Here is a 121,896-nt window from a genome sequence, read left to right as displayed (position 1 = left end):
CCCACTGGTCAGGAGGCCAATTCCTTGAGAGTGTAATTGTCACTGCCTACCATGAGGATGAAGAGTCAAATGGAAAGTAAGATGCACATTGATGTTAGACTGTATTTATTGCTACATTTATATACAATTATACAAACAGCCCAGACAGGAAAGGGTGTGTTGCATCAATTTCTTCAGATTCCACACAAGTGCACATGGAAACAGAGCCATGCACCACTGAGTTAACTCTCAGATCGAAGCCAAAAAGTCACACACATTTTTTTTTAAGTGGAAAATTTTGGAAAATTCTCCCCATAGATTCCTCCTTACAAGCTAATCATGCAGAAACAGTGGGTTCTCAGAAGCTGATGTCTGAAGGCATTTGGGGGACAGTGCCTTGAAGACGGGTGCCATGGATGCTGGCTTGGGACTGCAGGGTGCAAGGCAGAAGTCCCAAGTCCGGGCCCATTTCCTCAGGTCTGTCCCTAGGAAAGGCAATCAAGACAGGTTTGGAAAGAGCAAGAAAGGGAAAACCAACAGCAATAGAGATGAGGAGAAGAACCATCAGCAAGAATCCTGGTTGAGGGAATACTGGTCCATCGAGTTCCAGCTGAGATTACAGACTTTGAGGAATGTATACATTCAGAACAGGGCTGTCTTGGTATGTCCTTATCCTAACGCATGCCATGTGTGAGCTGCCAGGGACCTGCATGAAGACACAGAAAGTCGACAGCAAAGTCACTAAGAAGAAAACTCAGTCATTACCAGAATGGGACCGCAAAATGCATGATCCTGAATGCCTTCTCCATGTTCTGTCAGTTAACATTTGGCCCCAGGGGTGTTGGTCAGTGAGCTATGAAGGGGAATGGAATGACCACAGGCTGCAACAGAATAAGGGTGACTCCACAGACTCCTTACTTGGGCCTCCACCCAGCAAGGATGACTTTTGGGCTCAAAAAGAGTCTAGCCTAGTGGACTTTGTATTGTTTCAGAATTAGAGGCAGGTGTAAGGTTGTAGCATAAACATGTTCACATCACAGTCACAAACCTTTGTGACATGAATCCTAAGAGAAGTAGTTGAGCAGCCTGTGGGCATGTGTGCCCAAGAATGAGCTTACCCTTTTATATCAGCTCCCCATCCTGCCTCAGGCTACTTCACATTTCAAGAATCCAGGAGAAAGGACACACAGGTCAGGTCTACCTGGCCTTGTAAACTAAAATCAGCCTAAAGCCTCTGAAAAAAGACAGGCCTGAAGGTTGAGAGCCAGAAGTCTGTGTCTGAATATACCGGCTGCACCAGCCTCAGGGCTGATTAATAATTTGGATACCATCTGGTCCTGGACCTTAGGGGGTGCTATCCTGAAGAAACCAGTCAGCTCTATCTTGTCTGTGGCTTTAGATGTCACCTCTAATTCCTCACCACCATGATCCCACAGGCCCACTCAGGATGACAGCACCGTGGGAAAGGCCTAAGGGTGGCAGGAGGACTAGAAGAACACTCAGAAGTCCCTTTCTTTTCCTTGGGTCAGTAACATTATAATCAACCATGGAGGAGCCCGGTAACCCTTCCAAGGCTGACAACTACATGACATTTCAGGCTGAAGGATGTGACAATTGCCAACTCCCTCGCTCTCTTCATAAATTCATCTCTGTATAATTCGAAATCTGTCATTTGAGCTTGACTTTCCTGGTGAGTCATGCAGAAATTGTCTTTTCCTACTTATGATGACACTAGCTCAGAATCAGACTCACTCAAAGGATTGACTCTAAAAAGGAAAAACATAACAGATGAAAGTCAATGAGGGACGATTATAAAACATTAGGTGAATTTTAATTTGGGGAATTTTTCTAATCAAACAAAATGGAAAAAAAATGGAGTGTGTTACATAAATGAAATTTCCTCATTGAAATAAAGATTTAAAGATTAGAAGCTAATCTGTTCATAGCAATCTATGAAACATTAAGAATGTGTTTTAGGGCTGGGGTTGTGGCTCAGTGGTAGAGCACTCACTTCACACATGTGAAGCGCTAGGTTCGATCCTCAGCATTTATAAAGATAAATAGAATAAAAAGTTAAAAGTAAATAAATAAAATAAAGGTATTGTGTCCATGTACAACTAAAAATATTTAAATGTCTTTTAACTAAGGATTTTAGTTCAAATACTACCTGAATTATAAATTCATAATCAGCTACACCCCTTTCAAAATGAGCCTTTCACAGCCCTTTGAGTGGATTTTAAAAAAGTGCTGGTGGTGCTAAGAGATGCCAAAGATTCTAACATGACCTTCGCCTCATTTCAGAGCAATCCAAAATTCAAGGCCAAAGAAGCAAATCATTTCTAAAAATCCCCCATATTATGTGAACACATATAACCATTTTTTTTCCTGTCACATGAAAAACATCTAAAAAATAGTATTGTAGGAATGGACACTTATTCCAAATCTTGAAGTATTATTGCAAATATATCACATTTAGCTAGAGTGACCCAGTGTCCTGGCAGGTCTACTGGGAGGGTGGGCTAGTCCTGGCAACAGCTACCAGTTGTACTTACCTGGTCAGGGAGCCTTCGTCCTATTACATTTGCTTTATACTGCTTTGGCAAGATCGCATCTGGAACAAGGCATACAACTTGGGTCCCCACCTTTCAAAAGAGACATCAAAAAGTTAGAAAGCATTTGGAAAAAGAACACAGAAGAAAATAAAACAGGGGAGGGGTGGGTAATGGACTGCCTGCCCTGTAGTCTGGAATGCCAGGAACACCTCTGAGTATCATCGAGCCACTGGGTAACTAAATTGCCAGACTAGACTCTTTCCTAATCTTTAGCCTCTTTTTAAAAAAAACTAAATAAATAAATTCACATTTGAAACTACACTATTAGAATATAGAAATAAGAGTAACTAAATTGCTCCTTAAAATAGGTGCTAGAATATCCCTAAGAGTTGTAGCAACTCTCACAATCAGTTTCACAAGATGAACAGGTCTCAAAGCCATAAATATCAGAACTTCAGGGTATTGTGCTTTAGTAGATTTTATATGTTATTTCGAGTTCTCTCTTGATTAATGAAGGCACTTCTGGAATTTCCTTCAGGTAACAACTAGGCTTACAGAAGAAAGTACTTTATGGTGCCTACTTTGAAATTAGTAGTTGCTATATTTGAATATATATGCTATCTGCCTGCCACAGGACTGGGGTGGGTTAAGACAAACAAAATGACCTCCCAGGTAGCCATATTGGCATCCCAGGGGCCACAGAGAACAATTTGAGCCCCACTTTCTCCACTCTGTCTTCCTTAGTCGATTCATCTGCCGCTCTCAGATGCAGCCCTTAGAGATACCAACCAGAAAACAAAAGTAAGACTAAGGCAACAAAGAAGCTGCTGGACTGGCCAACTGGTTTGTCAGTTCCTGGACTGGGGAGAATCATGATTACAGTGTTTTCCATACTAGTAGGTAAACAATCAGAAGTCAGTTAGTCAGTCTCTGTCTTCTGCATAGATTATGTACCAAAAGCATGTCTGGGCTGGCTTGTTTTCCTCTGAAAACTGTCACAGATGGTGGCTCTGTTTCCAAGTAGTTTAACCTATAATGAAAAACTGAGTCTGCGTAGTAAAATACTTTAGAAACCTCAAATTTGTGAAAGCTGGTAATAAAGGAACAAAGATACAATGAGACTTATTAATAGTTTTATAACTTTAATTGAATACTTGAGCTTGATGTTCAACTGGGTAGAATTAATTAGAAGATGATTAAGTAGTATTTGAAATTTAAGAACATTTTAAAGGGAAGTATTTTCAAGGATTTGGGAAATTAGCAGAGCGGACCCTTTATTCTACATCAAACTATACAGTTGTATTTTTTCTTTAGTTGCCAGTTCTACTCTCACCATGATTAACCACTACTGAAGTAGATTTAGATTCATAAAGGGACAAATTGTGAGAGGAAGAGCTAAGAAAGGAAAAAGAAGTGATTTTCATGAATATACTGAGAAAACGTAGAAGAGTTAAATAAAGGAGGATGAGGGAGCACAGTGGATAAAAGGCACAAGAAAGAAAACAAAATTAAAGAAGTTAGCAGTGATAAGAGGAAGCTGCATGTATACATTTCCCTGAAAGAGAAAAACAAGGTCAAGACAGAAATCAGAAATTTCCAAAGATTGCCACCAGGTGGTGCTATGAGATTAAGCTACTCAACAGCAACAACTGATGGGGATTGAGGTGGGGAGACATATAGACACCAGAGGGCAAAATATTCCCAGTACCCAGGGCTCCTGATTTGTGGAGTGCTGCACATGGTTGTATCAAGTTATTCCAGGAACATAAACTTGGCTTAACATTAGAAAATATATCCAGATCAGGATGTTAACAAAATTTTTAAAGCACCCAATTATCTCAATATACATAGCAGTTACATTTAATAAGTTTTAAAACCTCCCTTAATAACTAAAAAAAAAAAAACTCTTAGAAAAATAAGTATATACTTATAAAAGAACGTTTCATTAATCTGATAAGGGTCATGTGCCAAAAACCTAGAACAAACGTAATTAGTGGCATAATGTTAGAAGCATACCTATTAAGTCAGAAGTGAGACAGCACCTGTGTTCAACATTAGACTGGAAGTTCCAGTCAACTCAATAAGAAAAAGAATGAAAAGCTTAAGTAAGGGAAGAAAGATTGAAAATTCATTATTGCAGAAGATGACTGGGTAAAAAGCCCAAGAGAACTTATAAGTTATTAGAAAAGAAATTAGAATTTGAGCCAAGGATAATGGCACATGCCTATAATCCCAGCAACTCAGGAGACTGATGCAGGAGGATGGCAAATTTGAGGCCAGCTTCAGTAACTTAGCAAGACCCTGTCTCAAACTAGAAAATAAGGACTGAAATGTAGGCACATAGCTCAGTGGTAAGCCTCTCCTGGGTTCAATCCCGAGAGTCCCCATCACCACCACCCTCAAAAATGGGCAAATTTTCTTAATTTAAGCTAAGCAAACAAAAAGAAATTAAATTTCTCTACATTAGTCACGAAATAGTTTTCAAATATAACTCCTAAACAGATAGCAAAATAACAATTTAAAGGCATTAAGGAAGACATCAATAAATGGAGAGAGAGAGAACTATGATTAATATTGTACAGATATAATTTCTTCCCAACTAATCTGTTCATTTTCTACCAGAAGTCTCCAAATTTTTTCTCATACAATATAAACTAGGTCTAAAATTTATGTAGAACAATGAGCCAAAACCAGTTAGGAGCTTATTATCAAAATAAAGTGGACAAACTTCTATAGAGAGCTCAACCAGATACTAACCCCTTAAAATCTATAAAAGCTAAGGCAGTAGTAGCTAAGACAGAAAGGTATTGACCCCAGGCTGGACACATGCCTAGGAGTCACAGAACAGAGAAAAGGAGCCAAGTGGATGCAGCCCATAGGGAGAGGACAGCGGTAAAAGCAGCCATCAGTACATCAACCATACACAAAAGTTCTTCTGAGCTAAAGAGTTAGACGTAAAAATAACCAAACTTTTAGGGAAAAAGCCAAACACTTTTATATAAAAATATAGGAGAATATCTTTATGATCTCTAGAGGAAGAGGAATGTCTTAAAGACACATGGGGGTTAATCCCCATAAATATATGGAGACAGATTTACAAATTAAGCTAAAAGAAAACTTAAAATTTTCATCCATCAAAAAAATCATAAGTGGTGCACACCTGTAATCCCAGCAGCTCAGGCAGATGAGGCAGGAGGATTCAAAGCCAACCTGGAGCAACTCAGTGAGGACCTAAGAAACTTGGACCCTGTCTTAAAAGGAAAAAAAAAAGCGGGGGGCGGGGCTGGGATGTGCCCCTGGATTCAATCCCTGATATGGTTTAAAAAAAGCAAAAAGACAAGACATGGAAGGAGACATCTATAAAACACTTAAATGTCAAAAGATTAGTAACCAGAACAGGAGGAAATTCTCTGAACTGATCAATTAGAGGTAAACAAGCAGTAGAAATATGCTATTTGCTACTAGAAATCAGGCAAAAAAACAAAAGTCATTCCAAAGACAATGAAAGTCTCATAAATATGAGAAAAGTTTTCAACTACATCAGCAATCAGGAAAATGCAAGTTAGAAGCACAATAAGATTCCATGTTAAACCTATCAAATTGGCAGAAATTAAAAAGTGTAGCAATATCAAGCATGGTAAAGGTGTGGGTAAATCCTTATTTTGGGAAATATTTGGATAGTTATTTAGTAAAGATGGAGAAGGGCATAGTCTACTTGACAATTCCCCTCCCTTGGGCTCTGCCGTAGAAATAGTATTGCTCATATGCAGGAGTAGATATGAATAAAAGACAATGGTATTTATGATCTTATTGTTTATAAATTTCTTTAAAATACTGAAAACAGATGGAGCATGGTGGTACATGCATGTGGAATCCCAGCCCCTCAGAGGCTGAGGCAGGAGGATCAAAACTTCAAAGCCAACTGCAGCAACTTAGCAAGGCCCCAAGTAACTTAGCAAGATCTTGTCTCAAAATAAAAAATAAAAAAGGGCTGGAGATGTGGCTTAGTGGTTAAGGGCCCCTGGGTCCAATACCTGGTAGCAAAAAATAAAAATAAAAGATAAAAAAATCCACATCTAGTAGGGGAATGGATAAGTTTTAGTACATTCATAAGTAAATGTACAGCAGTGAAAATGAATTAACCACAGCTACAGACATCAAAATATGTGTATGTGTGTAATGAAGTTGTTAGGTTCATGTGTGTGCAAGACTGGAAATTATATTGCTTGTGAATACAAACACAGTAAAAAAAAGCAAAGGATGACGTAATCAAAAACGCCAAAGCTACTGGCAATGGAGTATTTTAAAAACTGATACATTGGTATCTCTTTTGTATATATAGTATAATCCTTTCTATTTCTCCTAGGCACATTTCTTTCTCTAACACTGTTGTAAACCAATCTTTATTTTTTAAATGTTTAAAACAAACAAACAAAAAAATGATGGGAAAATACTTAATAGGTGGAGCAGTTATGAATTTGGTTCCAATGAGCTTTGGTCTTTGAACCATTCGAATTTCAAGTCTTACACCATCTTTGTAGAAAAATCAATAGTCACTGTAGGACACTGATTAAAAGGAGTAGCTGTGTCATCTCGCGGCAGGGGGTGCTCGCATCTCTCTAAATCATGACTCTCATAGTGAGGTCCCAAGATGGCAGCATTGCTTCACCTGTCAGAAATACTAATTTGTGGCCCCCCACCAACACTTCCTGAATGAGAAATTTATCCTGAAGTCTGTGTTTAAAAAGCCCTCCAATGTGCAACCACTCTGAAAAGCAGTACAGAGATTCCTAAGAAAACTTGGAATGGAACTACCATTGACCCAGCTATCCCACTGCCTGATTTATACCCAAAGAACTTAAAATCAACATACTATAGTAACACAGCCATATCAATGTTTATAACAGCTCAATTCACAATATCTATACTGTGGAACCAACCTAAGTGTCCTTCAACAGATGAGTGAATAAGAAACTGTGGTATTCAACAGTAACTATTGACTGTATGGAATATTACTCAGCCTTAAAGAAGAATGAAATTATGGCATTTGACAGTAAATGGATGGAATTGGAGAATATTATGCTAAGTGAAAGAAGCCAATCCCAAAGAACCAAATGCTGAATATTTTTTTCTGATATGTGGATGCTAATTCACAGTAAGAGGGAGGGAAGAATAGAGATGTATTGGACTAGACAGAGGGGAGTGAAGGGAGGGAGGGGGAATGGGGGTAAGAAGGATAGTAGAATAAATTGGATGTTATTACCCTATGTGCATATAGGATTACATATCATGTACAATCAGATGAATGAGGAGTTATATTCCATTTACATATGATGTGTCAAAATGTATTCTACTGTCATATGTAACAAATTAGAACAAATTAAAAAATAACAAAGCCCTCTAACTAATTGTGATGCATGCTAGTTTAAATTTCTGCTGAAAATTTTTTCAAAGTGTACGAAAAATCCCCTCATTGCAAGAAAATAAGACCCTACTATGATCACATCAAACCTCTAAATAGCTGAGAAAACCATGCCCTAGGAGGAACAAGACTGCTTCTTTAATCCTTGAATTTAGGGGTCAGCAAACTGTCTTATCAATCACATCTGGCTTCCCACCTGTTTGGGTACTGACAATGATTTAAGAATATTTTTTACTTTTTTCCCCCAAAATCAAGACTTCAATGACAATGAAATCATGTGAAATTCAGATGTAAGTGTCTGCAGATGAAGTTGCATTGGAGCACTGGCCTGCTCACCTGTTCACACAGCCTGTAGCTGCCGTTATGCTGTAGCTGCAGAGTTATGCAGCTGAGGCAGAAACGATTTGGTACCAAGTAAAAAATACTTAGAATTGGACCTTTCATAAGTAGTTTGCTAATCCTTCTCTACTTTGATAACAAAGAATCAACCAATCTAGAAAAGCAAAATATAGGCAACTATGGTGACTTTCCTCTTAAAAATGTTAATTTTAATTCCACAGGCAAAAATGCATTTTCCTGACTGGAATCCTGGCTGAAAGTGCGGCACACCAACCTCATCTCTTGGACCTCAGCCAGAGGCCACCTTCCTCTTGGCTCCCTTTCTTGTGCTTCAACTTGCCAGACAAGAGCCTTCTTCCCTCTCATCTACAACCTCTTGAATTTCCTCCAGACTCAGTTGACTTCGAGTCATTACTAATACATTTTCTTTGTGCCCCCCAAAAGCCTACTTCTTTCCACAACCATCTTCACTTCTCTAGGTTTCTAAGATCTCTTGAGCACAGATCCTTCTTTGGATTTGGGGGCATTTAACAGATAATAAAAAGATGCTCTCTCTCCCCTGCAAGAATAAACCACACATTTCAACTTTGTATCTGAGCTATGTCCCCCTGCCCTTGTGCAGTGCAGAGCCCCCGACTAGCCCCAGCCAATAAGAGCTGAATGAGACCCGTGTTCCACCTGTCAGGTCTGGGCTTGGGCTCACTGCTTGCTCTCCATTCAATTTAAACTTAAGATATGACATATTCATCTTGGCCTCTAATTAATGGATACATTCACTTTGAGTTTTGCAGACACTGAAAGCTTGCAAAGAGCATGGAAACATGTCTCCTTTGGCTTTAAATTAGAAATGTGGTTTGTTTTGCGCGCGCACACACACACACACACATATGCATAGACATGCACTCTTCTACCTCAAAGGAAACCAGAATCCAAATGCAGACTCTGCCACCATGGTTGTCTTTAGGCTGTTTACCTGAACTGTGAAATGAAAGGATACGCCTACCTTCAAGGATACCAGCAGATTTGTGACATCTTTGTGTGGATTAGGAAAAGGTGCTCCTTCTTCCAGGTACATGCAGCCCTGTCTGGCTCTAGGGTAAATGGCTGAAGAGTACTGGACCAACTAAGTTTGTACTTCTATCCTTACACATCTGCACCATCTGTCCCACGATCTTCTTTGAATTTACCTTTTCTTAGCTTAACTCTGGCAGCAATATTTTTGTCTCCCAGGGTCACACTACTCAGCAGACATCTGGCCTAGACCCTAGAGGTGTCTTACCAGGACTTAGGAAGCTCCTTGTGGTCTGGCCCCTTCCAAATTCATCTTCTGCACTACTCTCCTCTGGGTTCACTTGCCTCTGGACATGCTCCTTTCTTTTCCTTGAACAAGTCCAGCCCTGAAGGTCTTTGCTGATGCCATTCCCTCTGCCTGGAATACTTTACAACAGATTGTAAAGGTATCTAATGGGCCTCTTCTGGCAAGCAGATGTGTCTGGTCAGGCTCGCAAAGCTTTTTTAAAATTTTTCAAAATAGTTGACATGTTAAATTTGGCAGATTTCACACAAAGTTATGTTTCAACTTAATATCTGTGAATGCTTTTCTTTGAAAGCTGTTTGCTGGCTTATCTTGGAAGGCCGGAGGGTATGGCAACACTGGGCCTTCCACATCGTAAGAGCTAACAGCACGTCCCCTTGGACGGGGTCTGAGACTCCTGGGTAGAAAGTACTCCCAGCCCGTAGCACCTCGCATTACCCCTCTGGCATTTGCATCTACCGTCTTGTTTTAAACAGAGGAAGAAGAGGAGTTAGCCTTCTTTCCCTTCATGTGGCAACTTAGACATATATACCTCTATCTCGCAGAGGCTTTTCCTGACCTTCGATCCCTGATTTTCATCCTTACTTTTCTCCTACGTCTTATTTCCTGTTCATAGCATTAAATGGATATAAAAATCACTTTGATAAGATGGTTGAATATTGGCAATTTCACGATTCGACCTAATACTACAATTTGCGACTTATTATTTTGTTTGCTGGTGTTTTGTGTCTTTCCTTCTGAAGGTCAGTTCATTAGGGCAAAGGCCTAGTCACTGTGATGTCCTGGATGACTAATACTCCGCACCTGGTAGGCTCTAGGTACTAAAATGTTTAGATAAATAAATGGAAGGACCTCCCTTACCCCCTCACCCCCCACCCCCGCACCAAGGTTGGTTAGGGCCAGAGCACACCCAGAATTCATAGTAACCTCTCCTGAGGTCTCTGAAAGTAGCCCAGATTATAAATTAACTTCCTAACCCACAGCTCCAGGCAATCATGCTATATTATTCAGTAGCACCTTATACACAGTGGTAGAGCTGGCTTTGGTCCTAAAACCTACCAGTCTCCACCACCTGGAGTTCTGGGTTCTAGCACTGGAAGTTACTCCCAAATTGTACATCCAACTGAGATGTTCCCTCAGCCTGACATCGAGGTTGAAGTGGGAATAACAACTTACCACTGCACTAACCTCTTCAGCCTTGCCCATGTTAGCAAGAGGCTGATTGATCCCTAGCTCTTTGTATCTCTTGTTGTTTTTTTTTTTTGGTCACAATTATTTCTCTTCTGTCTCCTCAGCTAGACTAAGGATGATGTTTTAACTTATCTATGAATCTCTAAAGCCTAACTTCAAACATATAATAAATCTTTAATCAAAGAAATTATTTGAATGTATGAAATCATTCAAATGTCATATGGAACATATTTAACCTATAAGGTAAATAAGGAAACAGATTCATTTCATTAGGAATAATCCTGTGGACTTGGGCAGGGGTGCAGAATAAGACTTGTACCAAAGCATATCAGCTTTGGGCATCTGGAGCTGACAGAGGGCTCTGCTAGACAGAGCATTTTTCTGTTCTTTGGGATATAAGAATTCATGTGTAGGTTTGGGGAAAACACATTTCAGGAGACACTGTACAGTGAAGTGATAACTGTTTTAATTCCAATGATTTTCTTGTTTCCCAAACTTGTGTGCATTTTAAATATCATGACAGCTTTTCCCATGGCTCTGGTGGTCACAGGCTATTGAGCCTCTGGCCTGTCTTTGGTTCTCCCTGGAATGCCCTCTCAGCCCTGACAGTACTTCAGTGCTGGTGCTCACCAAGGTTCTGGACTGAACTCACTGCTTCTTTACTTACTCTTTCTTTGGGGAAACCCAATATGACATTCCATCTGTATCCAAGCTCAATTATCCAAAAAGAACTAACACAGGCCTCCTCCCCTCATGATCTTCTAGTGTTTTATGACACCACCTTCAGAACTCATATGTTTTCAATACAAATTGGGCATTCCAGGACACTCCCGTCTTCTTGTGCCTTGATTTGGGTGCATACGTAGTTCCTCCTACCTGGACAGTTTTCCTGTCTTTAACCCCCTGATTAAGAAGAGTTCATCCTCAAAGACTGTCTTAGGGATATTCTCTTCCAGGAAGTCTTCCTGGGGCCCTCAGCAAGTCTAGGTGCCTTCCCTCTGAGTGCCTAATCATGTAACTAACTGTTCATTTAACCAACAGTGAGCAGCTGTCTACACACACTGTTCTAGGCACTGAGTGTATATCACTGTCCCAGAGTACAGTGCCGGCCTCCTGGAGCTTACCTCCCCCCCACCCCCCCTCCCCCGCCACAGAGGAAACAGACAACAAACAATAACAGGGCAGGTACTCTGTAGTCAGATGGTGCATGTGGTAACAACAGAAAAGAAATGGGTAGGATATGAGGGAAGTCACCACATTAACTCAGATAGTAAGAGAAGGCCTCACTGAGGTAACATTCAGGCAAAATCCTGGAGGTGACAGAAGTTAGATTGACTGGTTTAAAGCATAACAAGAGTGTGACTTCTACTTAACAAAGAAGGGGAAATCAGCAGATGAAATCCAAGAGCTACAACAGGGGACCAAACTATATTAGACTATGAATGGTTATTAAGAAAGATATGCTTTTACTCTGAGATTGGAAATTTCTGGAGGATATATAGCAGAAAACATATGATCTGATTTACGTGCTTTAAGCTGTGTTTAAAAAAAAAAAAAGCTATAAAAGAGCAAGAGAAGAAATCAAGAAAATGGAATGGAGGCTATGATAATCCAGACACTCCTGTGGGTAGAACATGGTGAGCTGGTGGAGCATGGGGGGAGGATGTTGCAAATTCTACATTTACTCTAGATACTAAAGTAAGACATTATATTTCAAAGTTAATGAGAAGGAACTATCTGTTTGTAACTTAGATTATCCAAAGATTATATCCACCCAGATTCAAAAGCCTTTATAGCCTAAAAGTTGAGAACTAGTCTACATTTAAAACTGAGGAAAACAAGCAAAAGGAAGGAAAAAGTTTGCAATATCATTTAGACATAAGCAGATGAACCACATCATTCCTGTAGCATAAAAGCTAAGTTGATGAGCAGAATCAAATACAGTTCTCAACTTTTAAAAATCCCATAGAAATTCAGACAAAATGAGCTGTTCAAAGTTGTTGCAGCCAGTAAATAACTGTGTATGTGTGTTCTAAGATAATCTTCACTGTGTTTAGTTGATTAAACCCCTTTTATAATAATCTGAAAGAACTGGTTTTCTAAACCCTAAAAACCTCTTGGAAAAAAAAACCTTCAAGCTGGGCACAGTGGTACATAGCAGCAACTTGAGAGAATTGGTGGTAACAACAACAACAACAACAAAACAACTTCAAGTTTCTTCTAGTCACATTGTTAGGATCATCTGGGAGCACAAAGATTGACAGAACTATAGTTACATGCACCACAGAGGAAACAGCTTTTCAACTACAAATAAGAATTAGTAATTCAAAAGTTCATAGATATTAACCATAGTTAGGCAGTGTATTTTTAAAAATATTTTTAGTTGTCAATGGACCTTTATTTTATTTAATCTATATGTGGTGCTGAGAATAGAACCCAGTGCCTCACACATGCCAGTCAAGCACTCTACCACTGAGCCACAACCCCAGCCCAGGTAGTATATTATTATATGTATTTTCTGTAAAGACAAGATCTGGAATCAAAGCATCCATATCTGATTCCAGAGAAATGCTCTGAAAAAGACCATCAGATTCACAACTCTGAAATCAGTTATCAAAACTAGAATATAAGAAAAAAAGAGAATTAGAATCCAGAATAAAATCCATTTGTTCCTAGATGTCTCTATTTCTAGTTCACCAAGAACCCATCCCTAAAAGGTCATGGATAAATAGAAACAGTGTTCCAAAAGGGGTCATTTGGAAAATAAGCAGAAGAAAAACTAATAATACATGTAGCAAACATAATAAATTCCTTGTAGATATTTCCTTTCAGTTCTCAAGGGTGGTAATATTCATCTCCTTGGCCACAGCCTTTCTTTGGGCTAATTATAATATATACAGTTGTTCTACAGGCTTTCTTTATCCTCTGTATTTTCTAGTATATCTTACACAGAAAGAATTTCAAGTAAGATTGTGTTATTTTTCCTTTCTGTAGTTGTGCTTTCTCAAAGCCACCAGTTGTCCTTAAATCAGACCAAACCACCACAGCACAGAATTCAAGGCTCCACAAATTCCTGGCCCAACACACTCTAGTTTTATCATCCTAAAACAGTACACAGTGACTCACATTTTCTGTTCTACACACTCTAACCTCTGTCTATAACATCTCTGCTACCTTGCCTCTGTCTTCAGTAATAACTTCATCAAACTGTTTTCCCTCATTAAAGAACATGACATCCAGGCAAGGTAGCACACACCTGTAATCCCAGCTACAAATACATACAAATGACCAATAAGCACATGAAAAGATACCTAACATCTTATATGCTTTGGGAAATGTGCCACATGGAAATGCAAATCAAAATGGGAAACCCCTTTACCATCAGGATAACTACATCAAAAGCAAGCAAACAAATATTCAGAAATAACAAGTGTTGATGGGGATATGAAAAGTTAGAACACTTGTGCATTCCAGTGTGAGTGTAAAATAGTGTAGACAGCAGTGGAAGACAGCATGGCAGGCCCTCAAAAAATTATCACAGATTTGTCATATGATCTAGCAATCATATCTACCCAAAAGATCTGAAAGCAGGGAATCTAACAGATATTTGTAGACCAATGTTCATAGCAGCATTAGAATAGTCAAAGTGTGGAAACAATCTAAATATCCACTGACTGATGAATGGATAAACAAAATGTGATATATGTATACAATTCAGCCTCAAAAAAATTCAGATACATGCAACTTGGATATTATGCTAAGTGAAAATATGTTAAGTGAGATAAGCCAGACACAAAAGGGCAAATATTACATGAGATCACTTTTATGAGGTACTCAGAAACCTCAAATTCATAGAGACAGAAAATACATAACAGTGGTTACCAGGGGCTAGGGAGGAGGAAAAAATGGGGAGTTGTTTAACGGGTACAGAGTTTCAGGTTGAAATGATGAAAAAATTCTGGATGGTGGTGATGATTACACAATGTACTGTGAATATACTAAATGCCAATGAACACTTGAAAAACGGTTAAAATGGTAAATTTTATATAACACATATTTTGTAAAACAACAAACCCATAAAGATTCAACTGAAAACTCTTAACTCTATCTTTTCAATATTTAATACAGATGTTACTAGTTACTAGACCAGATTTCAGTGTGGGTATAAAATGAATCTTCCTATAAAGTTAAAGAAACTTTTAAAATTAGGGTCTTCTATCTTTAAAAATATCTTTATTAATCCAGGTTTAAAATTTGACCTCTAAAAATAACTTATCAGAGAACAGGCAAGCTAGAGAAACCTATACTATTTATGTTATCTATTAGTCATTATCTTTTCTGCAGTTGATCTTCCTCATGTTATTGTTTCCTTAATAATGGACACAACTCTAATTTTTATCCAAAGCAGCTAAAGTTTAAAATAATTAAATTAACATTGCTTTATAATTTTAAGATACATGCATTTCTAGATGTAAAACAAGACAAAACATTTAAGTTGAAAAAAACTAAAAGGAATATCATGACATGAGTACAAGAACAATTCCACAATTTTTCAGGAGGAATTTTTCTGAAGACAGTAACATGAATAACCACAGAAATTTTGATGCCATATTTCCCCTAGGAAGATGGGCGTCTGTCTGTATTGCTTTAGTAAAGATGAGAAACTAAAGCCAATATCACTGTTTTTAGGAGCAAACTTTATGACATGCATAAATATCAAAATTAATCCGATTTTTTAAATGACTAAATAAAAATAAAAAATAATTAGAATAGAGTAATAAAAATAAATTTCACAAATGGAAGCAAGTGGCTAGCTATAAGCATGGAGGAATCTGGGCATACAAATAACATGAATCAACATGTGGCACTGCTGTTTTGAAATTGTAATAAATGCATATAATCAAAATTGAAATATTAATTTAAGATTGCCAAAATAGTCATTTTAATCTTGCTTCTAAGTTGGCAAATGTAGCAGACTATTAATAAAAATATTTTAAATGAAGGTTATTATCAAATAAGAATATGGAACTGAGTAGATAGGGAACTCCAGAACCAAACATAAAACTGGATTCAAAGGATGTGTCATGGGGTAATTATCTTAGTTATACTCTTTTAACATTAAAATTTTGCAGGAAATGATGGAACACTTGAACTTGTAAAGCAGTTTATGTATAATATATATAGTGTATGTATATTTTTATACATTAAACATAAGCATAATCTATAGTATATAATTGTACATAGATCTTAATTATATATCATTCATGTGTGTATGTATGTATTTATAAACGTGTGTGTGAATATATATAACATATATCTCCCCAAATCAGGAAACTCTGTTTTACGGGGCTTAAAAGAAGTCAAAATACTGAGCAGGAAGTACCAAGCAGGAAGTCATAACTTTTTCAGAGGGAAAATGGCAGTTCTTAAATTCTCAAAAGAAGACATATTGAGAAGTATGTCCTCTTAGGAAAAAAATAGGGAGTTAAAATTATTTAGTTGGAAAAGCCAAGGATGAGAATGTAGTGAGCTTTGACATGGAACATTGTTATAAGCCAATTCTTCCTACCTACCAGTGTAGAATGCAAGAAATCAAAACTGCCTGGACATATCTTTGCAGTAATCAAAACATATGCAGAAACTATTGAGCTTCCAAAATCTGCTAGGACACCTTCAATCTAAATGTTAAACTACATTAGAATATTTGATAGGTACATTAGTTTAAAAGAATAAAGAGAGCCAGGCATGATGATATACACCTGTATTCCCAGCAACTTGGGCGGCTGAGAAAGGAGGATTGCAAGTTCCAGGCCAGTCTTGGGAACTTATAGAGGCCCTAAGTAACTTAGCAAGACCCTGTCTCAAAATAAAAAATAAAAAGGACTGGAATGTGGCTCAGTGGTTAAGCCCATGGGTTCTATCTCTGATACTTTAAAAAAAAAAGAAGAAAATATAAAATGTTAAAGTTCTTCTGCTCATTTAGAACAAATTTGAGAGGAATTTGCCTATAAATGTATCTCTGCATTGAAATGTATTCCCTTATTTTTATTATTAATACTACACTTTGATTTACAAATCAGTTAATGCTATAGTTAGTAATTCCTCATACTTCAGATTCAAACTAACTTTTAAAAAGGTGAGTTTTCATTGTGCATATACACAACGAGATGCTTTTGAATTTAAAAAGTTCATCATGTGGGGAATTCTTTTATACATGACACTAATATTAAGATACTTTTCTTATCAAAAAAGAGTAAGTTTCACTGGGTTCAGTGGTATATATGCCTGTAATCCCAGCAACTCTGGACGCTGAGGCAGGCAAAGCACAAGTTCAAGGCCACCCTCGGCAACTCAGTGAGACCCTGTCTCAAAAAATTAGGAAGAAAAAAAAAAGACTGGGATGTAACTCAGTAGCAAAGTGCCCCTGGGTTCAATGCCCAGTATTTTAAAAAATAAAAACCAAGAAGGTGTAAAGCATAAAAAATTTCTTTTCTTACAAGATCAGAGTAAAGAAATCACTGCCAGCCCTTGAGAACATAAAGTACAATTAAGTACTACTATGAATTGAGAAGACACCTGGTTTTTTTTAGAGTAGATTTACCAATTGTTTATTTAAAAAAATATTTGTTAAAAATTAGTAAGGTGCTTTTAAAAAGGCAAGTAACTTAAACATTTATGTTATCTGCTCTGTAATATGGCTTTAAAATAAGAATGTGCTTAAATAAATACACTTAGCATCCAGTTCTTTAAAGAACATCAAAAGTTTAATAATGAGATGAATTGTTGACAAAGAAACTGTCTTCCTCAAGGAAAAAAAAAAATCTCTACATTAAAAGCCAATGACAGAAAATCCTAAATAATCTTTTGTTGTCAGAAGTCAATTTAATTTTTCCACAGAATAAACACAATTATTTCTATAGTAATATCAGTATAATCTGGGGGAATGAGTAAATCTACAAGGATTTTAAAACTTCTTCCTGTCCACTTATCACTTTTAAGATGCAATGATTCAGAGCTCTGATAGGGATTAAGATTTTCAGGAAATATAGAAGAAATTCATGTTAAAGAACAACAGTGGACCTTGAAGTCATGAGCTTTTGTTACTTTATTGTTAACCAATGAATATTATCCAAAATTAGAGATGTAACTTAGTTGTACAACACAAAAATATACTAATGGTAAAAGCCTATTGGAATTTACCAAATACTCATTAGTGTATTTTACATTACTATATGAACATGTGCTCAACTGCTAATGATAAGTTATATTGGTTTAATCACTATGAAAATCCATATTGCAAATGGCTGTTCCTGTTTTAAAAAATCCACACAGCTTTAAAAATGGATTAAATCCATTTTAATCCTAATCTACAAATAGATTATAAACAGCAAATGTAACTGGTAATTTTTCAACACTGTAACAAACTGATGTAGCAATGATAGTGCACACAATTCAAAATTAGAAAAATTAATGGAAATCCAGGTTTTTACTATTATGGCAATTCCTTTAATGCTTTGGAAAAGTAAAAATTTTTTCAAAGCATGAACAGTAGGGTCTACCATTTACTCCTCTAGTGTACCAAGTAGAAACATTCTCTTTCATAGGATTTTGAAGCATGTGCACACCACTGTACAACAGTCACTTCAAGGTTAACCAGTTATCTTTTGTCCTACAAGTTCAAAATATATTAAGCAAAACCTTTCCTTTTCATAATGTCTGCCCAGATTAATCCTTTTAAAATTAGCAAAATAAAAAAGCACAAGAGATATTTTCAGACATAACTTGAATCTACTGTGCATGAAAAATGTTTAATAAAATGGCAATTTTAATAAATGTAAATTTGAGTGCACAATACCAAATGCAAAGTAGCTGAACCACACAGAGAAAACAAGGCTTTCCATATCTTCAAATCCAGGCATTTAATAATAAAGAAAATATTAGAATATCTCTAACTGGGAAAATTTATTTAGTAAGATAATTAAAATTAACAGCCTAAATATTATAATTTCTAAAATAAGATTACCAAATTTAATTTTTAAGTTATAGATTAAAAAAATAAGCACAGTGATTTAGAAACCAAAAATGCTAAAATGATCATGTAACTATCATATCAAGAAATGAAGGTATAGACATTCTTTATATGCTACAAAGGTAACATCTCTTACTCTCACACACAAAGACACACATTTCCTCAGACATAACACCCCTCTAGGAAGATAGTATACCAGTGACATCTTACAATTTTAACACAAATCAGAGCCCACAGTTCAACTTAACAAAAAGTCAGTTAAAAAATTAGCATTCACATATTCTAAAGGAAAATGAAGTCTCAAAAATATTCCTTCATAATTGAGACTGTCTTAATGTATAATAAACATACAGCTTACACATTTCATGTGTTGGAAACCAGTCATTGTAGGTGTAATAGTGAGGTAGTATTACTGTCCCCTTCCTGGGACTGATGTTTTTATATACTGCCCTTCCAGAAAGGTCATTTTCCTTTTAGTGATTAAAATTAATTACCAACAAATGTTTACTTTCTTTTATTAGACATCCTTTTTTCTAAATCAACTCATGAAAGAACAAAACTTTTCAAGTTTTTGAGACAACTTATTTGTAGGTAGTGTTTCATCAATAACCTCTCCTAGGAACTAACTACACCTCTGTGAAGTGACTAGCAAAGAAGACCACCAAAAATTACAGGAGATGAAACACCAATCAATTTAGCTGTCAAAAATGACTGTAATTAAGTAAGCAAATAACAAATATCCAATAATGCAATTAAATTGGGACTTTATTTTAAAAACCTTATCATCAGCTACACACTATACTATTAAATGTACTAATCCTTTTCATGATTTGTAGTCATCATCTACACAGTGACCAAACACTTCTTCACCCTGCCATAATTTTAAACACTACCAAAGACCTGTATGATAGCAGAATTATGGCTATGGGAATGGCAGGATATGAGAAGGGCACACTGAGAAAATGTAAGAGAATGAAGAAATGTATATAGGTTAAACACAAAAAAGGCAAGGGAAAACTGAGTGCTCCATCTAAACACTTATTGAAAGGTTCACCATTATTTTAAATGCACAAAGTGATCAAGCCATACATACACATTTGTCAGTCATGATAATTAGTGTTGAATGTTCAACAGAAAAAGAAAAATGAAAACTGAAAAATGTAAAAGAATTGATGGAACGTGGTTCTCCATCCCCTGGCCCAAACAAAAAAAGAAAACCGAGCATGATATCACACTGCCTTAATGTTGAAGAGCTCTCCTTAAATTTGTCTTTCAGCCACCACAGTCAAACTGGTATAAGTGCTTTGGCAAGGTGGGATGCATTCCATCACATCTGCAAAGGCCTGCTTTTCTCTGTTGGTGGTTCAGCTTATGAAGAACATGTATGCAAAATAACAGCTCTCACATTGCTTCAAACTCATCAATACGCTGCTTTGTATTGCCTTGCCGAATTTGTCGAAGAGTCTTGTATTTATCACGGCCTGCTTTAACATTCTCAGCATGAAGAACGTCATTTTGTGTTTTCTTGGTTTCATCTCTGGCTTGGGCTAATTCTGAACTCAATGCCTACATTTAAAAAAAAAAAAAGACTATTAAAAAATGTATGGAAATGGTTTAAAGATGCAAAAATACATATATACCAAGTCTGACTTTTTAATATGTTAAAATTTCCACTGTGAAATCATTTTCTCTACTTTTTGTAACGGTGATGGTAGTACTTGGGGAGGAATATTCATGGCCTTTCATTTTCACACTTACAACCATGATATTTTTTTATTCTAAATTTCCTTAACTTTTAATTCAGATTATATAATACCTTAAAGGTAGTTTATTAAATATTATAGTCAATGTACACTTTAAAAATATTTTTATTGGTCCATAATAGTGGAATTAATTGGGACATTCTTGTCAATGTGCACTTTACTATTTAAAAACTATATTCATTTGATTTTCAACACAGCAATAGAATATTTTCTACCTTTTAAAATGGGTCAAGCTAACAAACTAGTTAACAAACATTTGTTAATAGAGTCATACAAAGGAAGAAATGAAATAATTGGCCAAACAACCAATTATAAGACTGGCCACTAATAAGATTGCTAAAAATCTTAAGTTCTTTTCGATACATTCATCTAAGATAGACAAAATATAAACTACATTTTACATGTACATAGAATTACAAATTACCTGAAGTTGTTTCTTTACGCGCTCATTTTTCTGTGTTTCCGTTACACGTTCTTCCTCACTTCTATGGTTCATTACCCCTTCATTCGATAATTCGGCACTAGCCTCAGCATTGTTCTCATCATGTTCATCATGTTCATTTTCTGTTGGAGGAATGACGGGTGGTGGTGGAGGGGGAGGGGGAGCAGACATCACAGTTTTTAACTCTTCTTTGGTCTTTTCCAAGTCTTCCTGGGCTGCAAAAGCCTAAACATTAAAAATAAATTCATGAGCAACTTACTTTGAAAAGTGGTAATTAAGAGAATCAAGTTATCTTGCCTTTCTAGCAAAAACTGTATCTCAGCGTAATGAAAATAGTCCTTACTGATGAACACTCTATTTTTACAGTATACCAGCAGGTAGAAGAGATAAAATTTTTAAAACATTATTTTACAAACCTCTAATAAAAAATTTTTAAAAGCCCTAATAAAAGTTTTAAAATCCCTAATAAAATCATTAATTCTGGCAAGGATTATCCACTGCTGCTGAAATTATTATGCAAATGTTTAACTATTTTGTTTGCAGAGGGCTAATAGATTACATTTGAGCCACATGGGAGTAAAATGGAGGAATCTGTCATTACTCTAATCCAATGATCAATTAAAATCACTAATGGTGAGTTAACTAAATAGTAAGAATCTTTTGACATGAAACAACATAAAATACCCAATATCACCAATGATTTGATTGATTCTATTGTCCTGATTTGTCTAGAAAAGCCCTCTTTACACTGCTATCTTATATAATTATTAATAACACCCCCTTTTACTCACTTTTGTGATCTTCTTGTGTGCTATGTTATATGGAAGTCTCACCTATGATACATTATACAAAAAGCATTTAATTCCTCAAGCTTCTAGATTTAACTTTCAGTTATGGGAAATAGTGGGTATAAAAGGACAAGCTGGATGACACCAAGAGGAAGCAATTTCTTCAGGTTCCTTCTATAAATCAATATCAAAAACAAAGGACTGTCCAACATTAAAAGAGCCTTAGAGCAAAAAAGTACTGCAGGCGTGCAAAGTCCTAATTGAACACTGGCACAGCAAATTACCTCTAAAAGATTTTTTGGGTAAACTGAAAAATTCTGTTTAGATGAGATAAAAATTCACTAAAATGAAATTACAGGTATGATAAGATCTCATTTCAAATATATAAATGGGTATATATATATATATATATATATATATATATATACACACACACACACACACACACACACACACACTCACACACATACACACACACACAAAGAGGAAAATATGCACTAATGCTTTATAATGTTGTCCTAATCTGTGGGAATGCAATTTCTTGTGTACATTTTCTAAGTTTCTACAGTTCAAAGGACTTGTATCTGCAATATGAGATTTTTAAAAGCTTATGTCTCTGAAGTTCATAAATCATCCCTAAATGGGAACGATAAAATTGTAATAATGAAGTAGTATAAGAAGAAGATAAAACAGTTTTATTCCTTTTGTACTATTATATGTAAATTTATTTTATTTATTTTTTTAAGAGAGAAAGAGAGAAAATTTTTTAATATTTATTTTTTAGTTTTCGGTGGACACAACAGCTTTGTTTGTATGTGGTGCTGAGGATCGAACCCGGGCCGCACACACGCCAGGTGAGCTCACTACCACTTGAGCCACATCCCCAGGCCCTATATGTAAATTTAAATGTATCAAAAACTTCCCAATGAAATTTAAACTGCTACAAAGAAAATTAAAGAAAAACATTTTCTATAATAAGTACATTTTATTACAGAACATCATCAAATGTAACTGTTGAGAGCCATCCCTGGACTATATGTAGACTAAATCAGCATGGAAGCCCATTGAATAGGAAAATCTGATATTTGGAAACTTCCAGTGACAATCTGGCTGATAAAATCGCCCAGATACATGTCAGTCCTATTCAGCTCTGCCAAGTCCTACACAGCAGTGGAGATGGGGTGACCTGTTGTAGCCACACCACCTCAGAGATGGGTATAGCCTATCAAGATGCCAATCAATCTGTTGACTGCAAGACTCTACATCTGAAACCATATCCCTACCTTTGACGTATCCCCTTAAATAAAACCAACAGAGCAATTTTCTCGTCAGTCAGCTCCAGTTCCTGTGTAGGCTGGACCTATCAGGAGCTCTGCATTTAAAACCATTTTTCTGACTTTGTCTTTTATTTCTTCACTATTTTCTCAGATGGCTTATCCCTCCTGGGCGAGAAAAATTACTCTGGTGAGTAATTCCTTTTGTACTTTATGATATATAACTGTATTTTGGGGTGTAAAAAATCATTATAGTTGTCTTTTAAAGTTTACATTAAACTCTCATATGTCCCACATTCAACTGAAGCTTGATTTTCACTTTTGACAATGATGGATTCCTCTACAAAGAACTCTCATTAGAAATCTCAGCAGCACCATCACTGTAACTCTCTAATTCTACTCAACATCCAAGAATTGGTTATCCTGCCCTTTTCAGTGCACCACAAAATGTCAGCTCTCCATTTCTCTTTTTCTTCACCGCCACAACCTTTGGTCTTTACCTCTTTAAGTATCCAATATTCAATACATCCTTTATATTATTGTTGTTATTGTTATAAAATCTTACCTGATCATGCTACAATTATGTTTTGAAATTTTGAGAGCCTGGTGTCTACAGACATTCCCCATGACTTTGTCTTAGCATGGCCATTTATGTAAAGCCTTCCACAATTCAACTATCCAATTTGCCAGGCACATCACCAACACTTCCAAATCTACGCTCTATGTTTTGGTCATTTATTGACTGTCCTCAAATTCATTATTTTTGCCCATATTTCCTATACTCATTCAATTCCCTTCTATCTAGAATGACCACCTCTTCAGTCACTAACTGTACTCAATCTTTTCTTTTCCCAAAATTTATTGCTCAATATCCAGCTTAAACGTATATGAGTTTCCCCAATAAACTGGCTCGTTCCTGGAAATTAATCACCTCTTCTGTGTTCCCAAAGTACTGAACATATGTTAATCTTATATTCATCTCTATAAAGTTAGTATATTGCTGACTTATTAGTGGACAAAGAATAGATTACTTTGTGTTGCCACTCGGTTGCTTCCTCTTCCTTTTTCTTTTTGGCTTCTTCTAGAAGGGCAATCTTGGCAGTAAATTCGGCAAGTTCTGCTGCCTATAAAGAACAACATAATTACCAATACTAAAAAAAAAAAGAAAAAAAATCCTAATATATTTTGAATAATCTTACATGTTCAGTCAAAAATATTCAAGTACATTCTTCTGTTTTTAAAAAGGCAATATTTCTTGAAGATCCTAAGTGGCTTATTTATACTAAGCTCTTGAGATAATAAGCTAATGAGACAAAACTAAGTGTTATTCTATAGAATGAGTTTTTATAGATGAGTAGTTAATCCTGATTTAGTAATAGGAACTTAAAATTTGTAACTTAGCTATTTTAAAAAATTTTTATCAGTAAACTTTCACTAAAGCCTACAAAAGAAAAATACTACATTGTTTATATAACGCTTTATAATTTAAAGAGTACTTTGTCAAATAATCTCATCTGATTCCCCAACAATTCTCTTAAGTATATCATTCCCCTTTTCACAGGGAGGGACAGGGGGGCTAAACAAGCCATAAAGGCAAATAGCAAGTAATTACCTGAACTAATACTTAAATCCATAGATCTTTTAAGTGTTATGCCCCTCATTATTTGGAAGTCCATTAAACAACAACAACAAAAATCTAATGAAATATGGCCCATAGTTATGTACAGACCAGAACATACTGCATCAATCGATCTAGAACAAAAGATGCCAGATGGCTTACTGCAGAGCCTGTCAAAAGTATAAGCAAATGAGAATCTTATTGGCAGTAAAGGTATTTATTTGTTTTATTTCTAGGCTTTCTTTAAGGCAGAAATAAGTTTTAGGTTTATTTTCATACTTCATTAAGTTCCCTATACCTTTGGTTTGCATTTCACAGGTATGGTTTTTAAAAAGTTCATGCCACGCATTTACTTAATTTTTTCTTTTTCTCTAAGATCTAATATAATTCCTTACTAGCTGTTCCTGATTCTTCATCTGGTCAGCAGCTTGTTTTGCTATAGCAGACTTGGCCTCTTCAGCAGCTTGACGCTCCTTTTCTAGCCGTTCAGCTTCTTCTCTTGCTCGTTTTCGTTCCTGATCCAGTTCTAGAGCTTTCCGAGTCTGTTCTTCTAGTTCTGTCAAATACATGTATTTCCATGCCCCCCAAATAATGATTAATTCCAATTATTTCATTACCCAAAGAAACTAAAATAGTAACACAGAATCTCATGTGTTTAGTTTCTAAAAATCAGTACATATATCAATACACACACACACATATATATATACAAATATATAGCAATCACATAGACTTCATTTTTATCTTAGTGAAATATTAATAATTTTTAGAAATCTATGATGCAATTCAAAAATGCAAAGACATGAAAATTCTTTTTAATTCAAGTTATGTCATGAGGCTAGAAGCACATACCTTTACTTTCTAAAAATCCTTTCACTTAAAGTTTAACCTTAAGGGGGATGAATTTTTTTTTTTTTTTTTAAAGGGGGTACTAAATTATACCGGTTGTAGAGCACTTGCATAGTAGGCACAAGGCCCTGGATTCAGGATCAGCAACATCTATTAGATAAGTAAACCCAAGGAATTTGACCTAATGTAAAAGTTCTTACATGAACTACAAATTATTGAAAATTGTGTTACTGGTATCCACAATTCCTAAGGGATGTGAAAGCAAGTGCTATTTGGAGATGACTGACTGAAATTTTAATCTTGAACAGTTAAGACCACAAAATTTTCTTATCCCAGTGAGTTGAACAGGAAAGGAAAATACTGCTGACACAAAACCAGGAAGCTTTTAAATGATTTTAAAATTACTAACTTTAAACATTACTAACAATTCTTATTGAATAAGTACATTGTATGAAAGAGATAACAGAATGCTATCTAAGAGAGTGCAATGGTCTAGAAAGAATCACTTTTCCTTACTGAATACATTAGAAAAGAGGAGAAGTTGAAAATCTATATGCCAGGAGGTTTGTGGTTTTGATCTGTATTCCCCTGATGATTAGTGATGTTGAGCATTTCTGCATGTACCTGTTGGCCATTTGTATGTTTTGTTTTGTTTTGTTTTAAAAATGTCTATTTAGATCTACTGCCTATTTTTAAAATCTGGTTGTATTATTTGGAGTTTGTTATATATTCTATGTAACTACCTCTTGTCAAATGTATGTAATGTAAGAGCTTTTACCTACTGTTCTTAATTTTGTTGTTCATGGTCAGAATTAGCTTAAGTAACTGTAATTAAGACTTTGGAGTTATGAAAAGAATGGAAAAGAAAAATTACTCTTCAGTTAGGTTCTAAATTCTTGATAAAGGAATATAAAAATTCTATGTGGCTATTTTGCTATAAAGATGAAAAGTGTACAACACTGGATGTTGCCACAGCTAAATTCTAGAATTACTCATTTTTTAAGTTTTTATTTTTGATACACAAAAACATAATGTTCAATTCGTGTACACTGCACATAGTATTTAAATTAGTAAACACACCTATTTCTCTAAGCACAATTCTTTGTTAAAAGTTTTCAAAATCCTTTGTTCTAGCTTCTGAAATGTGCAGTTCATAACTGTTATCTATAAGTCATAATACTTTACAACAATAGCCCAGAGTTTTTTGCTCCAATCTAACTATAACTTAGTACCCACTGTTGGAACTTTCCTCATCCCTTCCTCCACACTGTCCCTGACCTCTGGTAACTACCATTCTACTCACATCTATGAAATAAATGTTTTTTTATATTCCACATGAATGAGATCATGTGGTACTTGTCTTTTTGTACCTGACTTGTTTCATTTCACAAAATGAAACAGTTCCATTGATGTTGTTGCAAAAGATGTGATTGTGCATGTTACATACCACATTTTCTTCATCCATTAATCAGTTCATGAACACTTAGATAATCTTATTTCCACTTCTCTGCTACTGTGAAGAATCCAGCAATGTACATAGTAGGATAGATAGTTCTTTTACATACCAATTTCATTTCCTTCAAATATATTCCCAGTAGTAGAATTATTGGACCATCATCATCATAGTTCTATTTTTAATATTTATGAGGAAGCTTCATACTGTTTTCCATAACAGCTATACTAATTTACATTGCCACCAACAGTGTGCAAGGTGCCCTTTCCTCCACATCCATGTTACCACATGGTATCTTTAGTCTTTTTTATACCAGCCATTCTTACTGGAGGTGATACTTCATTGTGGTTTTGATCTGTATTCCCCTGATGATTAGTGATGTTGAGCATTTCTGCACGTACCTGTTGGCCATTTGTTATTTATTTTATTTATTTTTTTTTTTTTTGAAAAATGTCTATTTAGATCTACTGCCTATTTTTAAAATCTGGTTGTATTATTTGGAGTTTGTTATATATTCTATGTATCTACCTCTTGTCAAATGTATATGTTGTAAATATTGTCTCCCATTCTGTATGTTGTCTGCATTCTGTTGAGTGTTGCTGTGCAGAAACTTTTATAAAATCCCATTTGTCTACTTTTGCTCGTTTCCTGAACTTTTGGCATCTTGTCCATAAAGTCCCTGCCCATTCCAATGGACTGAAGTATTTCCCATTGGTTTTCTTCTCGAAATTTGCTTCGAGTGTTCCATTTAAGATTTTAATCCATTTTGGGTTGAGTTTTTAATCAGTGAGAAATGGAAGTCCAGTTTAATTCTGCATGTGGGTTTCCAATATTCCCAACATTGTTTATTAAAAAGACTACCTCTAATTCATATTTTTAGTACCTACGTTGAAAATCAGTTAGCTGTAGATATGTGGGTTAACTTCTAGGCTATTCTATTTTAATGACAATACCATGCCATTTTGATTACTGCAAATCTGTAATATGTTTTGAATTCAGATAGTGTAATGTCTCTTGTTCTTTGTTCTCACAGTAACCTTGGCTATTCAGGGGTGTCTGTGTGTGTGTCTCTGTGTGTGTGTGTGTGTGTTTCATATACATTTTAGAATTGTTTTTCCTAGTCCTGTGAAGTATACCACTGGTATTTTAATAGGAATTGCAATTAATCAGTAAGTTGCTTTGGGTAGAATGAACATTTTAACAATATTGATTCTTCTATATTGTTATATAGAAAAAAAAAATATACATATATATATATATATATAATATAGAACATGGGATGTTTTTCCCATTAGTTTTGGTTCTCTTCAATTTCTTTAAAATTTTTACTGTAGAAATAATTTCATCTCTTTGGTTAAATTTATTTCTAGGTATTTTATCTTTTGTAGCTATTATGAATAGGACTGCTTTCTTGATTTCTATTTCGGGTAATTCACTATTGGCATATAGCACATAGTGATGCATGTGTGTGTGTGTGTTGCTGGAGATTGAACCTAGGGCCTTGCGCATATGAGGCAAGCACTCTACCAACTGAGCTATATCCCCAGTCCCAATGCTAGTGATTTTATATGTTAATTTTATATCATGCAACTTCCCTGAATTCATTAATTTTAGCAGTTTTTGGTAGAGTCTTTGAGGTTTCTGTACAGGAGATTATGTCATCTGCAAATGGTGACAATTTGATTTCTTCTTATTCAATCTGGGTGCCCTGCATTTCCTTCTCTTTCCTAACTGCTCCAGCTAGGACTTCCAGCACTATCTTGAATAAAAATGTAAAAAAATGGGCATCCTTATCTTGTATCAGATCTCAGAGAGAAAGCTTTTCCCCATACAATATATTCACTGTTCGCTTAATATAAATGATCTTTATTTTGTTGAGGTATGTTCCTTATATATTTGTTCAGCATTTTTATTAGAAGGTATTAGAACGATGTTGAATTTTGTCAGATTCCTTTTCTCCCTCAATTGAGATAATGGTGTGGTTTTTGTCCTTCATTCTGTTGATGTGGTGTATCACTTTTCAGCCTTGCATCACTGGGATGAATCCTACTTGATTGTGCTAAATAATCTTTTAAATTTGCTATTGTATCTGGCTGGCAAAAATTCTGTTGAGGATTTTTGCAGTCTTTGTTCATCAAACTGCTCTGTAGTTTTCCTGTTTTTATTATGTCCTTATCTGTTTTTTGGTATCAGAGTAATGTCCTCTTAGAATGTGTTTGGAAGAGTTCCTTCCTGTTTTGGAATAGCTTAAGGAGATTCAGATTAAATGTTTGATAAATTCAGCAGTGAAGCCCTCTGGTCCTAGGATTTTCTTTGAATTACTAATAAAAAACTTTCCATCAATCTCATTTGTTACTGGTCTGATTAGGTTTTCTATTCATGATTCTGTCTTGAGAAGGTGTGTGTCTACGAATTTGTTCATTTTTCCTAAATTATCAAACATGTTGGTACATACTTTATAACAATCTCTAATGATTTTTGTATTTCTATGGTGTCAGTTGTAATGCTTCCATTTCTATCTCTGATTTGACTCTTCTGTCCTCAGTCTAGCTAAGGCTTGTCTATTTCATATATTTTGAAGAACCAGTTCTTTGTTTCATTGATCTTTTGTATTGCTTTTTAGGCTTCATTTATTTCTGCTTTGATCATTACTGTTTCTTTCCTTTTAATAAGCTTTTAATTATTTTTCTAGTTCCATGAAATGCAGTGATAGGTTCTTTAAAATCTCTCCTTTTTTTGATGTGGGCGTTGATTGCTATAAACTTCCTTTTTGGTACTACTTTTGCTGTATCTGATTGGTTTGGGTATGTTGTGTCTCTATTTTGACTTTGAGAATTTTTAAAGTGGTGATGATGGTGGTGAAAGCCCAGAGGGGGCTTTCAGTTTCAAAGTGATGCTGGTTTTTGTTTTGGAGATGGGGGTGGTTACTGGGGACTAAACTCAGAGGCACGTGGCCACTGAACCATATCCCCAGATCTGTTCTGCATTTTATTTAGAGACAGGGTCTCACAGAGTTGCGTAGGGCCTTGCCATTGCTGAGGCCAGCTTTGAATTCCGGATTCTCATGTCTCAGCCTCCTGAGCCACTGAGATTACAGGCATATGCCACTGTGCCCAGGCCTCAAAGTGACCCTGTTTGAGTCAGTGGCAGATTGCAAGCTACTGGTGTCTGCCTGAAGAAAACTGTGAGTGTGTTGGGCATTTCATGTCAGGATCAACACAACAATGAGTGCTGCCAGGCAATCTCCCACACACAGGTGAATCATTCAGCCTCCCCAAGAAATGATCTTGGATCTAGCAATTTGGAGGCAGAAGACTTGGGCAATGAGAAAACAAAAATTCTTGAGACTTATCGGGTACAGGCAAGAAAGCACATATTGGTTGTCTTGTTATAGAAGATCACAAAACAACATCTCATTTTCAAAAAGGGGAAGAAGATAAGAAAATAATGAAGAATTGGAGTCTCAATATCATCAAATATTTATCAGGAAACTATCAACACTGTGGACTTGGCTTCAATGAGATAGAAGATCATGATGGAGAAGATGACGTGGCTGGAGACAATGATGATATTCACCTTATTTTGAAAGTCTAGATGATTCTGAAAGTGATTCAGAATTAGAGAAAGAAGAATCTGAAGAACTTGAAGCTACTGAGCACCCTGATGAAATGGAAGATCCCCAAAACAAAAAGATGCAAAAAAGCAATTATAAAATATTTGTTAAATCTAGTTTGTTAATTCCCACTTAGTCTTTGATTAAAAGTAAGCCTTATTGTTATAATGCACAATGGAGGACTGATTATGGAATATTACAATTATTTAAAAAGGTCCTTTTAAATAATTATAAAGCCATTGCTTTCAAATGCCATTCAATACACTTTTATGGCCATGACTATTATTTTGTAAAGAGTAACACTTGTAGAAAATTATAAATACGATATTCAACTTCCTTTTGTATTAACATCACCAACCCTTTAACCTCACCTTTTACCCCTTCAGATGCATTGTGGAAGACATGTTGTGGTAGCTATTTCATCTGGGTTTTTTTTCTTCATATTTTTCTTTTATAAAAATTTGATGCTGTGATGTTTTCATGAAATATATTCCTTAATTAATTGTTAAAGTAGAACATTCATCAAGAATATTTCTGCTGCCTATCACAATCTAAATTATTGTTGGAAAAAGATTACATATTTCATTCACTCTTACTGATTCAGCTCTGCTCTTTTGGACCAAAACAACACAAGCACAAGTACATCAACCCATTAAGCTCCAGGATTCCAATTCTATATAGAATGATGGGACATGATAGATTAATACATATTAGAACAGAATAAAACTGTCACATTTAGAATGTTGTAATTCCAGCCTTCATACAACTTGTATCACATTGCATGTTAGGATTTTGATAAAATTTGGCCAAGTTTTACATATGAAATTATTTTTCTGCTCATTTAGTTCTGACTATTTAGAAATATGTAAACCTGGATTTTTATTTTTTTAAAAGGAAATGTGACCAAAGTTCATTTATCCCTTCAGGTCTAAATAAAGACTAAGCAGTTTCCCATATTTGGTTGTGATACATTTATTTTCATTATCTAAAAAAGAGGAAGGGAGTTTATTGAATAAGCAGAAATAAGAAATTGTCTTTATTTTATTCCAGTGTGGTTATTTGATTATCTAATTACTAAAAAGAAGTATTACCTTTTAATTTTATTGCTTCTGTTGAAGATTAAAATGCTTTTATGTGAATGATTTTTATAATGGATTAACACAACTGCATTATGGGCTAGTCAGTGGATCTCTGAATAATTGTTTCCAAAATCTGAATGTTTCCAAGTAACAGGTTCAAAGATGAGAATCAAACCTGTTTGTGAGACAAACTATTATTTATCTAGATACTTAAGTATATGTTTGATGCACTGGACCTTTTTACCCCCAAGTACTCTTATCATTTTGCAATTTACAATTTGTTAAGAGTACAGCAATTAAAACAGGTGATTTCTGGCTACAGATTATGTCTTGCATTACTTTTCATATATCTGGCCCCAAAAATTTATTTATTATTTTGTTTTTGCTTTTTTAACTTTTCACATTGTTTTAAAACAGGTTCCACCCTATATATATTTAAAATAATGAGTCTGCCAGGAATGGTGGCGCATGCCTGTGATCCCAGGAGCTCAGGAGGATGAAACAGGAGGATCAAAAGTTCAAGAACAGCCTCGGCAATTCAGCGAGACACTGTCTCAAAAAATAAAAAGGGCTGGAGATGTGACTCAGTGGTTAAGTGCCATGGGTTCAACCACCAATATCCCCCAAAATAAACATTATAAAAGACAATGTGTAAAACATTTAACAGATACATGGTTTACAGAAATTTAGTTTATTCCATTCAAAGCATTTTAGCTTGACCACTGATTTTCAAATATCTAGCCTGTAGAACTGCACATTGAAGTTGATTTAAATAGAAAATGAGGGCTTATATTTAAAAATGTAAGAGGGAGAGAGACCAGTGTTATGTTTCAAAAAGTATTTTCATCATTTCATGGTTTAAATATGCTGGGTTGCTTATGAGTCTTGATTCTGATACACAAACACAAGCATGTTCTGAACTAACTACACTGGCAAAAATTATTTTTAAATTTCTTTTTTGAGTTCTTCCATGTATTTATATAGTTTCCAAAGATTTTTCTGTTATTGATTTTTATATTTATTGCATTGTGATCAGAAAAGACACTCAATATGATTTCATTTTTTTAAAAAATATGCTGCAACTTGTTTTGTGGACTGCCATATGATCTATCCTGAAAAACGTTCCATATGCTAATAAGAAAGTTTTGCATTCTCTAACTGTTGGATAGCATGTTCTGTTAGGTCTCTTTGGTACTGGGTGCAATTTAACCGTTTCTTCGTTGATTTTCTGTCTGGATAATTTGTCCAATGTTAAAGTCCCTAGCTATGGATTGTATTGGTTTGACCTTTAGGTCTGTTAATAGTTGCTTTATTTGAGTGTTATAATATTGGATATATATACATATACACACACATATATTTTTAAAGATTTGCTCTTGCTGAATTGACACCTTAATCATTATATAATAATCCTCATTGTCTCTTTTTACTGGTTTTGATTTAAAGTCATTTTATCTGATATTAGTATGGCTACTCCTGCTTTCTTTTGGTGTCCATTTGCATGAAATAGTTCATTCCTCTCCTTGTTCCTGTTTTTAAAGCAAATACTTTGTCTTTCTCTATTCAGAATAATGTTTGCCTTGGGTTTGTCATATATAGCCTGTACAATGTTGAGCTAAGTGCCTTCTATTCCTAGTTTTTCTACTGTTTTAAACATCAGTGAGTACTAAACTTTGTTAAATGCTTTTTCTGCATCTAATGAGATAATGATGTGATTCTTATCTGTAAGTCTGTTTTATTGTGGTGAACTACATTTAGTGATTGTATCTCTGGGCTGATAACCAATTGATTATGGTACTCTTTTTTAAAAAATATTTATTTTTTAGTTTTAGGTGGATAAAATCTTTTTATTTTATTTTTATGTGGTGCTGAGGATCGAACCCAGTGCCTCACATATGCTAAGAGAGCACTCTACCACTTGAGCCACAAACCTAGCCCGGTACACTATCTTTTAAATGTGTTTTTTCAGGTAATTTGTCAATATTTTATTAATAATTTTCATATCTATGTTCATCTTTTCATTCATTAACTGATGAACACCTGTGTTGTTTCCCCTGTTCTACTAACTATTGTAAATAATGTTAACATATGTGTATATGGTTTTTGTGTTGTAAGATTTCATTTCTTTGGGGTACAAACTTAAGGTGAGAAATTCCTAGACTATATTAACTCTTTTGGTTTTGAGGACTGCCACAGTAGTTACAAGAGTGGCTATACTATATTATATTCCAATCAGCAATGTATGATGATTACTCTACGTTCTCATCAACGTTTTTTTGTTGTTGTTGTTGTGTTTGTTTGTTTGGTACCTGGGATTGCACTCAAGGGCACTCTCAACCACTGAGCCACATCCCCAACCCTATTTAGTTCTTTTTTTTTTTTTTTTAAGAGACAGGGTCTCACTAGGTTGTTTAGTTCCTCGCTGTTGCTGAGGCTGGCTTTGAATTCATGAACCTCCTGTCTCAGATTCTCAAGTCACTGAGATTACAGGCGTGAGCCACTGAACCCTGTGTCCAACATTTCTTAATGTTTGTTTTCTGGATTGTAGTCACTCTACAAATTTGAAATGGTGTCTCACAGTTTTGATTTACACTTCCCTTTTCTAAGGCAATGTTTCATCAAGGATCGCTTTTTAAAAAAAAAAAAAAAAAAAAAAAAAAAACCTTAGAAAAGAATACTACCTTAAAGGAAAGCAAGTAAGTTTTGTTAGCAAAGACCTAAGCAATTTAGTGAGACCCTGTCTCTAAATAAAATATAAAATAGGGCTGGGGGGGCTGGGGTTTTGGCTTAGTGGTGGAGCGCTCGCCTAGCATGCATGAGGCATGCACCACATTAAAAATAAAATAAATATATAAAATAAAATAAAAATAAAGATATAAAAAAATAGGGCTGGGGATGTAGCTCAGTGGTAGAGTAAGTGTCCATGAGTTCAATCCCTGATTATTCCCTGCTCCCACAAAAAAAAAGTATCTGTACAACACCTAAGGAATCTATCAGAAAAGTGCTTTGATTTTTTAAAATATGAATTTAGGAACCTAAGGAAACCAAGAGGTTGAAATGACTTCCTTATGATCATATTATAAAATAACAACAGAATTAAACTTTGCTCCTAATTGTAAACAATGTATATCCAAAGTGAATATCACCCTGCCTACCCACAACTACTCCTTTTAATCACATCATGCTTACTTCCCTCCTGGCACTTAAAAACTATATAAAAATGATGTTACCATTTCATCCTCTTCTTTCAGTAAAATATAGACTCCATTAGAGCAAGGACCTTTTCTGTTCAGTACTGTATCCTAATGCCTAGAACTGTGTATAATACACGCAAGGGATTTAAAAAGTATCCAGACCAAATGCAATCATTACATGTCAACTCTTTTCTATAGTTTGTCTTACTGAAGAAGAAAAATTCACCTTGATATTTGCTTGAACAGTAACTGAATGCAGGTCTGGCTGTATTATATTCAAATATCATTTGCCATTATATCCTCAAAATAATTAAAAATGATAAATAATTTTTAAAATGTTACATGTGGAACAATGCTTCTATTTAATGATTCATCTAAAAAATAACATCAATAAAAACAAAAATAAATAATGAAATATAAAGTTTCTTCTCACACACAAAAAAATCATAGGTCAATTTACTAAATACCATGACTTAGAGATGGCCGAAGTTACTGCATTTGAATGAGATTTTAATATAAATTACAAGACAATCATGTAGATTTTAGGACAGCCTGGAAAAACTTCATTAGAAAAACAAAAACCAAATTGGGTGTCTTTTGCCTTAAGATGACTGATTTGAAATTGTCTTGATAGGATGTTCTATATTCTTTATGTTCTATCTCGCTTATATTCTCCAGTGCTTCTTTGCTTTTTTTATATATAAATTAATATTTTTATTACACGTCCTAAATAAATGAGTTTGAAATATTTAGTAGTTCTTTCAAAAAAGGTGTTATGTAAATAAAAAAGTGCTGGTTCAATCTTTCAAATCAGACAGGTACAATAAATGTTTATAAACTTTCCATTTTTAACATCTTTTAGTACACTGCACACATTTTTTTCCTTTTGCAGTGCTATGGATTGAACCCAGGGCCGCCGTGCATGCTAGGCAGATGCTCTACTGCTCAGCTATACCCCTGAGCTGTGGTCTGCAAACAAATACTTTACTACTTTTGGGCTTCGAATAATTTAGTTTCCAGGTCTTCTGTAAATCTGAGAAATAATGTTTCTACTGGTTAGAATAAACCCTATTTTTTTCTATTATTATTTCCAATTCTCTTGGAACTGGAATGATTAATCATCTTAAAGACTTAAGAGTGGAGGAGGGAAGATGGCGGCGAGGGGAGTGCATTACCCCCGTGTGCTGCTTCACTGTGTGGGAGTATGACAAGTCAGGACGGCTAAAGGATATCTTGTTAGGAATTTCCAGCAATAGTGGGGTGCGCCGGAACCTGGAGGAAGGATTTCCATCGCACGAGGATCGGCTACGGGGACTCAAACGCGAGAGGTTTGTCGCACGGAGGGTAAAACTGCTTATTCAGCAAATCGCCCCGCGGCTAGAGTCTGCAAGGCGCGCTGGGATAGAGACGCAGGGTTACAGCGCTGCAGTTTCTGCCAGACGCGCAAGCACCGCACTCAGGGCTGAATTCTGGGTTCGAGACGGGGAAGGAAGCGGTCCATCTCGGTTCTCCACACCGGTCAGACCACAGAGGAGGCCAGCAGCCACCATGTTGGTAAACTGACGTCACCACACCTGTTTTTGACTGACCGCAGCTCATTCAGCCATAGAACAGGTAATTTCAGGCTGCAATTCGCCTGCGGCTTGCAGACAGATTGCTAGGGTTCAGCGCCTGGGGGCTTCTTAAAATCTGATCTTATCGGAGTGAACACGGAGCGCGGGGCGGCCGAGTTCCGGCTCCCGGAACCGTCCCGGAACCGCCCTGGCTCCGGGCTGCGGAGCCTGCAGAGGCTGCTTCTTGGACCCTGCTAATATCAGAGCAAACACGAAACACCAAGAAGCCGAATTCCAGCTCCCGGAACTGAGCCCGCGGGGACTGCTTCCTGGAGCTTACACTTATAGGAGCTTACACCGAGCACAGAGCGGCCGAGTTCCGGCTCCCGGAACCGTCCCGGAACCGCCCTGGCTCAGGGCTGCGGAGCCCGCGGAGGCTGCTTCTTGGACCCTGCTACTATCAGAGCATACACCAAACACTAAGTGGCCGAATTCCGGCTCCCGGAACTGAGCCCGCGGGGGCTGCTTCTTGGAGCCTACACTTATAGGAGCTTACACCGAGCACGGAGCGGCCGAGTTCCGGCTCCCGGAACTTCCCTGGCCCGGGGCTAGGAGCCCGCGGAAACTGTGTCTCGGTCCGGGTCCTGCTGAGGGCAGGTCAGGACTCACCCATTGCTTGGGTTGCCTGGCAAGGGGAACGAAATGCTGCCATTCGCATAGGATACCAACATGGCAGAGATCTGATGTCAGCAGAAAGCGGTGGAGCAGAGATCTTCATCAATACCAGCGGTGACATAAGCAGTTGGTCTCCTGGTAAGGGGGGTGAGGCTCAGTCACCCGAGTCTCCTCAATTTGTCCTCGAGCCAGAGGGAAGGAGCCGGGCCGCCGCCAGCCCCCGGAGCAGGCCCAGCGGCTCGCCAGCGTGGTGACCGCGTGACCCCAATTGGAGAGGGGGCGGAGCGGAGCCGCCACCCACACCCGCCAGGTGGGCAGACCCACGACCCAGTAGTACATGGGCGTGGTAGGAGGGGCAGGGCAGAGCCGCCCTTCGCGCTTGCAAGGTAAACAGACCTGTGACAGCCTGGCGGGTCAGGCCCAGTGGCCTGCCAGTGTGGTACACACGTCACCCCAACTCGAGTAGGGGCAGAGCAGATCCTTATCCCACGCCCGGATCAGGCCCTGCCGGTGTGGTGGTCACGTGACCCCAATTGGAGTGGGGGTGGAGCGGAACCGCCACCCGTGCCCGCAGGGTGAGCAGACCAGTGATCAACCTGCAGATCAGGCCCAGGGGTCCGCAGGCGTGGTAGGAGGGGCAGGGCAGATCCGCCGCCCGCGCCTTCAAGGTAGGCAGACCTACAACAGACCGGCGGATCAGGCCCAGGAGCCTGCCGGCGGGGTACAAACACCACCCTAATTGGAGTAGTGACAGAGCAGAGTCACCTCCCTTGCCAGGAACAGACCCAGCATCCTGCAGGCGGGGTAGTCACGACACCACAATTGGAGTAGGGGCAAAGCAGAGCCTCCACTCGTGCCCGAAAGGTGGGCAGATCTGTGACCGACCAGCAGGACAGGCCCAGTGGCCTGCTGGTACGACAGACACGTCACCCCAATTGGAGTAGGGGCAGAACAGAGCCGCCACCAGCTCCCAGAACAGGCCCAGTGACCTGCCGGCGTGGTAGCCACGACACCCCAATTGGAATAAGGAGAGAGCAGAGCCGCCGCCCGCACCTGCAGGAAAGATACGCAAGCAGTATGAAAAGACAAGGAAAGAAAGGACCACAAGCAATGCAGGTCAACGCAACGTTAGAAGAGGTAACAGCTGCAGCAGATGGAATGTCAGATAAAGAATTCAGGATATACATGCTTCAGATGATCTGGAGTATCAAGGAAGACATTAAACAGCAAAATCAGACAATGAAAGATCACTTCGACAACGAATTACGCAAACAAATCCAGGAAGCAAAGGATCAACTATACAGGGAGATAGAGGTTATAAAAAACAAGCAATCAGAAATCCTAGAAATGCAGGAAGCAATAAACCAACTTAAAAACTCAATGGAGAATACTACCAACAGAGTAGAACACTTAGAAGATAGAACATCAGACAATGAAGACAAAGTATTTCAACTGGAAAAGAACATAGACAGCTCAGCAAGACTGTTAAGAAACCATGAGCAGAACATCCAAGAAATATGGGATAACATTAAGAGACCAAACTTAAGAGTCATTGGGATACAGGAAGGTACAGAGCTCCAAACCAAAGGAATGAGCAGTCTATTCCATGAAATAATACAAGAAAACTTCCCAGACTTGAAGAATGAGACAGAATCCCAAATCCTAGAAGCCTACAGGACGCCGAATGTGCAAAATCATAAGAGATCCACACCTAGACACATTATAATGAAGATGCCCAACATACAGAATAAGGAGAGAATTTTAAAAGCTACAAGAGAAAGGAAGCAGATTACATTTAGGGGCAAGCCAATCAGGATAACAGCTGATCTTTCAACACAGACTCTGAAAGCTAGAAGATCCTGGAATAACATATTTCAAACACTGAAAGATAATGGGTTCCAACCAAGAATTGTGTATCCAGCGAAATTAAGCTTCAGGATGGAGAATGAAATTAAAACCTTCCACGATAAACAAAAGTTTAAAGAATTCGCAGCTAGAAAACCATCTCTTCAAAACATCCTAGCCAAAGTATTACAGGAAGAGGAAATGGAAAAAAACAATGAAAACCAACAGTGGGAGGTAGGACAGTAAAGGGGGGGGGGAAACAATCAAAGAGGAAAACAAACAATGTTTAGTAACAGAAATAAACAAATATGGCTGGAAGAACAACCCATATCTCAATAATAACCCTAAATGTTAATGGCTTAAACTCACCAATTAAGAGACACAGGCTAGTAGAATGGATCACAAAACAAGACCCAACAATATGCTGCCTACAGGAGACGCATTTGATAGGAAAAGACATACATAGGCTGAAGGTGAAAGGTTGGGAAAAATCATATCACTCATATGGACTTCGGAAACAAGCAGGCGTGTCCATACTCATATCAAATAAAATAGATTTCAAGCCAAAGTTAATCAAAAGAGATAAAGAGGGACACTACATACTGCTTAAGGGAACCATACACCAACAAGACATAACAATCATAAATATTTATGCCCCAAACAATGGTGCAGCTATGTTCGTCAAACAAACTCTTCTCAAGTTCAAGAGTCTAATAGACCACCACACCATAATCATGGGAGACTTCAACACACCTCTCTCGCCACTGGACAGATCTTCCAAACAAAAGTTGAATAAGGAAACTATAGAACTCAATAACACTATTAATAACCTAGACCTAATTGACATATATAGAGTATACCACCCAACATCAAGCAGTTACACTTTTTTCTCAGCAGCACATGGATCCTTCTCAAAAATAGATCATATATTATGTCACAGGGCAACTCTTAGACAATATAAAGGAGTAGAGATATTACCATGCATCTTATCTGATCATAATGGAATGAAACTGAAAATCAACGATAAAAGAAGGAAGGAAAAAGCATACATCAATTGGAGAATGAACAATAGGTTACTGAATGATCAATGGGTTATAGAAGACATCAAGGAGGAAATTAAAAAATTCTTAGAGATAAATGAAAACACAGACACAACATATCGGAATCTATGGGACACATTGAAAGCAGTTCTAAGAGGAAAATTCATTGCTTGGAGTTCATTCCTTAAAAAAAGAAAAAACCAACAAATAAATGATCTCATACTTCATCTCAAAATCCTTGAAAAAGAAGAGCAAAACAACAGCAAAAGAAGTAGAAGGCAAGAAATAATGAAAATCAGAGCTGAAATTAATGAAATCGAAACAAAAGAAACAATTGAAAAAATTGACAAAACTAAAAGTTGGTTCTTTGAAAAAATAAACAAAATCGACAGACCCTTAGCGATGCTAGTGAAGAGAAGAAGAGAGAGAACTCAAATTACTAGCATACGGGATGAAAAAGGCAATATCACAACAGACACTTCAGAAATACAGAAGATAATCAAAAACTATTTTGAATCCTTATACTCCAATAAATTAGAAGATAGTGAAGGCATAGATAAATTTCTTAAGTCATATGATCTGCCCAGATTGAGTCAGGAGGATATAGAAAACCTAAACAGACCAATATCAATTGAGGAGATAGAAGAAACCATCAAAAGACTACCAACTAAGAAAAGCCCAGGTCCCGATGGGTATACAGCAGAATTTTACAAAACCTTTAAAGAAGAACTAATACCAATACTTTTCAAGCTACTTCAGGAAATAGAAAAGGAGGGAGAACTTCCAAATTCATTCTATGAGGCCAACATCACCCTGATACCTAAACCAGACAAAGACACTTCAAAGAAAGAAAACTACAGACCAATATCTCTAATGAACCTAGATGCAAAAATCCTCAATAAAATTCTGGCGAATCGGATACAAAAACATATCAAAAAAATTGTACACCATGATCAAGTAGGATTCATCCCTGGGATGCAAGGCTGGTTCAATATACGGAAATCAATAAATGTTATTCACCACATCAATAGACTTAAAAATAAGAACCATATGATCATCTCGATAGATGCGGAAAAAGCATTTGACAAAGTACAGCATCCCTTTATGTTCAAAACTCTAGAAAAACTAGGGATAACAGGAACATACCTCAATATTGTAAAAGCAATCTATGCTAAGCCTCAGGCTAGCATTATTCTGAATGGAGAAAAACTGAAGGCATTCCCTCTAAAATCTGGAACAAGACAGGGATGCCCTCTCTCTCCACTTCTCTTCAACATAGTTCTCGAAACACTGGCCAGAGCAATTAGACAGACGAAAGAAATTAAAGGCATAAAAATAGGAAAAGAAGAACTTAAATTATCACTATTTGCAGATGATATGATTCTATATCTAGCAGACCCAAAAGGCTCTACAAAGAAACTATTAGAGCTAATAAATGAATTCAGCAAAGTGGCAGGATTTAAAATCAACATGCATAAATAAAAGGCATTCCTGTATATCAGCGACAAATCCTCTGAAATGGAAATGAGGACAACCACTCCATTCAAAATATCTTCAAAAAAAATAAAATACTTGGGAATCAACCTAACAAAAGAGGTGAAAGACTTATACAATGAAAACTACAGAACCCTAAAGAGAGAAATAGAAGAAGATCTTAGAAGATGGAAAAATATACCCTGTTCATGGATAGGCAGAACTAACATCATCAAAATGGCGATATTACCAAAAGTTCTCTATAGGTTTAATGCAATGCCAATCAAAATCCCAATGGCATTTCTTGTAGAAATAGAGAAAGCAATCATGAAATTCATATGGAAAAATAAAAGACCCAGAATAGCAAAAACAATGCTAAGCAAGAAGTGTGAATCAGGCGGTATAGCGATACCAGACTTCAAACTATACTACAGAGCAATAGTAACAAAAACAGCATGGTACTGGTACCAAAACAGGCGTGTGGACCAATGGTACAGAATAGAGGACACAGAAACCAATCCACAAAACTACAACTATCTTATATTTGATAAAGGGGCTAAAAGCATGCAATGGAGGAAGGATAGCATCTTCAACAAATGGTGCTGGGAAAACTGGAAATCCATATGCAACAAAATGAAACTGAATCCCTTTCTCTCGCCATGCACAAAAGTGAATTCAAAATGGATCAAGGAACTTGATATCAAATCAGAGACGCGCCGTCTGATAGAAGAAAAAGTTGGCTACGATCTACAGTCGGTGGGGTCGGGCTCCAAATTCCTCAATAGGACACCCATAGCACAAAAGTTAATAACTAGAATCAACAAATGGGACTTACTCAAACTAAGAAGTTTTTTCTCAGCAAAAGAAACAATAAGAGAGGTAAATAGGGAGCCTACATCCTGGGAACAAATCTTTACTCCTCACACTTCAGATAGAGCCCTAATATCCAGAGTATACAAAGAACTCAAAAAATTAGACAATAAGAGAACAAACAACCCAATCAACAAATGGGCCAAGGACCTGAACAGACACTTCACAGAGGAGGACATACAGTCAATCAACAAGTACATGAAAAAATGCTCAACATCTCTAGCTGTCAGAGAAATGCAAATCAAAACCACCCTAAGATACCATCTCACTCCAGTAAGATTGGCAGCCATTAGGAAGTCAAACAACAACAAGTGCTGGCGAGGATGTGGGGAAAAGGGTACACTTGTACATTGCTGGTGGGACTGCAGATTGGTGCAGCCAATTTGGAAAGCAGTATGGAGATTTCTTGGAAAGCTGGGAATGGAGCCACCATTTGACCCAGCTATTCCCCTTCTTGGTCTATTCCCTAAAGACCTAAAAAGAGCATGCTACAGGGACACTGCTACATCGATGTTCATAGCAGCACAGTTCACAATAGCAAGACTGTGGAACCAACCTAGATGCCCTTCAATAGACGAATGGATAAAAAAAATGTGGCATTTATACACAATGGAGTATTACTCTGCATTAAAAAATGACAAAATCATAGAATTTACAGGGAAATGGATGGCATTAGAGCAGATTATGCTAAGTGAAGCTAGCCAATCCCTAAAAAACAAATGCCAAATGTCTTCTTTGATATAAGGAAAGTAACTAAGAACAGAGTAGGGACGAAGAACAGGAGAAGAAGATTAACATTTAACAGGGATGAGAGGTGGGAGGGAAAGGGAGAGAGAAGGTAAATTGCACGGTAATGGAAAAAAAAAAAAAAAAAAAAAGACTTAAGAGTTATCTCTGTGACTCTCCACTCTATCTCCTTGCAAATTATTCTACATACTCCCGAAAAGCATTTCCTTCCAATAGGAGGCTGCTATAAGGAATGAAAATAAGCCTTATATAAGACTACTGGTTATTTCCAGTAGAACTCAATGGCTACTAGTTGTTAGGAAAGCAAGTTATTAAATTTGGTTTTATAAATAGTATAGATTTCATGTTCCCCTCTGAAATCCTACTGTTTAGGAAGGAGGAAAACACTGGATTGTGCTCAATATCTTTTTTCTTTTGCTCTTTCTACTATTTGCTGTATGAAAGTAGTAATTCTACAATTACTTAATATAAATCACATATCAAAAAAACCTTGTATCATTTCCATATTGTAGTATTTTGGTTACATGCTGCCTAGGAAGTAAGTTAAGTTCTTCCAAAACTTGTAACTACCAAAAACAGATAACACATCTTACATGTATGGTGGATTTTTCTTTTGTTGTTGTTGTTAATGTAGTTTTGGGGATTTGGAACCAGGGTCTCACACATAGCAAGGCAAGTGCTCTTATCACTGAGCTATATCCACAATGTGTGCTGTGTTTTCTAACACACTAAAATCTTTTTAGGAGTGAGTTCTAAAAATGTATATAGTCAGAACAGCTGAAAATGCTTTGAAGCACTGCATAAATGCTTTTGTTTAAAGGACTGAACATATGGTTTTACTTATGGAACCCTGAACAGTTATTGTCATAAATTAATAGTTATTTACTATAGTAAATAGCTATTCATCTGTAACACGTGAAAAATATTTGTGATTAAGTATATTAAAGAGAACATGAGCACTGTAGAACTCAATGTGCCTTTAGTTAAAATGTCTTTATGATCCAGTTCCCATAAGCATTGTCAATTAAATGTAACTGTCCTAAATAACATAAAAAACATATAAAAACAGTCAGAAAATACTCCTGTTAGTAAAGTAATAATTTTGAATACAGCGTTAAAAAGAAACTTACCTTTTTGGGCTTTCAATGTCTGTTCTTCAATTTGCCTTAGACGTTCCATTAGTTCTTCCTTTTCACGTTCTATTCTTTCTTTTTCTTTTTCTGCTATTTCTCTTTTCTTCTTTTCATTCTCTAACTGTGCCCTTAGAAGGAATTGCAATTCCCATGTTATAAATCAATAGAAATAGTGTGAAACCTAATATTGAACATATAAGAAACTACAGCATAAATATTTAAAAATTTTTCATTATATTAACTTATCTTCAAATATGGTAGGGTTAAAAATATTGGCCTGTGCTGTTACACACACTTATGCCCATTCATATATACATGTGCTGGGTTTCAGTGTACTTCTTATTGTTGGATCATAATAAAGATGATCAATGACCATTATGAAAAACATTAAAGGCTTCAGACATCATAGGAGGATTCTTAACTACAAAACTGCTAGAAAGTATTGTGTATAAATCATGTTTTGTTTTGTTTTGTTTTGTTTTTGTGTGGTGCTAGGGGATAGAACCCAGGGCCTTATGAATGGAAGGTAAGTACTCTACCAACTGAGCTATATCCCCAGCCCATAAATCATGTTTTTAAGGCAGGTTTGAGTCAGGGAAAAAGATTAGGAGAGTTACCATCTTCACTGGGTCAATTCTGGCAACCTACATCAGCATCATGGAGTTTATTTTGCTCAGTTGCCATACCCCAAGAAAATGGCTTCTTTAACACAATCCCTTCTTAAACTGGGGAGGCTATTTTTAAAATAATTAATTATAAATCAATTAATGCAAGTTTAATTTCTGGGGTAGTACCCATATATGCCTACATCCAAGATGATAAATCAGTTTTATTTCCTTTGACAATGCCATTAGAATGATACCAGGTGTTTAATGCTGTAAAAAAAGATCATCATCAGAGCTTGCCAGTGGGAAAGCATGCCTTAATTGTTTAATTGCATCTCTCATGGACTGATGAGACATTCTTTAAAATAGGGCCAAATTCATTCATCAAACATCCATGAAGAGTCTACTCTGGGTCAGACTCCATGCTGAAGACCAAAAACAAAAGGATGAATAAAAGTCAGATGAGAAAATTATATCTTAACAAGTTCCATCAATATTCAAATCATTATTTCAATGAGAATAATTTTCTTTTTGTTAATTAAAAACAAATGATTTCATCTGTAACATTTTTTAATGTTCCATAAAAAGTCATCACTGCCATCTAGTGTCAATTCTGAATTTCACAACAAAACCACATTTCTCAGCAAAGTCTTACTATTAAAGTATTCTTCCTTTAAACTACAAACATAAATTTTGAAATTCCTACAGATTCCAAATATCATGTACCCCCAAGAGAAAGAGTCCAACTTGGGAGCAAATAGTATTGTCCCAAGTCAGTTAGTGGCAAGGCAGGCAATGATGGTGGTCAGGCATAATAAAAGTTAACTGCACAGTTGCCATACCCCAGTTGCCATACCCCAAGTTACACCAAGCCAACTCATGAAGTTGAAGAGTCACTAGAACCCCTGCTGGCTTAATAAATCCTCATACCACTTAGGAACTAAGGGCCTGAGGCTCATTCAGGCAAGGGGAACTCCACTTTAGTTTTGGGGTCCCTACAGGTACTTTCTCAAAACCTAGGAGAAAGAATCAATAACTATACTCCAGGACTTGTGTTCACTCTACAAAACATTCATTTCTATGAAGCATATAACAGGCAAAGAGATTCAAAGAGATAGGGGTTACTACCCTTCTAGACGTCTGAATGATGAAGGCTTAAGGGCATATTTAACCTTCCTAATTTCCTTGAGGAAAAGAAGAGTGTGGATGCAGCCCATTCCTAGAGAAAAGAAGGGTGTGATGCTGCCCAACTCTAGAGGTTGCTGCTCTTTCTGTGATCTTCAGACAGTGGAAGTATCAAGCTTTCCGTGAAAACAAAGGCACAGCAGTTTTCAAATAACTGCTAATATGGGCAAGAACTACTCATGTTTGTCCTCTTCCTGAGGATGTCCACTGCCTACCCCAACCACTTGCGAGCCTCTGCACAGTCATGTCTGCTGCTACCACAAGTCCCCAAGACAGTTCTCTTCTTTCTTCCTTTAGGCCCTACAACATTGCTTGAGGACTCACAGTGCAAATCCCATCTCAAGATCTGAAAGCTACAATGATATTTCACCATCAAAATCTTTCAGGTCCAGTTGTCTCATTTAGAGTCCCTTCTGGGGAAAAGTGCTGGTTTTATTTAGCTTTTCCCTATTGATGTTTCATTTGCTCTTCTTTAGGGATGAAGATGAAAGAGACAGGGAAGCAAATAAAAAGGACTGTACCTGGCTATAAGTAAAGTGGGGGTAAGTATCATTTTCCTACTGAAAAAAAAAATAACTGTGCAGCACAAGCACACATTTAATCCAATTATAAAACATTAAACATTCTTTAATTTACTCTGTACTCTTGTGAGGTTCATTTCTCACATCTTCTCTGTCCTGATTAGAGCCATTACCAGCTAACACTTCAAAACACCTAGTTTTTGAAGGCCTGTCTCCTTTATAAATAACTGGGAAATTTTGCTTCTCTGCTGCACACCATTTACTAGGGAGAATTAACTTGATCCACTCACTGGTCCTTTAACATAGCATGCATATTCTTATCTTCACACATGTATTTATTCACGTCTTCTCTATTCGCTAACCTTCAAGACCCCACCTTCTCTACAAAACTTCTTGTGGTTACTCCAACTATGGATGTAGATATTTTATTCAGAGTTTGGGTTGAAAATACTCATTTTGACCCAGTTCTATTTCAAGGTCATAAATAACATTAGTAAACTACGTATTCTATATATTAACATACAAAAATAAATTATTTTAGAATATTTTTCAAAGATTATCAAATGGGCCCACTAACATTTTTCCTAAATGAATATTAAATTTACATTCAACTTAGAATATGTTAAAATATTGAGAATTACTATAACAGCTACTATCTAAGAAACACCAAATACTTTGCTAAATGCCTATATATAGGTGTCATTATTTCTTAAAAAAAACCTTTGAAGGTAAGATTATTACTTTCCTAATAAAAGCAAGGGAACACAGGCTCAAAAAAGTCTTATTAAACAAGAATTAGAAGAGGATTCAAAGCAAAATCTATTTAGTTTCAAAGCTTATGCTCTTTGCATGACACCAGCTATGTTCTCGTGACATAAGCAGCCAGCCATGACACAGAAGCTTCCACAACTAACCTACAATTGGCATATGGATATCTGATTCCAAATTGTAAACTTAAGGTTTTCAGTTTTTAAATTTAGTAACCATCTTGGCTATAGAAAATTATGTTCAGGTATGACAGAATGAGTCATTCAATTTGGACATAAATAACAAGACCATTTTCATTGCCAATAAAAGAATTATGGGGAAAATATTCAGCCACAAAAACAAAGATATTGTAGGGTAAGAGGTCTACTGGCTGCCCTTTCCCATCTACTGTTTTTGCCCAAGTGATTCTAGCAGCACAGACAGCACACCTCTGAGCATTCCCCAAAGTTATGTCTGCTGGCTACTTTACCAGTGGGCTTGACCAAAATTGTTTCCACATATACAGCTGCCATTTCTCTCTCCCTGTAAAGCAGGGAATAAATGAAGACTTAGCATGCCATTTCTGAAAGTCTATCAATCCTTAGATGACTAGAATAATAAAGTTATAAACTCTCACTGTGCATAAAGCAGTCAATAAACAATTACTAATGAAAAGCTATAAAATGTATTCCAAAAAGGAAACATGAATTACAATGCCAAAAAAGAAACTTAAGTGTTCCACTTCCTTCTAGGTTTTAGAGTAACTATCACCAAATGATACTAATAAGATTCCATATAGCCCACTTCTATGTGCTGAGGAATAAGGTAAATAATAGGACAGCAGAACAACTAGACATCATATGGAGGGGTGACTATAAGATACAGGAACTGCACATAAAGTAACTTTTCACTTAATCCAGCATAGAAAACTTTGGAGAAGAGAGTAAAAGTTTTATGATGATTTTTTAAAATATAAGAATACATATAAAGAACTTTTTAAAAAGTAAGACTAGAAACACAATGTAATCCAAAGGCACATGACAGCAGGAAAAAAGGACAAAGCCCAAAGTAACAATATAATTTAGTATCCTTGTTAATGGAATCAGGAATTATTAAGGTCCATGTCCACACAAAATCTAACAAAGTCAGATTCTGTAGGGCATACAATTTAAGTTAATATTATAAAATAAGTAAAAATAATAAAACATCTGAATTACTTACAACATTTTAAAAAAATCATTAAATACAAATAGCGGAACTATAATAGCACAGTGACATCTAGAAGAGGGGCCATTTAATTACTAGACACAAACTATATTATGTCCAATGTTTAAAATGTATGTCTAGATTTCCTCAATTTGGGGTTTTTGATTTTCTTAAGACCTCTATTTCTTAGATGATCACATTGTTCCATAAAGATTTCCACAATAAAGGGTTAGCTTCAGTTTGGCCACTAAATTTTTTTCAAATAAAATATACAGTTAAAATCTAGAATCAGATATGGGAATTATGTTGCTGGAATGAGTAATGTAGTTCCAGGTTCAATAAGGGTTTTATTCAATATTTCTCAGTTTTAATGTGCATTTAATAGTATCTTTCAAGACTAAGAGAAACAGTCAAAAAGATCAGGGTCTTTGGTAGGAATTACTGGTGTTTTTCTATTCTACAATAACTTGAGTTCTACAATGTTACTAACATTATTTCAAAGTTAAACATTGAGCACATTCTTACCCTTAAAAACTTAAGAAATATGTCAAAAGCAAAACACATTTGAAAATTTTTAAACTACCCTGCCCCAAACAATATAGGTGAAAAGCATGACTGATTAAAAAAATAAATAAAAATACACATCTTTGAAGTCATGAAAAGCTATTTTCCAAGAAATATTTGTCACATATATTTTACCTTGAAAATTATACATACTCATTTTTAAAAAGGACAATGTGAGGGGCTGGGGCTGGGGCTCAGTGGTAGAGCACTTGCCTAGCACATGTGAGGCCCTGGGTTCTATCCTCAGCACCACATAAGAATGAAATAAAGATAATGTGTCCAACTAAAAAATATTAAATATTAAAAAAGGTTTAAAAAAATAAAAATAAAAAGGACAATGTGATAATGCTGTCTATTTTAATACAACGACAAATAATATAAAAATGTAAAATTAGAGTATAGTAATAAAACTGACAAGTCTTAAGTTTTAGATAGTTTATTGTACCAATTAAAAATGAAAGGCTATAAATTCATACCTTTCCAACTGCTTCTGATGTTTCTCCTCCCTAGCCTGAGCTTTCATCTGTTGTACTTCAATAGTATCAGGCTTTCTTCGTCGCATGTACAGTTCATGGTTTCCCATACATAAGGCCAAAATCCGCTTATTGATTCTTAGACGCGGTGCATAAAAAACAAAATCCTGAACATAAAATATTCTGATTTAAAACCTTTCTGAAATATAGTGTCTTTCATATCCATTAAATTTCAACATGAGGTATGAATTCTAATGTCAATATATATACATAGTTTAGAAATCATTAAATTTCCTAATTCCTAATTACTAGTTCCTTACCTCTGCATGCCTAACCAGTTTTATACAGAGATTAATATCTTATTCTCTCATTACTTTAAATGTCATTCTTTTTTCTTTTCCAAATAACTATGACCACCTGTTCCTTACCACCATAGAAGAGGAGATTATTTTGTTTAGCTTTTCACAATTAATGTCAAAATCAGTCCTTGTTTGTGGCTGTTTTCAACCTAGAAATGTCCTCCATATCTTTTTGTTTTCAATAACAAGCAGAGATAGAATGCTAGAGTATCCCTGACATTAGCTAAATGTTAAAAATCTGTTTAAAGATCCAAGGCTCCAAGCAAAAGAAAAAAAAATTTATAATATAAAACTCTATAAACAGAAAACTATCTCTACTACATTCCAGTCACCAAATAATTTTTAAATTGTTTCTTAAAAATGGTGAAACATTTGTTACTTTACCACTGGGAAAGTTAAAACTAAAAAAAAGAGAATGTACCTCAAAAGCAATTCAATAAATGATTAATTCCATTCTTCAAGTGACATCATAGGGAAGTAGCAGAAATTTAAAGAGTTAAAACATAAATTTACTTACAGGTGCCTTTTTGTCGATTGGTTTTATAACAAATTTTTTGTCATTAAATGAAATATTTCTGATTTCACTCCAGGGAAAGCCAATTTTAGGTGTTAACCTTAAAAAGTAAGAGCATCCCTTTAATTAAAGGCAGGAAACAACAGAAAAAGTTAATCAATTCTTGGGGGCCGTTTGGCAATCTTAAAGAGTTATGTTTTCAAAATGTATTTTTAATAGAAATTTGACATATTGAATCACATGATAACCTCTCAAAGAGTTTATAAATGTGTCATGAACCTTAAAAGCATTATTTTCCTAAAATTACGTAAGAAAAAAATATCTGGTAATCAGAGTATAGAAATAAGTCTCTTGGAGTCTATATTATTTTAGATTTTTATTCCGTTTTTAAGCTACTACAACTTTCAGTTAAATATGTTTAAGAAAGAAAGGGCAAAAATTAGGTTTTTATAACTGCTCATGTGGATTATGAACATCAATTACTATTATTTCCTTCTTGTTAAATGTTTAGATATATGAATATATTAAAAACATTGGATTTTCAGTATACTTGGAAAGAATTAATTTAATGGTATATGAATTATATCTCAATTTTAAAAATTCTAAAGTGTTCACAAATGGCTGGATAAGTGGTAGAACTAAAATTCAAACTCTATATGACAGTTGTCCCTTTTTATCACCCTATATATAAAAATACAGGGAATCTGATTAGAGTAAGTAATTTTGTTTCTGCTTTTTCATCTATTTTACTTTTTCAGACTATCAATCAAATCATATAAGTGAGAAATAACTGACTCTTACACTAGCCAAGAAGTCATCCAGGCTACTCATAACTAAGAATTTCTAGCTATTTGTACTACCTTTAATACTTAAGCAGATAGGTACTACAGCATAGCAAATTGTTTTTTTCTACATAAAACATTCTTTACACAATATGCATGTGTTATTCTAGCCTCTAATGCCCACTAAATCAAAGTAAGCTGCTTGAAAAGGAAGTGACAGAAACACAACCACAACTCTACAACTGAGCCACACCCACTGTTCCCTGCCTCCAGTCCTTTTTATGTTGAGACAGTATCTCACTAAGCTGCCTAGACTGGCATCAAACTTGTGATCTTCCTGTCTCAGCCTCCTCAAAGCTGGGAATTACAGGCATGAACCACAGCATCCAGACGGAACACAATACTTTTAAGGTAAAACTTTGCTACATTTATTTGCTACTTTTAAAAAATTACAAGAATATAATTGTGAGAATTATATTGGGAGCCTGGAAACAAGTAGAAAAATTTTCTTCCCTTTCTTTTGGCATTAGGGGTTGAACCCGGTGGCCCTTTACCATGAGTCATATCCCCAGCCCTTTTTTTAATATTTTGAGATAGGGTCTCATTGAGTTGCTTAGGGCCTTGCTAAGTTGCTATGGCTAGCTTTGAACTCAAGATTATCCTGCCTCAGCCTCCCAAGTCATTGGAATTACAGGCATACACCACCACACCTGGCTCAAAGATTTTTTTAAAAGGAGAAAAAATAAAAATCCATCCATAATTAGTCTTAAGGTAATTTCTGCCTTTGAAAAACCTGCTAAATTTCCTGTAGTGAATTATATAGCTAGCATTCTAACTTGCTTTGTATAGAGTAAAAATTGCAAAATTCCTTTTCTGGAGTCATAATTATAGACTTTGAAATATATACTTTATTAGACAGGTATAATCTGAAAACTAAAATTCTGGAGCCAACCCAGAATAAAAAACAATGCCTTAGGAGAAGGCAATACTGACACAGACTTCAATGCTTATGTGGTTTGGTAATAATGTATAATTGTAGCAATTATTCCCCAAAAGTTCTACCAGAATCTGATATATTTATATGGTATTACATACATGTACATATATATATATGTACATGTATGTAATACCATATAAATATATAAATAAAAAAATTACTTTTTCAGACTATCAATCAAATCATATAAGTGATAATATGGTATTATAATACCATTATATATTTATATAATACCATATAAATATATATATATATATATATATATATATATGTCAATATAGTATATATACAGATATATGCCCATATAGAGTGTGTGTGTGTATATATTTATGTATAATGCAGTACTGACAAGCTAGTCACTTTTAAAATATAATCAGACTGTTTATTATGCTTAACATTCTATTCATGTCCAAAATATTCAAAACAATTCCTATAAACATTCAAAAATTGTTTCAAAACCCAATATATATATTTCTATTATAACTTCTCTCATTGCTTATGATTTCTTATACATGTTAACTTTAACCTATTTGTCAGTATCATAACATCTAAGGAATTATCCTTAACCTATTGAGATTTTAGTTATGTCTGATAAGACATAACTCAAAATGAGATAAACTACAACTCAAATAAAAGTCACCCCATTTGATAAACACCAAGAAGTAGAACCTTTGAAACTGCAAGGTGCTAAGAAAATGGAAATATAAATGCCTATAAGCCTGGTAGCTTGAGAAGCCAGGGCAGAAGGATCACAAATTCAAAACCAGTCTCAGCAACTAAGCAAGACCCTATCTCAAAATGAAAAAGGGCTGGGGATTTGGCTCAGTTCTTAAGCATCCCTAGTTTCAATCTCTGGTACTAAAACCAAAACAAAACAAACAGTAAGGGTAACCAAGACAAGAAACCACTTTTACAAACAGAACATAATTTGATAGACATTTACACCACCGACTAACAACTAGCTCATTATGCAGTTGATTTACTTACTTGTCATCATGCTCATAAATATTCAGACCCAAAGCATCAACGCCTAGCCACAATTCAGTACCCTTTTTATTTTTTATTTCAAAATAGTTGACACCGTACATTTCTAGATCTTGCGCAATCTTCAAGTATTCCATCATTGAATCTTCCCTGTTGAAATAAAGCTAAATGTAATATATTTAAGTGGAAGAATCTAAATATCAGATTTAAACTACAAAAATACATTGGATTGAAATTTAATGTTTTTTCATAAAACTCAAATGATTGGGGGGGGCATAATACATAACAGTGTTGAAAATTTTTAAATGAAATAAAAATACTTTAATTGAAGGAAAACATAGTCACCAAAATACCTTAGCATTCCTCTATGTTCTTCATGCCAGTTCTGTATTCTTTCTTCCCATTGTTCTTTTGTCAGTTTATGTTGTTCCAAAACACTGTGGGGGGGGAAAAACTATTTTAATACTTTTGTGATTTCTAGCCCAGTAGTGAGGTAGCACACACCTGTAATCCCAGTGGCTAGGGAGGCTGAGGCAGGAGGATTGAGAGTTTAAAGCCAGCCTCAGCAACAGTGAGGCACTAAGCAACTCAGTGAGACCCTCTCTTTAAATAAAATACAAAATAGGGCTGGAGATGTGGCTCAGTGATTGAGTGTCCCTGAGTTCAATCTCTGGTAGCCCCCCTCCAAAAAAAGTCTAAAATCCTTTCAGTACTTTGACCATGGTAGCAGTCATACAAATTAATATATGTGAATAAAAACTACACATAACTAAATATATACACAAATAAGAGCATGTAAAATTGATGAAATCTAAATAAGTTAGAGTGTGTCAATGTCAGTATCTTGGTACCACACTATAATTTTTCAAGATGTTACCACTAGAGAAGGCTGAGAGGACACACAGAAATTTTTTAAATTAACATTACATTTGAATCTACAATAATATGAAATTTTCAAGATAGTTTAAATTATCTTAAATGCAGTCTTTAAAATATCTATATGAGAATTACAAAAACTGTAGTATTAAAACACTATTGTTTTATGATGTAAAAATTTTTCATTAAACCCAGGGATTTCTTGGCAATATAAAGTAATATAGGGTATAAAATCTTCCCTGGACAAGTCAGGTGCAACCTAAGAATAGATTTCTTGATGGAGTCTATTATATTCTCTATGAATCCTCTTTCAAGCTCTTGTTTTTGGGGAGAACAGTTTTGTCACTCATCAGAGCACTTACATTTCCACATTTTCTCTTGCTGTCTGGACTCTGGGCTCACCATGAAGCATGCAGTCAGCCTCAGAGGCTTAACCTACTGTAATAATTGTTCACTATCATATGCCTAGTAAGAACACTGAAGAGGTACTAAAAATTTGTAGAACATACAAATGAAATAATCATTTTCCCTCCTTTAAAGGAACAAGTCTAGAAACCCATGCTCTCCTAGCCCTAGAGAGTATATTTTTCTTTTTCAGAGGTAAACTTCTTTTAAGGACTGTCCACATTTATTAGCTTTAATTTCCATACCCAATAGGCATTGCCCCCAATCTACCACCACCTGCTTCAATCTAGAACACTATACTGAAACTATTCTTTGTTTTGGGTTTATTTTTTTTTTAGTTATAGACAGACACAATACCTTTATTTTATTTATTATTTGTTTTTATGTGATGCTAAGGATCAAACCCAGTGTCTCACACGTGCAAGTCAAATGCTCTACCAACTGAGCTAACCCCAGCCCCCTGAAACTATTCTTAACTAAAGTCCCTACCAATTTCTATTACCAGCAGACAATTTCTCTTCATACTTGACCACTCTGTACTATCTGGCAGTGCCTGACCTTTCTCTCCTTAAACCATTCTTTTACTAGAGTTTCTATGGTATAACACTCCTCTAATATTCTTGTATCTCTTCCCATTTTTTCTCAGTATCTTCTAGAGGGGCTTCTTCTTCTGTACTTAAAAATTCAGGTTCAACAATGTTTGGGTTATACTACCCACATTTCAAATTCAGTAACATCAAACTGAATTTACCCTCCTCCCAAATTTACTTTTTCTTCCCCTTGTTTTCATAAAAGTCACTACCAAACACCTAGCTATCCAAGACAGAAACCTACCATGGAAAAATTTCAAAGGAAATTGATACTGTCTGGTAGCTGATTATCCATATCACCAAAATTTAAACTACTGTGATAGACTAGACTACTTATTTGGATTTTTTCAATATAAGAATTAAAAATCCACCAGAATCAAATTATTTGTTTATTGTCACCAAATAACCCTGTGATTTCTCATTTCCTCCTCATATACTTAGATAATAACAAATGGATTATACATAATACATGGAATAAGCCAATCACTATGAAGGTATTTTTTTCATTCAAAACCAAAAAAAAAACAATAATCTAAAAATTTATGCCCAAGTCTCTTGTAAGCTTAAATCGTGAATTAGTCCTCCATAAACTGTCAATTCTGGAATAACAACGGACCTAAAAATCTTGAAGAACATCTGCACTAACAATGGTAAACAATCCTATCCAAAGTTGTTCAGCTATCTTTCTTCTTATTTAAATAGAATGAATTATAGCACACATGCATTTAAATAAATTATAAGTGCATTTTAGTATTTAAAAGATTATTTAAATCACAAGACTATTATATATAAGACAATTATTCAACCAAACAGGAAACTGACCTAACAATGAAAAAACAACTACCTGTGTTGTACTTATTGAAATAAAGCATGTTCACTGTTTTATAAACATTTGAGAAATTCTAAGGGTAATTTTATTGTAAAATTCAACCTATGTACTGACTTCAAACCTAATCTGTTTTTAATATATAAATTATATCTCAAAAGTAAAAATGAATCCTTTCTGAAATGAAATTCGGTATTAGTTATTACTTAATTCACTGCCTTAAAAAATCTGAGACCAGCAATTTCAGTGTTGTACACCTCTAGTTCTAGGACTTAGGAAGCTAAGGCAGAAGGACCACTCAAGCCCAGGAGTTAGTTAGAGTCTAGCCTGGACAGTATAGCAAGAACCCATCTCAAAGAAAGAAAAAGAAAAAAGGAAAAAAATATCTGAGAGGATTGGGGGGTTGGAATAATTATTAAAACCAGAAGAACATTGCTACAGCTTGCCCTCACCAAAACTCTTACTGAGTTTTCAACCATGTTGATTGGTGGTGGGTTAAGAGGGATTTATACGTCTTTCTCCAGAGACTGCATAAGTTCCCAAAGAACACTTTGTTATAAAGCATTTAGCCCCTTTGGCCCCTCCTCTCTTGATTGTGTGTGGTACTGGGGATTGGTGCATGCTAGGCAAGTACTCTGCCACTGAGTTACATCTCTAGGACACTGGACCCTTCTCTTTTCTGGAGAAGCCCACTTCCCTTTCACTGCCATGAGGTCTATAACAGAGGCCACCCTGATGTGATAGCCTGATCTTGGGAACCTTCAGAACTGGGGCCAAATTAATACCCTTTTCTTTACAAATTACACAATCTCCAGTATTTCAATATAACAAAAACAAAGACTTACAAATATTTCATTTACATAGAGACTTAAAAATGTTATATTCCTGATTCTCCTGATGAATATGCATCATTCTTTTTTCTAAGATTATTTCTATAATATTAAAAGGCAGAACACAGTAACAACCAAATTTTAAAGGTGCTGTACTTGGTGGTACATTATAAAGCATATATCAATAATTATACATTAGCCAAAAATAAACACCAATGCCTATAGTCAAAGGAAATTAACAAATGTGGACAAAGTAGTTTTGTCTTTATATTTAGTAGCTATGAAAATGAGCTTCAGTACTTTGAGGAAATGGTACAAAAAAAATTTTAAGTCAATAATAATAATATACTGTTTTTCATTTACAGAAAGTAAAAACCTCTTTCGGAGCTCTAAAAGAAAGATCTCGATCTACTTTCTAACATTGGGGATATGTGTGATACCAAAATTAAAAAGATATTCATTTTTCTTTTTAGTTATACATGACAGAGTATATTTTGACATATTCATACACTCATGGAGTACATCTTATTCCTAATTAGGATGGCAATCTTGTGGTTGTATGTGATATAAAGACTCACTGTGGTATATTTATATACATATGAAAGTTAAGTAACATTCATTCCACTGTCTTTCCCATTTCCTGTCTCGCCTCCCTTATTTCATTCCTCTTTGGCTAATCTACAGAATTTCTATTCTTCCTCTGCCCCCAATGTTGTGTGTTAGCATTCACATATCAGAGAAAACATTCAACCTTTGGTTTTGGGGGATTGGCTAATTTCACTTAGCATAAGAGTCTCCATATCTATTCAATTTCTGGCAAATGTCATAAAGTCATTCTTTTTATAGCTTACATTCTATTGTACATATATACCACATTTTCTTTATCCATTCATCTGTTGGTTTCATAACTTAGCTATTATGAACTGAGCTGCTATAAACACTGATGGGGCTACATCACTGTAGTATGCTTTTTTTTTTTTTTTTTAAGTCCTTTGGGTATATACCAAGGAGTGGGATAACTGGCCAAATGGTGGTTCCATTCCAAGTTTTCTGAGAAATTTCCATACTGCTTTCCAGAGTGGTTGCACCAATTTGCAGTCCCACCAGCAATGTATGAGAGTATTTTTATCCCCACATCCTTGCCAACATTTATTGTTACTTGTATTCTTGATTATTGACATTCTGACTTGAGATGTGATCTCAGTGTAGTTTTAATTTGCATTTCTCTTAATTGCTAGAAATGTTGAACATAATTTCATATATTTGTTGACCATTCATTATTTCTTCTTCTGTGAAGTGTCTGTTCAGTTCCTTTGCCCATTTATTAATTGGATTATTTGGGTTTTTTTAATGTTTTTTTGAGCTCTTTATATATCCCAGAGAGTAATGCTGAGGTACAGGTGGCAAAGATTTTTTTTCCCATTCTGTATGTAGGCTCTCTCTTCGTGCTCTTGATTATTTCCTTTGCTGTGAAGAAGTTTTTTAACTTGATACCATCCCATTTATTGATTCTGGATTTTATTTCTTACATTTTAGGAGTATTGTTAAGGAAGTCAGTTCCTAAGCCAACATGATGGAATGCTAGGCCTATATTTTCTTCTAATAGGTATAGGTTTTATGGTCTAATATCTAGGTCTTTGATCCACTAGTTTTGTGCAGGGTAAGAGGGAATAAATTTCATTGTTACATAGAGATTTCCAGTTTTCCCAGCACCATTTGTTGAAAAGGCTATCTTTTCCCCAATGTATGTTTATGGTACATTTGTCTAGTATGAGATAACTGTATTTATGTGAGTTTGTCTCTGTGTCTTCTATTTTGTTCCACTGGTCCTCATTTCTGTTTTGGTGTCAATACCATGCTGTTTTTGTTACTATAGCTCTGTAGTATAATTTAAGGTCTGGTATTGTGATGCCTCCAGCTTCACTTTTCTTGCTAAGCATTGCTTTGGCTATTCTGAGTTTCTTTTCCAAATGAATTTCATGACTGCTTTTTCTATTTCTATGAAGAATGGCATTGGAATTTTAAATAGGAATTGCATTAAGTCTATACAGTACTTTTGGGATAGTTTTCTTAATTTCTGTTTCAGCTGATTCATCATTGGTGTATAGGAACACAATCGATTTATGGGTATTAATTTTATATCCTGCTACTTTGCTGAATTAATTTATGAGTTCTAAAAGTTTTCTGGTGGAGTTTTTTGGGTCTTCTAAATATAGGATTATGTTGACAGCAAATAGGCATAGCTCTTCTTTTCCTATTTATATCCCTTTAATTTCTTCTTTTGCCTAATTGCTCTGACTAGAGTTTCAAGGACTGTGTTGAATAAAAGTTGTGAAGGAGGGCATCCCTGTCTTATTCTAGTTTTTAGCGGGAATGCTTTCAATTTTTCTCCATTTAGAATAATATTGGTCTTGGGTTTAGCATATATAGCTTTTACAATATTGAGGAATGTTCCTACTATCCCTCCTGTTCTAGTGTTTTGAACATGAATTAATGCTGTATTTTGTCAAATGCTTTTTCTACATCTATTGAGATAATTATGTGATTCTTGTCTTTATATCTATTGATATGGTAAATTATGTTTATTGATTTCCATATGTTGAACCAAACTTGCAAACCTGGAATGAAACCAGTTGATCATGGTGTACTTTTTAATGTATTTCTGTATGAAATTTGCCAGTATTTTATTAAGAATTTTTACATATGTGTTCATCAGGGATGTTGGCATGAAGCTTTCTTTCCTTGATGTGTCTTTGTCTGGTTTTAAAATCAGGGTGATACTAGCTTCATCGAATGAGTTTGGAAGGAGAACTGTGATATTTAAATATAACATTTGATACTATGTTTTCTAGATTTCATAAATAATCTTACCAGATAACAGTATAACACTTTACAATTAAAACTGTACAATTCATGAACTGTATTCATAAACTGGAGTTGAACAGAACAGCATTATTTATCTTCATTTTACCAATTTAGATACTGAGACTCAAGATATTTTAGATTATGAATCTACTGTCACATAACTAGCAAAAGGCATGATCAGTTCTCAAAATCTGTCAAAACCTAATGATTTCTTCCTAAGCCATATTTAAAAATTACTATTAAAAAGACAAGACTAGGATTGTGGCACAGTGGTAGAGCACTTGAATCATATGTGTAAGGCACTGGGTTCAATTCTCAGAATCACATATAAATAAATGAATAAAATAAAGGTCCATCAACAATTAAAATATATGTCTATTATATCTAATATATTTACTAATATATATAAGATATATATAATATTATATATTCTAAAAAGTATCACTTTTTAAAAAAAGATAATAGCACTGTATTGTAGAGAAATAGAGCACCAACCTATGAATCTGAAAGCCTAGTTGAAAAAGCCTTTTTAAAAAGTTGGAGGAAACATAGTGTGCCACTTATCATTCTCAAAAGCATTTACTAAACATCTATATGCTTATTTTAGAACATTTACTAATCAGCAACAGTTTATATCCTTCCCTTAAGCCTAAATTAACATATCACTTTACTGCTTATCCTATAGAAATGATGGCAGAAGAGGTAGATCAACTTTAAGCAATTATAGAGCACATAAATCTACAGAGAGGCTGAGTCAGAACTTTTAAAAGTATACTTTCTGATCCAGCTGGCAACTTAAAAATCTCAATTATTTTAATTTAAATTTCTGGAATATAATTTTCAAAAAATATAACAGAAAGGCTTGTTCACTTACCGTTGGGGTAGGAGTCTATCATTAGCCAGGTAGCCTGGTTTATGAACCTCTTTATTATAATCTCCATACTTGGCTTGGACAGCATAGGAGGCCAAAAGAACTGCAGTTTCTGGTGGGCAATATATCTCATCATTTAATATGGCTTCTTTAACTTGCAAGAAGAAAAGTCTCTGGGTTATTTCTTGAATTAATTCCTCAGAAACATCTTCAGGAAAGAATTTAGCTCTAAACTTGAACTGTAAAGGATTCTCTTTTTTAACATCTTGCTGTGTCACCTAGAACAGTAATTCAAGTATAATCAATAAAAATCTCAAATTCAACACAACTGAGTCCAGTCACATCAAATTATTTCTGGAAAAAAGAGGAAGTGAAATAAAAGTTTCCAAACCTTCAAGTAATACTATGTAAGATTTTAAATGTGTAAACAAATAAATGTGAGAAAAGCAATGCTATGCTCAGTTATGAAGGCTGCTTGTAACTCACAGATCTGATTTAATAACTAAATTGAAAACTTCTTTTCATATTCTGGAGACACTTATCCTGCAGATGTTCCAATTAAGGTCCAAATATGTAGTTATACAATATGTAATATCTGCCTTATAATAATAATTCACAGATACTAGTTTTCAACTAGGAAGTGAGCATATCTTTTTACTCAAATGAAGTTGATGGTGCTTAATTTAAAAATATGACATCTTGCAATGATGAACAGAGATAACTATAAAAGCGACTCAGAATCAGACACTTAAATTTACCAGCAAATTCACAATAATTTCAAATTAACTTAATTACTAGCTTAATTTTATCATGCACATTTTACCTTTTTATTTAGTTTAAGCCACGTAGAATAACCTTTGCTGTCTACATACTGCAGCCCAAAAAACCAGACCTCACGCAAACCAACTGTTTTCACCACCTAAAAAAAAAAAAAAGAAAATTCATTCACATGGCAACTAGATGACACTAGAAACTAGACTTTAATAGAACAAAACTAGAGAGGTATAGATATATTCCTTTGCCATTAAAAAAAGGCATTTCCTAAGGAAAAATTGAACATATTCACAGAACATGTCTGAAAACTTACATTTGGATTTTCTTTTTTTTTTTTTTTTAAGAGAGAGAGAGAAAGAGAGAGAATTTTTTAATATTTATTTTTTAGTTTTCGGTGGACACAACATCTTTATTTTATTTTTATGTGGTGCTGAGGATCGAACCCAGCGCCCCGCACATGCCAGGCGAGCGCGCTACTGCTTGAGCCATATCCCCAGCCCTAAATTTGGATTTTCTATATACTCGATTTTGTACTATCACTTCAGTCTTCATACTTGATTCACCTGTTTGTATTTTCTTTTCCTCATCTCCCATTACAACCTCAACAAATAACAAGTCCAGAGAACAAATATGCAATTGTCATAATCCTACATTTCTATTCCAACTTACTCTTAGAATTATCCTATTGGTATTCAGGGCAAATAGTTTGATTTTTGTGCTTAGAAAAGAGTCTGATATAGTCTATGTTCTACGATCACTAAGCATTAAACCATTCTTGGAACATGCCATAACTTTCACCCTTCTACACCTTTGCTCATGCTTTTTAACTCTCTGCTAGAATGTTTCTTCTGTCCTTTTGTCACCTGTTGAATAATTTATTATTCAAGGCTCAGCTCAACTAACATGCCTTCTGTGCAGAAAGCTCTCTCAATTTTTAGATAAATTAATCACTTGTTTCTGATTACTTTATTCTGCTATCAGAACACTTATTCTATCCTACCATTATTAAATGTGTTTTTAGTACTGTGTCTATTTACTCTCCTTCACTAACACTTAAGGACAGAGATTACTATTTTTTTTAAATTTTATTTTAACATCCAAGTCCTCTCACAGAATAATTATCCTATTGCAGGTACTCAGAAATACTGGAATACTAAAGTGGTGCAGCTAGCATATACACCCAGGATTATACCCACACTTAACAAAAGAATATTAAAACATACTTCAAATAAAATAAAATACTTAAAATGAAGGGAAGTGAGAGGTCACTAACATTTTAAAAACTTAAGATTTAACTTCAGCTCTTAAATGATAAACATTGTTTATTTTTTAAAACTAATCTTAAAATATTCCAGGCTTTTGGTTTCAATACAGCAAATTGATCCTTCAGTTTACTCTCACTTGAAATTTTTCACTAAAATGTTACATACAAAAAATAGTTTCTCTCCAGGGAGAAATACCACTCTCAGAATTTTATTCCCTCTCTGCACCTGCTTGTCATTGTAGCAACAGAGAAAATGTAGTGAAAAGAAAGCCCTGGGGTGGTGAGAAGCAGCAGATGCATTTCTGAGCTTAGGTTAAGCAGCCAAGTGGCCAAAGTAGCCAATCACTGGCTGCAGAGGACCTCCCTGGTCTCAGGCCCGGCAAGCCAGTGGAATGTTTAGGCTGCATCTTTCTGTTTTCAAAGGCTGCGACTTGTGCTTCATGCCTTGCCCACTTCCCATGACAGAGTCAGAGGAGAATTAGACGAGTCCTGCTTTTTATTCTTTACCTGGGAATCTTTCTCCTTGAATGGTTTGCTCTTTCAATTCATCAAATACTCACAACACAGCAAGAAAGAGGCGCCCAAGAAGACTGCCTGAATCAGGACAGCTCCCTGTGCTGAGCACATGCTAACAGTAGGGTTTTCTCCCTGCAGTAAAAGCCCTTGCAGGCCTCAGTGTCTAGCACCAATCCTGAACTTACAGATATGCAGGCATGGAGCCCAAATGAACCCAGTGACTTTGAAGAAGATTTTTTTTTCCTCTATGCGAACTTCTCTGGCCTATGTGAATTCCAACTGTGCCTGTGGCCTCCTAATTTCTGGGATAGCTGGTCCAGGCTTTTTGTTTGTTTTAAAAGAGTAAAAATGGGGATTTAAAATCAAATCTTTTGTTTGCCCTTCTTTCCCTTTCTAACTTTCTTTTGAGGGAGGCATTTTGGATTCCTCATATACCTTAACTTATGAAGCCTGACTCCTGTTTCAGAAAAAAGGTGGCAGAGGAAAAATGAGAGGCAAGAGGAGTTCCAGGTCTTTCTAAGGAAAAGATTCTCTTTTTTAACTTTGTTGCATACCTGAAGGCTGGCCACTCATCATATGCTAGGGAGGGGTTATAATTTCAATACTGAAATTGTTTTTCCTTACCTGAACTATAATTCACCTTAAAAACAATTCCGGAGGGGGAAGAGGCAGTATTGTTCAGGGAGTGTGTATGTGTGACTCAGTGTGGCTGTTTTGTTTTGCAGTGGTTGTCTAAAATATTTTCACAGTATGTTTAATATTCGGTGTTTTAAAACACAGTAGTAGTCAGTAAAGTAGGATTCTGATTCTGGAACCTGGGATGTGTCCCATGTCAGTGGGTGAAGTTGTCACCTAGGGTGGCATCCACACACCAGCTCCATGGGCAGATGCAGGTGCTAGAATCAGAAAAACTAACAGACCCACATCAAAAGTAACCCAACAAGGGTTTTCATTTCATACAGGATACAGTATTTTTATTTTATCACAGAGTCATAATTTTTTTGAAGTTTTCAAACTTTGAAATTTGAATGATTTCAAATTATATCAAATATTTAAATTATATTAAATATTGTAGTTTTAAAACTATAACAAAATCTAAAATTTCTATTTTTTGTTTTTCATTTATCTGTTCTCTCATCTATTAAATTGTTTTATGAGGGTGGAGAAGTTTTCTCTTCTTAACATTTGTTTCTATAACCAAAAATAAATTATATATTAAAGAAATAAAAAAAAGAATGTTTAAAATAAAAATAATTCAGTTGTGCTAAGAATATATTAAAGGTTATCATAACAAACACATTTTTGGAACATATGGAATATAAACACTCATACTAATGTTGCAAAACCTAATAATGCCAAACAATGAAAAATTTAATGCAGATAAAAGGAGATCCCAAATAACTTTGGCAAGAGAGAAGCTATCCAGCAAAGCCACAGAAAATGTTCAAGCTCAGGGTAGCAAGAATAGGAAAGGTATGGGGCAAAAGTAGCAGAGAAACGTGAACCTAAACAGATGGCCTCAGCTTTTGCCTCCATGCTTTGTGAGATTCACAATGCTGGCTGATTAAAAGGGGATGTGCCACAGTGGGCACAAGGCATAGTACTTTAACTAACTTTACACAACTAATACGCAAGACAATCAGGAAGAGTTTAGTTGTGAAATTCCCTAGTATGCCCAATCTCACAAGAAGCTCTTTCCCTACTTCTTCTGGAGGTATGATCAGAAACTTTTGATCACATACCTAAAAATTTTAAAATGCTGGGGGCATAACTACAACAGGTATTTTTTAAATAAAATATACTATTATATTAATAAAGACTATATTTTTAAAGAATTAGAAAAAGAAAAAAATATAAACAAAAATTTTAATAAGAGATTTCTGAGTATTCCTTGGGCACATGAATATTTTAATACCACAAGTAGAAGCTAAACAAGGAGGCTAGGAGAGGAAGAGTCAGCCTCCAGGAGCAAACGAAAGAACTGCATGCACTCAATATAAGTACCCCCAAGAAGCTAGCCTCAATCTAATAATTAAAAATGGGATTTTGCTGCATGTTGACCCATGCAGCTATGCACTCTTGAGAGGACCCAGTCTGCTCCTGGTCTTACCTGAAGCTAGAAGAAAGGATTTTGAATGCTTTCACCATAAAGGAATGATAAATGTTTGAGGAGACAGAGAGTGTAACTGATTTAAACATTATACAATGTATATCTCACATTGTATATATACATAAAACTCAATTAGACATCACATTATATACAATTTTTAGGTTTTATGTATGTTTTAATATCTAAATTTTTTAAAAAGTACTATCACACAAATGTAGTAATAAGAATAAAGAATATCTCTATAGCTGTTCAAATTATATGACTAGGTACTGAGAAAAATTCCTGGTGCTACACTGTTGAACTATCAATAATGGTACGGGAAAATACAGATGTATAAACTAGTGGGATGGGGATGTGGCTCAGTGGTAGAGTGTTTGCCTCACATGCATGAAGGCCTGGGTTCAATTCTCAGCACCACACACATAAAAATAGTATGTAGTGGCATACATGTGGTATCAAAGTTGCATGCTTCATGTGATTAAATGATACCTGGTCAAAAAGCTGTTTGCCAGTTGTATTGGGCTGAATGGCAAATTCCAGCTCAGCATCCATTGTAGTTACTCTTACATTGATCTATAATAAAAACAGAAGAGAAAATCATTAGGAAAGACAATATACTTAATTACTTATTTAGTAGGCATGAGAAAAATCTTTTATCTGATTTATAATATTTCCTTTATTAAAATGATATAATTAGACTTAAGATTTTCTGTGATTCAAATCAATTTGGGGGGAAAAAAAGAGCTTCTGAAGTCCTTATTTAAAAACATCTCCTTCAGTCTGACATAACTTTCCTATGTATATATATGCATATACCACAGTGAACCTCCATATCATGTTTATTTATGAGAATTAGAATAAGATATACTCCATGTTTGTATAAATATGTCAAAATTGACTCTACTGTCATGTATAACTAAAAAGAACAAATAAATAAAATAAAAAGTCACATAGCTCCTTTGCTTTAAACTAATGTGCTCTCCCAAGGTTAAGCAGTTCAGAGAGAGCAGGAGTCAAGGAAAAGGGGTCATCAAAACGCTACCAAGAAAAAATAAACACATCTCAATACTTAACATGCACTGGGACAATAAGCCATGAACTTTCTATATTCTCATTTAGCCCCTGCAACAATACTGGAAGATATTATTTCACATCTATGGAAACTCAAAAGGTTCCCATTACTTGCCCAAGCACACATGGAGATGAAAAAGCAAAGTAGGTATTTAAACTGAGGTATAATTCCTAATTCTTTGTTATTCACTATGCCACATTTCTTTCAACATAAAAATCACATACTTATTTTTGTTCATATGACAAACATTTTCTTGACTTTATAAAAGACATTTATTTTCTACAGCACTTTATGCAGGACTCCATTCTTTTTTTAATTAATTATTTTTATTTATATATGACAGCGGAATGCATTACAATTCTTATTACGGGACTCCAATTCTAAATACTATTTTTTGTATAAATACTGTTCTAATTGATCTCAAAACTTAACATTACTTACAACATTTTTACCCCAGAATATTATCTTCACCTGAAATTCCTCATGTGTTTCAAAACTCTCTTATAACTTTAATTCACATTATAGGAACTTTTGATCAGATTCCTCATACCCCTTTGCATGTCTTAATCACTTTAACACCATATGTGGTGTGGCTTTTACCTGAATGCCTTCTCTAAACAAATCATATAAATTCATCCTTCTTAAAATAATCTTATTTGTATTTTTCTTTAAAATATCTTATTAAAAATATTGATATAAAAATACATGTAAAACATATGTAAACAAAGAAAAATGAAGTCCATAAATTTAACATCCAACTTAACTAGAAATGACAACTTGTTACATATATCACTGTATTTCTTTGCCAATTTACTTTTCCTCATCCCTACCCCCAACACATACAGGTAAATAATAATCTGAATTTTTTTTTTTTGTCATTCTCTTTCTTTTTTTTTTCCTTTTTGGTTTTGGTACTGGGGATTAAGCCCAGGAGTATTCTACCACTGAGCTACACCCAAGCCTTTTTTATTTATTTTGAGAGAGGGTGGCACTAAATTGCCTAGGCTGGTTTTGTTCATATGACAAAATCTCAGCCTGCCAAGTCACTGGGATTACAGGCATGCACCACCACACCTGGCTATCATTCTCATCTTTAAAAACTAGTTATATCACTCACAGGTGTGTGTATGCATGTTTGTGTACACACATATATATATAATCAATTAAAAAGTTGATTTTTTTCAGCTATACTATAATTGCAAGCACTTGCTAACGTAAGTCTTCTTTCTTAGTATGGACAATGGATACATGGATATATTCACTTTAGAAAAGTTCAACCCAGCTATTCCCCTGCTGGGTCTATTCCCTAAAGACCTAAAAAGAGCATGCTACAGGGACACTGCTACATCGATGTTCATAGCAGCAAAATTCACAATAGCAAGACTGTGGAACCAACCTAGATGTCCTTCAATAGATGAATGGATAAAAAAAATGTGGCATTTATACACAATGGAGTATTACTCTGCATTAAAAAATGACAAAATCATAGAATTTGCAGGGAAATGGATGGCATTAGAGCAGATTATGCTAAGTGAAGCTAGCCAATCCCTAAAAAACAAATGCCAAATGTCTTCTTTGATATAAGGAGAGTAACTAAGAACAGAGTAGGGTCGAAGAGCATGAGAAGAAGATTAACATTAAACAGGGATGAGAGGTGGGAGGGAAAGGGAGAGAGAAGGGAAATTGCATGGAAATGGAAGGAGACCCTCAGAGTTATACAAAAGTACATACAAGAGGAAGTGAGGGGAAAGGGAAAAATAATACAAGGGGGACAAATGAATGTCAGTAGAGGGGGCAGAGAGAGAAGAGGGGAGGGGAGGGGAGGGGAGGGGGGATAGTAGAGGATAGGAAAGGCAGCAGAACACAACAGACACTAGTATGGCAATATGTAAATCAATGGATGTGTAACTGATGTGATTCTGCAATCTGTATATGGGGTAAAAATGGGAGCTCATAACCCACTTGAATCAAAGTGTGAAATATGATATATCAAGAACTATGTAATGTTTTGAACAGCCAACAATAAAAAATAAAAATAAAAATAAACATGTTAATTGTACAAATTACTGGGATTCACTATGATGTAGTCTTTTGATTTGCAGATTCTACTTCAATTAAAACATTTTAAATTGTACACTATACTTTGATTTTTCAATTATATTTCTAAGATTGACATTTCTGTGAGTAGTTACAAGTCATTTTCACAGCTATACCATCTTCTACAAGTGATTAAACAATTTATGTACCCATTTTTCTATCAATGGACATTGTTTCCATTGTTATGAAGTCTTATACACTCTCCTAGTACATATGCATCAGAATTCCTCTACAGGTATTTACACAGAAAGAGAACTCCCAGATGATAAAATATGCATACCTCTTATTTTAACCATGTAATGAGAAACAGTCTTACAATAGTGCCTAAGAATTCTTATTGATTGCATTTTCACTAACAGTGGGTATCAGCAGATTTCTTTAATGATAACCTAGTAGATATGAAATGATATATCAATATGGTCTTAAAATATGCATCCCTGATTCCTGATGAAGTTGAAAACCTGTTTGTATATGTGGCATACAGAATTCTAAAATGATCCCCATAATCCCTGTGCCCTAGTGTTTCACCCATGATTATATTGCACTACATGATAAAAAAGAATTTTGTAGATACTCTTAAGGTTCACAATCAGTTAACCTTAAGAGAGATTATCTGGCCAGGTGTGGGGCATATGCCTATAATCCCAGCTACTCAGGAGGCTGAGGCAGGAAGATCACAAATTCAAGCCAGTCTGGGCAACTTAGACTCTGTTTCAAAAATTTTTAATTAAAAGTGGGAGTGGATGTTGCTCAGTGGTAGAGCCCTTGCCTAGCCTATATGAGGTCCTGTGTTCAATCACCAGCACTGCAAAAAAATGATAAAAGGTTATCTAGGTAAGCCTAAGCTAATTACTAACCACTCAGTCTCACCTTTGAAATGTCTGTTCACATCTATGTCTTATTTTCCTATTGTGTTTTGTTTCTTTCTCATGCTTATAATAGGAGGTCTTTGTATATTAATCTTTTCTCAGTTATTTGTGTCAAAAAAAATCTCCCTGTTTGTCATTCTGTATTCTTTATGGTGTCCTTCTTTTTAATAAACACATATTCTTGATTTTAATGTTTTAAATACAGATGTCACTTTTTTGCCATAGTTAACAAATACTTCCTTGTCTAGAGTCACAAAGATATTCTTATATTTCTTAATCTACATCTTAAAAGGTTTTGGATTATATCTCTTTGATTTTTGCTTATGATGAAAGAGATCTGATTTCATTTTTAATCCCCATTGGATAATATTATGAAAATTTTTTAAATCTCAACATAATTTATTTACTCCCCAAAGACTGTCACAAACCAAGCATCTGTACAGGCATGGATCTTTGTTATACCAGCCAATTTAACTATTCTGCTAATATCATGCTGTTTTAATTACTATATCTTCAAATAACTCTTGATATTTGGTAGGGCAAGTCTCCCCTCATTATTCTACAGAACTGTTCTGGCTATTCTTGGTTCTGTATTTTAGTTCCTGCCTCCAAATAAAATAGTAAATTTTCAAAACCCCACATTTATAATTTAGAACTACACTATATTCATCAGTCTTTCAGGGTAAGAACTGACATCTTTCCAATATTAATTCTACCCACAACTATGGTTCTTGTGTGCAATGATTTAGGACATCTTCAATGTTTTTTAGTCTCTTTTTTGAAAGAGACTACTTATAGTTTCTCCATAAAAATAATACTACTTTTATCCCCTGGACATTAAAGTTTTGTAGCAATTGTAAATATGGGTCCACAGTCCTTAATACATAATTTTGACATCCTAAAAGCATTCAAGAATGAAGTTTTAGTTTATTTTGGGCAAAAATTTGATATGAAGTAATGTGAACTATCACTCACGGTGAATTAATTTATTCCATTTCATATGGACATTCACACATTTCTCTATAGAAATGTTAATAATGCCATAGAACTAATAAAAGTTTCAGGACATAATGTAATATACATTATAATACATAGTCACCCTTCTAAAATACTAAAAATTCCAAACTCTGAAACTCAGTTAGTTTCAAGGGTTTCAAAGGCAGGACTGTGAAATCTGATGAAATATCTCTTCAAATTGTTCTGTTTGGAATTTTAAGGAATAAAACTGATTTTATATTGATCCTATTATTTCACTTGTCAATTGTTATAATGAGTCTATAAATCTTTGTGTTTCTATAAAGCAAGAATTAGCAAGCTTTTCTATAAAGAGCTAAATGGTAAATATTTTCACTTTGAAGATCATACAGTCTCTGCTGCAGTCACTTAACTCTGAACCTAGGGCAACAAAGCAACCATAGGTAATAAACAACTGAGCATACTGTGTTCCAATAAAACTTTATTATGGATCCTGAAATCTAATTTCATATAGTTTTCAGGTGTTACAAAACAACCTTTTTTTCAACCACTGAAAATGTAAAAAAAAAAAAAAATCATTCTTAGCTCATAGGCAGTAAAGAACAGGTTAGTAAATTTCAGTAATCCTAAAATTCTCAAATAGCATTTCTTCCTTTCCTATATATACTTAAGCTTTTCTTTTTTTGTACAACAGGTTTTGCTATTCAAAGTTGAATAGTAGCCATGATAACATGTATCTCCTATCTTGTTCTTGATTTTAAGACTGTTTCTACCATTAACACATTTAGAACAGTTTTTACTTTACATTCCTTCTCCATTTTTATTTTTTAAACCATAAGTGGTTGTTCAGTTGTAGCAACTGATCTTTCTGAATGTATCACGATTTTTCTCCTTTAAACTAATGGCATGACACAGAGTTACTAAGCTATAATGTCTCTTGGAACTAGGTATGCCCTTGTGACTAAGCTGTCACCGATAGAACGTGAGCACTACAGACGCAGATTATTCCTCTGCATAAGCATAAAACAGTGGGGGCATGCTTCCCCGTGCTTTATTGTCCCTTCCTGCTAGCTGGAGGCAGCTTCAACTATAAATACTATAATAATACCTAAAAGGCTAAGGCTCAAACTTCTTGGGCTCAGGATCCTTTTACACTCTTGAAAACTACAAAGCACTCAAAAAGTTTTTGTTATATGGGTTATATATATATCAGTATTTACTACATTAAAGCAGATAATTTTTTAAATATTAACTCATTTAAGTATAATGCTAATAAACTTAATACATGTTAACATAATAATATTGTAACATATAAAAATGGCTACCTATAAATATACTATTTAATTTTAAAAAGTGTGACAATACTATTTAATTTTAAAAAGTGCAATATGACAGCTTTTAAATCCTTTTCATTTGATCTTAACATCAATTCTTGGAGGTAATCAAAGCACTTGTTATCGAATCAATTTTACAAATGAATCAAGTTTGCAGAAGTTATGCTTCACCAAGGTTACATATCTACTAAGTATAAAGCTGGGCCAACAAGATTGGGGTAAAACACAAAAACGAAATTAACTTTCTCCAACTTTTGTGTTTGGGGGAAAAAATACACATATTTTTTATTAGGGTGAGAGGGGAGAAAAAAGTCAGTTATATTTTGACCTAAAAAGTTTGAGGGAAAAAAAATCACTGATTATTAATATATTAAAATATTATCTTCCAGATATTTTAATGTACCAACCACAGATCTGATATCCAGTTGAATAATAAATCTGACTCTTCACTCTAAGGAACAATAAATAAATGTTCTCTGCATAATTACATTAGCAAAGAGTTTTCCAAAGTTCTTATAAGCATTCACATTCCTACTGAAATACATTAAGGGTAACAGATGTTCCACATCCTTATCTACACTTAATATTATCAGTATATAATTACTCCCCTTCTAGTGCATAAAATGTTATTTCACTGAACCTTTAATTTGTATTTTGCTGATAACTAAAAACATTTAGAATATTTTTGTGTTTATTGGCCAATTAACATAGCTTCTTTATATAAAAAGTTTTTGCCCAATTTTTTTTTTTAAACTGAGTAATTGAACTATAGAACTTCACATTGCAATTATTTTCTCTCATTCTGTCTTGCTGTTTTCTTATTGCTCTTTTTTTCACAGAGCAAATGGTTTTTGGTGTTTTTTTGTTTGTTTGTTTATTTGTTTGTTTTGGGGGGGTGGGGTACCAGGGAATGTCCAGTCATATTTTGTATTCTATTTAGAGACAGGGTCTTACTGAGTTGCTGAGGCTGGCTTTGAACTTACAATGATCCTGACTCAGTTTCCCGAGTCACTGGGACTACAAATGGCTTTAACTTTGATAAAGTCCAATTTTTTCCTTAATGGTTCAAACTTTCTGTGTATTATCCAAGAAACTTTCCCCTATCCAAGATGACAAATTTTTTTTCCTTTATTTCCTTCTGAAAGTTTTATACTTTAGGTTTTTGCATTTAGGTCTACAATCCATCTAGAGTAAATTTTTGAGTAAATTATGAGACAAGAGTTTAATGTTCATGTTTTTTCTGTACAGATAACTCTTTGTTCCATCAACATTTGTTGAAAATAATTAAAATTCCCCATTGAACTGTGTAACACTTTTGTCAAAAATCTTATGATTATAATATGTAATGTGTGTGGGTGTGTTTCTATTTCTCTGATTCTATTATCTACCCTTTCACAATTACCACAATGTCTTGTTTTTGTAGCTTGAGAGTAAGTCTTGAAATGAAGGTATGTAAGTTTTCCAGTTTTGTTCCTTCTTAAAACTGCTTTAGCAATTTGATCAATTTATCCAAAGAAGTTTTCAGGGTTTCAACTGAATAGAATTCAATTAAAACTACCAATATATCTGGGAAGAACTGACACCTTAATAGTTATTTATAAACAAAACTGTAAAAATTATCTACTTCTCCATATATTCAGATCTTTAATTTCTTATAAAGTTTTCAGTATAGAGACTTTGTTTTGCCTCTGTATGTTTATTCCTAAGTACTTTATGTTTTTTATGCTCTCACTACATTTTTCAAACTCTGCTGTCATTATATATATTTTTAAAAACATTGATTGTATTTTTATTATTATTTTTATTTTTACTATAACTTTTTGTCTAACAATCTTGCTAAATTAAATTACTAGGTCTATCAGTTGTTTTATAGATTCATAAGAACTGTTTATAAACAATCATGTCATGTGCAAATAGAAAATTTTATTTCTTAATTCTGATCTTTACACCTTTTACTTTCTTTTATTCTTTTCTACCAACAACACACTGTTACCTGCTGAGTCTTTAAAGCAATATTCGTGAAAATCTAGTAACTATAACCAACAATTTCTCTAAAAAGCTAACTGACCAAAAGGAACACTATTAAAAAAAAATATATATATATATATACACCCCATTTTTTTTTTTAGGTGAAAAGAACAGTTACTCTAGGACAAAAAGAATACATACACCTTAATCAAGAACCATATAATTCTAAAATCAAGTAAAATGATCAAAGATATACAACTAAGAATACCTAATGTCAGTGTAAGTATCACCAGCATCAAAAACTAGTGTGTGAGAACACTTGAGAAAAAAAACATGCAGCCAGGCACAATGGCACATGCCTTTGTGTGACTCAGGAAGCTAAAGAAATTTTATCAAACAAGTTCCAACCCAGCCTCAGCAATTTAGAAAAATCCTGTCTCAAAAAATAAAAAGGACTGGGAATATTGCTCATTACTAGTAAAACACCACTGGGTTCAATCCCCAGTATTAAAAAAAAAAAAAAAATTTAATAAGCATGGGTCCTCCCAACCTCTCATTATTTTCTCTTAACAATAAGTTACCATTTTTTTGCACTATGTACCAGATTCTTTCAATCCTCATCATACTCCTTAAGTTAACTAATTATGTATACCCCATTTTATATAAAAAGGAAATTAAAACATGGATAGGTTGAATTAAATTAACAAATTACCCAGATTAAATGACAGTAGGTCAGTTTTACCCCAAGACCCATGAATTTTAACCTTAACTGCAATGTTATCCATACCAGTTCTTCACTGCCCATAATACTATGCTATAGCCACACTAATCTAAAACAAGTAATAGTAACAGAGCATTTTCTTCTAACAACTTTCCCTTGATATTTTGCCTAGTTCAAAAACAAAAAACAAACAAAAAAACTTACTGCTAATAATATCTTTTTAAGTAAACTGTATCAAAAGTAATAAAATTCACTTACTGGTTTCGGCATTTTCTTTCTCTTTTTGTTACTTTCTTTAAAAATTCTTCACATCTATAAATTCTATTGTCACCTTCTGTTAAAGAAAAAGAATAATTTATTATCTTTTTCACATAAGGTTTTTAACTAACACTTATATAAAAGATAAACATTAGAGCACCAGAAGTAACAGTTCTTATTTATTCTAATTTTTAATGTCTTCTACTAATATTTCACGTTTCCTAGAAAGATTAAAACCTGATACTTGCTAATCTATTAAAAGTTTTAATTTACAGACAACACAGCAAAGAAACATGTTTGCTAAGGGCCTTTCTCAGTGTTGGGTTCATTCCTACATAAGACTAATAGAGAAAAGGACAGTAAAAGTGAGGATGAGTAGATTCAGATTCTAAAGAATTAAGTCAAGAATTTTTTCAACCATTTTTTGTACTTTCAAAGACAAAAGGAAATTCTAATGTAGCTACAAATTTTTAAATTATTCTTGAAAGTTTTAAAATCTCAATAAAGTATATATGTAGCCTATCCACCTATACATATTAAACAGTCATAGCTTTGCACACTAAAAATTTTCATGCTGCTCACCAGCAAGCTAGCAGCATTCAATGAAATTTAGAATTGCCCTAAAGACCAATGGTAAATTGTATCTTCTCCCCCTAAGGCAACAAATCTTATCAAGAATTATGACATTATCTTAGGGTAAATGTTCTAAGAAATATCTAACAAAACCAAGTTTCCCCTCCTTGCAAATCTGTTAAAATATCTAATTCTTAATCATTATTAATTGTCCAAAAATTATCATTTTAATTTGAAAACTACAGAAGTGTTCTATTAGATACATTATTTGAGAATAAGCTTATCTAGGTAATGTCTCTGGCAAGAAACTTTGTTACACAAGAACCAACTAAATATACACTGAAATAAGGTCATTTTCCTAAATTTTATTCAAGCACAGGCCAATAAACCTCTTTTTAGGGATAACTTTCTCCTTTAGTGTGGGGGGTGCATGTGCACGTGTGCACGCTCAGAGTGTATATTTTATCAGTCACTGGGCAATGAAATTCAGTTGGAAGCACACAACCCTCACCTCTTAACTTGTTCTTAACCTATCCCCTATCTATACTCCCCTACTTTTATAACCTAAATGTATTTCAGTCAAATTTTTCTACAATCTGTTTTCACAAGTCCTTCACCTTACCATCTCAGGTCTTGATTAAAACAGCCTCCAAAAGGACTTGCTTTTCATAATCTATTAGCTACTAGTCCCCAAATCTCTATCTCCAGGGTTTCTTGGCGAATTGGCTTATCTCAAAAAAGACTTGGCCAAACACTTCAATCCCTATCCCAGAGCCAAATCTACTTTTCTTCAAAGCTGAATGAATTATGTATTTCTAGAAATCTATTCATAGTATTCTCTTAGGATTTTTTTTATCTACTAGATCTAAATTTGTGACCTTCTTTTCATTCCTGTTAATTTTGCCTGCTTTTGTTTGATTAGTCTTGCCAGAAGTCAAGAGTTGGTCTAAAAGTCACTTTTTTAGTTTCGTTGACTTTTTATTAATTTTGTTAATTTCTATTAATTTTTCTCATTTTCTTCTCATTAGTTACTTTGGCTTTACTCAGAGGGCTGACTTTCTATTTCCTGCAACTGCAAGTTTACCTAAGTAATTTCCAATATTGTTTCTTTACTAGTTCATGCATTTAAGTCATCAACTAAGTATGTCCAACTATAGAAAAACTCCAAATATAAAGTGATTTCCCTAATTTACCAGTGAGAAATTCAAAAATAATTTTATGATTTGAATATTAAATTAAATGTGCATCTATAACATTTATTAGTATACTTATACATGATCTATGAAATACTGATTCAGAAATATTGTTTGCTTCATCTCAAACTTCACAGAATAATTTTATTCTAATTTTATACATACATGAGATAAAAGTATCTGTATAAAACTTGGACTACTTTTTGAATCAATAATTTTCTAGATTACATTAGTATTTTTGAATCAGTGTATCATATGATCAAACTTTTATTTCAAGTCACAATTACACATAGGACACTCTCTCATTTGTACTATAGGAAAAATTTTTAATATATTTACATTGTAACTTTTTTTTCTTGTTTTCATTTATTATTACTACTATTTTTTTAACTGATGATTCCTCTGCCTTTTCCCATGTTTAAATCACTCACTAGATGAGCCCTGTGAGCTTTCCAAACTCAAGTGAACTAATGGAGTTTCAAATCAATGTGCCTTTCTTGAAGTTTCATGCTCAAAAAGAAGACTGCATCTTATAATGAAAGACTTCTTAAGAACACAAATATAATTCTTTTCTGGGGAATATTTGAGGAAAAAAACCTTGCCTCTTACTTGAAACTATAGCATTTTTTCTAAGTAGCACTTCAGTGGCTTAGGTTTTTATACAGTTCTAAGTGTCCTGCCTAAATGTTTCCAATTTCAACCATGATTTCTAATCACTACTGAGAAATACTTTGTTTTTTAGTTTTCAAATAGAAGGGTTAGAGGACTTTAGGTAGAATGCTGATTTTTTTCATTACTTTTAAGTTTATTCTTCTATAGTCAAATAATTCATTAGGATATTTTATGTTTAGTACATGGTCAGTGTCTTTCTTTCTAGACTGTTCCAAGTATAAATACACTGTATTGTATGCATTTGATAAATTAAGTCAAGCTAAACCAAGTTTTTAAAATTTTCTTAATAGTCTATTACTACTCATTTTAGTCTATTTAATCAAATTTGGTAGAAACATATCAAGTTTTCTCAACTAATGAATATGGATCTTAATTTCTTCTTCTAAAATACCAGCTTTTAATTTATGTTTTAGGCTATTTTAAGTGAATCTAGGTTTAGAATTGTTCTATCTTCCCAGTGAATAGTTCCTTTTCTTCTTTTCTTACAAATATAATTCTAAATTGACCATTATTCCCTCAGCATTTGGAAGACACTAGTTTATTCTGGCATCTGTTACCACTGATGAGGAGTCTGAGGTCAATCTAACTCATTCCTTTGCTTTAATCTATCCTAGAACAATTTTTACATTTATTTCTTTTCTCAATATTCCCTTACCACCTCATTCCCTACCACCACACCCTGGGCAAGTTAGCAGGTATTCAAATGAGCTTCACATCTATCATACTACTTTCTAAACCATATGGTTGGTGTCTCTCTCCAATGCAGTATTTCATTAGTAAGGAAGAATAAAGAAAGCAAACATTTAATTATATGCCAGATTCTATAAACTAAGAGTAGTCAGATTATAGAAAAGGTATTTCTAAAACAGCTAGGCAAGTAAATATTGAAATAATTTATCCAGGTTTTTGATGTTAGAGTTACTTCATGTTATACTCTACAGGAAAGGATCTTCCAAACAAAATACTCCACACTAAAGTTTTAATCTTAATAAGAGAGCTCATCTAACATAAAAGTATACACGACAGGCCAACAAACACAGAACCAGGGTCTTACACAAGCTAATTAAGCGTACAAAATCTCCTACAAGTGTACTTGGTCTATACAAACTGTGAAATGGGGGGAGGGCTAATAAAAGCCATCACAAATATGGAATCTTCTAAATGAAGCTTCTAAAAATGTCTACTTTCAGATTAGTGTTGGGGGGGTGGGGCGGTAACCAGGGATTGAACCCAGGGATGCTTAACAACTGACCCACATCTCTAGTTCTTTTTCTCTTTTGAGACAGGGTCTTACTAAATTGCATAGGCCCTCATTAAGTTGCTGAGGCTGGCTTTGAATTTGCAATCCCCCTGCCTCAGCCTCCCTGGAATTACAGGCATGCACGACCATACCCAGCTTCTGTGTTCATTCTTAAAAATCATGTTAGGCTTTCCTGTTTTATTTCACTTCCCCATTTTATTTCAGTCTATCATAAATTATCTGAAGAAAAATGAGGCTCTCTTTGCCAATTGAACATAAAGTGACTAAGAACAATGCCTTATATTTATAAACCATAGTTTCATGTTCTTATACTTTGATTTTTTTACTAACAAAAAAACAGGAAGAAAGTAAGAGATTACATTATGGCTACCTTATAATTGAAGAAACAAAACAAGGTCCACTTTTTTGTTGTTTTGTTTTTATGTAATGGGGATTGAAGCCAGGGGTGCTTAACCACAGGACAACATCCCCAGCCCTTTTTTATATTTTAAGACAGAGTCTCACCAAGTGGCTTAGGGCCTTGCTAAATTGCTAAGGCTGGTTTTGAACTTGCCATCCTCCTGCCTCAGCTTTCTGGGCCGCTGAGGTTACAGGTATATGCTACTATGCCCAGCACAAGGTCCATTCTTAAAGTAACTTGTCCAAAAGTCACATGGACAATAAATGGACAAGCTACAATCCTTCGGACGCCTAAAATCCACAACTCTATCATATACCAGCCTGTCTTCCTCTGATATTAAAAAAAGTGAAAAATAATCTCATTTATGGAAATATAACCAAGGAAAATACTTTAAAATGTGTATAATGGTTTAACTACAAAGATTCTAATTATAGTGCAAGTTTAAAAAGTAGATGTCATATGGGAATTTAGTTAAGTGAATCACGGTATACACTACACTAGATCAAAATGCAGCTAATCAAGGTGTTACAGAAAATATTCAATGGCTAGGGAAAATACGCACAAACCTCTGAGGAAAAAGGCAGGTTATGCTGGGCATGGGGGCACATGCCTATAATCTCAGCAGCTCAGGAGGCTGAGGCAGGATTATCACAAGTTCAAAGGCAGCCTCAGCAATTTCACAAGGCCCTAAGCAACTCAAAAAAGGGTGGGGGATGTGGTTCAGTGGTTACATACACCTGCAATCCCAGCTACTCAAGAGGCTAAGGCAGGAGGATCACAAGTTCAAGGTCAGTCTGAGGAATTTAGTAAGATCCTGTCTCAAAATAAGGGATAGGGATGTAGTTCAATGCTAGACCATTTGCCTAGCACATGTGAGGGCCTAGGTTCAATCCCCAGTACTGCAAATAAATAAATAAAAACATCCATAGCATATTGTCACTTTTTTAAAAAAGTATGAGAAAGAGACCAAAATGAACACACTGCAAAATATTGAATCTCTGGGGATTAGAATGAGTTTGTAAATTTCTACAATTAAAATGTAAAACTTTTGAAATAAAATTTCTTAAAATGAAAGAACAAATTATTCTAAGTGAATAAACTGAATGAAGTTGGACTTATAACTTTACAATACTATTTAATATTATCTAAGTATGTTAATCACTTTTCAAAAACACAAGAAATACCAATTCTAATTTTTGAAGAAAAATACCTAAAGAGGTATATAATGATAAAAATAGATGAATATATTCTTACTTTAAAAACCTACATAGGGAGGATAAAAGAAATATCAAAATTAATAGGAAAATATGCAACAGCCATAATAAAGTTGCTTGTAAAACACACTTCACTCAGTAAACACTTAAGTACAAACAAATCTTACTTTAAAAACTGAACAACTGTGCTATTGACTAAAACTACAAATCAAAATGGTTTTAAGGTATTACTGATTATGTACTCATTAAACTATCAAATTGTGTTAATTATACATGATAATATTATGGAAACTATATTGGTAAATAAATAGATAAATATTACTAGCAGCACCATAATTGACTCCATTTTTCTAGAAAGTTCGTTGCTAATATATTAAAAGAGCTTTTTTGAACAGGAAATTCTGCTCCTAGCATAAACCCCTAAGAAAATAACACAAAAGAAAGCAATCTCTACCAAAATATTCTCAGCAGCACAATAGCCAGTGATTAAAATCACAAAGTAATGTGGAAACTATGTGACAACAAGATAGCTACTCTAGGGTTTTGTTGTTGTGAGGAGAGGGGCTTGTTTTTATATACTAGGACTGTGTCAATATTTACATAAGGGTAAGTAAGAACATGTAACTAGCCACTCATCACCACCAAATAAAAACACAGGTACTGTTAACAAAGTACATCTGGAAGTACAGAAACCCCACATTTAATGTTAATCAGGGTCTTTTAAATCCTAATTTAAAATAACAGAGATGAGAATTTCAAAAAATACTTTCACCGTCTTCTTTCACTCTCTTTCACTCATCTTTCAGTGTCTTCTTTTACTCTCTAATTAATAATACTAGTACTAATATGTAAACTATTATATTCTAAAGATCTATATTTGCATATCAAATATTTGTATATTTGCACCTTTCCTCATAACATTATCAAGAAAAAAATTTACTCCTACTCACTCTTAATTTTCTTAATCTTTCCCACTCCTAAATTTCTTAGCATGATCTTACCCTACCTTTTTTCCACAATGACTCTCCAAAAAGCAATGAAGTGCAATCTTGGTAGCAACATAGGAAGTAGTCTTAACAGATGCTGCCAAGCACATTTTCCATTTCCAGAGAAGTACCCATATGAATATGTACTTAAACACAATGCTGCATGTTAAAAACAAATCATTCATTTAAAACATTCTCTCTTTCGTCCTTCAATTCTGAGGGTGACCCTAAAACAGCCTCCTCTGTACTTCATTCAATGGAAAAACAGCCTCATGTTCACAAGGGAGAGGCACAACAGACTCCAGGTGGTAAAGCAGGTGTTGTTAAGGCTCCTAAACACATAGCTTACAATGAAGCTTCAATAATTTACAGCAGACTGCCTAATTTTACCTTTAAGATATTCTTTTCCCAAAACCTTTTTTCCACCTTTTGAGATTCAAATGATCTCTGATCAAATGCTCTCTCCTTAAACTTTCAGAAGAACTCTGGCCATTTATTGAGGAAAGCAGTACTATAAAGACAAACATAAACTGAACTAATACGGTAACTCTGGCAGTCAAAGCAACACAGGAACATCATTAGCAAAAGAAGTTCTTTATCATTTGGGTATTTTTCCCTGCATGGGACACTCTAGGGAAGCATATGGATCTCCTCTTAGAAAATTATTTTTAAGTGCAGGAAATAATGCATTAAGTTACAAAAGAAACCAGTTACATTGAAATACAAAAAACACAAATTTAGGCCATAGTAATGTATGTGCTTCTTTATTAATGCTTTAAACAACAGTATCTACAAATGCATCTAGTAACCAAATTTGTAAGTAAAGATGAATATAAATGTCATCTCGAGAGAATTTTAGTGTATTATAAAAAATATCTGCAATTTCTAATGAAAAGAGTCTCTGGTACTACTAATGCTACCATTGCCTACAATCATTATGGAAGAAAATGCGTAGAGATACAATGCCCCCCTACCAAGCTCACATATCCCAGATCCAAAAAATATATAAAGGACTATGTTTATTATATTTTTATCTCAGTGTTAATACTGAATCCAATAATAGTGCATTTTGGCCTATGAAATGCCATGTGATCCCAAGATAAAGCAAAGAGAAAAATTTAGCCCCATTTCCAAGTTAAAAAAGTAACACCAAGAGCAAGAAGGGTAGTGCTCATTCTATAGATTCTTGACCTATATTACCTAATCTTCTTAATAACTGCCCTTCCTCTTCCTGCCCTATACAGGTATTCCAATATTTCATCCTTCTATTAAGAAATTAAGATTCACATAAGTGACTTGCCCAAAGTCATGAGGTGAGTTAACAGAGTCAGAGTCCTAAAATCCTAGTACTGGGGATTTTGACCATCCTCGTCTGCTTTTCTAAAATATCATTCTAGACAAGCTCATTTTAAACAATAACACTTTTCAAAAAGTAGGCTGTTCAAGCTTTCTCCTTTACTAGTATCAAGTAGAAAGACTACTTCTAAATTTGTTGTTAAGGGCATATGATTAAGTGGTATAATCACTTCTATCATTTGATTTCCTGTAAGGGTGTTTTACAATTCTAAGTAAGACATTAAGTACTAGCTAATATAGACATGGTATCTGCTTTAAGAGTATTTTCAAGGAAACCAAATATTCAGCATTTTTGAAAAAATGAAAATACAGAGCAAATTTCTAAAACTCAAATATATAGCAGAACTACGATAGTTAAAACACAATTTTACACTGAATTTAGGTTCTCCTCTAAAAGAGTCTTATAAATTTAAAATATATCTGTGTTGTTCTTTAGGTGAACAGAAAGGCAAATAATACACTTGTAATTATTAGTTTCAAATGCCAAAAGGCAATTATTCTACATTTATAAAAACATTAAAAATTCATACAATAAGTGTTTAAAAATAGTAAAATAAAAACAGGTTCATGAAGTCATATGTAGCAGGAAAGCAGCACACAAATTGAAGAAATTCTCACAAATAATTCTACACTTTATATGTTCTAAAAAAACCAACTGTATACAGATACAACTGATTTTTCTAAACAGAACATTAATTAATTTATTAAATATTATTAAAAGTACACAGCATTTCTACAGGGTAATTCTACTATCATGAATACCCTTAACCTCCATTTTAAGAAGCTGGAATGGTTCCTGTCTCACAATAAGTCCTCAATATTTGCTGCTTTTGTTGAATTAAGCTTACAAAAAAAAAAATGATCATTTTTTTCTGCTGATTGGTGTCAAGGGCAATATTTTCCTCTTATTTTAACGTTATAAAATGATGAAGCTAATAAACACTGAGACAACATAAGAAAAAGCTTTAAGCCAGAGGCTGTGGCACAAACCTATTAATTCCAGCTATTCTGGAAAATGAGGGCCAAATCTGAGGCCAGCCTAGGCAATTTAGCAAGACCTGACTCAAAGTAAAACTTTAAAACAGGGTTGGGGAAGTAGCATAGTGATAAAGCTCTTGCCTAGGAGGTGCAAGGCCCTGGGTTCAATTCCCAGAACCACAAAAAAAAAAAAAAAAAAAAAAAAAAGAAAAGGTTTTCACAACTAGTTTTCCCAAATTCAAGTCTATATTATCTCTATCCAAAACTGTTTAAATAATTCCACTTAATTCAACAACGAAAATAAATTTAAAGGCTAGTTAACTGGACACATTTAATGAGAACTATAATTATCATGCTGTATATTGATTAGATATAAGTAGTAAGTCTTCTGAATATAAACTACCTTTGCTTAACTGACAAACTAACTTTATATAGTTTTTCTAAGTGTAGAACCTATAAACAGCTTAAATATCAAGAGTCCTCATGGTAGCTATCAAAATTTAATCCATCTCACACACTCCCTAAAGACCCAGGGGTTCTTGAGTCAATTAACCATAGCTGAGACTTCTCCTATAAGGGAGATTTTTCATGACAAATACATCCACTCTGGTTAGCTTACTGAAAGACAACCAATTTACACAAACAATGGGAAGACTTAAAAAAAAAAAATTAAGTAGGAAGAAATATCCAGAACTCATATCACAGAAGAATGGTTGGAACATTATTACAATGAATATTCTACTTTATACAAACCACTACCATAGCATGTAACACACTTTAAGACACACAAGGGCTGGGTCTATAGCTCAGTAGCAGAGTGCTTGCCTAGCTTGCATGAGGCACTGGGTTCGATCCTCAGCACCACATAAAAATAAACAAATAAAATAAAGGCATTCTGTCCATCTACATATACAAAAAGAAAATTTTAAAAAGACATACAATATGGCATATCTATATTCCCTCTAGGGAGTGGAACTCCTTAATATCTTACTCATTTTTCCAGCCTAAAATGCAAAGAATTTTTTGGCACATGATTCTGTCTCAATGTATGATTAATACCTTAAAGCAAGAGTCATCAAACTTTTTTGTAAAAGGTCAGGTAAACAAACATTTTAGCTTTTGTAAGCCATATCATCTCTGTTTTCAAGTAGCTGGTAAAGCAAGAAGCAGCCATACATTAGTAAACAAATGAGCATAGTGTGTTCAAATAAAACTTTGTTCACAAAAATAGGCAGGAGGGGTTTAGTTCATGAACTATAATTTGTCAAGTACTTAAACAGTAGTCAATGTTTTCCATTCCATAATTTAACTACATTTTGTGTCCAAGAAGATGTGAGCGCACATGTTCATACTTAATTATGTATGATTATGTATGACAGGTCAATCTTGGATCTGATTTTGGTTGGCGGCAAGAAAGAATTCAAGACAGGTAGTATATGACTAAGGAAAACAGTCTAATGGAAACAGAGTGAGAAGAAAGGGCAATTCCATTTCCCTTGTCAATCACTTGTTAGATATGGTATATGCCCCAAGCCTGGTCAATAAGTTGAAGAATTATCTTTTGCAGGCACTTCTGAAAAAGATACAGTCCCCTTCATTCATTTTATTATTGTATCTGAATAAGACACTAGTCCTTACAACAGCCAATATGGGACAACGGAAAAGCGGCCTTAGTGTGAAGTCAGCAGGTAAGAACACAGGCTGGAACTAGAAGGAAAACTGGGCTTTGGTGATATTGCTGAGCCATTCTTTTTTATTTTTGATTTGTTTTAATTAGTTACACTGACAGTAGAATGCACTTTGATGCCTCACATATAGTGGAGTATAATTTCTCATTCTTCTGGATATACACGATGTAGAATCACACCAGTCATATAGTTATATATGTACATAGGGAATAATGTCTGATCCATTGTACCTACTATCCTTCCTACCTCCACATCCCCTCCCCCACTTCACTCCCCTCTACTTAATTAATCTAAAGTAGTAATGCTATTCTTCCCTAATACCCCTGCCATTGTGAATTAGCATCCCCATATCAGAGAAAACATTCGGTGTTTGGGTTTTGGGGATTGGTTTATTTCACTTAGCATGATATTCTCCAGCTCAATCTATTTACTGGCAAATGCCATAATTTCATTCTTCTTTAAGGCTAAGTAATATTCCATCATATATGTACATACCACATTTTTTTAATCCATTCATCTCTTCAAGGGCACCTAGATTGGTTCCATAATCTTTACCACATGTGCCTCGATAAAGCATTAATATCCAGGATATATAAAGAACTCAAAAAAACTTAACACACACACACAAAAACAAATAACTCAATCAACAAATGGGCTAAGAAACTAAACAGACACTTCACAGAAGAATAAATAGTCAATCAACAAAGATATGAAAAAATGTTCAACATCTTTAGCAATTAGAGAAATGCAAATCAAAACTAAGATTTCATCTCAGATTGGCAATTATCAAGAATACTGAGCCATTCTTGAGCCTCTGGACTTTCTCATATAAGATATTAGATTTCCTTATTGTTTAAGGCAATTTGAAAATGTTATTATTTGTATCCAAAGCATCTTAAATGTTGTAAGGGCTAAAAACCAAAAACTGTTCACAAATTCACCTGTAGTCGGTCCTATTTAACTTCAACTTTTCACACATGAAAAAAGAATGTAAGGTCCAGAAAGCCCTTAGAGATCACCTAAAACATAGGGGGAAAGTATCTTGTATCAATTAGAAGGTACTAACTTTATATACTCTATAATCTTGAAGAAAACAGTAACTTCTTTTTTGATACTGTATCTAAAATAGTCTTTCAAAATGATATTTTTTCCTCTAACTCAGGAGTTAGCAAAGTTTTTCTATAAAGGAAAAGATAGTAAATATTTCAGGTTTTGTGAGCTATATAGTTTCTGCCATTGTGGCTCAAAAGCAGCCACAGACAGTATGTAAAGAAAAGGCATGTATGTTTCAATAAAACTTCAGTTACAACAAGAGACAAGTAGGTTGGATTTGGTACACTGGCCACAGTTTGCTGGCCCCTGCTCTAAAATGGCTACTAGCAAGAATTCTCTTTCAAACAAATCAACTTTACTAGAACTCAAAAATAGCTTATTTCAAATGTATATAAATTATGAAGAAAAGTAACCAGCATTTCTTGATCATTAGATTACTCGATGTAAAAAGTTTATTTGCCTTGTTTATACACATAAATTAAAACTTAGTACAGTTGGGCACAGAAGCACACCTGTAATCCCAGCAATTCAGGAAGCAGAGGCAGAAGCATCACATGTTCAAGGCAGCCTCCACAACTTAGTGAGACCTTGTCTCAAGAAATAAAATAGGTTGGAAATGGTGATACAGCTCAGTGGTAAAGTGCCACTGGGTTCAATCCCCCAGTACTCAAGGTGGGGGATCTGATTTAGTACATGTAATTTAGAATTAAACTGTGAAAAAGTCACCAATATATTACAGAAGGAAAAAATGCAAAACTTACTCATACACAAATTTAGAATATCTATGAAGTATAACTAAGCATTTTAAGTTAGTGAATTTATAAGGATTGCTATATATAACAGCTATTTAGTGGGGGGTGAGGGGTCACTACACAACTCCCAATCCAAAAGAACCATTTCTTGAAGGAAGTTGACACTAGAGTTCTCTATTAAATGGAATGAATAAATAGTGAATCACATAGATCATTATTCTTAATAGTTTTCAGACAAAAACAACCACAACCACATATTACATGGACATTTCACTAACCCAAATCATGAATCTTTATTTTATTTTATTTTATTTTATTCAGTACCAGGGATTTAACCCAGAGATATTTAACCACTGAACCACAACCCCATCCCTTTTTATATTTTGAGACAGATCTCATTAATTGCGGAGAGCCTCACTAAGTTGATGAGCTGGCTTTGAATTTACAGTCCTCCTGCCTCAGCCTCCTGAGCTGCTGGGATTACAAGCATATGCCACCATGCCTGGCTACGAACCTTGTTTTAAAAGGACACCATGTGGTTTTTGTTGTTGTTGTTGTTTACTATTAGTCATACTCTAGAAAAAAAACAAAAAGTGAATTTCACCTTTAATCATTAGTCAAGAAAATTTGCATATGCACTTACACAAACACTTCCGAGTACAGCAAATTCTATTTCATGAATTCATTCAAATGATGAAAATGTGAGAAACGATTTAGTATTTAACATAATTAATAAACACTATTTTAGTGTTTTTACAATATAATCTTATTTTAACAAACTTTAAAATCGCAGGGGATATCAAGAATGTTTATCCTTGCATAAGAATTGGTATTTTCTATATATACAAGAATTACTAACAATTGTTAACTATGAAAAACAGGACTGGAAAAGGGGTTGGAAGCGTTGGGGAGTTTGGAGAGTGAAGAGAACTTTTAACTTTCCCTTTACATCTCTCTGGGTTTTTTTAACTTTGCCATAAAAATAAATTAATTTATAGTTGTGAACATTAAGATATACATTTAATATAAATTTTAATAAAAATACCAGGAACTTGAATGAATAGAACAGGCAGGATTTCTCTAAAACAGCCTAGAGATGGAGGAACCATCTGAGATCAGAGTGAACACCTTTAACACCAAACAGATGAACATACTCTGGCTATAGAAGTCTGAGAAGTTCCTAGAACAGCCTCTACTGATCAATAAATACCAAGAACCTTAAAGTAACCTGTAAAGGTAGAGTCTACAGCAACCCAATCCAGCTCTACTGGATCCTGTACCCAGCAATAGGATCAAGTAGTGCCCACCAGCTTTTGGTCTACAGGAGGGTCCAAACCATCCAAGAAAGGGTGACTTCCTAGACTTCCCAGGTGCACAGCAGTAACATGAACTTCTACCAGCCATACTCTAAGGGCTGAAGATGTGACTCAGTGATAGTGCTTACCTAGCATGCACAAGGCTCCAGGTATGAACCCCAGCATTACAAAAAAAAAAAAGATAAGACTATTAGCTATTCTCTACAGAGACATGTTTCATCAGTACTGCTTGGGTCTTCATAATTTTTTTTTTCAGTTGTTTTTTGTAGCACTGGGGATTGAACCCAGTGGCGCTTTACCTCTGAGCTATATTCAGAGACCATTTATTTTTTTACTTTGAGACAGGGTCCAGCTAAATTATTGAGGCTGCCCTCAAACTTGCAATCCCCCTGCCTCAGCCCTCCGTTGTAGCTGAGATTATAGGCATACACCACCACACCCAGCCAGTCCTCACAATCTTATTGGTCTTCGAGAGATAATGGTTAAAACTGGCCCTCATCTTTAAATGGTTTAAGTTAAAATTCGGTAAGTTAAAAATAAATTTAAAAAAAAAAACAATATTTCCACCATCATTCAACATTTCAGATTCTACTACTGTAGAATATGTTGTTGTTGATTATATTAAAAGACGGTGAACTGAAAGCAAAATATACAAAGACTCTCACTTCAACAGCCTGTCAAAGATAAAAATGAATATTAAAAAAGTCCAATTCTGTTGTTGGGAATGGTGAAGCAATAAACAACAACAACAACAAAAAAAAAAAAAAACCTTTGTTCCAATCCCTGAGACTACTGACAATTAGCAAGAGAGAAAGAACTGCAAAGTGTGTCATTTCTTACCATCACAAGGAAAACAATAATCAATTTAATTTCCAGTTAAGTAATCACAATTTCCAAAAAGTAGGACAGACTCAACATATTTTACCCACACCAAATAAATGACATGTCTGAACCCCTCCTACACGTTCTTCATGTGTATGGATAAAGAAGTGAACAAAACAATGTATATGACCCATGATAGCAAGAATTTAACATTTTTAAGTGTCATAATCAAATTTTGTCTCAATTCCAATGTTATTCATTCCTCACTATCATCTGCTTATTAAATTCCAAACTATAGTTTAAAAATGATTAAGAAACTGCAATCCTTTAAACAGCATACAATTTCTCAAAAGAAGTGCTCTACATTGTCATATTTTAATTATCATCTTCTCTAGAAGATATACTGGTAAAAGCAAATACTGAAAACAAAACAAAACAACCCCTCCTCAAAAAAACCCTGCAATCCTAAATATTAGTCTCTTTCCTCAAATCTAATGATGCTGTTTTGGCAAATGGTCTAAGCCATTATTTATCCAGCAAAATGAACGGGACAATTGTTCATTCTAAGCCCGTCCATCATATGAAAGAGTATTTAGTGTTCTAAAAACTGTATGCTCCGTCAACAATAGATTGCAATGTCTGTGTCCAAGTACTCGCTTATCAAATAAACCCTCATTATCTTGGACTTTTACTTTTACATCATGCCAGTCTTACACAGGACTGCTGTGGAGCTCCTAAACATGTTTTCTGTAAAATCTCAACTATATTAAAATCTATTTTTTGATGAAATTGATTTTTTAACATATTTTCAACCTCATTAATAACCACTCTTTGAGGAAAAACAAATCCTGGGGATTTTTAAAGAAAAATGACATCTGTAGCAACTGATGTGCTCCATTTAAACTGAAATAACTAACGTACTGCCCCCTTTCAAAGTTAGCTCGGGAACTGAGCTCAGAACCCGGTAAAGGAAAGGGGACTGTGATGCACTCAACTTTTCTGGTGGGGGCTGAGCTAATAAACTGGGCGGCTTAAGGGCTCAAGAAAGTTAAAGGGCTCCTAGCGCCCCGCAGCAGTAGCAGCAGCAGCAGCAGCAGGTAGAGCGGCGGCGGGAAGGCGGGCCTGGCCTCGCGGGTGCAGGCGGCGGGAGCAACTGGCGCCCCAAAGCCTGTAATGCAACAAGCTTTTTGCCACTAGGGAGGAACGCACGCTGTCTAGTAATTCAACACCCTTACTTTCAGACTGGAGGTCGGGGAGAAGTTCTGATCAATGCCTTCCCTACATGGCAAAACAGAATCCTACATGCCCTTATTATCAGTATTTTTCAAATACCCCCATGGACGTGCTGGCCCAAGCCCGCGGCCCAGTCCGACCTCCCCGGGTCTGGGGGTGCGAGGCCGACGCTAAGGGCGGATCCCACGCCGCGCCCGGAGGAGAAACGCGCGGCTGCCGGGGACTTCGGCCCGAACTGGGCACTGTGGGGCCGCGGCCCGCCACGACTCGGCCGGGCCTCGCGGCTCCCGCCCGCTCCGGGAGCGGCCTGGCTGGGTCGACAAGGCGGCGGCGCCTCGGCCCGCGGGGCGCGAGCTAAGGCGCGCCAGGCCCGGGCGCCGGCGCCACCGCCGGGCAGCAAGGGCCCCGCAACTTCTCGCCGTCACCTCAACGTCTGCGGCGAAGCCCGGGAGAGGAAAGGGAGGGTGCCGGTGGCTTACCCGAGAGCGAGCGGTTCCTGCCCGCGCGCCGACTGGCTGGGGCGCTGCGCAGCGGCGCCAGGCGTTGGGGCTGCGGCAGGGAGGGAGAGGTGGTGGTGAGAGCGCCGGGCAGCTGGAGAGAAGAGGCGCCGCCGACACCGCAGACAGCTCCGCAATATGGCCGCCCGGCGCCTCCTCGGGGGAAAGGCGGGGCTGCCCCGCGCCCCCCGCCTCCCCCTCCCGGCCAGCGGGCCTCGCGCGGCGGCCTGAGCGCCAACCCAGCGGCAGCCGTGAGGGCCGCCCCGCCCGGGGCCTTTCCTTCGCAAGCCGCGGTCTGAGGCAGCCAAGGCGGGAAAGAGGCTGCGGGCCCGGGGTCCCTGGGGAATCTGGGCACACGTCAAGAGGGGCAAATCCTTGCAGAAAGCCCCGGGCGTGAGAGAAGCCTGCAGCAAAGGGTAGAGGAGCCGCCCAGCTTGGAGTGCGCCCGCCGCCTCCCCCGCGAGTGGAAACTTGAAACTCCCGCTGTTGCCAGCGAACTCACTGAGGGCGTTTCCAGCGCCCCCGGGGAGGCGTTCTTCCCAGGGGGAATCCGGCAGCCGGTGGAGCGCGTTACTTGGCCGCTCTGCTTGAAAATCCTGGAGTAGGAGACAGAAATGGGCCTACCTGAGAGGAACTTGTCTTTGCAAAAAATAACGTTTAAATTATTTTGGTAGGTTTTAACCTACTGGAAAAGCTTGCTTTTTTTCGGAGGCAAGTTGTAAATTCACCCAAAACCTCAGTGGATATGACACCAATCAGAAGTGCGAGTTTTGATCCAAGCCAGGATGTGTGATCATTTTTATTATCAATGACATTCCTTGGCCCTTAAAAGGAGCGGGTTGAGAAGAAAAAGTTGGAAGTAGAAACTCAAAAGAGCAGCTAAAGCTAAATTATTTAGGTTTGGAGAGAGCCTTAACTCTAGTCCACTCATTTCAGTTAGTAACAGACTACATAGAGCCTCTTCTCACTTCTGGAACAGTGTTATACTCTCCAAGCTGCCTCCCTTCAGTATTTCCACTGGGATTCAGAGTAAAACGTGCTACAGCAAGTGCACAGAATCAGATTAGCCTGGCTTAACCGGTTTGCAATGCTTTAGTTTATCTTTTGTAAATAAACCTTAAATTCCAATAAAACTCAAGAGTGTATTTAACTTTTATAGGACAAGTAATTCATATCCTTCCTGCCTTTGCATTTGCCTTCATTGAGACAGTAGCTTTTCCAGGAACTCTCTCCAGATCACTTTCACTAAGTTTCCTCTTCAGTGAGTTTCCACCATTGCCCTTTGGAGACCTTTCTGAACAATTAAAAGCCCCAAGAGACTCCAGGGTTACACTCAAAGGCCTTTAGATTGCAAATTCCTCCAGAATGGGAACCAGGTGTGTGCTTTGTAATCAAACAGGTTTATGTGGTTCTTAGAGACCACCAAAAGATAACTCCTTTGTCTCCGGAGACTCAAAAATTATCTAGGTAATTGTTCAGCCTTCTACATCAGGTTACACGCATTAAGATGGTCAAAGTATTATGAAAATTCGTAAGTAGTACACCAATCAAAAGTCTGTAACACCCTTTTGCAACTGAAAATGAAGGATTCACTCTCGTTGGGCATGTATCAGGTACAAGTGAGAAAAGCTTTCACAGGACTCTTAATGATTATAACAACCCTGTGTTTGGGATGAAAACTAGTGTCAACTTTTAAAAAATAAATGAATAAAGAGATCCTCAAAAGCATTAAGTAATTTATCCAAAGTAAACCTGCTAGGAAGTGGCTGAACTATGACCAAACCCAAATAAATATTTGCATCCAAAGACTTGATTTTCTTCTGTCCTCTGTAACAGCAAATAGAACAGAAGTTGTAACATTTCAGTTGATGATGGTATTAGTAAATATTCAAGGCTGGTGAGATAAAAATGGTAATCTCAGACAGTGTGAGTGGGAATGTAAACTGAAATAACCTCTTTAGAAAGCAATTTGGCATTGTGATTCAATCTTTAAGTAAATTCATAAATCTTACCACCCACAATCCCATGTCTGGGATTCTTCCAGAAATAATCTGAAGTAGAGCAAAAACTTTAATTCATAAATTCCATATCACAATATTTTATAAGATCAAAAATATATGGAAACTAAGTTTCTAAATAGCTGGATTTACTCTATAGCATTTTAAGTAACAATTTTAAATATGAATGTATATAACAACATGGCAACATTTTAAGTGGGGGAAAAATAAATTATGAAACTATGCATGCATTATGACCACCATTATGTTCAAAAATTCATGAAGTATCAGCAAAAAGAAAACTTGAACCTCATAGTTGTCTTTGGGTGATGTTTCTATGGGCATTTTTATTTCCTATTTCCATCTCTTTTTTTTCTGCATTTTATAGTGTTAAAAATATTTTTATCTGATTACACAAAAGCAACAAAGCCACTCTTTTCTAATAATAATTGTGGTGAACTGAGCTAGTGGAATTTTATGGTCAAGATCATGTTTACCATGGATTCAGATGTCATCTACACACATCATTATTGTTCTGTACTGTTCCTTATATCAAGTATATGCACTTTTAATGAAATATTGGAGATTTAATTGACAATTATCTTTCCCGTTGTCATTCTAACAGTTCAAATTTCAAAGTGGAAAAGAATCACATTTGCTAAAACTATTGTGTTTCAGAAAAAAAAATCTGGTATTAATCAGTAATTACAAGAAGTCTACTTATGAAGCCCATAATATGTTTTTAAAAGAAAGACTCAAATCAGTCTATTAAATATGTCTGTTATAATCCTGTTTGTACTTCACCACAATATATTGGTTTATTCTGAATTCTGGAATTCCACTGATAGTTATAAAAGCATTTGCCTCCAGGCTGGGATTGTGGCTAAGTGGTAGAGTGCTTGCCTAGCATGCATGAGGCACTAGGTTCGAGCCTCAGCAGCACATAAAATGTAAAATAAAGATACTGTGTCCAGCTAAAACTAAAAAGTAAACTTTAAGGAAAAAACAAAAAAGCATTTGCCTCACCAGCACATATAAAAGTATTCCTTGAAGGCTGGAGATATACTCAATGGTAGAGCACTTGCCTAGCATTCTCAAGGCCCTAGGTCCAATGCCCAGCACACACACCATTCCTCCAAGGAAAAAAAAAAAAATATATATATATATATATATATATATATATATATATATATATATTTCATTTTTGCAAGAATGGTTTATAAATGGAAGGTTTTTGACCTAGCACAAACATTGGTTTGCAGGCCCCTTGTTAGTTTGAATAAGACTGGGTTCCTGTCCTCTTGTACAGTAATTGGAAATACAAACATTGCTGTCAATCTAGCTATAGTGAAGTCAGATACAGAGCATCCAGGAAGATAGAAAAAAAAGGGCAATTAACTGCCTAGAGAAGAGAATACCACAGCACGGGAGGTGATAAGAGGAAGGCATGTTAGAAAGTTCCATGAGAGGAGAAGCTGAGGAAAGGCAACCAGCCTTGGACACTGAGTAATAAGATGAAGTTGATGCTTGGTTGTAAGTGTGTTATTTCCAGAGGTTCCAGAGAGGTAAGTTGAGATCCATTTGGGCAGTGCAGAATTTGCCCTTCAACCTTGAGGAAAAAGGATGAGGTATTAATTAACACCATAGAGGTATTAATGAATAGTTTATATTTTTAGTAAGTAACTGGCATCCAGCTGGAATTCTTGATTCAAGGACAATGAGAGTAGATAGTGAGGTCATCAGGGACACCTCAGGTAGATAGCTTGGCTACAAAAGCCCATGCAAGAGAAAATGAGGTCTGAACTTGGGAGGTTGAAGGTGAAGAAAAGAGAGAGTCTGTTAAAATATTTGGAGATAGACTTTGTACTATAGAAGGAGAAGTGGAAATGATTTCAGGGTTTACAGTGGGTTTCAGTAAGGTAAACACGGAGTATGTACAGAACAGAGGGGAACTGAAGAGATCAAGATAGGCAGGTGGGGGGCTGGGGTTGTAGCTCAGTGGTAGTGAACTTTCTTAGCACGTGTGAGGCACTGGGTTTGATTCTCAGCACTACTACAAATAAATAAAAAAAAAGTTATATCAACAACTTTAATTTCTTTAAAAAAAAAGGCGGTGGGGAACATGCTGACTTTAAGTGTATATGGATAATCTAGGGATAAATGTATATGTGCAGTGGCTGTAAATCCATGAACTGTAAGAACTATGGCAAATGAGACATCCTATAAATACTCATTAAATAAACAAACATAGGTAACATGCTAAAATGGGTTTTTCTTTTGTACCTATTTCTTTTTTTTTAATACATTTATTTTATTTATTTTTATGTGGTGCTAAGGATTGAACCCAGGTCCTCGAACGTGCTAGGCAAGCATTCTACCGCTGAGCCACAACCTCAGCCCCTGTCTGTACCTGTTTCTTTGGAAAATACAGTTTTGTATAAGCCAAGGTTCTTTAAACAGTGTTAGATATTAAATTAGTCTAAAGCATCTTAATATACTAAAATGTTTTTCCATCAAAAATTATACACTAAGCAGGGCACAGTGGTGCAAGCCTATAATCCCAGCAGCTACGGAGGCTGAGGCAGAGGTTTACAAGTTCAAAGCCAGTCTCAGCAACAACAAGGCACTAAGCAATTCAGTAAGACCCTGTCTCTAAATAAAAATACAAAATAGGGCTGAAGATATGGCTTAGTGGTCGAGTGCCCCTGAGTTCAATCCCTGGTACCCCCCAAAAAAAATTGCTATAACAAGGCAAAATTACAACTATTTTTAAAAACTTTTATACATAGAAAGAAATGCAAGAGAATTTTCCATTAGAAACCAGGATATTTTATACTATGCATATTATCTTGAACATTTAAGTACATATTCACATTATGTTCATAATAGCCCTCAGTAAAATTAGACAAAGTCAATACAACTATCTTATCATTTACTTTGTATGCCTAGTAAACCATACACATTTAATTGCTGATATAAGCTATAAAATTTCAGTACAGTCAATAGAGATCTTTTGGCTAATGTACTTAACCCAAGTCAGGAAACCACAGGTTTATTCCTACTTTTATTCTCTCCCTATCTAGGTTCAGATTAGATAAGCACATAATTCATGTGTCCACAGATATGACCATATTAGTCTTCAACAAAGATAGAGTAAAAGTTATGACTTAATGTTAGAGTCTGTAAACAAGTCAAAAATAACACCTGGCGTTTTGCCAGGGGAATGTTAGAGTTCGTAAACAAGTCTGAATGGTGCCTGGCAAAATGCCAGAGGGAGTGGTTTGAGAAGTAACAAAAGCGAGCTATTAAGTGTGGAGATTCCTTATTGGTTGACTGATGTATCTAGTTTATGCTAATTAGATAAGCTCTGTGGAATGTATAAATACTGCTCCTGTCCTGCAATAAACGGCTCCTACTCCTGCTGTATCAACATACACAAGTTCCTCGTCACCCCCCGGTTATTCTGCTGCAGCCGGACTGCGGCAGATGGTGGCCCGTTACGGGGAGCCCCGGGACACTCGGGGGTAAGTGACGAAAAAAAGCTGCCCGTCCATAGATAGGACGGGAGCAAATCTGCTCGTCCCTAGGCAGATAGGGCGAGAGGAAAAATGACCATTTCGAGAAAATGGAGAAGATTGATACAGTATGTTTGTATCTTGTTTTGTCTCAGTGTATTGTATTGTCTTTGTGATGAAAATATGGAAGGGGTGAGAAGTAAATTACTAAGGGAAGAAGACACCCCAGTGGAACCAAGAATAGTTAGGGCATGTGTTGATAAGAGCCCAGGAACTCTAGTCAGAAAGAAAAAGAAAGTTCAGAAGAAGAAAGATTATCAGGAAAAAAGTTGCAGCAAAAGGCTATTACTGAATACTTTTCATTACCGGAGGGTGCATGAATTGGTGCTGCGGCTGCCACGTGTGCGAGCTGGTCACAGCGCAGCAAGGATTTTCCAAGAGGCGGCGGCGACTGGCCCTTCCCCGCCTCCTGGCCCGGGAGCTGGCTCTTCCACTGCCGCGAGCCCAAATCTAGACCTGACCTGGAGGCACAGTCTCGCAGGCTCCCTGTGCCCAGTAGCAGTTTGAGTCTGGGACACTGCCCAGGGCCATCTGGGGCTGCCCAGGACACTACAGCCGGCAAAAGACGCTACTGGTGTCCCTGATGTTTGGTCATTTTCAATGCCAGTAACTAAGCTACAATGGTTCTCCCACACTTGGAAGCTAATGAACAATAAACACTATTAAGGCTTATTTCAAATGTAAAAAACCTTGAGATAATGTACTAAATTGTTCAGAAGGTTGTTTTCTTAGTGCCTGCTGGAATACTACAGGATTTTCTTTAGCCATCCACAGTTCCTGCCTTTGTCCCAGTGCCGGTGAAGACCAAGGTGGAAGAATTTCCAGTGTTGCTGAGAACCGGAGGAGACTTCGGATTAAGCTAGTTGCCTGCAGAACTTACCTGGACTGTGATTTAAGCTAGCTGCCTGCAGAACTTACCTGGACTGTGATTTACCTGGACTGTGAGTTAATCTATTGAGACACTGCTTTACCTGGACTGAGACAACAAACTGTAATCTATAACAAATTGAAACTCGGTATCTTTGCTAACGGTGTCATTGCTGGTATAATTTTTCCAAGGGCTTCTTGCATGGAGCCATCAATTGGCTTGGTATTGTGGCATTTTGTATCCTCCCTTTCTGTTTGTAGCAGGTTATTTATGGTGTTTCTGTAAAAACCACTATGGTCGTTATTTAAATTAAACAAAAGGGGGAAATGTTAGAGTCTGTAAACAAGTCAAAAATAACACCTGGCGTTTTGCCAGGGGAATGTTAGAGTTCGTAAACAAGTCTGAATGGTGCCTGGCAAAATGCCAGAGGGAGTGGTTTGAGAAGTAACAAAAGCGAGCTATTAAGTGTGGAGATTCCTTATTGGTTGACTGATGTATCTAGTTTATGCTAATTAGATAAGCTCTGTGGAATGTATAAATACTGCTCCTGTCCTGCAATAAACGGCTCCTACTCCTGCTGTATCAAGTACACAAGTTATTCGTCATCCCCCGGCTAGTTTGCTGCAGCCGGACTGCGGCAACTTAATTCTGTTTACATAATAAAGACAGTTTCATTTGTAAAAAAAAAATAGCAGTAAAATTTCAGAAGTATGTAATAAGCAAAGCAGAGACAGACTCAATAAGGGAATCTTATTAAACTAGTTTTTATTCCCAGTTCTTTCCAACAATTTACAAAATGACAATGAAAGATTTTATGGACTATTCTGTAACATACTTACAAGCAGTGTTAAAAGAGAGAATGTTACCTATATTTTACCTTTCCCACATATTGTTAAAAAACATCATAGATTTTCAGGACGAGAAGACAACCTCAAAGAGCATTGAATCACCTCTCCAACATTGCTACCAAATGACCGGCTCATCAACAGTAGCTTTCTGTGACAAACTGAGAACTCTAGGAGAAAAAAGTCTGTGTATATGTGCGCTCCTGCCTGCACTCCCACTTTTATTAGTCTTCTCATCGAGTAAATAAGGGAGCTGGACTATACCAGCTGTAAGTTTTCTTCAAGCTCTAAAATTCTTCACCTATCAAATTTAAATGTAAAATATTTGATTCTCATACAGAGCAATGTGGAATTTGTAGAATTCATTATATATTTTATAACACAGGCAGGAGATAGAAAAAGAGGGAGAACTTCCAAATTCATTCTATGAGGCCAATATCACCCTGATTCCCAAACCAGATAAAGACACCTCAAAGAAAGAAAACTACACACCAATATCCCTAATGAATTTAGATGCAAAAATCCTCAATAAAATTCTGGCAAATTGGATACAAAAACATATCAAAAAGATCCTGCACCATGATCAAGTAGGATTCATCCCTGGGATGCAAGGCTGGTTCAATATATGGAAATCAATAAACGTTATTCACCACATCAATAGACTTAAAGATAAGAACCATATGATCATCTCGATAGACACAGAAAAAGCATTTGACAAAGTACAGCATCCCTTTATGTTCAAAACACTAGAAAAACTAGGGATAACAGGAACTTACCTCAACATTGTAAAAGCTATATATGCTAAGCCTCAGGCTAGCATCATTCTAAGTGGAGAAAAACTGAAGGCATTCCCTCTAAAATCTGGAAAAAGACAGGGATGCCCTCTCTCACCACTTCTATTCAATATAGTTCTCAAAATACTGGCCAGAGCAATTAGACAGACAAAAGAAATTAAAGGCATTAAGATAGGAAAAGAAGAACTTAAATTATCACTATTTGCGGATGATATGATCCTATACCTAGAAGACCCAAAAGGGTTTACAAAGAAACTACTAGAGCTAATAAATGAATTCAGCAAAGTAGCAGGATATAAAATCAACATGCATAAATCAAAGGCATTCCTGTATATTAGCGACAAATTTTCTGAATTGGAAATGAGGAAAACCACCCCATTCACAATATCCTCAAAAAAACATAAAATACTTGGGAATCAACCTAACAAAAGAGGTGAAAGATTTATACAATGAAAACTACAGAACCCTAAAGAGAGAAATAGAAGAAGATCTTAGAAGATGGAAAAATATACCCTGTTCATGGATAGGCAGAACTAACATCATCAAAATGGCGATATTACCAAAAGTTCTCTATAGGTTCAATGCAATGCCAATCAAAATCCCAACGGCATTTCTTGTAGAAATAGATAAAGAAACCATGAAATTCATATGGAAAAATAAAAGACCCAGAATAGCAAAAGCAATTCTAAGCAGGAAGTGTGAATCAGGAGGTATATCGATACCAGATTTCAAACTGTACTACAGAGCAATAGTAACAAAAACAGCATGGTACTGGTACCAAAACAGGCGGGTGGACCAATGGTACAGAATAGAGGACACAGAAACCGATCCACAAAATTACAACTATCTTATATTCGATAAAGGGGCTAAAAGCATGCAATGGAGGAAGGATAGCATCTTCAACAAATGGTGCTGGGAAAACTGGAAATCCATATGCAACAAAATGAAACTGAATCCCTTTCTCTCGCCATGCACAAAAGTTAACTCAAAATGGATCAAGGAGCTTGATATCAAATCAGAGACGCGCCGTCTGATAGAAGAAAAAGTTGGCTCCGATCTACATATTGTTGGGTCGGGCTCCAAATTCCTTAATAGGACACCCATAGCACAAGAGTTACAAACAAGAATCAACAAATGGGACTTACTCAAACTAAAAAGTTTTTTCTCAGCAAGAGAAACAATAAGAGAGGTAAATAGGGAACCTACATCCTGGGAACAAATCTTTACTCCTCACACTTCACATAGAGCCCTAATATCCAGAGTATACAAAGAACTCAAAAAATTAAGCAATAAGAAAACAAATAACCTAATCAACAAATGGCCCAAGGACCTGAACAGACACTTCTCAGAGGAGGATATACAATCAATCAACAAGTACATGAAAAAATGCTCACCATCTCTAGCAGTCAGAGAAATGCAAATCAAAACCACCCTAAGATACCATCTCACTCCAGTAAGATTGGCAGCCATTATGAAGTCAAACAACAACAAGTGCTGGAGAGGATGTGGGGAAAAGGGTGCACTTGTATATTGCTGGTGGGACTGCAAATTGGTGCGGCCAATTTGGAAAGCAGTACGGAGATTCCTGGGAAAGCTGGGAATGGAACCACCATTTGACCCAGCTATTGCCCTTCTCAGACTATTCCCTGAAGACCTTAAAAGAGCATACTATAGGGATACTGCTACATAGATGTTCATAGCAGCACAATTCACAATAGCTAGACTGTGGAACCAACTTAGATGCCCTTCACTAGATGAATGGATTAAAAAATGTGGCATTTATACACAATGGAGTATTACTCAGCACTAAAAAATGACAAAATCATGGAATTTGCAGGGAAATGGATGGCATTAGAGAAGATTATGCTAAGTGAAGCTAGCCAATCCCTAAAAAACAAATGCCAAATGTCTTCTTTGATATAAGGAGAGCAACTAAAAACAGAGCAGGGAGGAAGAGCATGAGAAAAAGATTAACATTAAACAGGGACGAGAGGTGGGAGGGAAAGAAAGAGAGAAGGGAAATTGCATGGAAATGGAAGGAGACCCTCATTGTTATACAAAATTACATATAAGAGGATGTGAGGGGAAAGGGGAAAAAAATCAAGGGAGAGAAATGAATTACAGTAGATGAGGTAGAGAGAGAAGATGGGAGGGGAGGGGAGGGGGGATAGTAGAGGATAGGAAAGATAACAGAATACAACAGTCACTAGTATGGCAATATGCAAAAACGTGGATGTGTAACCGATGTGATTCTGCAATCTGTACACGGGGTAAAAATGGGAGTTCATAACCCACTTGAATCAAATGTATGAAATATGATATGTCAAGAGCTTTGTAATGTTTTGAACAACCAATAAAAAAAAATATAATGGAACTAGACCATATATAATGGTACTGTGAAACCAGCTGAGGTTTATGATCACACTTCTTTTGTAATTTTTAATTTTTTTAAATCTTTTTTGTGGTGCTGGGGATTGAACCCAGGGTTTTGTGCATATAAGGCAAGCACTCTACCAACTGAGTTATATCCCCTGCCCTTATGATCATATTGCAATCAAAAGTATATATTAGGGCTTGAGACAACAAAAAATGTATTCTTTTTGACTGATTTAAATTCACTCATTCATTCACTTAACCTGTGACTCAGTTTCAGACTTTGTGCTAGGTGCTAGGTATATAAAATAAGCAGGTCTACTTCTCCCTCAAGAAATTCAATTTCATGAGCAGAAAATTACAAAATCATGTCCAAAATGCTGTAACTGATTCCTCTTCTCTACTAGCCTCATATATTCATGACTTTCTTGGCATCTCTACTTGGTGCCCAGGAACATCCCAAATTCAATCTGCCCAGGGAGGAACTGCTGAACCTTTTTCATCAGTCCTCCCCTCCCACCTCATCCTCATCCTCCACCTCATCCTCATCCTCCCCTTTCTGCTGTATACAAACATCTCAATTTGTAAAACCATCTTCTAAACAATCATCCATCCCAGAAAATTGCAAGTATCCCTGAACTTGTTCAGGCCCGACTTACCTCAGTTATCAAATTCTATTAATCTTATCTAACCATGAATCTTTTAAGCCATTCCTTCCTAATTCTCCTATTTATCATTATTTTAATCCTGAATGCTAGTAAGCCTCCTAACTAGAATCCCAGACCAGTGTGGGGGCCCTCTGTAACCCATCCTTCTTATGATGCTATTTCTGTAGGGCTTTGAGAGGTCTACTTGGAGAGCTTAGCACAAGGCCTAACCCACAGTAAATGCTATTGTAATTAGCAACATGTATTAATGTGGATGTAAAGCACTGACAGGCCAGGCTCCTGACCAGGGAACACTGTGTTTGTTTTTGCCATGCTAATCTGCAATATCAATATTCTTTAACTCAAGGGTGATCAGACCACAGGATATCTGGCTCATACAGTATAAATTTGTAAGAAATAGTATAATGAAATGATAAAAGCATTGACCTTTAGATTCAGACAGACTAGCATTCTAAATCCAGTGCTGCTATATAACAAGCCATATAAAATGCTACTTGATGCTATTTTTTCTTCCATTGTCCTCATTTTTTTCATATAGAAAGCCAATTTTCTACTTGAACAGTTAAGATTAAGCTCAGCAAAAAGTGACAGAAAGCCCAAAATAATAGTGTCTTTAAAAAGATAGATTTTTTTTTCTCCCTTAAAATTATATCCAGATAGGCATTCTAGAGCTGATACAGTATAGGCCTAATCATCAGGAGCACCATCCCTGTGCTCCATCATCCCCAACATGTGGCTTCCACCTCATGGTAGAAAACGCTGCCCAGCTCCAGCCATCGTGTTCTCATTAAAGCCAAGAGAAATAAATTCTTTAAAAGTCAGGGTGACACAGACCTCTAAACCCAGCTCCTTCGGAGACTCAGGCAAGAGGATCACAAAGTTCAAGGCCAGACTGGGAAATTTAACAAGACCAAGCCTCAAAATAAAAATTTAAAAAGGAACTGAAGATTTACCTCAGTGGTAGAGCACTTGGGAGCATGCAGGAGGTCCCGAGTTCAATTTCCAGTACTGCAAAAGAAAAAAAGGGGGGAGAGATAAGGACATTTCCCAGATTTCTTCCCTCTATACTTATATATAATAATATAGTTGATTTTATATATATATATATATATATCATATATATATCATATATATATGTGTGTATGTGTATATATATATCTCATATATATATATATATATCTCATATATATATATATATATATATATATATATATATATATATCACCAAATCTAACTGCAAGAGAGGTTGGAAGTTTGAAATTATACTGTTTTCTGAGTAGGCATGTGCTTAGTAAAAATTGAAAGTACTACCTTACATAGAAAAAGGGGAGAATAGATGTGATAAATATCTTAACCTGGCTTCCACAGATAGCAGTAAATGTGTACAGGTTGACATTTATCAGGAAATAAAAACCCAGGGAAACAGAAATGGGGAGGGAGCTGGTGAGACAGGGGAGGAGATGGAGCCAATACTAGAGTCTTTATTGAAGGTTGCAAATGAGTCAAACACAACTGGCTGCTTAATTTGATAGGACAGTCCTCAAATGGAAGTGTCAATGATTATATTTCAGAAGTCTGTCAATGTGTGGTGAGAGGAGAAATTCAACCATGGTCTCCCTTCTGTCGAGGTCACCCTACAGGCTTCCTGGCAATTCCGATAGTATGTGCGCAGGCACTGAACAGCTCCTGTGGCATCTCATGCCTCAGCCCAGCAGAGACGCCTCAGAGAGGGAATCAACAGGCATATGACATGGGCATGAGAGGAATCGTCATCACATGGCATCTGTATGAAATCAGAGCAGGTGCAGAACTGGCCAGCTTCAGCAACACCTAGGCCAGAACAAGAGGCTGAAGCCCCAGAAACAAATGAGACTGAAAGATCCAAAGTGGCACCTTAGAGACATTGGATGCAGTAGACATTCAGCAGTCTCTGTCATAGTATTCTAAATCTAGGCTAATCTGTCACTGAGAAAGCCAGTGAGCCCCTACATATGACCTGCCCAATATCGAAAACACTTGCACAAACAAATTAGTGACAACAAGATTTAGCAACCTCCAGCTATAGGCCAGGTTGTTTTCTAACAGCTTTCTGAGCACTATTTCATTTAATCCTCACAACAAACCCAGGTGGAAGGTATTCTTTCTCTTAGTTTCCTTCCTTCCTTTTTGCTTTCTTCTGTCTTTCTCTTTTTTTAATTTAAATTTTACCTCTGAAGAAATAAATGGTGGAAGATATGAACAGGGCTGGTAATCGGTGGGGCCAGAATTTACACTCAGGCAATCATGTGAAGCTTGCATGCTGTGTTACTGCGGGAATTAATAATGAGAAGGTTGCAAATGCAGTGTGCAATCATGAGAAGATATTCTCAGGAAAGGTAATTTTATGATCTTAGGGATGGAAAAATAATAGAGTACACCCATCTAGTTTTACGGAGAAACTAGTCCTGCCTTTGATGTCTTAGTTCTGTGCTGATGTAAACTTCTGAGGATGTGAGTCATCTCTAGCCTAGCCCCTATTTTCTTTCTTTCCTCCCAGAGGATACAAATCTAACTCTAACTTTCTTCTAAACTACCCTTGGTGCCTGGCCTGAAGGCACCTTTTTTGACTTAAAAGTTTGATAGTTGTAATACTCATTCATTTTTTCTTGGAATGAAAATGGAACTAGGTCAGCCTTTTTGAGTTTTCTTTCTTTTCTCTGGCCCCTCATTTGGTAAAAATTAGATCCAGGCAATCCAATTCCTTGACCTTTCATTGAGTCTCAGGACTGTAGCCTCTGAAGCCTACTTCCTCTGAGAAGGGAGGCATCATTCTTCTTCCCACCCTTCCAGCCTCCCCCAGAACTCTGCATGGGAAAGAACAGGAGAAGGAGAGGAAGTAGACCAAAAAAGGCTTCAGTGGATTAAATTTCAAGGGAAACTCAGCCTGATCATCTTCACGTTCATTTCCTCATTCATCACACAGAAATCTCACCTAAGGTTGTGCTGAGAGTAACATCCAAATCCAAGGTCTCTCTCCTTTTTTGAAGTTCTTTTATTTTCCACTTTAAATATATACGTATTTATTACAAATATATGTATATTCACAAACATTTATATTCATACACACATACATATATATATATTTAAATATACATTTTCCCCCTAAGATCATCATTTGTTCACTCAGCAAACATTTACTGAGCGTTTGAAAAGCACCAAGAAGCACATAAGGCATCAGAGGAAGATTCCTACAGCTATCATTTCTGTTTATTTATTTACTATTGAGCCCAGGGGCAACTTACCACTGAGCTACATTCCCAGCCCATTTATTTAATTTTTAATTTTAAGACAGGTCATTCTAAGTTGTTGACTACCTTGCTAAGTTGTTGAGCCTGGCCTCCAAGTTGTGATCCTCCTGCCTCAGCCTCCCAAGTCACTGGGAGTGCGCTACCACTCCCAACTTCAACACAGTTATATAAAAAATTGTTATATCTAATAAATACATATATCATTTGCTGCTTCTTTTTTAATGCAGTACTGAGGACTGAACGTAGGGCCTTGAGCATATTAGGCAAGCACTATACCACTGAGCTATATGCCAACTACCTTCTTTTCCTCCATCACTACCTCTTCCTCCTTTTCTTTCTTTCTTCCTTTCTTTTTTTCTTTTCTTTTTTTTAGTTTTCAGGACTGGGGAGAATCCAGGAGTGCTCTATCACTGAACCACATCTCTAGCCCATTTTATTTTTTATTTTGTGACAGGTTCTCACTAAGTTGATGAGGCTGGCCTTGAATTTGTGATCTTATGCCATAGTCTCCTTAGTCACTGTGATTATAATGTGTGTTACCGTTACCATGCCTGGCTACATCATTAACTTCCCTTTTTTAAAAAATTGGTTCTAATTAGTTATACATGACAGTAGAATGCATTTTAACACATCACACATAAATGGAGTATAACTTTTCATTTGTCTAGTTGTACATGAGTAGAAACACACCAGTCATGTAACCATATGCACATAGGGTAATAACGTCCAATTCATTCTACTAACCTTCCTACTCCCATACCCCCTCCCCTCCCTCCACGCCCCTCTGCCTAATCCAAAGTATTTCTATTTTTCCCTAGCCACCCCCCATTGTGAATTAGTGTCCACATATCAAAAAAAAAATTCATTCTTTATTTTGGGGAGGATTGGCTTATTTCTCTTAGCATGATATTCCCTAGCTCCATCCATTTACCTGTAAATGCCATAGTTACATCATTTACTTCTAAATCACATTTTGGGTTATTTCTTTCTGACCAGGTGCCTCTAGACACTTCAAATATTGTAACTTCTTGTCTACTTCTTTACTATTTATTTTTCCAACTATCCCCATTGAAAGCTGATCTGAAATTGGACTCATGGACCTTGTTCCTACTTGAATTCTCTTAAGAATCAAGGGCTCTCCAGCATCACAGACTATATGAAATTAAATACTCAATGGCTTTTGACCAGCAGGGACATATCCCATTCCTTGCAAGAGGTCAGAATCATCAAAGAACCAGAAGATTCAGTATTCTGAAGGATACACATAAAAATGAAGATATACTCAAACAGTGTCTCAGTTTTAGCTCTGATATAACAAAATTGAAAACAAGAAAACTATCTAGATTCTAGACAGAGTGACTCTTCATAGTTTTAACTGTTCATTTATATAAAATCATACTTGATATGTGGCTAAGTAATTACTACTTTGAACCAAGTGACATTTTTTACTAGAAACCTTCAAACCTTAATATTTTTTAACTTTTGAGCTTAAAATATTAAACTAAAAAATGAATAGATTATTTCACACACTATGCCTTCAAAATCTTACAAAGTTTTTACTTGTTTGTGTATCAGAATCAGAGACTATTTACACTAGAGAATTTGTATATTAGCAAAAGATAAACGTATTATTAACATGCTCATGAGAATAGAAAAGAAATATATGACTTAAGGTTTAATGCAATGTTAATGACTATGGCATTACTTGTCTTATAAAAGTGATACTTTGGTTTTCATTTTTCTGAAAAGATGACTCATATCTTTTGAATAAGATGTCACACTAAAAAAAATAATTTCTTTCAAGCAATTTCCTTAAACAAAAAGAAAAATGGTATTAGAATTTAAAAGTTCCAAGGCATTCAATACTTTGGAGAATATAGCAAGGTAGTTTCTCTCATGTACCTTTATACACTTTGAATAAAATCATTGTTAAGTTGGTAAAATAATCCTAAAATACAATTAGACAAATCATGTGTCAAACTGAATATAATTAAGAGTCCTAAATATATTCATACTCCTGGATCATCTGTCCATTTCTAAGAATACATAAGAAAATAAGGACATGGGGGCTGGGGCCGGGGCTCAGTGGTAGAGTGCTTGCCTAGCATGTGTGAGGCACTGGGTTCAATGCTCAGCACCACATATAAAGACAAAATACAGCATCCCTTTATGTTCAAAACTCTAGAAAAATTAGGGATAACATATAAATAAATTAATAAAATAAATATCCATCAACATCTAAAAAAACTTTTTTAAAAAAAGAAAAGAAGACATGGTTTAATACATATTTACAAAGATGTTCATTACATATAAGTGCAAACTTGAGAACAACCTAAATATCCACAAACAAGAAATGTTATATAAATTATGATTACAATTTACAGTTGACCCTCTGTTTCTGTGAGTTTCACAACTGTGGATTTAACCAACCACACATGGAAAATAATTGGGGGTAAAATTTCATCTATACTGAACACAGACAGACTTTTTTCTTTTCATCATTCCCTAACTAACACAATCTAACAACTATTTATATTGTATTAGGTATGGTTTAAAGCATACCAAAGGATGCATCTATGTTATATGCAAGTACCACACAATCCTATGTAAAGGATTTGAGCACTAGTGGGTTTTGGTATAGGGTGTGTCCTGGAACCAATTCTCTGGCAGAGTGCTTACCTGATATACATGAGATTCTGGGTTCAGTCCACAGCATGGGTGCGCGCACACACGCACACACACACACAAATACAAAGAAAAAGGGAAAAAATGTTCATTATATAATGTTAAATTAAAATCATGATATAAAACAAATATAATATCATCCCATCTTAAGTTATTTTGTTTATATTTACATGAAAAAGTCTCAAAATGAAAGTGACAGCTGTTGTTCCCAAGTGATGAGAAACATGCTCAATATTTTTCTTTATTTTTCACAATTCTCTAAAATAAGCTTTAATGATAAAATATTATTAAACCACACTTAAACACTTTTTTTCTGATACTGGGGATTGAACCCAGGGGTATTTTACGATTGAGCCTTATTTCCAGCCCTTTGTATTTTATTTTGAGATAGGGTCTCCCCAAGTTGTTTAGGTCCTTGCAAAGTTTCTGAGGTTGGTCTTGAACTGGAGTAAATACCCAGGAATGGAATGGTTGGGTCAAATTTTAAGTTCAACTTTAAGAAACTGCCAAATTGGTTTTCAAAATGATTGGTCCACTGTATATACACACCAGCAACATATAAAGAATTCTAGTTGCTTTATATCCTCACCAACACTTGATATTTTCATTCTTTTTAATTCTAGCCATTCTGGAAGATGAGTCATATCTCATTGTAATTTTAATTTGTTTTTCACTAGTAACCAGTGACAAACTTTTCATATGCTCATTTGTCATTGATATATCTTTTTAAAAATATTTATTTTTTAGTTGTAGTTGGACACAATACCTTTATTTTATTTATTTATTTTCATGTGGTGCTGAGGATAGAACCCAGGGCCTCGCACATGCTAGGCAAGCACTCTACTACTGAGCCACAACCCCAGCCCCCCCATATATTTTCTTTACTAAAAGGTTTTTTCAATTATTTGCCCATATCAGTAAAGACTGGCCTCATTATTGGTTTATAAGAGGTATTTTTCTATTCCAAGAGAAAGAAAAAAAACTTTGTCTATTAAAGTATTGCAAAGATTTTTTTTTCTCCCCATCCCACACAACCCAGTACTGGCGACTAAACCCAAGAGGGTTCTACCACCAAGTTACACCCCCAGGCCTATTTATTTATTGATTGATTTAGGGTTTCCTTAAGCTGCTGAGGCTGGCCTCCAACTTGAGATTCTCCTGCCTCAACATCTGAGTTGCTGGGATTGTGTACCATCATGCCCTGCTTGACATTTTATTTTCCTAAGTGTCTTTCAAGGAGCAAATTTTGTTTTTTGTTTTTGTTTTAATCTCAATGAAGTCCAATTTATTGGATCCTTTTATTTATTTGTTTGTTTTACTTCATGCTTTTCATGTCTTATTTAAGGCTTCTTTAACAAACCAAAAGTCATTAAGATTTTCTTCTATGTCTTTTTCTAGAGCTATTATACTTTATCTTTTACATTGAGTCTATAATACATTTCAACTTTTTTCCTTTTCTTTTAGTGCTGGAGCTTGAATCCAGGGTTTTGAGCATGCTAGGCAAGCACTCTGCCACTGAGATGCATCCTCAGCTGATGAAGTTAATTTTTGCATCTGATGTGAAGTAATTGTTGAGTTTCTTTATTTTTGGGGGGAGAGGTGTGTGTTTGGGGGGGCAGTCCATCTTTCTAGTTTCTCCAGAACCATTTATTGAAAAGATATTTATTTCTCCAAAGAAATGCCTTGGTGCTTTTATGGAAAACTATTCAAGCCTACTTCTCTTCAATTCCGTTGATCTGAGATGCTATTTTATGCCTATTTCACACAATTTTAATACTGTAGATTTATAGTAATTTTGGAATCAGACAATATATGCCTTCCAATTTTTTTTCTTCATTTTAAAAATTGTTTTGACTATCCCAGGTACTTTTCATTTTCATATGAATTCTAGAATAATCCAGTGAATCACCCCAGAAAAAAAGAATGTTAAACTTTTGATTGGAATTTTACTGAATAGATATACATCAGTTTGGGAAGAACTGAAATTTAAACAACACTGGTTTTGTTTATTTTTGTGGTACTGGAGCTCAAATCCAAGCTTCATGCATGCTAGGCAGGCTCTCTACCATGGAGCTATATCCCATTCCTAATAACACTGTCTTCTAACTTCTGAACACATTGCATGTCTCCATTAATTTTTTTTAAAAAATTTTATCAACATGTTTTATAGTTTTCAACATGTAAGTCTTAACATGTTTTGTCAAATTCATTCCTAAATATTTTATACTCTTAATTACAAAGGACATATAAAATGAATTAAAAATTAAGAATTTCTTTATGGGACTGGACTTATGGCTCAGCAGTAGAGCACTCGCCTCGCACGTGCAAGGCCCTGGGTTCAATCCTCAACACCACATAAAAATGAATAAATAAAGTTATTAAAAAAGGAAAAGTAAAATGTCTGTTAAAATTATTTTAAAAAATAATTTCTTTAGCAATGTTAAAAATGAAAGAATATAGGCTGGGGTTGTGGCTCAGCAGTAGAGCGCTTGCCTAGCACATGTGAGGCCCTGGGTTTGATCCTCGGCACCACATAAAAATAAATAAATAAAATAAAGGTATTGTGTCCAACTACAACTAAAAATAAATATAAAAAATAAAAAATGTACTTCTTTATAAGATTTAATAATAAATAGAGCCTTAGATGATCTAAGTTTGAGGACTATTTTCCCAATTTAGTTGTGATAAATCATGACAATTAGGACAGTTAAAACTGGAGGTGTGTTAATTAAACAGCAGCAATAACTTCAGTGTGTTAATAAATAGAGGTATTTGGTTACAAAGACACGTGTCCTACCTGGAGCTGTAGGCGGAAGTGACATTTAGGTAGCAGTGGTTGTCATCATGGAATGGATGACTGCCATATGACAATATGGCTCTCATTTATTAGAACAAAGCACACACGTTTGGAATTTGGACTAAGGTAAGGTCAACTTCAATGTAGACTAACAAAAAAGTCAACAGAATCAATTGAAAATAAAATTCCCCAAACATCCCCAAATTGAAAAGCTGCTACCAAATATCATTATTTTATCTTAGATACACGATGTACCATTTAAAGAAAGATATTATCAGAACTTCTAGACAGATTGTCAGGAAATCCTCTTAGTTTAAAAAAAAAAAGGGTAAGAGCCTCGCCTAATTTACTATTATTTGGAAAAACCCATTGGCTTGTGTGATAAAGACTGAAAAAGACTGATTATACATCTGGCCAGGTGCCAAGTCATTCTTCTGTGAACTTTATGATAATGGACCTTCATTGTTCTGTTTGTTATCGCTGCCAATTCCTGTCCAACTGGTCCTCGGCAGTTATGTGGGCTTCTGCCATTTATCAAAAGTCTGAGGCTTAAAAGTCTCCCTGTATTTGTCTAAAACAACAATTCGTTTGTTTATTATGCACACATTAGACAGAATTTCCAAGGTTCACATGTGATTGGAAAACTTCCACTATTTGTAAATTAAAGAAGTATGTATAACTATATTATGTTAGGAAAAATGACACAATCAGCTAAAATGATTTTTATGGTAGCCATCTTCCCTAGTCTTTGACTTAACAATGAGTCTTAAATATATATATATATATATATATATATATATATATATATATATATATATATATTTAGTTGTTGATGGACCTTTATTTTATTTACTTGTTTATATGTGGTGCTGAGAATCAACCCAGTGCCTCACATGTTGGAGGCAAGCACTTCACTGCTGAGCTACAACTCCAGCCCCAACAATGAATCTTCTTAGAACTCATTGAAATAGGAATCTTCTGTTTATTTAAAGCATAAAATTATGTTGTATCATATTTGATAAAAACATATGCTAATGATCTCCTGCATACAGTGAGAGAGTTACAAAATTACATAACCTTAAAGCCAAAAAAAAGACCTGATATAATTTAAGAATAATTTTTTATATAATTTCTGTGCTAGAAATGAAGATTTCATTGTGTTTTTTGGACTTCTTTTCACTATTTAATTTCCAATTTCCATCCACATAGGGTTAAAAAGTTCTTTTGCAGATTTTTTTTTTTTTTGCACTTTAATTACAAAATCCTCTAGTTCTGTCCTTTGTGAACTGGAAAATATTTTGTCAGTTAGACTCTACAGCTATTAAATTGCCATTTTTCAAACTTCCAAATATGAGTTAATGAAATAAAGATAACATCAGCTCAGACATTATCCTATATAATTCTATGACTGTGTTTTCTTTCGGTTTGAAAGCATGAGTTTATTATAGACAAGACTGCAAAGAACTAGTGAAAACAGGGAGATAAAGACATAAAATATATATTTCGTTTCCAAATTCATTTTAGAAAGCTATTTTGGAAAGCTATTCTGCAAAGTAAGTATCAAAAATTGGAAGAAAAGAAGAGAAAGACAAGAAGTATGATTTTACAGTATTTACTTGGTCACAGAAAATAATAATGAAATTTTGTTAATGTCATATTATTTGCAGATTCTGCAGAAGAGGTTAAAGAAAGACAATGCTAAAATCCTAACTCAAAGGAAGAAAGTGTAGTTTTTAAAAAAATAAGAACAGATTTTTTTCAAAGATCATCAATCACTGGCAATTTCAGAGTTGTGGAAGCAGCTATGCGTTCCATAAGGGAATCCAGGCATTGGATGCCAGAAAAACAAAACCAAAAAAAAAAAAAAGTGAACTCTAAGGCAAGTGGGGTTGTACCGACCTCTCCCAGTTCTTGAACGAACTAGGAGTTCACAGTAAAAATTAGTCCATGAGTTGCATTTCTCATCTCTGGAGTTGACCTCTGATACTCTATTCAAGGATGTAGCATCTGACATGCTGCTGCCTGGGAAGGGTGGGGGAGGAAAGGACAGGGCAGGAACTGGGGTTGGGATCAGGTAAGAGTGCTTGGTTTCAGGGTCATTTTAATTGCCTGAATAGTGTGGGGTTTGATTTTTGAACTTAGCCACTGCTGCTGGATGAGTGCCCACAGACAGGTTGCCTGATTAGGTCCTGTGCTCCTGGTTTTCTCTAATATTAAAGACAATTGAGACTATTTCATGGGCAGTTCTAAGATAAGATGACAGGATGCCCCCTGTGAGAGAAGACAAATGCTTTTCTTAGGATAATAAACATTCCACAATTCCGCAGAGGCTATTCTTTATTTGTTCCTCCTGCCCTGACAATGGGAAATCACAAAGCTCTTTCACCTCTGACCCAAGGCCACTGTGCAAGCACAACTTCAAGGAAGAGCATAAAGATAAGGTAAGAATCCCTAGGAAGGAAGGTGTTAGCATGGCCTGCTGCTCACAGCCCTGCCTCATCCTACTTCCTCACTTTTCTCTCAGCCTCAGATTCTTTGGCTCTATCCCACCTTATCTGCCTCTGGAGTATTTCCATTATTTATCCCAATTTAGGTGTGTTACATTGGTTTTCCTCTTGATACAGCTGGGACTTGGTTGGAATAAAATAAAATAAAACACTGAAAAAAAAAGGGAGCAAATATGAGATCTTGGAAATGGATAGGTTTACAAAACCCGGATTTTTAATTTTTATCCTAATATCACCAAAATCTAGTTTTAGCCTAGTTAAATTGGCAGTTTGTGAAGTACCCAGTTCCAATTATTTTTCTTGGCCTCCACACTGTCTGGGCAGATGGGCCAGAAGCTAGACTCAGCTCCTCAGACTTCTGATCCATGTTACTTTGAAGCAAATGATTTTAGTGGAATCTCAGGAAGGATTTTTCATTCCTTCTAGAACTTATGTGTCTGTTCTCTGGAATTAGCCCTCAGATTGTCAGTTCTAGCTGGGGACTCAGTTGATTTCCTTCCCACAGACTCGTGACTCTTTTTGAATCAAATTTATTTCTAAGTAATAATAATAATAAAAGTTTTCCTCTCTGCTCTGCAAGGATCCTACGGTGATCTTCAAGCAATCATACTGAGTACTGGCACTCCAATTCCTTTTTGTATCCCTGTCTTTCTCATGGATTAATACATTTAAAAAGTTGGTGCAGTGGTTTTAGCAGTAGGATTGGAAATAAAATTTAGAGATTAAAGATAACTCCAATGCTCCCTGCAATAATGGTTGAGTAAGGTCAATGAACAAGATGGACTATGAGAAAAGATCATTATTTGAAATGTTAACAATGTGTTTCTGCTACAGGGTACAAAAATGAGCCAGCACTTCTAGCCACATTTTGTATTTGTGCTAGTATTTACCCCTCTAGGAAAGTATTCACCAAAGTTACTTCTGTTTATGACTAGTTCTCCAATTCTCCAAGCTTGCTATGAATTCAGATGACATCTCATATGGCACAGGACTCTTGTTTAGTATCAGCTGGTTGTAAATTGCTGGGCTATTATATCTCCTAGGGCCCTGATTAAAATGTTGATTAAGAGGTTCCAAGAACACCTATTATAAGAGGCCTAATAATAACCCTTCTTATGGGATAGATCAGATGGTAGTCTTACTTCCCTCCAAATCAAATCCAAATATATGTTTCATCAAGATTATTCGTAAGACACCAGTCACTACCAAAACCCAAATGAGAAAGGTCCTGGCTTAGTATAGTATGCTCTAATGCAATTAATAATGGTGCAGTACATGTTCCAATACACACATTCCAACCAGAATGTAGTGAAAGACACATAACAGCATTGCTCATTGTAGAAACTACTTTAAACATACAAACAATAAAATGAGGCTTCCATGTGGAAAAGTGGTATGCAAATGAACATTTGTTTTGTTTTTTGCTCATTGACTTCTGTCCTCATATTTACCACGCTCTATTTTCCAGAGCCTCAGCATAGAACTTGGGGTTACAAATGTTGAAGGTGTTTCACCCCCTTAAGCCACCTTACTCACCATCATTTTTAAAAAAGGTATTAGATTTGTCTAGAGGATTTTGTGCCCCCATCCCTGCTTTCATTTCTGTTCTTTTTAAGTTTCTTTTATTCTTTCCTCTTTCCCTTTGTTTCTTCTTTCATATTAATAAACTTGTGGATTTTAGGATCAAAATATTCGGTCTTTCACCATTTATCATGTTAGTTATAGGTACTTCATAAATGCTCTTCCTTAAATTAAGGCAATTCTCTTCTGGTCCTAATTTGTCCAGGAGTTGATCACTAGAAGTGTGCTGAGCTTAGTTGGTTGCTTTTTTGTGTCTATTGAAAGGATTGCATAAATTTTGTCCTTTATTCTATTAATATGAAGCATTGTGTAATTGATTTCTGAATGTTAAAACAATTTTACATTGCTGGATTCTGTTTACCAATATCCTATTAAGGCTTTTTGTGTCTATGTTCGTTAGGGATATTGGTCTGTAATTTTCTTATGATATAGATTTAGCATTGGGGAATATTGATAAATCAATACTATTCGTAAAATAATTGAAAGGAGGACTGGGTTTGTAGCTCAGTGGGGAGCACTTGCCTTGAACACGTGAGGCACTGGGTTTGATCCTCAGCATCAAATAAAAATAAATAAATAAAGGTGTTGTGTTCATCAACTAAAAAGAAATAATAGTAATAATAACAATAATAGTAATTGGAATGAATATTCCCTCCTTATCTATTTTCAGTCTGAATAGTATTATTTCTACCATAACATTTGTTAGTATTAATCAGTGAAGCCTGCTGGGTCTGGGATTTTCTGTTTGAAAAGGTTTTAATTGAAAATTCAATTTCTTTGCTTGATGTAGATTTTTTCCCTGATTTTTTAATTTGTGCATTATAATTATTATAGTTTTTATTTGTGCATTATTGTGATGGGATTTGTTGTTACATATTCGTACATGCACACCATACACAATATAACAAAATAATTTGGCCAATATCAGTCCCCAGCACTCTCCCCCTCCCTCCTCACTTCCACTCCTTGGTTACTTTTCTCTATGTTATAGATTTTTTAAAAATTCTGTTTCTTTTTTGAAACAGTTTTATTGACATGAAATTAAACTATTTCTTTTAATTTTTGTAGGGTTATAATGATAATTTGTGACTTGTTTTTCCTAATTCCTAATTTAGGTAATTTGTGTCCTCTCTTTTATTTTTGGCCAGTCTAACTGAAGATTTATTCATTTTGTTGATCTTTTCAGAGAAACTACTTTTGATTTTATAGACTTTTTCCTATTGTCTTTTTATTTTTCTATTTCATTTATTTCTGCTCTTTGATCCTTATTATTTTCTTCCTTCTATACTTTGGGTTTGATTTGCCCTTAGTTTTCTAGCTTCTTAAGGGGAATACTTACATTACCAAGTTTAGACCTTCTTTCCTTTTTGATAGACATATATAAAGCTATAAAATCACCTTGTAAACCTATCTTAGCTGCACCTCATACATGTTGACATATTGTTCATAACAGTGATTATAGCAGCTCAATTCACAATAGACAAGTTATGGAACCAGCCTGGATGCCCATAAACAGATGAATGGATAAAGAAAATGTGGTATATATGCATAATACTTGGCCATAAAGAATGAAATTATGCCATTTGCTGGTAAGTGGATGGAACTGGAGAATGTCATGCTAAGTGAAATAAGCCAGACTCAGAAAGTTAAGCATTGAATGTTTTATACATGGAAGTAATAGAAAGAGGTGGCGGGGATGGGGTGTGGGGGAGGAATTTTTAAAAGGGGAATCTAATCTCATTAAAATATAACAGAGACCAATAGAGTAAAGGAAGGAGATCAAGAGAGAGAGAGAGAGAGAAAAGGGGCGTGAATAGGGACGTATTGGGGAATTAAATCTACCAAATTATGCTATGTCCATGTATGAATATACCTCAATGAATTCTGTTTTTATATGTAATTATAACATACTAATTGAATTAATAATAATCATAATGGAAAGTAGACCAGCACAGCAGAGCAAGCAGATCAGGGGGAAAGGGGGAGGGCGTAGCTATGGAAGAACTGGGGAATGAGATAGATCCAATTATGATAAGTGAATGTACAAATATTCCATAATAAATTCCACTATTATGTGCAATTATAAGCATCAATAAAAGTTGTTTTTTTAAAGTAATTATAAGGGAGATCAGTAGACTAAAAGAACTAGGGAATAAAATGAACCAAATTATACTAGATGCACATATGAATGTACCACAATGCATTCCAATTTTATATGCAACTATGATGTACCAATTTGAAAATAAATAAATAAAATAGAAGGAAGACCAATAGAGTAGAGGAAGGTGATCAGAGAGAAGGAGGGGTAGAGAGAGGGAAGTACCACTGGGGATTGAAAGGGAGAAAACTATGCTATTTGCATTTATGAATATGTTAAATGAATTCCACTATTATGTATAACTATAATGTGCTAAAAATAAAAAGCATTTACATAACATGTTGTATTTTCATTATTCAATTCAATATATTTTCTAATGTTTTTGTGATTTCTTCTTTGAGTCATAATCATTTAAAATGTGTTGTTTAATTTCCAAATATTTGGAGAGTCCTTTTATTGTTTGTTTTTGATTTATAATTTGATTCCATTGTGGGCAAGGGAATATAGTTTGCATGATTTTAATTCATTTTCAGTTTATTAAGTCTTGCTTTATATTCTTTTTTAAAATTTTTTTATAGTTGTAGATGGACAGTATGCCTTTATTTCATTTATTTTATTTTATTTTATTTATTTTTTAATGTGGTGCTGAGGATGGAACCCAGTGCCTCACACATGCTAGGTAAGTACTCTGCCACTGAGTTACATCCCCAGCCCAAGACTTGCTTTATATTCTTGTTTTATAGTTTCTACTAGAGAATGTTCCAGGCGTGCTTGAAAATACCACTTACTCTAGTAATTTGGGCGTAGAATGTTTTTGTATATTAAAAAGGCCAACCTGGTTGGTGGTTCTATTCATGTCTTCTATATTCTCACTTATTTTCTGTCTAGTTGTTTTATCAATTTCTATGAGAGGAGTACCGAAATCTCCATCTGTGATTGTTTAATTATTTTTTTTCTCTTTTCAAGTGGGTCAGTTTGTGCCTCATGTATTTTGGGGCTGTTTTTTTATATGTGTGTCAATTTGTGATTGTCCTTTGTCCTTAGAAATCTTTTTCTTAAAAGTTTATTTTGACTGATTTTGTCACTTAAACCACTATACAGCTACTAGTCACTTTATATCTTTCTTCATTCTGAGCTTTTGAATCTACAGTGCATCGGAAAAGTAAGCACACTTAGATAAGGACAAGAAAAAATCTTGTCCATTTTTTCTTGCTCTTTTCAAGATTTTCTCTTTGTCTTCTTGGATCTATAGGCTTATACTTTTAATATTTGAAGCTCTGTTTATTTTTTCTTCTTGCTTATTTCACTCTGTCGTTTGCATTGAATGTTTCCTGTTGCTCTATTTCAAGTTCAGTGATGCCTCCTTCTGCATCTCAAATCTTGAGCCCATCTCATAGATTTTAGTTTTAGACCTCAGAATGTCACTTACCCTGATTCAACCACTATACACTGTATGATGTATAGAACTTTATATAGAACAATCACACTGTACCCCATAAATTTGTACAATTAAAATAATAATTTAAAAAAATATGTAGTTTCAATTTCTCCATTGATATTCTCTAATTTCTCATGATACTTTTCTTTAATTCTTTTAACTTATTTATAATAGTTGTTTTGAAGTCTTTTTTCCAATAATCCAATATCTGGGCCCACTGAAAGTCAGTTTTTATTAACCACTTTTTTCTCCTGAGTACGGGTCATACTTTCTTATTTCATTGCATATTTACAAAAATAGGACATGTGTCTAATACATTGTAGTATACATTGTAGTAAGTATGAACTGCTATACATTTTTTCTGAGTTGTTTTGGCATCTTGAACTTTTCTTCATGGGGGAAATGCCGGGGATTCAGCCAGCGCCTTCATGCTTCATGAATCAACATTATTCCCGCATCCTAAGCAAGTGCTTGACCCCTGAGCTGCATCCATAGCCCATAAATTTTAACTTTTTTAAGGTGTAGAATCTGTCTTCCCTGCATTATGTCGCCATGGATGTGTCTTCTGATATTTTAATTCTTTTTTTTTTTTCAGCCTCTAGGGTTCACCTTTATGTCCATTATATTCTTTTGAGTCTGCCTAGTTTCTTAGTTAGCCAGGGATGTAAACAGAACTTACTTAGCATAACTTAGATGAGTAACTCTTTAATGGGGTCACATTCAGATGCAAAAAGACATGAAAACCATAGAAGCATGAATTATTGATGGAATCATAAAAAACTGTACTTAGGAAAGCAAAAGGCAAAAAAAAAATGCTGAAAAGGGTACCAGAAGGAAGTCGATTAATCAATTAGTAACGACATGGTTTATATGTATCTTTTAAAATGTTGGGCTTAACTTGTCATAATTATCATGTGGTTGTCCTACACATAAGGTCTGATTTTTCCATATGGTGTAAAATATCCTTTAAGACCTGACCCAGTATTTTTTTTATCAGCCTCATTTTCCACTTCCCATTCATTTTCATGTTTCCATACACTCCCACATATCATTTCCAATGCCTCAATAACTTCCCTCTGGATATCTTCATGCCTCATCTTAGGCCCAGAGGAAATGTTTTAACTTTTGTGATGCCATTTCTGATTCACAAAAACAGGGGGAAAAGAAAGCACATTCAATAAATAGTGTGTCTTTGGTTAGATATGGTACAGAGTGAGATGCAGCTTAAATTCTCATCTCTCTTTGCACACCAAAAAATATTTGATACACAAAAGATGAAATTTAAAAAGTAAAGATTTGGTGTAAATATGATAGGCTGAATGAATACATTATCTTTTTCTTCTTCCTAAATCCTACCTTAAACAATTACCTAAGCACCTACAAGGAGAAGGTAACAGGAAGGATAAAAGCTTCTGTCCTAAGCTCCAGGTTTAGGTATATGGCCCTTAGTAACCTTTGAAGAATGTGGTACAGGGCTGAGCTGAGAACAGGAGCAGTTGGTCTGCATAGATTTCCTCCCCTATCCTCTGACCTCTCCCTTACTTATCTCTGCAGAAACCCGGAGCAAAGTTCACTCTCTGGAGAAGTTGAACCAAAGAGGCTTTGAATTCTGGAATACTAGGCATAGTGGAGATGAGGTAATACCATGCTGGAAAGGGTTGGGGAGATCAAATTAGTCTTTAAGATAAATAGTGGGGAATAAATAAATAAATTTTTAAAAAAGATAAATAGTGAGATCTCCCATAATTCCGACGGGAGCTTATGATATACCATTGGACCAAAGATTGGAGGATTTCTTACAAAACTAATCAGCATCTGAAAAACAAAAAAGGATATTTATATGTTGATATATCAAGGAAGCTGCCCAAAGAAGAAACTGCACCCCTTCTCAACCTAATATATGGCACATCCATTGAGAAGTCCTTCAGCTACATGTAAATCTTTTAATTAGCTATTTCTTTAGAACTCATTCTTCATCAAGTCTCTCTCTCTCTCTCTCTCTCTCTCTCTCTCTCTCTGTGTGTGTGTGTGTGTGTGTGTGTGTGTGTCTATGTACAGGGTACACTGGGGATTAAAGCCAGGTGTGCTCTTTACTAAGCTACATGCCACCCCTTTTTATTTTGAGACAGGGTCTTGCTGAATTACTCTGTTTGGCCTTGAACTTGCAATCCTGTTGTCTCGGCATCCTGAGTAGCTGGGAAGTCTGAAGAATTTAAAGAAAAAGATTATTAATTTTAGTGATGACCAAATCCTGAACTCTGGGGTGTTACTCAGCCATTCTTATTCCCTGAAGAGGGGAATGAAGAAACATCATTTCCCAAGACTGGATCTCTGGTGTCCTATTATTGACAGATACTTTTGCATAGCCTAATTCAAATCTTCCTAACTGGAAAGAGCCAATGTTTTGCAAGAATCTATTGATAATAAATCATTTATATCAAAATTATTGTCCCAAGCTGCTTCATTTGTGATCTAAGAGCTTTCAGTAGATAATTTCCTTGGTGTGCTTTTGTTTTTGTTTTTGTTTTCTTTTTTGTGGTACTAGGGACTGAACCCAGGAGCTTCTCACATGGACTTCTCCGCCAACTTCTTAGGTGTCCTCATGATATACTGGCTGGCTTCTCTCAAAGTGAGTGGCCCAAAAAGCAAGTGGTAGAAGTGGCAATGCCTTTTGTGACTTTACATAGGAAGTCACACACTGTGCCTTCTATCATGTTCTATTTCTGAAAAAAAAAAAAAATGAAGTCCAGCATACATGAGAAATCAGGGAATTAGGCTCCACCATTTGAAGATTGTTGAATAATTTAATGACATACTTTAAAGCCACCACAATACTCATTACAAGTATTTGTATAAAACACTTTCCCTCATATCTCTTTTGGGTCAATGATTTTTTTTTTCCTCTTCAAGGCGGACACATTTTCCATGTCCCACATTTGTTATCTAACTATCAGTTTTTTTATGAGAAAGAATAACAAGGAAAAATTAATTACTGTAAGTTAAGGGTGATCACTCTCACATTTAGCTCTCATGTGGGGTTGTTTTGTCATTGGTACTGGACCAATCTGAATTCCTGAATTTAAGGCCAGGTGATAGCAAAAACTGATTTTAAAATGGTTGCAGCTTATGTTGTAACTCACCAGGAACTTGGAAAAGAATACATGAATTTATTTATGTATTTATTTAATATTTTTGTAACAGGGATTGAACCCAGGGATACTTAACCACTGAGCCACATCCCCAGCCTGTTTTATTTTATTTTATTTTTTATTTTGAGACAGGGTCTCACTGAGTTACTTAGGGCCTCACTAAATTGCTGAGGCTGGCTTTGAACTTGGGATTCTCCTGCCTCAGGCTCCAGAGCCACTGGGATAACAGGCATGTGCCACGCCTGTTGAATGTATTTATTTTTAAAAGTGACAGTCATCAACTTATTGTCTCAGCCCCAAATCTATTCTTCCTGGCCCTCTTTTTATAGACCATCTCTGCTCCATCTGCTCTTCAGCACTGGTGAACCTCTTTTGTAGACCGGCTCTGGCTTAGACCCTGTGTCAAGTTCCTTTGCAGCAGGCAGAATGTTTGAATTTCTCCTCTTCAAATTGATGGTGTGATTTTTGTTTCCTGACTGGCCCCCGACTGCTATAAAATTGGTATCTAAAATTGCCCCTGGAAACAGACACTAACGGATGGGTTTTGGGGATTGAGTGAAATGTTGAGCTCCTTGCCAATGGGAATTAGATGCTAACAACTCATGCATGCAGCAGCTTTACAATTACATTCCCGCCTGTGGTTAATTGCATTTAAATGACAATTAAGCAAATATTGTGGGAGTCCATGCAGCTGCTGCACTCAAGCTTTACAGACTCTTCGAAGTGTTTGGGAGCACCGACACAAAGAAACAAAAATGACAAGCTCAAGTTCTTTAACTCCTAGATAAAATCGTGGTCTTAGGATCACAGAACTTCTCTGGCATGTTTAAAATAATCTCAGTTTTT

The 121,896-nt window shown here is 35.5% G+C and overlaps 1 protein-coding gene and 1 pseudogene across 3 annotated transcripts; one reads left to right on the top strand and one right to left on the bottom strand.

The window, feature by feature from the left end:
- Positions 1-2,554: 2,554 nt before the first annotated feature.
- On the bottom strand, positions 2,555-90,545 carry Rdx (radixin). 3 transcript variants are annotated; one of them, XM_058586481.1, is made up of 15 exons: positions 90,371-90,545; positions 74,395-74,470; positions 65,590-65,673; positions 61,260-61,355; positions 60,440-60,714; positions 53,527-53,610; positions 53,177-53,323; positions 50,414-50,510; positions 49,541-49,704; positions 44,234-44,364; positions 25,108-25,268; positions 24,126-24,218; positions 21,015-21,257; positions 20,233-20,393; positions 2,555-2,621 (listed from the first exon to the last, which is right to left on the bottom strand). In XM_058586481.1, exons 2-15 carry the CDS (start codon positions 74,404-74,406, stop codon positions 2,555-2,557), a joined length of 1,815 nt encoding a protein of 604 aa, XP_058442464.1. In that variant the 5' UTR covers positions 74,407-74,470; positions 90,371-90,545. The 3 variants fall into 3 exon arrangements, with proteins under 3 accessions (XP_058442464.1, XP_046322137.1, XP_046322145.1); XM_046466181.2 differs by lacking the exon at positions 2,555-2,621 and having other exon boundaries at positions 17,886-20,393; positions 90,371-90,544; XM_046466189.1 differs by lacking the exons at positions 2,555-2,621; positions 60,440-60,714; positions 61,260-61,355; positions 74,395-74,470; positions 90,371-90,545 and having other exon boundaries at positions 17,886-20,393; positions 65,590-65,648.
- On the top strand, positions 30,239-30,763 carry LOC124108385 (small acidic protein-like; annotated as a pseudogene).
- Positions 90,546-121,896: the final 31,351 nt, after the last annotated feature.

This window comes from Marmota monax, unplaced genomic scaffold (genome assembly GCF_021218885.2).
Source record: "Marmota monax isolate L192 unplaced genomic scaffold, Marmota_monax_Labrador192_F-V1.1 WCK01_AAM20220418_F8-fsc00045, whole genome shotgun sequence".
NCBI classification, from domain to species: domain Eukaryota; kingdom Metazoa; phylum Chordata; class Mammalia; order Rodentia; family Sciuridae; genus Marmota; species Marmota monax.
Note: the sequence above shows the minus strand (reverse complement) of the source record. Positions and strands in the feature narration are given on the sequence as shown.

Bases quoted from the DNA above. Each gene is read 5' to 3' on its own strand.
- Rdx (XM_058586481.1), bottom strand. The intron at 53,324-53,526 runs GTATTTTGGTGA...TTATTTCAACAG, and splicing joins GAACATAGAGGAATGCTAAG to GGAAGATTCAATGATGGAAT. The intron at 49,705-50,413 runs GTAAGTAAATTT...TTTTATGTTCAG, and splicing joins CAATCGACAAAAAGGCACCT to GATTTTGTTTTTTATGCACC.